General features: G+C 38.5%; 4 protein-coding genes and 1 long non-coding RNA gene across 20 annotated transcripts in view; 3 read left to right on the top strand and 2 right to left on the bottom strand.

Annotated features, from left to right (window-relative positions):
* The window catches only part of TADA2A (transcriptional adaptor 2A), a 40,034-nt gene extending 38,488 nt beyond the window's left edge, over positions 1–1,546 (top strand). Inside the window, exon 16 of the mRNA XM_019732528.3 lies at positions 35–1,546. Coding sequence (XP_019588087.1) covers positions 35–220 — 186 coding nt within the window. The 3' untranslated portion in view covers positions 221–1,546. The remainder of the gene's footprint in view (positions 1–34) is intronic.
* An 8,797-nt stretch (positions 1,547–10,343) lies between these two features.
* DUSP14 (dual specificity phosphatase 14) lies at positions 10,344–30,813 on the top strand. 2 transcript variants are annotated; one of them, XM_074320161.2, is made up of 3 exons: positions 10,344–10,499; positions 28,270–28,358; positions 29,489–30,813. In XM_074320161.2, exon 3 carries the CDS (start codon positions 29,578–29,580, stop codon positions 30,172–30,174), a length of 597 nt encoding a protein of 198 aa, XP_074176262.1. In that variant the 5' UTR covers positions 10,344–10,499; positions 28,270–28,358; positions 29,489–29,577; the 3' UTR covers positions 30,175–30,813. The 2 variants fall into 2 exon arrangements, with proteins under 2 accessions (XP_074176262.1, XP_019588101.1); XM_019732542.3 differs by lacking the exon at positions 10,344–10,499 and adding an exon at positions 12,127–12,151.
* A 3,598-nt stretch (positions 30,814–34,411) lies between these two features.
* On the bottom strand, positions 34,412–101,551 carry SYNRG (synergin gamma). 15 transcript variants are annotated; one of them, XM_019732530.3, is made up of 23 exons: positions 101,380–101,551; positions 94,452–94,492; positions 90,962–91,083; positions 82,245–82,375; positions 81,460–81,565; positions 80,809–80,920; positions 77,770–77,979; positions 76,554–76,787; positions 75,555–75,632; positions 73,427–73,623; positions 72,544–72,792; positions 71,215–71,348; positions 68,711–68,829; positions 68,458–68,520; positions 62,712–63,656; positions 53,526–54,119; positions 52,272–52,435; positions 51,451–51,504; positions 50,850–50,946; positions 48,928–49,076; positions 36,506–36,616; positions 36,113–36,148; positions 34,412–35,102 (listed from the first exon to the last, which is right to left on the bottom strand). In XM_019732530.3, exons 1-23 carry the CDS (start codon positions 101,454–101,456, stop codon positions 34,971–34,973), a joined length of 4,155 nt encoding a protein of 1,384 aa, XP_019588089.3. In that variant the 5' UTR covers positions 101,457–101,551; the 3' UTR covers positions 34,412–34,970. The 15 variants fall into 15 exon arrangements, with proteins under 15 accessions (XP_019588089.3, XP_019588092.3, XP_019588093.3 ...); XM_019732533.3 differs by having other exon boundaries at positions 53,526–53,984; XM_019732534.3 differs by having other exon boundaries at positions 53,526–53,981.
* A 60-nt stretch (positions 101,552–101,611) lies between these two features.
* Positions 101,612–104,030, top strand: LOC141568921 (uncharacterized). Its single transcript, XR_016022862.1, has 3 exons — positions 101,612–101,968; positions 102,083–102,228; positions 103,779–104,030. It is a non-coding gene; the product is annotated as an uncharacterized LOC141568921 (long non-coding RNA).
* Positions 104,031–104,091: 61 nt separating this feature from the next.
* DDX52 (DExD-box helicase 52) lies at positions 104,092–123,253 on the bottom strand. The gene is made up of 15 exons (XM_019732622.3): positions 123,122–123,253; positions 121,832–122,030; positions 120,839–120,969; positions 119,646–119,831; positions 117,647–117,790; positions 116,865–116,976; positions 116,050–116,122; positions 115,342–115,545; positions 114,099–114,189; positions 111,933–112,055; positions 111,651–111,801; positions 111,409–111,484; positions 110,055–110,126; positions 108,890–108,982; positions 104,092–104,713 (listed from the first exon to the last, which is right to left on the bottom strand). Exons 1-15 carry the CDS (start codon positions 123,206–123,208, stop codon positions 104,656–104,658), a joined length of 1,800 nt encoding a protein of 599 aa, XP_019588181.2. The 5' UTR covers positions 123,209–123,253; the 3' UTR covers positions 104,092–104,655.
* Between the last annotated feature and the right edge of the window lie 20,926 nt (positions 123,254–144,179).

Here is a 144,179-nt window from a genome sequence, read left to right as displayed (position 1 = left end):
TGTTAATGTTTATTAAATTTGCCATGTCTTACAGCTCTGTCAGATGGTGAGGTTGGTCCCAGGAGCCTATTTAGAATACAAATCTGCTCTATTGAACGAATGTAACAAGCAAGGAGGCTTGAGACTGGCACAGGCAAGGGCCCTCATCAAGATAGACGTGAACAAAACCCGGAAAATCTATGATTTCCTCATTCGAGAAGGATACATCACTAAAGCCTGAGGCTCTAAACGCGTGGGGTCTGAAATCACAAGATTGGAATGTGGGGGGCCCGTGGACAGTGTGGGCGTTCTGGAGAGTTTCGTTTTTGAGCTGAATTCTCATTGTAAAAAGAAGGGACGAACAAAGGAAACCTTACGTTGTATTAATGTCGACTTTATTCTCCACCCTGCTTTAAAACACTCCTGTTTTTGGTATTGTGCTGCAGAGTTATGTGCTAGATAAGCTATTATTAAATGTGAGTGGGCATTCATTCCTAGCACCTTGTAACTAAAACAAGAACCATAGTACCTCACATCACAGTGTTGGTAGAAATAGAACCAGTCTTTAGGCCCAGGAGTCCAGCTCAGATCCTTGTACTTGACAGGTTAGCTGTTCTAATGATCTGTTTTGCCTTCAAACATTACAGACAGATTTAAAATATGGAGGAAGGTAATAGAGCATGAGAAAGCTTTCGATTTCCTTCTGAGGATTTTTTAAGCTGACAATTTATATGTAGGAGCAAAGGGGAGGAAAATCTCCTCATGATGGTCTTGTCCCAAACTGCACCTTTAACTTTAATGTCTGGCTTTGTACTTTGCAGTCTGTCTAATCTGCAGTAGACTCTTGAGGAGGTAGCACCGGATATACAATGTCTATGTTATTTTTAGAATTAATGGATTAAAATGTTTTGCTACTTAATTTGTGGGTGTGTCAAATATTCTGGTAACTAAAGCACATTTAGGGTGTTGGATGCTCGCCTCATCACGCTGCACTGTCTCTGCTAACGTGTGTCCTGAACTCACCCTGTTTTTACCCCGGGTTGCCCAGGATACCAGGCCCCTGAGGATGGAGATGATGCAACTAACCTCAGCTTTCTTTGGATTGAGACCTGAACCCTAATTTCTTAATGGTGAAAGGCTAACCTGCAATAAAAGCTCCTTTTAAAACAAAAGTAAAGCAGTTTCATAGATGGGACTCAGTAGATAGGAGTGTGAGTAACCCCACCACATCTGAAACTTGGTCCTCACACCTTTCTGCAGAATAAGAAGCCACATTCAGAGTCATGGTTATCCCATTTCTATTAGAATAAAAGTTGTATATATAATAGAAATAACTTCAGGATCTGCACAAATTACCTCCAGTAGCTGACTGATTCTTTAATTCTTTCAACATTCAAAATATCTAATTAAGATAGTATATGCTTTGTTGGAAGTATCTCCTCAAACTTTTTGACTGATGTAAAGATGCATGCAGCTTGCTAATAGACTTCATCTAGGGGTTATAAATGAAAATGAAACTCTTAGAATCTGAAGGAATTAGAATAAAGGATTTCAATCTTTAAAAAGGGTGGCTTGTGGAAATGGTCTCTTTTCTTTGCATAGTCATCCATCGCTCTTAGAAAAACGTATTCTTCCACCACTGTCACCCTTAGTTGGTCACAGAGGGATTGCCTCTTATCTCTGAAAGGTAATTCTGGGTCTCAAACATTGGGATGCATTAGCATCAATGTCAGGTGGTCTGTTGTAGTCTGAAGAGTCCTTAATCTTGAAGGCTTCCTGGGAGAGGCGAGCTTTTGAGGCAATGATAAGATTGAGAGGAAAGAGATAATTTGGCAGATGGAAGTGAGAGACTGTTCCAGACATAGTGGGTCTGGAGGGTGCTGTGGAGGCAGCAGGAGGAGTAAGGAAAATGGTGCCAAGAGATACGCGAATAGTTGGCTAGGACACGGGGGCAGCTGTGGTAGTTAGGAGTGGGAGGATGGGAGGACAGTCTGATAGAAACCTTGGAACCAATTGAACTCTGAACAACTGGTGGGGGAATCAGTAGATTTGATAAGGAAAAGGGCATGGTTGAAAATAGTTACAGAAAACCAAGGCTGCAATTTCAAATGACTGGATTTTATAAGGTAGGATTATCACTGTTTTGGTAAACCCAATTTTGCAAAATTTAAGACCTAGAATCTCTAGGGGATTTCTCCACGATCACGCCATGTTTGGGGTGAGGAGCATTGAAAGGAGTCACTGAGGCGCTCTCTTTGCATTTATAATAGAAAAGCACTTGCTGGTATTTGATCTGGCTTAAGTACGTTACTGTCTTCCATGTTCTGAGCACCAAAGGAAGGCCCTTCTTGTTACTAAAAATCCAGAGCTAGCAAGAGCCTTTCAAGAGAATATTCCACCCTTTCCTTTGCTGCAAGATGGGGTTGACCATAGATACTATACTAATGGGTTTCTCTTAATCCAGATCATTTTAGAAAGGGAAGAGTTTATTCTGAAAATAACATGAACAGAAACCCTTTATTGTTAATTTTTATAACAATTTAACATTAAAGCTTTCTGCTGGAATTTTTTGCATATCCTTCTCTGCCAGAGGTAGGAGGTAAAGAACAAATCTTTCCCTGTAATGACTTTCCTCTGCTCGAAGACCTAAACTGTCTCTCTTGAGACCACTAACTGTTCATGGTTTATCTCTTCTTGGATTCCAGTTTTCATCCTTTTAGGTTTACACCCCACCCCCATTTTAAATCTCAATTCAGTACTTAATTAACCAGCCCTTGCTGAGAGACAAGAACAAATTTCCCAGTTTTTAGTCATGAAATCAGCTTGTAGTGGCTGGAAGGAGAAGACCAATGACATTCATCAATAACAACAAAATTCCACTTGGTAAGTCATTTTAGCTTTAGAAAATATGTAGATAGGTAATAAAAGAACTGAAATAGGGGCGGCCGGTTAGCTCAGTTGGTTAGAGCGCAGTGCTCTTAACTACAAGGTCGCCGTTTCATTCCCCGCATGGGCCACTGTGAGCTGCGCCATCCACAACTAGATTGAAACAACTACCCGACTTGGAGCTGATGGGTCCTGGAAAAACACACTTAAAATAAATAAAAATTAAAAAAAAAAAAAAAAAAAAAAACACGAAATTTCCAGTGTGAGGAATCAGAGGCCCAAATTACAAAGAGAAGCTTGGAAAACCTTACTCATATTGACTCCAAAATACTTTTCCACTGGTCTCTGGGCAAGAGAGTAGTATTGTGTTCTAAACAGCCTTCAGGAACATGGTTCATCCACTTTTAAGGATGTTTGTAGATACCGTCTATATACGTAGGCACTGTATTGTTAACGCAAAAAGCTTTTCCACAACTTATACATACCTGGCTTTTTATTTGTTTGACTTTCTAAAGATTCAAGTTTGATTCAAGAGTTACTGATCCAAAAGATTTGCTTTCGTTTCCATTGTGCTCGATTTGCCAGAAGAGACCATCTCTGGTACAATGAGACTGGCCTTGTGTAGAAGAGGTAGCCCAGCTCACACAAAGGATTTCTCTTCAATCAGACACGATAACCAGCCCTTCTGAGTGAAATGTAAGTGAAACTGAGCAGGACCTCAGAGTACAAGCAGGGTCAGAGCAGCCTGGATGGGATGGTAAAGGGTCGAGCTGACAGAGGCACTTAATTTAGGAGTAAGAACAATAATGAAGAGCATTTAACTAGGAAATATTTTGGAACCTATGTTGCCTATCCATGAAATATGCATCAGCACTGGGTGGTAGTGTGTTGCTTTTAAGGGGTGGGGGTGGGGAACAGATGAATAATTTCTGAGAAGTCTGGAAAGCTAGTTTTGGGCCTCTGATTCAAAGAACACAGGAAGTTCTTTGCAGTGTTTGCCTGGTGCCTCGGCTTCTGTCTGTTCAGATGTGCTGGGATGAAAGCATTAACTGCCCTTTGATTTGACTGACCGGACTTACTCGTCAAGAAACCTAGGTATTTAAGGAAAGGATGAATGTCTTGCATATGACATTAAAATTCTTTTGTCACCATGAGTTACTTGCTTGGTATGCATTGTGTACTGGGACCCCTTCCCTGTTAAGAGTAGGAATAAGGAAGTTGAGAAAAGAATGCAGAAAGGGGCCATTAAAAGGTTTACAACCCAACACTGAGGGATACAAAAAATGTGAATGTCACCATACTGCCTTGTTTTTGAAAGCCCTATAGTTAACCTTTGCCGGCCCAGACTTGTTTATGTCTTTCAGGGCTGGATAATTAAGTCTGATGCACTTATTTTCTATCGTGGAGTAGGGGAGGGATTTCTGTGGCACCAAACTAACTTGGTTGAGTTAATCTCTCATTCTTTTTTTTCCTTCTCATTTTTCTTTTTCTTTTTCTTTTTTTTTTGTTTGTGTGTTTGTTTTCTCGTTCTTAACCAAGCAATACTTTTTTTCAGCTTGCTCTGGTCTCCCTTGTGGTCCTATGTGGCAGAAAGCTTCCAGGTGGCTTGCTAATTAACCTGCCTTGATTCCCTGTTATGTTGAACAGAAGTAGCATGTTAGGAGATGTGAAAAGAAGAAGACCGCATAGTTTTAAGAAACCAACGTTTTTTTCTTAAAGCAAAAATGCTGAAATGCTGTCATCACCCTTATTCAGTGAACTGACAGCTGAGTGCCAACTCATGACACTTCTAATACATTTCTCTTCTCCTTGGAGAGCTGTCTGCCAAGTATGCTCCCTGTTTCTGCAATTGTTTGCAATGAACGACCTTCTCTTTTCTCCCATTAAACAACAGTAACTGATTTGGATTCCCCCCTCCCCACCCCATTATCACCCTTCATTTAGAGTTCCTTTAAAACATAAAAAATATATTTTAAGAAATGAAAAAAAATATGGAACCTGCACTATGGAGCTTGATTTTAATGTTCCCAATCAATGTCCCCTATAAGAAAACTGGTTCTGAATTTGGGCTAAGTGTCCATGTTTTTATTTCAGTTTCTAATCATAGGATGTTGTCTAAGCTAAAAATGGCAATTTTCCAAAAAAAACTATTGAAAAGGAGTGAAAAGTTCAGAAATGCCATGAAGACACTAGCTCCCAAGTACCAGGGGCCTCAGAGATGGGTGGGCTGATTTGAACTTTGGTAGAGGAGGAGGGGGCAGCAGTGTTCCAACCCTGATCCCATGGTAATTTGCTGTCTGCTTTGGAGAGGTGCATCAGCTTTTCCATTCACCTGTTAGGAGACTCTTTTTAACCAAGGTCAAGCTGCAGCTGAAAAAGCCACTCTTACCAAGGCCAGGAGCCAGAGCCCTTATTTTTGCCTAGAGGGTAACACTTTGATATGTTTTTACCAAAGAGCTAACCACAGATAGGTGACAGCAATGTCAGCCTTACCTGGCTACACCCCCGCCCCCTCACGCATAAGAAAACCTTTGCATTGTTTTGGGCGTGCATAGTTTCAGGACACCTGTCAGATCTAAGTCAGCATAGGGTTTAACTTCATGATGCAAAGCAAAATGCTTTTGAGCAAAATCTCACAGGAGTGCTTTCCGCCCCCAGCTACTGCAGAAAAGAAAGTGTCTGTGGGAGAGAAGGGTGGCTATAGACGTCATTGTCATTGCATCTTCCAGATCCCAGCTGTGACCTGGCTCAGAGTTTTATAGTTAAAAATAACCATGGCTTAGAGTTGGGGGAAAAAAGCAAACTGTTGCATCTCCATGGGAACTAGGAGAAGGAAAAAAGCAAGGCATGGAGTTCCAGCAGATGTGGCAACGTGGGGTGGATATGGGGGTTGGGAGCTTAGAGGTTCCTCTGGTGCCTCCCATTAGCATCCAGGAGATACCCCTGATTAGCATCCAAGATGTAGCCAGACTGTTCCAGGGCTCTGGAGACACTTTGCAGCCAAAATATGTTTGCAACAACATGTATAAGTCTTGGGTCTGGTGAAGAATTATTCGGAGGCTTCCAAATTCCTGTAACCCAGATTTGCTACTATTTGGTGAAGTAGAGAACAGATGAGCAATCCAGAAGGTTAGATGTTGCCTTCTAAATAATCTGGGAACTTCTATCCCCCCACCCCCTAATTCACATTCTACTCTTTCATTTGCATCGTCAGAGACTTGACAAGTAGCAATTTGTAACTAGAGGGGAAGTGTTCAGGTTCTTGGACTGACATGGACATTTACTCCCTCTCCTTAGGACCAGTTTATTTCTCTTTGGTGTAGGAGATGATGCAAAGTGGCATTAATTACCTAGGATGCCCTTAAAACTACGTATGTCTTACTATTTCTGGTATTGTTATTGCCACAGGTGACTAACTCTTGGGGGGGGGGGGAATACATTATTTCATTTCCCTTTTCTTTAAAGGTCTCTTTAAAAAACATTTTTTTCCCTAAAGAAATACATGAACACATTCGAATTGTAAAAATAATTTTAAATCCTTTTTCATTTTTACATGAAGAGTTTATATGCTTACGTATTTACCTGCCTGTGTGTTGGGAAGACCTGAGTGTTAATCCTTGCTCCTTAATAATAATACAACCTTGGGCAAGTTTCTCAACCCCTCATGTCTAAAGTGTGGTTGATAATTCCTATCTGACTGGGTTTGATGAAGAATAAATGGGATAAGGTATTTTAACCTCCTGGCACCTCCCTTCTCTCTTCCCCTCCCTGCTTTCTTCCCTTCCCCTTCCCTTCCCCTCCACTTCCGGCTTCTTCCCTTCACTTCCCTTCCCATGGAGCCTTTGATATTTTTATTTAACTCCTGCCAGGTATGAACAAGCGTTTGATTTTCCTGTACCGTACAATTCACACCATGAGACTCACACTAAGATCGGAAAGACACAGAGCAAATGTTAAAACAGGCAACTAAGCATTTTTCAAGAATGTTTATATTGGAATTCTCATCACTGTGCATTATTGCCACAGCCCCAGGGTTGAATTAAGGGCAGACAATTTCAAAGACAGATACATATTAAATGACCTAGTTATCCTAGACATATTGTAATTATATAATGCTCAAGAAGCCTGAAGTAAGGTTACAAAACTATATGACACGGTGATTGTCACTGTGTAAAGAAAACTAAAGAATCATGCATCGTAAAAAGACCAGACAGAAAAGATGCTAATCATTGTTTTGTTAGATAGTAAAATTATGGATGATGCGCTTGTGTGTTCTCTCCCTCTCGTAATGTGACATTTATTAATAGAAAAATAAATTTTATGAGAACTATGAATACTCTAAAAATAGAAGTTTGAAGTATTTTACATTAATAAAATTTAGTTAAACCTTATGATAGCCATATAAGGAGCTATGTTACATCTTGTAAAATAACACAAGCCTCAGGCAATTTCTGTAGTAGATGAACTGTGTTTTGGGACTTCTAGTTTATTTTTTCCACATTTATAGTTTCCTCCCAGATACCTGGTGTCCACTGTCCCTCTCAAACATGTCAAAGGACAGTATGTTCAAGATTCACTTCTCTTGGGAGAGGTTTGCATTTTTTAACTATTGATAGCATATACTCTGGAATTACAGGCATTACCAAGCATCCGTTTAGACATCTGTGAGCCATGCCACCTGATGGCAAACTTCTGTAGACTGAGGAGCCCTGATCACAGCCATTCCCCAGTTCTGACAGATATATCAAAGCTGTTGTCAATTTGTTACCGAGAGGCAGTGATATGAATGGAAAATGCAACTAGTACTGTTTCTCAGGGACCCATAAAGTTCTGATTTAGGAGCCCATGCAATTAAGGAGAATATTTTTGGAAAGCCAGACATCAGAAGCCAAGCAGAGTAGAAGTTTCCACCCTCTACTTACTGTGTCTAATCAGATCAGCTGTCACTCTGCACAGAAGCTGCACTGCTCTAAAACACTGCTTATTTAGATAACAGTCAGGAGCACCCACACCTCCCTGGGTCATACCATATTTCCCAGAAAATAAGACCAGGTCTTATATTAATTTTTGCTCCAAAAGACGCATTAGGGCTTATGTTCAGGGGATGTCATCCTGAAAAATCATGCTACGGCTCATTTTCCGGTTAGGTTTTATTTTCAGGGAAACACGGTATTAATACTTCAGTAACAGATGACTTCAAAGATGTTTCTACATCTAACATGGTTGACACCTATAAAGATACCTACTGTGTTCCCCAAAAATAAGACCTAGCTGGACAATCAGCTCTACTGCATCTTTTGGAGCAAAAATTAATATAAGACCCCATCTTATTTTACTATAAAACCGGGTATTATATAACATAATAAATATAATACAATATAATATAGTATAATGCCGGGTCTTATATTAATTTTTTCTCCAAAAGACGCATTAGAGCTGATTGTCCAGCTAGGTCATATTTTTGGGGAAACGGTATTTACGGTATAGTGATGTGCTGTCTAGTAAGAAGGCCACTAGCCTCATGTGGCTATTTAAATTTCAATTAAAATTAAACATACAGTTCCTCCATGACACTAGCCACAGTTCAAGTGCTCAAAAGCCACACGAGGTTAGTGGCTACTGTAGTGGACAGTGCATGTCCATCACAAAAAGTTCTTTTGGACAGTGTTGGTCTAGAAGATAATACCTTCAAGTTGCATTTTTTTTTTGTAGAGGCATCTAGAAGCCCACATTTTCACTGTAAAGGCATGAAGTACCTCCCTACCCACAGGCCTATATGTACAGTCACTAAATGATCCTGAATTTAGCACTTCTTCCTACTTTCCTTTCTCTCTAGATCTTTACACATACATCACACTCAAACTATTTTAGCCCTCTTCCCTCCTTCATTGATATGATGCTTCATGGTAGGCTTAGTTTCCCATAATCCATGAAAACGCTCTGTTCCTTGTCACCAACTAGAGCTGTTCTGGAAACCTGCCTTCTGAGTAACAAACAAGCTGGAATTTGAAGAGAGATTCATCTATTTGCACTGCCGAGTCACTGAAGCGACTGAAGGAACGACTGGGGGAAGAAAGAAACGAAAGCGACATACAATCGTTTCTATTAGAGATTTTGCTATTTTGGTATTGGCATGTCAAAAATAAGTCACTAGATGAATTAGTGGTGGAGCAATTTAGTGCTGGGAAGATGCCTTTCCCAGGCAAGATCTCAATGCCTAGGGTTTTGTCCCAATCAGATTCTGCTTTATTCTCACGCAGAAGGATGGATTAATTTTGCCTAATTTTAAAGCTTTGATTCTCTCTTTTTATGAAGGCAATATAAACAAATCTCTCAATTCTAGGCTTTTTCAGCTCCCCTAACATTATCACTAAAATGCCTTTGATGTTATATTTTTGTCTGGGAAGCAAGCAGAACTTTAGATATTCCTACACCCACAGGACAACTCCCGGTTGGGAATCACTAAGAGTCTGAAAAAGCCTCAAAGCTTTTTGGTTGAAGACGTCGGGAGATGTAAACCCAACACGCAGTTTTTATTTCCCTCACCACCCTATCCTCCCAAACCTGGCTGCTCCTTTGATTGTTCAGCAGTTCTGATGCCAACGATTAACAACGGTGAGGAGCTGGGTCTGGTGAGTAAAGGGCTGGGCGTGGAGTCTGAACTCTTAGGTGTCTGACTCACAGAGGAGCCCTGACGAAGTCGTTTGTATCTCCCCTCACCTGCTAGGGCAGGCGTGTGCTGAAAAATGTCCGTTTTGCGTCTATTCACGTTACAGATGGGCAAACCTGAATTAAATGTCCCTCAGAGTGACACAGCAAATAAGCCCTCAGCGAATCCATGTGTTCGGCTTGGGCTCCGGAGGCTCTACAACTCCATCTCAGAGGCATGAGCTGTGCATCTGATGTTTGGAGACCCAATGGCACCTGTTCGTGGTGATGGGTTGGCGGGCAGGCAAAGGATGGCCGTATCTATATCTACTTTAGAGTCTCGGACAACATGTTTCCCACAGTTACTTGAAACTGCCCAAGCAAAAGTCACCCAACAGTTGCCACGAGATTTATTTTCCTTTCACTCCTCAGTCCGAACTCCTGGGCTCCTCCATGCAGGATAGAAGGTGGGGGTGGGGTGAGAGTCGCTGATTAGTCACTAACTGCAGTCTTCACCCCATTTATATTTGTGTCGTTTTCTTGCCTTTCACCCTCTCACAGCCAGAAAGTACACGACCCCTGCACCCTCGCCCCAAACCCGGCTTGTAGGTAGACGCTGAAGTGGGGACGGGAAGAGTCATGTAGGAGACAAGAGACCCCGGAGCAGAGGGTGCGCCGCGGGAAGCGTACATCGCGGGGTCCACACCACTCGGCGGCGGAGGGCGCGTTGCGCACGCGCGTCGCCTGCGGCCCCGCGCGTCCCTAGCTGGCTTCCCCCCCGCGGCGCGCCTTCCGCGCGAGACCCCGCCCCCTGCCCGGTGCGCCCCCCCCTCCCCCAGAGAGGGCGGCTGGGCGCAGGGAGCGTGCGCGCGGCCCGCCCCGGGCGCGGGCGGAGGGGAGAAGGAGGGGCGCGCGCGGCGGCCACCCCGCAGAAGCTGCGAGCCGCGCAGGAGGACGGAGCGTCAGCCGCGATCCCGGCCGAACTGGTACGGGGCCCGTGGGCCCGGGCGGGAGGCAGCGGGCGGGCGACACTTGGTACCGACGTGGCTCCAGGTCGCTGGAGGGACCAGGCGATCGGGGCCCCGCGCGACCCTCGTCTCTGGAAACTTTGTGCCGGCGCCCCCACCTGCTCCCGGCGGTTCTCGCATCCTCTGGGCAGCGGGCAGAGGAGAGGCCCGGGGTTCCCCGCAGTTCCCCCTCCTCAGCGCCCGGCCCGGATCTCGCTGGCTCTCGGCGCGCACCCCCTGCTGCTGCCCCTCTGCGGCGGACTCCTGGCCCTGGATACCGGCCCTCCGGCTCCTTCGCGAGCATCCTCGTCTGCTCCCTTCCCCTCCCGACCCCTCTGCTCTCCGGCCCCGCCGTGGCCTCCGTACCTCCGCGGTCGACATCCACCCGCTCCGAGCCACAGGGGCCGACGGAGGCTTTTTGCGTCTTCCAAAGGTTTCTGGTGCATTGATAGAAACAACTTGACTTTCAGCAATGCCAAGTATTCAACTTGAGTATTTTTCTGCGATGGTAGATTGATGTGAACAGTGCTGACATGTCTTTTTATTTCTCCTAAGTACCCTTGCTCCAAAGCGAAGTTGAGTTGTTTGTGTGTGAGGGGAGTTGCGTGCTGTGGCTGCCTCGAGTGGATTGTATAACTCTATTTTATTTACGTGGATGTTGCCAATGGTACTAGCCAGTGTTATGGTAACTGGGCATCCCAGAGACCAGGGAGTGACTTACAAATACAGTTCTACTGTGTTTGGATTTATAGAAACAACACAAAACTTCCAGCAGGACCTCAAGGCATTTAGCATGTGTTAACTAGCTGTTCATTGTAGTTTTATAAGCGAGGTTGGTAGAGAGCATTACCACACCGTTTTACAGATGTAAAAACGGAGGCAGATAGCTGAGTCCTGATTCTTTACTAACTTAAAGGAATGTGGACCAAGAGATTTAACCCAGAGTTTCCTGGAATTCCTAGTCCATTAGGCCACTCAGAAATACAATGCAATGTTGAAATATCCTCCCTGAGAATTGTACAGATCAATTAAAAACCGTAGAGGCTGGGGCCAGCTGTCAACAACTCCATGCTTGGGACTCAGCTCTGTTACCGAGTTAAGTGATACTGGACAAGTCACAGCTGCTCTGTGTGTTTCCTGCTCTTTAAAATGAGGGGAACAAAGGTGCTGTATTCTTTGCAAAGTTTTGTGTGTCTGGAAGCGCCACTCCCTTGAACTGCATTTGGTGGTTGTTACTTGTGGACTCATAAAGGCTCTCATTCTAGGGTTCCCTTTAGAAACGCAGGGAATGAAGCGCCCCCAGAATGAATAACAGCCTCTTCACCAGAGACGCCTGAGAATTCAATCGGGGACAGGCCGAGGCAGAGACCCCAACCTGGGTGCGGGGAGAGGGTTGCCGAGTGGAGGTAGGAAGGAGCCCTGCACAGGCGGCTTGACACATGGGCCCTATTCCTGCCTCCAGCTCTGACTCATCTTCTGACGCTTGGGGGAGGAGAGGTAGTTGCTTGATATTTTTGGCTTTCCCCCATAAAAGGGGAGACATTTCCTTCATTCCAAGTCTTTTTAACGTCAGTGTCAAACGTGTCAATGCTGTGTTCTCGTCTGACATCTTTTCTATTGGTTAAATGCAGGTATGATTTCTGTAATATCCTTAAATGGCATAAATGTATATTCGTATCATAAAAAAATGGCCAGGTGTAGTATAAGTCCAGGAAATCCTCTAAAACTTTAGTATTTTAAAATGGTGGTCTTTACTTGGGTTTGATGGATTCCTTTGCAATTGGGATTTTATTTTAAAGCAAGTTGGATTAAAAAATGCTTTTTTTCAATATTACAAGAAATACATTAATCATTCTCTATGTAAAAAATTAAAACTTTATAGATAAGGTTAAAGCCTTCTTTTGAGCATCTTTCCCAAAAGCACTTGCTGTATCTTGATGAGTTTGTGTGTATCCTTTTAGACGTTCTTTTTTAATTGCCTTTTTTTTTTTTTTTTTTTTTTTGCTGGCATGGTACAGTCATGTTTTTTTTTCTTATTTTTTATTTTTTTTATTGGGGAAGGGGAACAGGACTTTATTGGGGACAGTGTGTACTTCCAAGACTTTTTTCCAAGTCAAGTTGTTGTCCTTTCAGTCTTAGTTGTGGAGGGTGCAGCTCAGCTCCAGGTCCAGTTGCCTTTGCTAGTTGCAGGGGGCGCAGCCCACCATCCCTTGCAGGAGTCTAACCGAGCAACCTTGTGGTTGAGAGGACGCGCTCCAACCAACTGAGCCATCCAGGAGCTCAGTGGCAGCTCATCTCAAGGTGCCGTGTTCAATTTTAGTTGCAGGGGGCAGAGCCCACTGGTCCCTTGCAGGATTCCAGGAAATGAACCAGCAACCTTGTGGTTGAGAGCTTACTGGCCCATGTGGGAATCGAACCGGCAGCCTTCGGAGTTAGGAGCATGGCGCTCTAACCGCCTGAGCCACCAGGCTGGCCCTCCTTTTAGACTTTTTTAAGCATTTTCATAAGTGTCTGTTTGCACAAAATGATTTTTTAAATTGAAATGAAGTATTATATAAAATTAACCAGGCCTGTTCATAGAGATTTGGTTTCTTTGTAGAGTAGGTGGCCTGTGTTTTAATTACAGCTGGTTGTAAAGTTTTATTAACCTGGTAGCGTGGTAATATTTCCCTGGTCAATGGGCAAATGATCCCTTCTTAACCAACTTCAATGCAGTAAAATCATTAACACCCTAGGCGTTACTCTGAGTTGCAGAGTAACTTTCCCATTAGAAAAAAAAAGAAACCTAGGACTACTAGTGTATTCATCTTTTCTTTGCTTATAAGGAGGCATAAAAGGGAATGGAAGGTAGGGCCAGTTGCTAAAGCAACGGCGCCTGGGTGTAAACTTACAGAGCGAATATTTAAGGTGGTAGCTTTAGTTATTTATGAAAGCTTCACTGGGGTGAAGACAAAGAAAGGGAAGTGTTGATGTGGTCACAGTGCAGATCAGTTAATTTCAGGAGATGGGTGAGTTAAAACAAAATTCACATCAAGAGTTTATGGGTTTAAATGTTAGACATTTATCGAGGATTTTTGCCATGCTAGAGGAACTGTGCTGAATACTGGCAGATAAGGTCCCTGACCTTGTGAGGCTGACAGCTGATTGTGACATTCAGAGAGGAAGTGTTCTTTCCCCAGATTAGCAGAATTATAATGGTTCTGAATTCCTGGAAATTGACATTGTATTTATTTAACTTTTTTTAAAATTGTGAATTGTAACACACAGAAAGGGGTATAAAACATAAATGCATAACTTAATGAGTGCTTTTAAAGAAAATGCAATCATAACCATCTTGTCAAGAAGTGCTCTCATCCCACCCACTATTTCCCAGTGACAACCTCTCCATCGCCCTTACAGGTAACCAAGCCAAGTAACTAGTCTCATTTGTGTGGAAATCACTTCCTTTCTTTTCTATAGTTTTATCCCCTAAATATAAATCGCTCAACAGCTCAGTTTTCTTTCTCTGTTTTTCACTTTTATGCAAATGTGATCAAAGTTGGAATTCTTTTAAATCCTTTGTTTGGGGTCAATATTATATATATATATGTATGTGTGTATGTTTCTATGTATATACACATAATTTTTTAAAATCCTTGCATTACATAGTATTAAGATTTATCCATGTTGTTACCTGTGACTATAATTAGTTCATTTTTGTATGAACCACAAGTTATTTATCCATCATCCACTGCTGATGGATATCTGGGTTGTTTCTAGACTGGGGCAATTATAAACAGTGCTGGGTCATAGGTGTGCATAGCTCCAGCTTTACTAGCTGATGCCTGTTTTCCAAAGTGGTGGTACTACCGTGTTTATAAGACCTAGCCGGACAAATCAGCTCTAAAGTGTCTTTTGGAGCAAAAATTAATATAAGACCCGGTCTTATTGTAAAATAAGACCGGGTCTTATATAATATAGTATAATACTGGGTCTTATATTAATTTTTGTTCCAAAAGACTCATTAGAGCTGATTGTCCAGCTAGGTCTTACTTTCAGGGAAACGGGGTAGTAATTTACATTCCTCCAGTGGTGTCAGCCTTGAATTTATAATCCACTGTATTTGCTATTTAACCACAATATGTTTGGATATTTCTTGAATGAATACATGTCACCTATATGTACTGATCCCTGTGCCTTCGTGTATCAGTGTATTTATATATACTTATGTTTAATTGTATAGTTTGGACTAATATACCAAAGGCCAGAGATGGTTTTTGCACTCGATTTGGTTGACAAATATGTAGGGGAACCCTTTCATTGATTTTTTTTTTTTTAACAGATACGTAGTTATAGGGAAATTTAAATATACAAAATGAAGTATTAAAAATAAAAGTATCTAGTACCTAGACGACTTTTGAAGGTTTTGGGTGCATCCTCTCTCTTGAGCTACCAGATGCCCTAACTTGGTGACTTGCGTTATGCTAGTGAACACTTGCTTTGTGCCCAGCCCTGAATGTGCAGACCAGTCTTGCGGGCTTTAGTGTGTGACATATGCAGGAAGCAGGCCAATCCTTGCTAAAGTGCCCTCTGAGGATAGGGACTCACATTCTTGTGAGCATGTGCAGATCGCCTAAGAGGCACCGGCACAGGCCGTGGTTTGTCCCTCCTTGGCAATTCCAGAGGAACCACAGCTTCTTTGCTACTGGAATAAATGACTCTTACCATCTTTCAAATGTACTTTTCTCCAAATCTTCCTTTGTGTGTGACAGAAGAGGTAGTTTAGAACTGGGCTTGATACAGAAAATTCCTGCTTTCTGAGTAGATAGTTGCCAGGTTAACTTTAATTGCCTGTGTCTGGTGTTGCTAGCTAGGTTTAAAGTTAGGGGTGTCTGTGGGGTGGGATGGGGAGGGAGGGCAAGGATGCGAAAGAGAGGGGGAGATAGGGAGGTCACGTCAGGACAGTTATTAAATTATTAAATTCAGGTATGTGTTGAGTATCTGCTGTGACTAGTATTATCTACGAACAGCCTATTGTAGAATAGCAGAATGTTCTACAGCTCTGCTTAGGTTTAGAAAATACCCTCTAAATCGTTTTTCATAGTTAGAAGAGTTGGTGGAAGAACAGTAGCCCAAAGAATGTGAGTTTTGCAGTTCCTTTTTATTTCTTCTGTACGGCATCTTGAAAAATGGCTCAATTGTTCTATGTCCAGTTTTTACATAAGTCATGAGTAGTTTTTTAGTTATTTATAAAAGCTTTGTTTCAGATATTCTAAAATAATCATTATTTTTTTTAATAGCTTTTTTTTTTTGGGGGGGGGTCAAGTTGTTGTCCTTCAATCTTAGTTGTGGAGGGCGCAGCTCAGCTCCAAGTCCAATCACAGTTTTCAATCTAGTTGCAGGGGGCACAGCCCACCATCCCATGCGGGAGTCTAACCGGCAGCCTTGTGGTTGAGAGCACATGCTCTAACCAACTGAGCCATCCGGCCACCCCAAAAATAATCATAATTTTTAAAAACTGCTTATGTATAAGTTCAAGAAAAGACATCTACAGGAGGATAAAAAGTAGTGTCAGAACCTCTTAATCTGAGTGATGGGGGAGAAATCCTATGTGTGTTCTTTTATGTCCCTTCAGGTGGGCAGTAACTTAGAGAGGGACTGTATTCCACCTGTTGCAGGGAAGACGGAGCCTGGGTGCGGAGGTCAGGGCCATGCCACTTCCCACTCTTGCTCTTACACTGACTGGGAGTGGCCACCCATCCAGTTTGGTCAGCTTTCCCCCCTGCCATCTTGATGTCTCAGTGGACAAAAACGCCCTTTTGAAACTCATTTGCAACTGCTGGGCACTTTTTGCCTTTGTTCCGGAGTAGTTTCAGCATTAATTGCCTATGGTAGGTCTTTTGACACCTTAGCTTTTTGAGTTTGTGGATACACGTGAGAAAATTCTTAAGAGCCCACTGCTTCTGTTGACTAGTAAACATTTATCTGGCAGAGAGAATATATGAAGCACCAGCCTTCCTCGCCTGGAAGAGAGAGGCCATGAGGTGAGCTTGCTTGAAATTTTGAGGAAATACTGATAAAAATAATATCTAGGAGAGTACTGTCAGCATACAAGTTACAAACAAATTTGAAATCAAGATTTATAATTAAGAATTTCCTAATTTAGTCATTGCGTCACTCTGGTATCCTTGCCACGTTCTCTTACCAAATCGACTGTTAGTCTAGCTCTCACGTGAAGACAAGGATGGGCCAAAGCCTAGAGAGGGGGCTTGGATCTAGACATTTGTTGTAGTTAATTTTCTTCTATTCCAAATAATTTTTATTTTTAGAAATTGCAGTCACAGAGGAAATTACAAAGAACAAATTAACCAACACTACTACTCATCACTCAAAATTGGTCATACTTGCTTTAACTACTTTTCTTGTTAAAAAAAAATCAAGCCTTATAAAATCGAGGCTCCCTTGGGCCCTTCCTCTTCCTTCCCCACTGAGACAACCATCTCCATGAATATGATAGGCTGCCTTCTAACCCACTATATTTAAATATAGTCATGTGCAATGATGGCTCGCATACTGTATGATGGTGGTCCCATAAGATAATGGAGCTAAAAAATTCCTACTGCCTGGTGACATCGTAGCTGTCCTAATGGTGTAGCACAACACATTATTCACATTTGTGGTGTTACTGGTGTAAATAAACCTACTGCACTGCCAATTATATAAAAGTATACACATAACGATTATGTAGAATACATAATACTTGATAATGATAACTATGTTACTGGTTTAGGTATTATACTTTGTATCGTTATTTTAGAGTGTACTCTTTCTACTGATTAAAAAAAGGTTTGCTGTGAAAGAGTATGCCATTACATTGGCAGCAGCCTCAGACATCTTGTGTTTACTGCATCTCTTGATTGCATTATTTTCTCTTGTGCTTGATTTAATCTCCTGTTGTTTTGTTCACCATGTTTAGATACACAAACACCATTGTGCTACACTTGCCTATAGTATTCAGTACAGTAACGTGCTGTACAGGCTTGTAGCCCAGGAGCCATAGGTATACACCACAGAGCCTAGGTGTGCAGGAGGCTGGACCATCCAGGTGTGTGTAAGTGCGCTCTGTGCTGTTCCCACAATGACGCAATTGCCTAACGATGCATTTCTCAGACCGAATCCCCATCATTAAGCAACGCATGACTGTGTTTGTGTATTTTAAACTAAACTATTTTTGATGAGTGTCAGAAGGACATAGGAATTTCGTATAGCCTTTAATTTGCACTGGCACATATTCTGTGTTTGGGGACCAGAACTCTTTCAGGGTTAAAGGTTGTACCTCACTTCACACTGTTAACAAAAACTGGAGAAGTGTTCAGTGTTTCATAGGGCTTCAATTAATTACTTGGTATAAACTTTCAGCTAAGGCTGATCCAAAATGTAAATGAAATGGAACTTGTTTCATATTGGATTGTATCTTAAATCTAAATAACTAATGTATTATTTTATTTGAAAATAACTTTTAAAACTAAATCCATGTTTATGAAGTTTCTTGTTCCATTTATCCTCCTAGAAATTACAGCTTATCTTTTCCACAATAGCTTCATCTTATTTTAAATTCTTTTACAGAGGTACTTGCTAGAAATATAAATTCCCAGGCCTTTACCCCCAGAGATTAATTAGGTCTGGGGTGGGGCCTAGGAGTCTGCATTCTAACCAGCAGCTCAGATGAGTCTCGTGCAGTATTCTTTTTTTTCCTTCTAATTTTATTGGGGAACAGTGCGCTTCTCCAGGGCCCATCAGCTCCAAGTCCTTCAGTCTAGTTGTGGAGGGCGCAGCCCACTAGCCCATGCGGGAATCGAACCAGCAACCCTGTTATTCAGGGCTTGCACTCTAATCAACTGAGCCATCCGGCCGCCCCATCATGCAGTATTCTTATTCAGGGGTCCTTAGGACCACACTTAGAAAAATATTACTTTGCCGAACTATGATGGCCTCATAGCATAATTTCAACCAGGGATTGGCAAACTGGTTCTATAAATTAGCCAGGTAGTAAATATTTTAGGTTTGTGGACCATACAGTTCCTGTTGCAACTACTTAACTTGCCTTTGTAGCGTGAAATCAGCTTTAATTAATACATTAACAAATGAGTATGGCTGTGTTCCAATAAAACTTCATTCATGAATACTTAAGTTTTAATGTCAAGTAATTTTTATGTGCCATGAAATAGTTATATACGGATTTTCGCTGCACAGGAGGTTGGCACTCTAACCACGGTGTTGTTCAAGGGTCAGCTATATTGTTCTTCTTTTGATTTCTTTTTTAACTATTTGAAAATGTATAAACCATTCTTAGCTCATGGGTGGTGGGCTAGACAAGGCCTGCCATCCATAGTTTGCCAACCTCTGATTTGAACAAGAGTAGTGTGGCTCACAGCCACTGCATTCTCTTATATGAATAATAATTAGTACCGTGTTTCCCCGAAAATAAAACCTGCCCCAAAATAAGCCCCAGTTAAGATCATCAGTCAGACAGAAGCATTTAGTACGTTATGACGATGTTCCTGAAGATGACATGACTGTATTTGAATAAACATAGATTGTTGTACATGAAAAAATAAGACATCCCCTGAAAATACGCCCTAATGTGTCTTTTGGAGCAAAAATTAATATAAGACCCAGTCTTATTTTTGGGAAAATACAGTAGTATAATCTCAAAAGAGTGATGTATATTGCCTTATTGTGTAAGACAACTGTTTTAGGAGAAAAGCCAAAGGAATAACTTCAGGATCCTCTTTGCCTTTTGATTCCTGCCTTTGCTATGGGGGGGCTCAGACTCAGCCCTCAGTTGCCCTCAAAGTCGGGTAGCACAGCTGTCCCTCAGCATGGAGAGGGTATGTAGCTTCACCAAGTTCCTTCCAGTAAATGCAAGAGATTTACCTGGTTATCCTATTCTCAGAAACTCTAGTGGATGATTATAGATAGCTTTGATGTATAAAGAAAAATGAGAAATTAATTTATCAATACTTTATAAATGAATTAGGTATAAAATCACCACAAATGTGGAATTGGGCCGGGGGTATGATAAAGAAATTCTTGCAGGGAGAAAGTTGAGGCTCACTGCTTGAATTTTAAGGATTTTAATTCATCCAATGAGACATCAGATGATAAGATGATCAAAGGGTGGTCAGTTGTTCATTGTTGAGCTCTTAGTCCTGTGAATGTTATGCTAATTTATACAATCTTTTTTGTTGTCCTTAAATAAATGAGATTTTAAGGACTAAGATCTTATTTATGAAAAGATCTGCATTTTCTGAGATTTTATACCTACCTTGGGTTTAATTGCTGAATTTTTTGTTTTTTAAAGTACTCTATGTGTAGATGTTCTGACCTACCTAAGTTCACTGCTTAACCAAGAAGCTATGATTCATATTTAATTTGTATTTCTTACTCCTTGATGATTTTAAAGTATTATTTACATGGACTGTGACACAAATTGGTTTCCAGTTATCACCATACAAGTTTAATGTGATTGTAGAATTCTATAAGCATTTTCTTGGGTTAGGTTTATCAGGTTTTTTACACCCAAAGACCATTTCCTACTACTTAGAAATTTAGGACTTTTTAGATTAATATTCAGATTATAAAGCACAGTCAGACTGACATTAAGTTCCTTAATTTCTTTGCAGTTTTTATTTTCTTCCCCAGTGAAATGTCCATTTTGGTAGTCTTCAGATCACTTGATCTGTTGTGGTCAGATTGTCTGATTAATCAACAGACAATTCATGGAAAGGGGCTGTGTTCCCAGTGGGGTTACTAATTTTCTGTGTAGAGTCTGGGAAAGCCTCCTCACCTCCATTTACCTCTGATTCCTCATCTGGGAACCATGACAGCAGAAGGATACTGATCTGTGGCAGGCTGAGCATGCTTGTGTGGCTTAAACAAAACAGGTGCTCAGCTTTGTTTCAGCAAGTCCAGTGGGACAGACTGAGGCAGATCAACGAGAGCGGTGCTGCTCACACTTGAATGTGTATACTGATCACCTGTGGAGTCTGGGATGGGGCCGGAGAGTCTGCATTCCTGTCAAGCTTCAGGTGGACGCTGCTGGGTCTTGAGTAGTAAGAGGTTATAGCAAAGAGCTTGTCTTCTCCATCTGGAATCTAAAACTATGGAGGCTCTTGAAAGGCAAGAATGGCAGTGTGTTTTAAATGGATTGGTGAAAAAAAAAAACAACATTGTATAATTATAAGACCCCTCATAATTATACAAAATTATAAGAAACAAAACTCAGGTTTTCAGTATCACTGACTTATTTTGACCCTGTGCCTTCTCTGCATTGCTGTGGCGCGTGCTGTTTGCACTAATTTGATTCACTTCATGTTAGTCCATCTCTTACTGTTGTTATTCAGCTGTTTTATATGAGTATCTTGCGTCATCTCTTTAAGATAAAATCCTAGCACGGGGTCATGTCTTATGTTCCTTTATGTCCGTTCTAGTTACTATTGCAGCATAGCACTGTTCTAAAACAGTGTAAAAACAGCCATTTTTATTTTGCTCACAGCATCCTGTATTTCAGGAATTTGTACTTCACGCAGTAGAGACAACTTTTCTTGGCTCCACAATATCTGGGGCCCCTGGTCGGAGATTCAAAGCCTGGGGGTAGGTGACCTGATGGCTGGGAGCTGGAATCATTGAAGTGTCTTTACTCCCATATTTAGAAGTTGATACTGGCTGTCAGCTGGGACCTCAGCTGGGCTGCTGGTTGGAACACCCACATGGGACCTCTCCACATGGCAACTGTCTTAGGCTTCCTTACAGCATGCAACGGGGTTCTAAGAGCAAGGTGGAATCATCTAGCCTGAGCAGCAGCATTTCTACATCTCTACTGTACTCTTTTGGTTGAGTTGGTCACATAAGGTCATGTGGGATGAGAGAGATTGCTGTGGGCACCTTTCGCAAATATTCTGCCCCAGGCCCCAACACTTAGACTAATGTTAAACACATGGCATGAACTCAGTAAATACGGTTGTGTGAATGAATGAAAGGTAAATACCCAAGTAGATGAGGACGAAATTCAAAAGTTCAAGTCTAAATGTGAACAGATTACCCATGGTACCCAAAATATGTACCTGTCTTCACCTTTTATAGGTAGTTATTGATAGTCGCTTTTCCCTACTCCTTCTCTTTCTAACACTGAAATCTATGAATTCGTCATATGGAACGAGTTCAAGTCTGTGCACCTATGCACTGTACTGGCATGTTTTTCCTCTTCTCAAGTGTCCTTTGAGCTGTGGTGTATTCTCCGTGCAGCAGCTGGCTAGTGTCTGTTAGGCTCCGTTCATGGGCTGGTGGTCCACATGAAGAGACACCGGGATGGCCCGCCAGGTCGCGACTACACAGGCAGTTACCCTACAGCTCCGTGTCACCCTGGGGGCACATCTATGGCCAAACCACAACGTTAACTCTCAGCCTTTAGCTTTATGTGTATTTATCTTCATCCCATGACACCATCATATCAGTTAATTTATTTGGTGGGAGAAGCAAAACAACCCCTCCTCTAAATATAAGATGTTGAGGTGTTTTAGCCAAATTACTAAAGCTATCCAGATGACTGAGAACAATTTGTGAATATTATTTATTTCATTTTACTTTATATGAATATAACTCAAACATTTGTTTGAATTTCATTCTTAATGCTCTGTCAAAGATTTTTTTTTTCTTTAATGAAAGTTTACTGGACTGACTTTTATTTGTAAGACTGAGTATATAAGCAGCTTTTTCCCCAATGGAACATGTTTCTGATTTAATAAGGAAAATTAATGAGAGAAGTAGTATTTATTTATTTATGACAGTGTAGGCTAAAATGCTTCTATTTTTAAAAGGGTAATAACCTTAAAGTTTTTTTTGCTTGTTTTTTTAAGAACTAAAGATTTACTTAAAAAAAAAAAAAGATTTACTTTAATGGAGGGAGGAAGTGTGATTACATAGGCTCACAGGTGTAAAAATAAAATAACAGTGCAGGCCTCCGATATATATTGTGACCCTCTGAAATTTCTAAAGCTAAAAATATTTTAGTCAATCATTTTACAGTCATCTCTAGCACCACTGTGGCAATTTTCTGCTTATTCAACATGAGGAGAAAAAGCAGTGGATAGAATTTCAGTTAACTGCTGATTCTAGTGGTTATTTGTCATGATTTTTTAAAAAAGGAAAGTAGCCTCTGTGGCACTGGGTTGGATGTTCTGAATAGACCATGACTCCGGGCAGTGATTCCGAGTCTGCTCCAGGTGTGGGCACCAGTGCCCGCAGGAGCCCGCTGCCCGCATCCCTGCTTTCCAGTACAGGGGGCAGCCAGTGGCTGCTGGCTTATGCATTATTGAGATCACAGGCCCACTGGGGAGACACTTAATTCTGCATTTGGTCTTTATTCAGAGACCAGCATCATCACTGCCGAGATACTGCTTATAACTTGTAAAATACGTCTTTGGGGGTGGTTTAGGGCAGCTCCTCCTTTTTGTCTTCCACGCCATCCCACCCCTTCCCCTGGCCAGGGAAGCCTTTTTCCCTCCAAAAAGTAAATGCAGCTGCCAGAGCAACTTGGGAGGGCTGAGCTGACCACCACGGACAGCGACGTGGACATTCCTCTGGTCATCCTCATCCCAGAGACCAGTGTGCTACAGTGGGAGTGGCACGGTCACGCAGCAAGCACCTTGCTCTGATACCTCAAACGTGGCTCAGACTTTTACACTCCTGATACCCTTTCTCTGTCTTCTAGTACATATTTACTGAGTTCATTTTGACACACCTGTGATGTATTACCCATATTTTCTTCTATTGATGATTAGAATCTGCTAATCCTAGAACTGAAGCAAACTAAGGCTTCTTCTCTGGGACTACTCCTTGCTGAGTGAGGTCTCTGTGCTCTCAGGAGGGCTTCCTGTGTCCTGAATGGTGTACCAGTTTGTAGCAACATTTTCCTATTCCAGGCAATAAGAGAAACTGGGGCAGTTCAGCAGATCTGGGCTCTGTGTTTTTTATAAGCAGCATTTAAACCCATTCTTCTTAGGCAGGTCCAAGACCCCTTTCATGCACTGAAGGCGCTGGTTGGTGGTGTCGGCATGCTGTAAGGCAGGTAATGAGAACACAGCCACCCCCCCCACTTCACCCCACCCGCCGAGAAGCAGTGTGGGCTTGAGCTAGGAGCCCGACACCTTGGGTCTGGTTCAATTACTTGCGTTCTCCACAGTGAAATTCTCTCTCCCTTTCTGAACCTTGCATTTTCCGATCTTTAAAAGGGGTCATGAGTGTTTGTCAAAGGAGCATCTGTAATCTCTGTGCCCTCTGAGTGCTCTCTGGCAGAAGTTGTTTTTCTAAACCTTGGACCCGCTTTGGCATTTTCAGCAGGTTTGTTGGCATGAGATTGCCTAGCAGCAACTGGGAGGGTATATCGCGTCTGTTTCCCTTGGGTTCTGCCCCAAGGACTCAGTCTGTTTTCTTTCCCTGCAGCACCGGTCCCCCATCACTGCCCAGCAAATGGGCGTTAACAGAATAAGCAAGGCTTGGAGTCCACCCGTTGGCCCTGGGTGAGCCTGGGACCCCTGCCTCAGGAGGGCTGCTGTCTTCCCAAACAGAACGATTATCTGGGAGCTCACAAGACAGTCCCTCTGAATTAGACAGTAACTATATTACCCGGTTGGAAATTTGATTAGCATCTTCCAGATTTTCCACATTGATTAGGGAGTTACCACTAACAGTTTGAAAGCCTAATTATACGTTTATTACCATGGTGACTCTGCTTTTTAAACTATTAGGACTCTGCCACGGAAAGATTTGGAAATGGCAAAAGACTGCTCTACTGCAGGACAGGATGTTCTCACATCCAAGTTCCGCCCCTTTCCACTTGCATCTAACACGGCTGTACACTTTATGTGACGACGTCCATGTTCCGCGTCCTGATGTGACTGCGCCTGTACACTTCTCAGTGTGCCCCTCACCATTAGTCATCCCATGTGGGCCCCCAAAGAGGGGTATAACCTTGGGCAAGGCGGCTCCCTTCCAACAAGGGCAGTTTCTGGGAGGGTCCCGCACTCCGAGTGCCTCAGCCTTGAAGGGGCGTCTGGGTGGCACCAGAGCATGCACCTCTGCAGTGGCCTGTGTGTGCTCTGACGCGTGGCAGCATCAGCACCACCTGGGAGACAGCAGTTCTCGAGCCCAGAACTGCGTGATCAGAAACTCGGGTGGGGCTCAGCCGTCTGTGTGGACAAGCCCTCCAGGTGGTTCTGATGCACTCAGGTTTGAGAACCACTGCATTATAAAGCTGTAATTATTTGTCAATTTGTTATTGAGGTATAACTGACATACAACATATTAGATTCAGGTGTGCAGCATAATGACTTGATATTTGTATATACTGCAAAATGGTCACGGTAAGTCAACATCTGTTACCGAAGTTAAAAATTTTTTTCTTGTGATGAGAACTTTTAAGATTCTACTCTAAGAAACTTTCAAGTATGCAGTATGGCTTTAACAGTCATGCTGTACATTACATCCCCACGATGAATTTATTTTATAACTGGAAGTTTGCATCTTTTAACCCCCTTCACTCATTTAGCCCCCTTCCTCTGGCAGCCACCAATCTCTTCTCTGTATCTGTGAGTTTGGGTGTTTTTTTGTTTTGCTTTTTTAAGACTTCACATGTAACTGATACCATATAGTATTTGTCTTTGTCTGTTTGACTTACTGTTTCAGTACCCTTACTAGTTATTGGTCTGTTCAGATTCTTTATTTCTTCATGATTCAGTTTTGGTAGGTTGTCAAATTTGTTTGTGTAAAACTGTTAGTAGTAGTATGTTATGATCCTTTGTATTTCTGTGGTTTCGGTTATAACATCTCCATTTTCACTTCTGACTTTATTTGAATCCTCTTTTTTTCTTGGTGAGTCTAGTGAAAGGTTTTTCAATTTTTATCTTTTCAGAAAACCAGCTTTCAGCTTCATTGGTATTTTCTACTGTTGTTTTAGTCTCTATTTCATTTATTTCTATTTCTGCTCTGCTGTTTGTTATTTCCCTCCTTCTACTAACTTGGGGCTTTGTTTGTTTGCTGTCTAGTTCCTTGAGGTGTAAAGTTATTTGAGATCGTGCTTGTTTCTTGATGTAGGCATTCGTCACTATGAACTTCCCTCTTAGAACTTCTTTTGCTGCATCCCATAATCTTTGGTTTGCTGTATTTCCATTTTTCTTAAGATTTTTTTTGATGTCTTTTTTGATATATTCTGTGACCCATTGGTTGTTTGGTATAGCATGTCTCCACATATTTATGAGTTTTCCAGTTTTCTTCCTCTAACTGATTACTAGTTTTATACCATTGTGGTCTGAAAAGATGCTTATTTCAATGTTCCTAAATTTATTAAGTTTTCTGTATACTCGTGTAACTGTAAAGTCCAACTTGCCATTTAAGGCTTATGTTTTCTTATTGATTCTGTCTGATCTATCCATTGATGAAAGTGGGGTAGCAAAGCCCCCTAGTATTGTATTGCTGTCTATTTCTCCCTTTAGGTCTATTAATTATTCTTTATACATTTAGGTGCTCCTTAAGTGGGGTGCATATTTACAAATGGTATATCCTCTCGTTGGATTGACCCCTTTATCATTATGTAATGCCCTTTGTGTCTCATTACAGTCTTTGTTTTAAAGTCTATTTTGTCTGGTGTAAGTATAGCCACCCCAGCTTCCTGTGATCAAAAGACACATGGAGAGAAAGTAAAGGGATGGAAAAAGATGTTTCATGCAAATGGAAACCAAAAAAAGCTGGGGTGGCAATACTTACACCAGACAAAATAGACTTTAAAACAAAGGCTGTAACAATAGACAAAGAAGGGCATTTCATAATGTTAAAGGGATCAATCCAACAAGAGGATATAACTCCTGTAACCATCTACACACTCAGCATAGGAGCACCTAAATAAATAAAGCAAATATTGACAGACATCAGGTAGAGACTGACAGTAATATAATCATAGTAGGGAACTTTAACACCCCATTGACATCAATGGCTATAATCATTGAGACAGAAAAATCGAGGAAACAGTGGCCTTAAATGACACATTGGACCAGATAGACTTAACTGATATCTTTAGAACATTTCACCCAAAAGCAGAATATGTAATACGTTCTTTTCAAGTGCACATGGAACATTTCCCAGAACAGACTACATGAAATCAATTACAGGAAGAAAACCAAAAGACACACAAACATATGGAAGCTAAATAACATGCCATTAAACAATGAATAACAAGATCAAGGAAGAAATCAAAAGATACCTTGAGACAATTGAAAGTGAAAACATGGCGACCCCAAACCTATGTGACACAGCCAAAGCAGTTCTAAAAGGGAAATTTATAGCAGTATAGGCCTACCTCAAGAAACAAGAAAAATCTCAAACTATTAGGTTGGTGCAAAAGTAACTGCGGTTTTTGTTAATTTTTAACCTTTTAAACCGCAATTACTTTTGAACCAACCTAATATCTAACCTTATACCTAAAGGAACTACAAAAAGAAGAACAAACACAGCCCAAAGTAAGTAGAAAGAAGGAAATAATAAAGATCAGAGCGGAACTAAACAAAATAGAGTCTAAAAAAAATAAAAAGAAAAGATCTATGAAATCAAGAGATGGTTCTTTGAAAAGATAAACAAAATTGATAAACCTTTAGCCAGACTCATCAAGATAAAAAGAGAGAGGCCAAATTAAGTAAAATCAGAAATGAAAAAGGAGAAGTGACAACCAACAACACAGAAATACAAAGGATTATCAGGAAATACTATGAACAATTATGTGCCAACAAATTGGAAGAGATGGATAAATTCCTAGAAATATAATCTTCCAAGGCTGAATCAGGAGGAAACAAAATTTAAACATATTGATAACTACTAACAAAATTGAATCAATAATCAAAAAACTCCCAACAAGCAGAAGTCCTGGACCAGATGGCAATTTTGGGGGTGATGGATATATTTATTATTTTGAGGTCATGGTGTCTCAAGTGTATATATACATCAGAACTCATCAAGTTGTATACTTCGTCAAGTTATATATGAGTTATGCCTCAAGAGAGCTGTTCAAAAAAAAATTTAAGTGTGATGGTTACTTGGTAAAGGCAGAGGATCAGGTGGGGGAGGAGCACATTTTTAATGATGCTCATTAGTGCTCATCATATTGTTACATAAAATAAATAAGAGATCCAACAAGGAAGAGAAAGAAAGTGGAATTTCAAATTGCTCTCGACACCACTTCCTGCAGCTGGCCTTCATGGCTGCAGCCACATCTGCAGGAGGCCTGCGGGAAGCTGTCTTGCAGCATCTAGTTTATCCGTTGTACCCACTGTGTTTGCAGTACGCCGCAGCCTCTCACACTGCTGGGGTGACTGAGGGTGGCACATGGAAGAGACTTCCAGCTTGTTTTGCATCTCTTGCTGGTCCAGTGATCAGAGCCTTACATTTCATAGATACGTTGTGGTCTGTGAATCTTTTAAAAATGTGTGTTTGTTACGGCCAAAACTGTACTTACATTTGCCACACTGTGGGTTATGTGTCATTAATGAAAAGCTGAGACTTAGGCTATATTTCTTACTAGGACATTCTTTTCAATGCACATCTAGATATATTTGGCATACTTTCCTCTTTATTCCAGTCAAACTCAATATAGTAGTAACAACTCAGGAGGAATTATTTTGAACTTCTTGCTTGGCCACATTTTTGCCTCCTTGTCTTTCTGCAGATCTGATTTATATCCACTGTGACCAGCACTGTCACTTAGGATTTTCCAGGTCTACACCCAGGACTCCAGAGTGACCAGACTCCTCACAAGTGAGTATCCCCAGTACTACTTCTGTCTGTGGAATGAGGGATGTTCTCTTCTGCCTGGAATCCCTTGAGCAGCCCTACCTACCCTGGGTGGGGATAGACACACTTCCAGTGGACACAGACTATAAAGCAGTGTGGACGTGTAGTCAGAGGAAATGGTGGCTCTAAAGTCTCAGAAAACCAGTGATTTCCTTTTCTGTTGTTACTAACACATGCTATACAGCAATTATATAATATTGAATGTCTTTTATAGTAAACACTGTTCTAATGAGAGAATATAGGTCTTTAAATGTTAAACTAAATTTAACTCCAACACACATGTGAAAACAATGGGATTCATCTTGGAGCTTAGAACTGGCTGAGGAAAGTGAAATTATTTAACCAAACCCAGGGTCAGGTCATTAATGAGCTGAAATGCTCAATAACTTTGACAAGTGAATTCTTGAGACCATGGCCTTCAAATTGCTTGGGATTATTTCCATGGAAGTGCCACAGCATAAGTTACCAAAGTATTCAGATATCACAAATATGATACGAGTAGCTGTTTTTAAAATAATAAAAGGTTAAGGTGACCATATGTCCTGGCTTTTCTGTAACTGATCCAATTCAGTATCTTTTTAGTCTATAAAGAAAGTTCATTGAACGTATTATGTAATGCGATGTCATTTTTATCCCTTTGTAAGATCTCTTTGTGTAGAATTAGACATGGATGTAGCAACAGCATGTGTAAGAACATGGCTATCGGAAGGATTAGAATTTCTTCTGCTTCCTTCCTAATTTCCAAGGAACACCACTCCCTTCAGCAAGAGCAAGACCCTGCAAGACTGTTGTACATGAACCAGTTGGGCATGTTTCTGTCTGTCACTTTTCCTAAGACAGGATGACTATTTCCATTTAGTGCCCTTTTTTTTAAACACTCACTAGAGAGCTGAGTTTTACATTGATTTTACATATTGGCGTCTTAGGCTACTTTTCCTGTTAATTGATAGAAAATGATTTGTCTACATACCTGAAAGAACACACTCTGTTATAGACAACAGCCATCTCTAATCCTTTCACCTTCCCTTTCCACCAGCACTGTAGAAGGCTGTGATCAGTAGCATTTAATACTGACAGATACCTGTATTTTGCAGGAAGGAGACTATAATTTCGGATTCCTTGGTGGGGAAAACAAATCACTGGTCTTGCTTCCAACGATGCAAGTGTGATTGTTGGCGTCTTCATGAGCTCCAGAGGTCACAGCACACTACCACGGACTCTCATGGCCCCTCGGATGATTTCTGAGGGGGACATAGGAGGCATTGCTCAAATCACCTCCTCTCTCTTCCTGGGCAGAGGCAGTGTGGCCTCCAACCGGCACCTCCTCCAGGCTCGTGGCATCACCTGCATCGTTAATGCTACCATTGAGATCCCCAATTTCAACTGGCCGCAGTTTGAATACGTCAAAGTGCCTCTGGCTGACATGCCTCATGCCCCCATTGGACTGTACTTTGACACCGTGGCCGACAAGATCCACAGCGTGAGCAGGAAGCATGGGGCCACCTTGGTGCACTGTGCCGCAGGGGTAAGCCGCTCGGCCACCCTGTGCATTGCTTACCTGATGAAGTTCCACAGCGTGTGCCTGCTGGAGGCGTACAACTGGGTGAAAGCCCGGAGGCCTGTCATCAGGCCCAACGTAGGCTTCTGGAGGCAGCTGATAGACTACGAGCGCCAGCTTTTTGGGAAGTCGACAGTTAAGATGGTACAGACACCTTATGGCATAATTCCAGACGTTTATGAGAAAGAGTCCCGACACCTGATGCCTTACTGGGGGATTTAATGCCACCAGAGCCCGCATCGGCAGCCCCTGGAGCAGAACCAGCGTCTGCTACACACCGTCTGCTCCCCTCTTCACCTTTCTTTTCAAATGCTGACTTTGGTTCTCCCTGAAGTGTTTTTTACACTGAGTGCTCAAGTTTATTTTAAGAGATAGGGAGGGTGGGGAGGGACATAAGGGGAATGCATACATTGCTAGTAACATTTTTAAAACTAACATTTTGGAATAGTGTTTATGAAAACCTTTAACTGGCTTTTAATCATTTTTAATAATTTGAACAGTTTAATAAACTGTTTACTTCTGCTCTATCATGAATTTCATGCCTTTTGGCATCATGACAGGTCCAGGAGCTCAGTGCAAAAACCGCTATGGGCCCTGATCAACCCTTTTGAGACAAGCTTTGCCTAAGTCTGCAGACCACGCCAAGCGCTTAGGGAAGATTGATACCAGCTTCAGTCTCTACCAGATTAGCCCTACTCTTTCCTTTCCCCTTTATTATTTAGTGACTTTGTAAGTGAAAAAAAAACACCTTTATTATTGAGCTGTTAATTATAATGAAATCTGCTGCAAACACCCTCTTGGATTCATTGTGCCCCAGGACTAAATTAGCATTATTTTTAATAAATCTATCTGCTTAACATATTAGAATTTTTACTAAGAAGAATTTCAATGTGTGTGTGTGTGTGTGTGTGTGTGTGTGTTGATGGAAGAAAGATGCTCTCCAATAATTGTGTTAAACACGGCTCCTGCGACAGTGATGAACAGTACTTAAAATAGACATCCCTGCTGAACCATGCCCACATCTGACAACCTGCAGATGGCAGGTATTAATATCATTCACAGTGCCGGAACAGAGGAAAAGAGCAGAGTGTATACTGATAAAAGGTAGTTTTCTCCTGGTAACTGGAATGCACCAAAGCAGTGATCCTCCATCAAAGAAATTGGATTTTAACAAAAGGTCTTCCTTTGCTTAACTATGAACACACAAATGTCTTAAACCAAACCTTAATACAAGTGATAAACAAATAACAATGGTTTCCTTTGTTGAAACTTGGAAATGTCGCCCTGTTCACTGTTCCTAATAAATCTGACAACACAACTCCACAGGGACTTGGTAGTTTAATTAGTTCTTCTCTATTCCATGTTCCTGGGGAACTACTGGCCATTACCAGATTGCCCCTGATATTTAGATAGGGAGCCACTTGTCACATCACTTTTTTTTTTAACTTCATTTGTCAGTAGGTTGTAGCTAACTTATCACTGGAATAATTTTCTAGATTTTTGGTCTATTTTGGAAAGAAGCCATCAATATAATACCCATGGCTGCATATTTATATTAATTACATCCTCCAGATTTTATCTGGTTTGTGGCAATGGTTTCCACCTAAATTTTACCTTGTCTTGTTTCATACCATTTGCCCACTTTTGCACCATTATTGTCTAAATAGAAAAACAGATAAAATTAATAGTTTCTGTGGGAAATCAGAGGAACCCATAAATGCTACATCAGCACATGATCAAAAATCAGTCAAAAGAACAAAGCAATCCTATGGCTATGGAGGCCAGGGCCTCTTTAGCATGAAGGCAAACTGTAAGTCGGGTAGTCTGGGTAAGAATCCACAATCATCATTGTTCTATAGTAAGAAAACACCTGGTGACAGATGTCCTTGGTAATTAAGGAAAATTTCCTGCAGAAATCCTAGCAAACACCACCACAGATGTAATAACTAAGAGCATTCTTAGCAATTGGGAAGCCTAACACCTTTCTAAGTGTCAGAGTGGATTAGCTGGTCACAAAGGAAGGTGTGTGACCTAGAAGGTGTCACAAGCGTTTTTGTGTTGATCCCCAGTGCAGGGCAAGCATTTCAAATTTCTATAACATAAAGGCCCTATAATCTTTTTGAAGCTTAAGAACACTAGTCATTAAGGAAAAGGCAACTAGAAGGCATCCTTAATCAGACAAAAATATGTATATGCATTCAAAATACTCAAATTTAAAATAAGCATCCTACCTAGAGTGCTAACTAGTAGCCACAGGAAAAATAAAGCATGGATAACATCCTAATGTAGTGCCACATCTACCTCAAGCACGTCCAGACAAAAATTACATACCAAGCCATAACATTTTTAAAGGCAAAATACAATACCAAAAAAGAAAAGTGCTTATTAATCGCCACTCAAGCAGTAGGGTGAAGCTGCCTGCACAATGCACAGTATGGAAATGAGTAACCTTGGTTACAGTTTCCAAGGACACTGGGCTCTTGGCTAACAAGAGCTGAGGTAAAGCTGAATGTAACACTGAGTCATTTTAATAAACTTGAATAAGGAAAATCAACGCAACGGTATTCCGCACACCCCAAGTCCTTATTGGTGGTGTCTAATAAAACATTTCCAATATTAACCAGATATTACAAGTAATGACTACTTTTCACAGCAAAGGCTTTTTGTTGACATCTGCTGAATTTTCCTACTGCACCTCCCATGGAGTGACTAAACATACCATACGTGCCAAGGACAGCAGAAAGTATACTTAGGCATTTTATCTGAGGCATTCTGGAGTATATCCAGGAATGGAAACCAATCTAGTTATCAGGTGAGCATAATTCAAAAAATTACTGACACAGGCCATTCTTACAGAAGAATAGTCCCTATAGCATTTCCAAAAAATGTCTCAGCAATGTAAATTCTGTCAAACTGGGCGACATTCTTACCGCAAAGGTAGATTTTGCTATGGTCTATTATGGACTGTACAAGACCAATTAGAAGCCGGCTTGAATTCCGGTGCCACGCCAAAACCCTAGGTGCTACTCAGGCTGAACTGGAGCAGAGAGGCCTCAGGAAAAGCCTGCTAGAAACTGGCCCACATGTGTTCCCGACACTCCACCAAGCCCTGTGGAGGGCAAAGGCTGTGAAAGTAACAATCCAGAGACAGCTGTCTCAGTCCTTAGGAGCTGGGGACAGAATCATCTAGAGCAGGGGTGTCCAAACTGCGGCCCACAGGCCAACTGCGGCCCATGATCCATTGTTAATCGGCCCACAGCAAATTCCAAAAATATATTTAGTTTACTTAAATAAACCAGGTGAGGCAATGCATACTTCACCTCAAGTGAGTGGCCCAGCTGTTTGTGTATTTTACCACATATGGCCCTTGGTGAAAAACGTTGAAAAAAGTTTGGACACCCCTGGCCTAGAGCAAAGGAGAAGGAAACACAGATTTATCTCAATAACACCTCTGCATTCTGGTGCAGAACAAGGTGAAGCAGAGCCCCATCAATTGCTGTATAACAAGAACGTTCTGTACCTTTCTTGGAGAAGATGGAGGTAAAAGGTGTATGATGGAACAAAACAGAAGTCCCTCAAGTTCTGTCCTGAAAAGGGAAAAGAATCAAATTAATTATGTAAAGCAGCAATTATATAGGCAAAACCAACTTTTCCAGTTTACAAATAAAAAACTAAGTGTAGGTCAGAGAGCCTAAGTCATACCAAGTGAAACACAAGATTCAAAATCTTTTCATAAAGCACGTAATCCAGAGAAATGTGTGTCCTAGATTGGCATGTTCTTTCCCGGGATAACACAGTACATAACCACCTGGTTTTCTTCTTTTCCCCTGATTTTATGCATTCAGTTTAAGTGACAAAGAAAACTTCCTACACTAAAGGCATGAGCCTTTTCCTTTTATAATTCAGTGCTGTTTTTGAACAATTTTCTTCCACTGCTTCTAAGCTGTGCACTTCTACCATAAATATATATCACACTACTCGCCTCACCAGGCCGAGAACCCCACCTTCTCACCCTGAATTTTCAGGTCTCTCACACAGAACTGCAAAGTCAGGCAGCACTGGTCCCTATGCAGTCGTTTCTCGAAATTTGGACAGAGGCCACTGAAAAGAGATTTCATGCCACTGCCTTTCTAAGTCCTGTCTGAAAAAAATACCATGTTCAGTCTTTGTGAGGCCAAACAGAAGGTTTTCAGCGGAGGCTCCTAAGGGGAAGGATATTCGTTCGTCCTGATATACAAGGATTTGGGCCTCTGTCAAAACAAACATTCTTCTCCACTGCCAAGTGCTCTGCCAGGCATGCTTTGAGAAAAAGTCTTCTTCACAGTTGATAGTTTTAGAAATGAAAGAAAAGAGTAGAGCATTGGTTCAGTTGCGACAGCAGAGTTGGTCAGTCTGCCCTCACCTACCTGCCATTGTCCAATGGAGACAAGCAGAATTTTTTCCATAGAAAGAACATAAATGTAACCACAATTTCCCATTTTTATTCATTTCAGATATGAACACACTTAATGAGGATAAATGCACTCTACTTCACAGGACAGTATGTGTTCTAGATATAAATAAGCACTGGCTCAACACAGTCTTGCCAATTCCAGTCCTATAACAATAATTTATTTTTCTTCAAATGTCAATTCTTCACAGTTTCAATACTGCAGCAGCAAATTATTCCTCAGATAAAGAAAATCGTGGTCCATATTTTAAAACACCTTAAGAGAGCTAGAGATGAGTTGGCGAACTTCTGGTGCCACAAGCAGTTTGGGTAGGGCAATTTTACCTCAAATCCCAAGGCCTGGCAGTGGGAACCACAGGACAAATTTGGGTCGTCTGTAGGAATGATAGAATTTCCACAGCCCCTCGCCCCCCACCTTGTGGAGAATTCTTCATATAGATTCATGGAAGTGAACTTCGCAGTACTTGCATTCTGTTCATTGGTCCCTGTCACTCATGGGTGTGACAAAACAAAACAAAACAAACACACAAAAAAACAAAACCCAGTTGGTATTTCACAGAGTAGCTTTTCAGAGCAAATCAGGCAGGATGAGGCCAGGAGGTTTGGGTTCCACACAGTTGATCCAGAAGTTGGCACAGCTGGCGTGATATTGGTGTCCTCCATAAGCCAGCTTGAAACTGTCTGTTTCTGAGTTGAATGCCTGCCGGAAATAAACAGATACGTGGGGCAAGTCAGCTTCTTCTGCACCTAAGAGCCAATCAGCTACCAGCACATACACTTCTCCAGGTCAGAGGCCGAGGCCAAACTGGCACACACACAAAAGCTGAGCTGAGCAGGTGGCTACAGAAAGTCAAGTAAAGTTTTCAGCTGATAATTAAAAGTATGAAAAAAATCTTTACCATTACACCCAATTTCAGCAAAAGAGGGCAAAGCTTTCATAGAAAAGGTAGACGGAGTCTCTGGGGGGTTGGAGGGAGTGTCATGATATGGGAGATGAAAAGAGCCAAGGGCTGTGGCTGAGTTTATCCCTTCTGCTGAAGGAAGCCCTTCCCCCAGGCTGGCCATTGACTATAATGTAATCGATCCCTTAAGGTTTTGGCTGATTTACAGTCCTATCATGAAAGAAAACAAAAGATTAAAAACTTGGGGTCTAATGCCATGGGGAGCTCATAACTGAACTGACATCATTAAAAAGTCCAATGAGGTACAAGATTTGCAAAAAAAATGAAGATTAAACACCTAAGAATTATTTCCAGATGAGTAATGCTTATAGGTAAGTTACAGCCAGCCAGTCATAACCTGAACCACATCCTGTGGTGTTTTCTAAAGAACTACACGTAAACAAATAAATAAAACTCTAAAACCCAAACGATTTGTTTTTTTTTGATAATGGCCAAATCCTGAAGCTCCTTGGTCTCATTCTGTATGCCACTACAACTTTGTCTTCCAGGAGGTGCTCATTCTGTTACTGTTGATTGCGGAGAAAAATAACTGCAACACCAGAAGCCAATCATGAGATACAAGCATGCACACAAGGCCGAAGGGGATCCATACAGACACGTTAGTTGATTAAATCAAACATGGGAACAAAGATGACTCAGTAAAGGATTCATGATTGGAACAGTTCAGGATGGCAGTGGAATCATTTCATTTGCCTTCCACACTCAAATTAAAATGGAGACGCTAAAATAAAGTGTAACTGGTTCATACTTTTTTAGGATGTTCCGCTGCCGGCTTCTCTTCTTTCTGAAATAACGTTGAAACCATGAGGTCAACAAAATTCCCAGAACAGGGCCTCTTGCCTGCAAGCAAATCCTTAGGAGTTTGAACCTTGTCTCTTCACCACCCCACTGCACAGGCTGCTGTGGCCACAATGCAAACAGCACGCTCGCCAGAGGGAAGAACAGCATCCGGTCGTCCCCTCCACAGCTTCCCCACTGCCCTTTGAAAGACTATCCCTGCTCCTGTGATCATATTTCAGGGCTTCATAAAATCCCCACCACCTCTGGGCACAGACCTCGTAGTGAAGAGTAGATGGGGCTGTTCCCCAGGTCATGTCAGGGAAGCGCTTTGCCACCTGAAGCGGGGAGGTGTGGGACTTACCCGGCTCCTGGAGTCCACGTTTAAAAGGCACACCCCACAAGCGAGTTCCTGAGCATTCTTGATCCCCGGCCGTAGCATACAAGAGGAAAAATCCAGTGAATTTTCATCAGGCTGTAAGGACAAGACAGATGGCTAAGAGCCCAGCAATTCCCAATGCTGTCGGCTTCTCTCCCTGACCACTCTTCCCCAACAGGTCCAACAGCAGCGAAGTAAGGAAACTCTCCACTACCACCAGTACAATGAGGCAATTTCCCAAACATTTGCTGATTTGCCTTCCACACTCGAAATTAAGATGGAGATGCTAAGATGACGTGTGACTGGTTCCTACCTGATCTGCTGTAGGTACTCGGGATGCTAACATGAGCAAAAACAGTGTCTGTCCTCTGAGAACTAGAGTGGAGGGTGGGGACCCAGGTGGGTATCTGGCAACACAGTGCGACAAGAACAATACTAGGGGTAAGCACCAAGTGCCAGGGCACACGAGGTGTGCGGGCACTTACCCCAAGCCCAGGGGGAAGGAATGTGATGGCACAGAATGCTTCCTACAACGCAGAAACCTGATGAGTATACGCTGGGTGCAAGGGACGGGGTGCATGAGATAGGGCAGGGAAGGATAGTTATTCTATGTAGAACAAGCAGCCCAGGCAAAAGATCAGATATGGGAAGAAATCGAGGGGGTGGGAGCCCGAGGGGGTGGGAGCCAAGCTTATGAAGGGAGGTAGGAAATAAAAATGGAGCATGAGGTCTTGATAGGAATAGGGGGTTGAGACCTCATCCTGGGAAGCTGTGCAGGGTTCTAATGATCATGACAGGACCGGCTTTGTAATATGGACAGATACGTCTGACTGCAGTGTAGCCAATGAATTGAGGGTGGGAATCTTCAAGGTATGGGCCTCAGTTACAAGGCTGTTTTGGCGCTCCAGGAGACAGGTACTAAAGGTCAGAACTAAGGTAGCAACAGTGGGGAACGGAGAGAAGTGGACAAATGAAAGAGCTATTATTAAGGCCGTGGAATCAACAGGCCTGGGTGATCTGTTAGATGTGTGAGGAGGGGAGAGGCTTGGGCAACTGAGAGGATTCACTGTAATAAGCACAGGAGAGCAGAATCAGGTTTGGGGATGGAAGTTGGAGAGAAGAGCTGTCTCGTACAAGCTGAGGTGGAGCTGTCTGTGGGACAGCCAAGTTCTGATGTATAAGCAGGCCTAGTGCTCAAGAATGAGAGATCTGGAAGTCACCAGAGAGAGACAGTGAACATAACAACACTAGTAAGTCAAGCCCTACTTGTGCTAAGCACCACACTAAACTCTTGACGTGCATTATCTAATTTATTCCTTATACCAAATCTATGAAATATGGAGCATGTAGCCCAATGATTAAAAGGGCAGGTTCCAACTTTGGAAAGCTCTTAATTTCTTAAAAATTAAAATATACATCTACTATATGAACTTGCAATTCTACGCCTAGATATTTACCCAAGAGAAATGAAAACATATGTTAACAAAAGTCTTGTATAAAGTGTTCACAGCAGTTCTATTCATATTAGCTCAAACTTGAAAAAGCACGTATCTATAAACAATAAAATGGATTAAAAAAACCATGGTATATTAATACAACGATAAAAGAAATCAAGCTGATACACAGAACATAAATGAATTTTTAAAATATGCTAAGCAAAAGAAGCCCGACACAAGAACATATATATACTACATAACTTCATTTATATTAAAAGGTCTAGAACAGGCACATCTATGGTGATGGAAATCTAGGGAAAATGGATCAGTGGATGTTTTGGAATCAGATCAGGGGATTGACAGGGAAGGCTCATGAGGGAACTTTAGGGGATGAAGAAAATAATCCATATATCAATGGAGTCTGGGCTACACGGCTGTATGCATTTGTCAAAACTGATCCACTATACACTTAAGATCTGTGCATTTCATTGTATGTAAGTTATTCTCAATTAAGAAAAACACTTGAATAACAGAACAAAAAACCCACCAACGCAAGAAAAAACAAATGATTCAGAAGAGCTGGATTCTTAATGTGAATAAGTTTTAAATACAGAGGGTGCCAAAAAAAATGTATACACATTTTAAGAAAGGAAAACTGTCTTAAAATCGTAACACTCAATATATATCAACAAAAGATGAATACAAGTCACATTTGACTTCTGCAATTACAAAGAGGTGCTCAAAGTAGTTACCATCAGCGTCCAGACACTTCTGATTACGGCAAATTACTGCTTCAGCAATGTTGACCAAAGTGTCCACTTGTATACACTTTTTTTGGCACCCTCGGTATATCTAAACCAATTTATTTTGCTTACATATGTACTAGAGCAGAGTTTCTCAAACTTGGCATTTTAACCTAGAGAATTCTTTGTTATGGGGCCTGTTTTCTGCATTGTAGGATGTTTACCAGGCTCCCTGGCCAATTTGGGGGCAAAATAGCCCCCCTCTCTCACCATTAAGAACTGACTTTCCAAAGAGAAAAAAGTATGCACACACACACACATACAAATACATATATATACACACAAACACACGTACATAAGTTTATTATAAATTTTACTGATATAAGGTGTACTGCACAATTTGCAAATAATAAAACATACAATCATCTTTGTTGCAAATTCTATATAGTTGCTTGATTCTCACAGAACACTTTCTTCGGGAATTTCAGCCCAACTCTTGCGTCCATAGCAACCTATGCTCGTTTTCACGCAAGAGTGTAGTTCTGATGTGAATGTTGGTTGATGTTTTCATGTTAAGGACTAAAACTAAAGTGAAACAGCAAAGACATGTTTCAGAATTTCACTCGTCAGTCAAATACGCAATGTCATTCTTTGCTGAATCAGGTAGTAGTTCTCAAATACTGGAGAAAGCTTCCTCAACTTTTTATTCTAGTCACAGTATAATGGCCACAGACACAGCACACTTTTAAGCTTAATCTGCATTATTAACATTTTCTGTCTAACCTTCTCAAGTCTAGACAGTCAACAAATCAAGCCCGGATTTGTAGTATTTGCTTATTTCCATGGTATAAATACTCCCAGCATGGTTGATTTCAAGCTACCAATGTGATGTCACTGAACACGGAGCTGGAAGAGACACGTGCAGTCCCATCATACAGTATGTCCACATATGGATGTAACAGACTAGGGTGACCGACGTCCTGGCTTGTGCAAGACTGCTCTGAGGAAATCCCTCGGTCCTGAGCAAACCGAGACAGTTGGTCATCCTAGGACAGACAGAAAAACCTCAAAAACTAAAAACTAAGCAGATGGGAAAGGAAGTAAAGACGGGAGGGAGACGCTAGGAACCAAGTGGAGGCTCAAACGATTGTCCTGTCTTGAGAACCAGAAACAAGAGCAGTGTAGGACAGGAGTGAGAAAGTTGGAGGGTTACCAATTTGGGCTCTGAAAGATGTGTGAACTGAAGATTGCACAGGTACCGCAGTTGGATGTGGTAACACAGTGCAGTGTGGTCATGGAATGGGTGGCTGAAGTGAAATGGAGACCAGAGTCCTGTAGTCCTGCAGTCAAAGATCTGGGAGGCTGGCGTGTAGCTGGTTTGTCCTCATGGATATGGAGGTGACCTAGGATCATGGCAAATTCCTGCCAAGTAATAGCTACCTTTTCTGTAGTTATTTTAGGCTGAACCACTGAGGAGTTCCTACACTGTTTTGTATTTGCAAAATTGTATTATTCTTCTCCAGAAAGAAAAAGGCTCTTACCTAGAAAAATGTATAGATTATATATGATGCTTCCCCAACCCTTTCTAATTTGAAACAATGTACCAGCTCTATAAACCTTTCTTAATCTAACCTGAGCTGAATCCATTCAAACTTCACCTGAGGATGGAAGGATAGACAGTTCTCAAAGAAGAAACAGGAAGGCGATGTTTCAACTGCATGCACGAAGAGTCTGATCTAGGTGATTGCAATAACCCTATGTGGCCTTGGCCACGCCACAGGATGGTTTTTCTTTTCTTTTTCAGTGCAGTCATGGACACGTTGGTTAAACCTAGCAGCAGGAGTGACTATCATTTGTTTGCTGTCCAATTCTGTCATCTGTAAAATGGTAACAATTTCATTTGCCCTCCTTCCCTCCCCCAGTTGGTGTTGGGGCCCTCAGAGATATAGAAAAAGTGTTCCAGAAAGGACAAAATAGTCTAAATGATGATCACAATTACTCACTTTGACAAATAAAGCCCAATGAGCTTTTTGAAGAGGTTAAAGACATAGTAGGGCACATCTATAAGCTACACTATAGGTATTTATACAGATGTTACTGAATAAGGACTATTTTTCAGAAATAATTAGAATCTGGGAAAACTGTGAATCTTAAAATCAAACTAATAAAAGCCCTTTAATATCTGTTTACCAAAAGCAGAAGAGAAGCAAATGAAAAGGTCATGTTGTAATGCCAGTGAAAATTTTAAGGCTCTGCATAAATTGCCCTGTGGTCAAGTTAATCTTTCAAATGATAAAATTAACCTGTATAAATACACATCTATAAGCAGGGGGATTGCTGTAGTACTCAGTGTGACACCTATCAATGGCCGTAATTCCATAAGAAGGTATGCCCTCTACAGGCCACCTTAAATTAAACACCATTCACTTTAATTGGTAAGTATTTCATGCACTTAATAAAGATTTAAAAAAAAAAGTTATTTTATACATTGACAAGTCCCAGAGCCAGACTGGGACATATAATCCTGAATCTTTAGCCAATGACAAATTGCTAACGTGATGTCCAAGAAAATCGCTATGAAGGAAGGAGACTTTAGTAGTAATTAGTGTTCTTCACCAATATTCTCCTTCTCCTTCTTCTGGACAGAAGGTAGGACGGACCTTCCCTCGTCCCTTAAATGAAGCATGGCCATGTAACTTGCCATGGCCAAGACTATGAGCATAAGTCACTGCTGGAAGGAACCCTTTAATACCAATGTGCTAGTTGTCCCGTTCCCTCGACCCCCCATGGTGACCAGCTATGTTCCACGTGGTGAAGGCTGTTAATCTAGGGCCCTGAGGGAGAAGTCATGGCTCAGAGACCCCTCCAACTTGAGATGGGCGTGTAGCAGGAACAAGAAACAAAGCTTTGCTGTTTCACATCGGAAGGTAGGTTGGGAGGATTTGGTTTCTTACCACAGCATAACCTAGCCTAATTTGACTGATATAAAGAGTGATGCAGACAGAGGTTCCACAAGCAATCTAGACTTTGATTTTGGTTACAATAGCCATTCTTGGCTACGACGTTTTGTGCAATTTTTCCTATTGCTACCATAACAAATTAGCACGAATTTAGTTGCTTAAAACAACATAAATTTATTCTCTTACAGTGCTGGAGGTCAGAATTCTAAAATGGGTTGGCAACACTGCAATTCTGGAAATTCTAGGGGACAAGCTGTATCTTTGCTTTTTTTCATTTCTAGAGCCTGCCTGCATATTCCTTGGATCATGGTCCCATCTTCCATCTTCAAAGCCAATAATGTAGCATCTGCCAATCTTTCTCTCTCTACTTCGATTGTCATATCACTTTTTCTCATTCTCAGTATTCTGCCTTCCTCTTATAAGGATCTTTGTGATGACACTGGACCCACCTGGATAATTCAGTATAAGTTCCCCATTTAAAGACCCTTACTCACACCTGCAAAGTCCTTTTTACCATATAAAGTAACAAATTCATACTGTTTCCCCGAAAATAAGACCTAGCTGGACAATCAGCTCTAATGTGTCTTTTGCAGCAAAAATTAAATATAAGACCCGGTATTATATTAATTATATTATATTATAATAGTCTTATAGTAAAATAAAACCGGGTCTTATATTAATTTTTGCTCCAAAAGACACATTAGAGCTGATTGTCCGACTAGGTCTTATTTTCGGGGAAACACGGTAGGCTCCAGGGATTAGGATGGGGACATATTTGGCAGCGGTGGGCAGGAGCAGGGGGCATTAGTCTACCAACCATAGCCACCTTCTGTCAGCTGAGGATAGCCATGCAAAGACATGAAGATTCTGTCTCTAAAACACTGTGCAGACTGGCAAGATGACAAAAATGCTATCATTATTAAAAATAAACTGTTCTCCTGATAAGCCACAGGAAGTCGTACTCTGAAATTCATTGCTTATTTCACATTGAAAAGAAGCACGAAAGAATTTGTATTATACTCAGGATAATCATGGGATCAAAGAGCCTGTGTGATTTTCAATTCGCTAGAAGCCAGGAGAGTAACAGCCCTGTCTTCTTTTTGTAGATTTTATACGGCAAAGATGGATTCGTTTTGTTTTCCAGGGCTGAGTCTTTCTTTGTTCTCAACCTACTAAATTTCAACCCACATACACGAGATAAAACCTTAGCTAACAATTCACTCACTTCACTAAAACGGATGATTTTTACCTCGGAGTTCCTGCAGTCTGTGCTCAGAGATGTGCTTCTACCACAAGAGGGAGTTTGAGTCCGTGGATAAAGAGGGTATTAAAAGGAAAGGGGAATATAAAACTTTGCTAGTGTAACTTTCAGCTTAAGTAAATATTAAGGAAGCACAATGTGGAGGTGAAGACTGCACTCATCTTCCCATAGCCCAGGCGTCACTCGTGCGATGCCGCACTACGTGACTGCCTTGACTGGAGAAAAGGAATGCAGCCATCTTTTGACGGGAATACTTCCTTGGAGCCTTCAGGGGAAGAAACAAGTCTTTTTTTAGCATCTTACAGTTGGGACTCACATGGCAGGAAGAAGAAAGGATTTTTAAACAATCATGTGCATTCAAATTCCAGATTTGTCAGTTTTAGGCAAGTTTCATCTCTGAGCCCCAATTTCTTCACCTTTAAAAACGGGGGTTATATTACTGACCTCATGAGATTAATACCAGCATTAAATGAGAACAAAAGCACGTAGCACAAGACATGGCAGGTTCTAGGTGCAAAACACCTAGATGTGACTATGATATTCGTAGATTGAAATCCAAGAGCTGACAGTGGCAATTTGGTTCATTAAGGAATTTTAAATTCTACCTAAAATGAAGCAATGGTGTAAAGAGTTAAGGTTCCTATATAACCTCAATCATGCCTCTTATCCTAGTAATGATTTCTCTGCTTTGAGCCTCTAATTCAGAGTCCTTGGAGTTTGTGTACTTTTTTTTCCAAGTGAATTGAACTACATAGATGCTGGTTTGTATCATTTATGTTTATGTATCTGTTTTTAGATTAATAGCTTCTTCATGACAATTCATACCTTATACTTCCTCTGTAGAATGTATACTATTCTTCACGCAGTAGGCAATTCAAGTAAGTTTTAGACCAAGGACCTACCAGTTATCAAGAGGAAATGACATGGTATAATCAGGAAATATATCTGAGCAGAGAATGATTGTTCTTCTGTTACAGCTAACCTGGTGAAGAAAAGCAATTTTAACTGTGAAAGCATGGGTGCTTAGGGAAAAGAATCTTCAGTGGTGTCCATGTACAGCTTGCAGTGCACTCCTGTGTTGTCTCGTTGCAGACTAATTAATACCTATACTCTCACCTGGTGTCTAAAAAATGTCAGATAAACTCACTCACTCTCTAGGCAGGGATGCTGGAAATGGGGGTTCGTAATGGGAGTGTGCAGGAGAGAGCACGAAGGCCTGGCCACTCGCCTCACTGACCTCACATTTTGCCACACTGAGGGATTCAGAATCACCGTATGTAAACAGGACAACACTTCCCAGGTGAGAGAGGTGACCAAACTCAATAGGCTTTCTTCAAAATCACAAAATCAAATTCCATGGCGTCTTTAAAAAGGCTTGAACAAAACACATATTTTAACAAACAAACAAAAAAAAACAAAAAAAAGAAAGAAAGGGGAGGGGAGGAGGGAAGGGGAGAGGGAAAGAAAGGAAGACAGACCAGCTAGGACGGGTGATCAGAGTCTAGAAGACAAGCCTTTCTCCTGAGCAGCTGTAGCATCATGGGAGCCTGGAAGTTTGGGAAGATGTACAAAGATGAAGCTGGCTTCCACCTCACCGGTGACAGCAGCTACCCTGAGAAGTAAACACCCAACAACCCTAGCCAGGATTCTCCCCAATTATCCTTTGCCCCAAATTACAAAGAACTAACACATAACGAGCTTGGTCTTTTGTGATGCCTTTTCTTCAAAGAGCTATGGCAAGGAGACATGCTTTGCCATCTCAGCCATCTTTTCCTAACAGCACCAGAGAAGAGAATACGCTCGCAGATGGGTGGCTGATTTGAGGATTTGTATAGAAATCAAGTTTCAAAGTGTTAATTTCGATGAGAAATTGACTGTCACCAAACAAAGAACCTTAAAAGCTAAGGAAAGTGGGAGACTTTTAAGCTACTCTATAGTCCTGGGATATAAATCAGGGAAAAGAACTTGACTGTTAGACTCCTGGTGTTTCATCTCATTAACCTTGATGCTAAATAACAACCCACTATCCCCAAAAAGGTTTTGCCCATTTCTGGTTTTACCCACTCAGCCTGCTCATTTCAAGGATGCAAAAGACTGGAGTGGTTGAAAAAGCAGACTTCTGACTTTCAGACTGACTATAGGTCTCACCCATCTCTCTGTGCCCAGTTTCTTCATCTGTAAAAGGGGAAGAATAATACCCTCAAGACTTTTGTGAGTATTAAGTAAATTACAGCCATATAACGAGTGGAGAATGGGGTCTAGCACATGGCAAGCCCTCACTAGAAGTTGGCTAATGGTGATGATGATGTTCAGGCTTAATCTGGTTCATATTAACACAAGGTTAGGAAGCAGACGGTGGGTGAATTAGGAGAAATCCAGACACACATTGATCGTGAGACACAGTTCCCTGGCCAATGCTGGTATTATGAGCCTTGCGCTGCTATTCCCCCCCCCCCCCCCCCCCCCCCCCCGCGCCCACGGGTTAAGCGGCAGCCCAGCTCCAGGGAGAGCCGTTGTTCACAATCTTAGCTGTAGAGGGTGCAGCCCACCTGCCCATGTGGGAATTGAACCAGCGACCTGGCGTTAGGAGCACTGCACTCTAACCACCTGAGCCACCGGGCCAGACCAATCGTGAGATTTCTAATGCTTGGTCCTAGATAACGTTTTTCACATAAATACGTGGAACAAATAGGTTTGGAGCTAAGACCTGACCTTGTAAGACTGGTTAGAGAGGCTCTGATGAACTGCAGCGTTAACGATGCAAAGGTAACACACTGAACTCCATGATAAACTGGTAACAAACACAGCCTTCTCCAACCCACAGCCTCACAGGCACCCTCACATACATCACTAACGAACCAACTTCATTCGCAGCTGAAGCTTAGAAATATTTTTAAAACCCAGAGGTTCATCACTCAAACATAACCCTATTACCATTTTGTCAAATTTTCTTCCGGCCCTGTAGAAACCATTCTGTGTTATTTCAAACTTTATGCTCCTTTAAAAAATGGCTGCATGACACCCTAGTATGAAGAATCACACAATTTACTTGACTAATCCTCTAGATTTGGACTTTTAGGATATTTCCAATTTTTCACTTTTACAAAGAACAACTTGTGCATTTAACTTGCTTCTTTTTGAGAGTCTGCATTTATAACTATTGCCTTAGGAAGTTTTCCTAGAAGTGGAATTCCTGGAAGTCAACCATTCCGAATGTCTGTATGCCCTTTAAATCACTCAACTTTCACTGGGTATTTATGCAGTGCCTGGCACCGTGCTCAGATCGAGAACAAAAGATGAACAAAATATCGTGTTGGTTCTTGTCCTCAAGGAGTTCACGGGCAGCGGGAAAGCATATTGCCAAACAACTTTTCCATAGGGTGGTACAAATCTGTATTTCCTAATCAATTTCCTAAGGAACAGTGCCCATTTTATTACATCAACACTATCAGATTCAAATAAACCAAACACAAACTGGGCTTACTAGTAGGTAAAAAATGAAATCTTTTAATTTGAATTAATATTTACTGATTAGCTGTGTCTCCCCCTTTATGAATCTCTTCATGTTTTTGCTGATTTTACTGGCATGTTGGTATATTTCTCATTGATTTGTATGTTTTCTTGACAGAGCAAAGACATGAGCCGACCATCAGTATGTATTGCCACACCTTTTCCTGGTTTACCAGTTAGTCTATTTTTTCCACACTTAGAATGACTTTCACTAATTTGTACTTGGAGCTATTCCATTTGGCCTATATTGAGAAATTTTGTAAGAAACTACTCAATGAAACCTGAAAGGATATTTGAAGATATTAAGTTAGTTTCCTTTAGAGCCCAGAAAAGAAGTTTTTGGTATCAGGAATAATTATGCTTCTCCTGAGTAGTGGGTTTATTTTCATGTTATGAACGCAGTCAGACAAGGAAATGATCGTGTCTTCTTTACATCAGCTGCAAGAAAGGGTCAAGTCCACTGTGCAGCTCACCACTAGCAAATGCAGGCACATTCAAAGCACACATTTTTGTACTTCAGCCCTGGCTTCCCCACTGACATTTTCCCTATCCATTTATTTAAAAAATTTAAACCAGTTATTAAAATTATGAGATACAAAAATGTATTAGATATAAAGGAAAAGTCCCACCAAACACTGTGTTAAGAGCACAAAGAAAAAAAGGACACAGTCTGGCTGTTAGGAAGCTGACAAGCTAGTGGGCAAGAAACAAGTAAACACACAATTTTCAGCAAGTGTGAAAGTGCTCTGCTAGAGAAAAAGGCGCCCTGGACACAGACAGGAAGGGCATCTCATTCAGACGAAGGGCTGTTTGGAATGACTTCTGGGGGAAAAGATGCAGAGTCCAGAGGGAAAAGCAGTCTAACAGAGAAAGAGGCAAAGGCAGTCCAAGTGATGGAAAAGACCTTACATATACTGAGCTAAGGAATTTAAACTTGATTTTGAAGACCACGGAGAGCCCACTGCAGGATTTTAAATGGGATTTAAATGACCTGATCAGATTTGCATTTTAGAAAGAAATGTCTAGTGGTGGTGTGCAAATCAGATTGATTTCTGGAAGTATTATATTTCATATCACCAAATAAACATAATTTTATCCTTCAAATATTTATATTTCATTTCTTATTGTATTGGCCAGAGCAGTATTTTTAAAAAATAATTACCCAAACTGTATGATTTTAGGTTATAAATTGAAAAATTGTCCAAGGGAACAAAATAAGAGATTTTGGAAATGATTTAAACTCCTTAAGAACTTAATATTAAAAACCAGAAGCAACATAACAATGGGGAGAGGATTTGCTATTTAAGATGTGTTGTTGGACTCGCTGGATATATCAGTACAGCACAATAAGAGCTGCTTCCTACCACACTGCTGCAATCTCCTTAGGATGAGTCATATAGTTAAACGGAAGAAAAAAATGAAAATGGAATAGCATATTTATTCCAGCTGTGGAAGGAAGATACGTTTCTGAGTATTGTGAAATAAAGGATATTATCAGAGACAAACTGAGTAGGTATGAATATTTTAGAAATAAAATAGTTTTGCTCAATAAAATGTAAAAAACGGGAGGAAGAAACAGAAGAGGAAAATAATAACTGATATAAGCTTACCAGCATATATATGTGTGTACATACGTGTGTATAAATCTATTACAAATGTGAAATAGGTATGGTCAAAAGAAACAGGTGATCAGTTTACACATAAAGGAAATAATAGTAAATTATCATTTGGAACATTGGATAGCCTCTCAGGAAATGAAAGAAATGTAGAAAACACCTTTAGGGAATCAGTTACACACTTGTTAAATTAAGAAATTGACAAAGAAAGCTAGAACACAATGTAAAGAAGTGAATACTGATGTATTGCTAGTAGCACTGTCAGCTAGTTCAAGCTCTCTGGAAAACCATATAATAAATGCAGCAACAGCTATATATGCATGAATACATTTATATGTGCAATCATACACTCGGACCTCATCAATGCATTTGGAAGAACTACATTCCCCAAAGGGAAAATAGCTATTTATTTAAAGATATTCAGAGTAGAACTATTCATAACTGGAAAAAATGAAAATAATCCAAGAACCGAAAGAGGTAAAAAGGGTAAACGAACCGTAGGAGAGCAACAAAATGTACCACACAGTTTTTTAAAAGGATACACATATGGGGACATAAATAACTAGAAGTGCAAAGAAAGCAACTCAAACCAATGCTTTGCAAAACATGCACGTATGTATGTGAATTCAGAAGGTCTGTAGGTAAGAGTGAATGTTTTCCTACACTCTTTATCTCATTTAGGTACAACAGGCCTGGAGGTGGGCCAGAAGCCAACCTGGTGCCACTCAACTAACCGCACAAGTGTTCTCTCCTTCCTTTAACATAACACAGTACAGTCGGCACCTTCATCTTCCAAAGTGCCATCATAGGAACAGACTCTCTGCTTTACAACTTTGGTTTCTGGAAAGGAAAGCAACTACTGAACCATCTGATAGGCTTACCGTGAGTGTGGCGAGTGACATGAAGCCGATTAAGTTATTCCATACTTTATCAATGTCCTTCAGCAACTGCTGGAGTTTCTCGCTGCACACTGCAGTGGCTTTTATCCCCAGCTCAACACGTCTGGTTACCCTGTACACCTCAACAACACCTGACAGGGTGAGAGAAGAGAGTTAGGTGCTGGAAGTATAAAGAAAGGATGAGCAAGACAAGGCCCATTACTGCTTGCTGATCTCTTAGTTGGAAGTAAGGACTGTATCTGGACAGAGGTGAGCTTACTATTCCCTGGGACCAATCCACCTCTCAATGCTTCAGCATAACTGACTGGTAAGAGCAGACTCTCGAGCTACACTGCCTGGGTTCAAATCCCAGCTCTGTCACTTACTGTGTAATGTTGGATAAATCACATAAACTCTCTATGCCTCAGTTTCCTCATCTATAAAACTGGGATAATAGTAGCACCTCCTCAAAGGATGGCTGAGAGGATTAAACGGGTTGGTACAAAAGGCTTATTTAGAACAGTGCCCGTAGAACAGTAGGCATTATACAAATATTGGCTCTTTTTTTCTGGCTTCTTTATGAGTCCATCTGTTTGAATTTGGGAAATACCGTTAAACTCACTGAAAATGGGCATTTTAAAAGTTTAAAAGGATCTGAATGTCAATATCATCACAAAGCAATTAAGAAATATCTCTTTCCTCTGAATGCCCAAGGATTCACAGACTCTGTGGCTTCATGTTTTATATACTTAACAGGACACAGAACTGTTCTTTTCTTACTCTTCGAGCAAGGAAGACAGGCGCCATGTATCTCTACATTCTAAGGACAGCCACCAGACACACCCCCACCCTCACCCTCACCCCAGCTTCCATGAGAACCCCAGGGGGTCCTCGGAGTGGTACAGCACCGGCCCTGTGTACTGACGGCACCATGGCTTTTCCTCTTCCTTTCCCAGGGGAAGGGTAGGAATTATCACCCAAGTGAGGGGGCTTCTAAGACAATCTTTCACAGATACTAGGAGACCTATTAGAAGGAAAGACAGGCACCCCATTACCTGATGAACACCTGTTTATGCAGAATTGTGCCTGTCTGGGTGGGAAAGAGGAAGTAAAGGGAGGTGGTGGAGTAAAGGAGAGACCACATCCCTTCACTGTCCATTCAGCCAGCAAATATTTTTCGGTAACTACTGTGCGCCAGGCACTAGCCTAGGTGCTGGAGGCCCAGCAGTGCACAAAACAGGCCCAAATCCCTCCCCTCTTGGAGGTTTATTCTAGTGGAAGGAGACAGATAATAAATAAGAACACAAGCAAAACACATAAGATATTAAAGGTGATAAGGCTCGGGAGAAAATCAAGCAGGGAAAAGGACAGGAAGTGCCAAGGTGGGGAGGGGATGCAGATAGTAAGGGAGGCCAGGGAAGAACTCATTAGAAGGGGACATTTGAGCAAAGATCTGAAAAAGATTAGGGTTCAGTGCATGCGGGCCACGCCTGAGCTTGGGGAGGGGAGGAACACTGAACCGGCCAGAGACTGAGGTTTCAGGTTGGAATGGGGTGTTCAATAGCTGAAGGTGACCAGGGAGCTAAGGAATCTGTGATGTCCTGCAGGGGTAGAGAGGAAGAATCACGAGTACGTAAGGCACCACTTGGACATCCAGTGATTTCATTTTAATGCCTCACCGAGTTCAGACTCAAAGAAACCAGTGACACAGATGTAATTTTACATCGTTGCTATCACGTTATAACAAGGACTGGAAACCTGGACCACAGACACCTAGTAGTTGTTACTTCAGTGTCTTATCTACAAATGCAGATGCTACTTAGTCACATGTAGCTCAAGAGACCAAAATTAAACTAACATAAGGCAAAACGGAAAATATTTCAAAGTGTCATGACTTTGAATAAGTAAAATATAAAAGAACATACCTAATAAATATTCCATGCCTTGAGCCGACTGAATCACTTCTGTGCACACAGAACTACTACTGATTCCATTTAAGGTATCATTTGCTTTCTTAATGACCTACAAGAAATGAAATCACATCACCTTATATAATCAAGAAAAATCACTGCAAATCAATTTATTATTAGTAGAAAACCCAATGGAAAACCCAGGAGGTGTGAAAAAGTATGACTAATTGATGTATGTAGATGACTATGCTGAAACAAATCTGAGAATTTAATTTTAATCTTGAAGAAACAATTCTCCGTTTCTTTGGAAGAGAAAAGATAGAGGTTCTTTAGCTTAAGTATTATTTTAATTTAGACAGAGCTAATGATATTATTTTGTTATTTCTTAAACACAGTGACAGATAAGGCCCAGCTCACACACGAGCTAGTGCTACTACAAATGTGAAAGAAGCCTCCCTTAAGATGCATGATTTTCCACAGGGCTTGACTCTGCACACGGCCATCTAGGTAGGGCTCCCTTCCAGTTTGACTCTGTCCATTCAAGTGAACCAAGAGGGCAAAATGACACAGGACAGCACTTACATAGAAGTCAGTGCCACGCAAGTGACATACTCACATCTAGGGCACTCCCCAGGCATCTCTGCCATTCATATGCGTATCTCTCATTCTCCTGTGAATTTTATAAAAAGAACTGGGTTAAAAGGGCAAGTCTGGAAACCTCTATAACTGTCAATTTAGAGAGCACTGGCAGACTTTCTTTTTTATTAAAATCACTCTAGTTCAAGCACAGTTTATCTTATGAACCTACTAATGTCTATTTACAATGACTAATAAATGAAACTTCCAAGCACCTGACTTGTGCATTTGAGGGACGTGTTTCGTAGCAGCTTCCCTCTGCAAATGTTGCCTCATTTGTTCTAGTGATACTCAGCACATAGGTGTCTAGTACAAGAGCCCATACCGAACCACCAGCTTTCCACAGTTATGATGTTGTGTATATGTGGTGTGTGTACGTCCACGTGTGTGTGTATGCACACGTGTATGACAATGGGCATAGGGAAGAGGAGGGCTCAGAGTGTTGGCTACAGAAGGAAGACAGCCTGGGATTAAGATGCCGCGAACATAAACAGAAGATTCAGAACATTTGCTATAGCGATAAATTCTAAGCGCTCCAAAAGAATTCCCTTAAACACATCCCTCCTTGTGAAGTCCCATGAATAATTTCAGTTGTAAGGTCACTAACTACTTTCAGTGGATGCCCCATCTAGGAGGTATTTTTCATCCACAGCGAATGTCACTATTCTCTCACTTTATGTCTGGTGCCTTGTGACTTTCTGCCCCTCGTATGCCTATGTGAAAGCGGCAAGCCTTTTCCTTGGGGCCCTCCGTGCCCAGCTGGTCTTTCACCTGCCCTCTGTGGAAAACTATGCCACTCACCTCCACCTCTCCTGTCAGATCCTTGTACTTGTCACGGATGACAGGCAGAGCGGGCTTCTCACTCAGCGTGTTGGAACGGTCTCTGAAAGGCTGCTCCGAAGCCGGAGAAGGAGAAGAACGGCTTATTTCTTTATCACCAAGGCTCCAGCTCCTCTTGTGTGATCCTAGGAGAAGGGGACAGCATAGTTAAAGGTTGTGATGACTCGGACTGCCTCTTCCTTGCTACGGGACCCTCTTCTTTAGATGTTTATGTCATGAGGCATTCAGAAACACCATACTCATTCATTCTGTCTGGCAAGCTACATGCTGAATCCTTCCCATCGTTCTCTCCTGCTTGGTTTTCCTGCCTTTAATTTTCTCCATTACTCTTACCTGATCTATCATAATTCTTCCATAATTCTAAGTGCAGAGTCACTGGAGTCTGGAGGACTAAAGTGTCTTTCTAAATATCAGTGCGTAAGAGTTGTGTTGTTTTTCCAGTTATTAGTTATAGATTTATACTAGTCTACATACTCTCACTCTCAAATCTAATTGAAATAATGATCTCTTCTGTGAAGACGGGCTTCAAGCAGAAGGGACAAACTCAAATGACTTCAGAGAACAGGCAAGTACATGACTGAAGTAAGTCAGATGGAGATAGGAGGTGGAAGGGACAGTGACACTGGGGAGAGCACACCCCATCTATTAGAGGGGCCCTGCTACTCAGCTCCAGCTGATTGTCAAGAGGTGGGAATGCAGGCGTCACTACTGTTTTTTAAGAAAAGCTAGAAATCCACATTGTGAAATCTCATGATTTTTACATATTGGCAACTGCTTCACACATTGAAAAACCTTCTTTTGGGTCAATCTAAGCAGGTCTGCAGACTGGGTCCAGATGTATAGCTGCCACACTGCGGACTCTGAATTAAAAGATACAATGTGTAGCCAGGAAACAGGACCAGAGCTAACTTGCCCCAGTGGATCAAATCCATTTTTCTGGTTCTTTTAACACAGCAGACCTCTAACCAAAGAAGCTGATGAACAACAGCCTATGTGCTTAGTCCAAAAGGCAGTTATCTGAGGAATACTGGATTCACTTTAGTTCAGTCTCAGGGAAACCTTTTTTTGATAGGTACTCATAATAGACTCTGACTTTAAACACTGGAAAATCTATTTCCTGCTACACCAGGGACCAACTTTTTATTCTAAGAACAAATATCTAACACCTCAGTGGAAGAAACCATGACACTAAAATCTATGCTGAAAGCTACTCACCTTGAACAGAAAGGTCAAAGGTTGCCAGCTCACTTTTGATCATTTCTTCACTGGATTTCATTTTGCTTTGGGAATTGGCCACTAAAAAGTCAAATTTGCTGATTTTGGGCTTTTCACTTTGAAACTCTCCAAAGTCATCTGAACATTCTTTGGAGGTGTCGTGAGAAGCGCTGCTGAAAGCTGGGCTTGGACACGCGGCGTCTTGGCTCCGTTCAGCTGAAGGCAGGTCCTGTCTTGTGAAATCTTTATAGTCCCTGCTTTCATATTCCTTTTGCTCACTGGTCTGAGGAATCCCATCTTTAAAATTGGCAAAAGCTGGGAAGGTAGTCTCTGGAAGAGAATCTTCACTTGTGAAGGTCGTAACTTTGGAAAGAGATGTCATGGTGATGTTTTCGGAACTGCCAAATGAAGTCTCTTTCTTTTGAAGAACTGAGGCAGCGGAGGGAGATCTGCTTCCTGCTGAGAGGACAAATGGAGAGAGTTTTCTGCCCTGAGATGCATCATCCCTGTCTGACCAGTCATAGCTCGTAAGTGTGCTCACTGCAAAATTGCTACTGTAGGTTCCGAAAGCAGCATGTTTTAAGTCCTCTATATCTGAAAGGGAAATAAGACCCCACAATTAGAGGCAAGCTCACGATTTAGGCAAAATGCCCTAAACTCTGCAGAAGCAAAATGTCTAGCATATTTGATTAGTTTTATGCTATGTTGGAGTTTAACTAAATTTAGAGTTTGTACTAAAATTAAAGGAGCTGGGCTGTAAAATCTGATCTTTAAAAACCCACATTAGCCTTGAGCTGGCATTTATATTTAGTTACAAAGAGTCATTTTCTTTGGATATAAGAATTACTAAAATAAGATAGGTTCATCTACCAATGTGTACACCAATTGAGAACAGGATCATTTAGTAAGTTGTCTGTTCACTTATAAACTTTAAAATATATTTATTACAATATTCCCTGCCTAAAATGTCTCATTTGCCTTGACTTTGTTGAAAAATGTTCCTTTAAAACATGGCCATATGAAATGTACATGAAAAACTAATTAAAAATTGACAGTTTCTCTAAACTAAACTAAAATAATGTTACCTAAGTTTTAATCAATTATTAGGTATTTGTTTCTCAAGAAAGGCCAAATATGAGATTTTAATCAAGCAGTTACTTACCTAGTTGTTATTTTGGTCAGTATGGACATCATATTGCTATGATGGCGTATGAGGAAAGAGAAATCAATCTAATCTACTTTAGCCCCTAAAAAGTAGAATAAAAGGTCTGAATCCTGTGGGCCTCCTATTTCTCCTTCAACTATGTGGCAGGCCCTCATTTTAAAAAAAGAAGAGGAAGAAGAAGAAAAAGAAAGAAATGCTTGGGTAGAAGACTCATTTTACATTCTTAATATATGTTCAAATAATTTAAGAGGTAGCATAACACAGCAGAAAGAATGTAGGTCTTTGATTCAGAAGTCCCTGGGTTCAATTCCCAGCTCTGCCACCTGCGCGCACTGTGTGACACTGGCAAGCTATTCAACTTTTTTTTAAACCTAGGTTTGCTTATCTGTAAAATGAGAAGACCATGTACTCAGAAGGCCTGTGTGGTGACCATCAACTGTGAATGTGTAAAAGATCCCACCCAATGCCTGGCGAGCAGTATCTAATAGCAATATTTGTACAGCATGGTTGCCACCAGCTTCAATTAGTTGTTGCTTTATGTCCTAAAATGAAATGATCTCAGAGTGAAAATTAAACGTCAACTCATCATTTTCGTCTTACTAGGGAAACTTTCTTGCCCATTTTCAAAAAGCAAAACCAGCTGCGGCTGAATAACACTGGACAGGACAGCGTGTCTGGGAGAAGCCTCCTTTTCAGCAGCACTGTCCCTTCAGTCTGGCTGACATGCACTTAGTGTCATTTTAGTGCCTGTGTACCAGGCAAGAAGGCCAAATGCAAGACTCCCTCTCATAACTACAAACATGGTTCACAAGCATAATGCCCCAAAGTTTTGTGACCGAGATTTTCAGAACTAAGTCAACAGGTGAACCAACACTGGGTCATAATGTCTTTCTTTCATAGCAATACAGCATAGTTTCTGAGAGGTAAGGGACTCCTGACATTTCCATAGCTTTTTTAACAGTATACCCCACATCTATCTATCTCACCCTCTCTCCTTCCCTCCCTCCCTCTTTCTCCCCTTCTTTTTCGAAACCCTATCAGGAAGAGGGTACTCAATTAATAGCAAAAATGGAAAACTTCAGATGTACAAAAAGGCAAAACAGAGAAAAGCAGATAACTTTTGCAGAACAATAGTATATTTTCAAACTCTGTAGAAGAAACGGTACCCTTCAAATTTGGCTTATTGAACAGGAGGAAAAAGAAAAGATTCAGGTGAGAATGTAGAGTTTAGAATGAATGAAATAACACTTTAGGTCTTAGTCTCTGGCTGGAGTGTTTTGTTTTCCCCACTACTTAAAGGAATCAGAAGGTACCCTGACTCAAATGGGGTGAAATTCAATCAGGAGGCAGTTAAACACAAGACCAGTCTTTCAAGGGTATGTTCAGAAGAATGTTTCACAATATGGATATTTTTATTATTAGACCGTACTAGAAAGCTCTTTGGGGAACCATATTATGAACCGTTCCCAGAATCTCATTTACTAAAAGGATAGCAATTTTCCTAGAGGCCAAATATAAATTTAATGAAAAGTTAAGCTCCTGTTCAAACATCACAACCAAGTTAATACGGTAATAAAAAGACCCTTTTGTGCAATTATGCAACAAAAAAAACAAGGTTTTTTTTTGAAACCAGAAATGACTAGTGTAATCAGGTAAAAGGCATTATAAGAAATAAGGGATTACCTTAACTGAAGAAGTATTTTTATAATACTACAGGTCTTCAACAAATTTTACTTTTATTACAAATGATAAGCATAACGTTTTCCTTTTTGGAGCAACTCACAGAAATGACCAAATAAAAGACTAAAAAAATCAAAGGAAAGACTTAAAATGAAATATCTTATACTTAAAAAAATAATGAAGCCTGAATATACAGGTTATACTAAAAATCAAGCCTCAAGATTGATTTTAAAATTTTACTTTGCTTATTTACTGATTACAATAGTGTAAAAAAATAATTTACTAAGGTGTAACTCATTTGAACCCAGAAGGCAGTACTAAAACTGGTGTTACACACGAATGTGAGAACACTGTAATCCTGAACCTTAGCATTTACAAACAATATAAAAACAGAGTAGTATTTCTCAGCCTGGTGAATATTAGTAAGCCATTTTTGAAGAAAATGTGGTAAATCAGCTCACTGAGGGTAGGTTAAACCAAGAAAATTCCTCATTTCCCATATTAACAGTTCTGTATCTATATTTTCTGAGAGCAGTCAAATTATATGTATTATTGTATGACGTACTTAAAAATATTAAAGATTCTGTAAGACCTATCACATAAGTGATGGAAGCTGTATCTGGAAAAATAATATGGAATAATCCATTTTATTTTGTAATCACTGAAGTTACCACCGATGGGTTTTCAATTTGATAGCTGAATTCTGAAAATTGCAAGAGAAAAAGGAAAAAGAAAACTGAATGGATGCAATAAAATAAACAGAGAATCACTACTGCATTTCCAATTCTATCGGAGAACTCGGAGGCTGTGCTCGGTTGAACTGCAATTGCACACAGATAATACGCCGAATCGTGTGCTTTAATACATGTATTTGTTTGCAACCAGGAATGTCCTATTACAAACGCCAAGGGAATAAAGTATACAATCTGCTTTTCATCCTGGATCTCAAATTACAACATGGATTTCTTGCTTATGCTAGCAAGTAACCCTATCAGTCTCTTCCATAACCTCTATTCAAATCCCGTCAGACGGGCACAAAAACAAGGCCCTTCTTGGAACAAAGAATGTGAGCTGCCGCTGCAGGACATGCTCTAAAGCTGGAAGCATTTGCCCAGGTGATTAAGAGTTACTGGCTTTTGACAAAGGGGTTTGGAAAAGAAGAAGATACATGGACAAATTCCACTATTCCTAGTGTTTTATATAGCAATAAAAATGTTAATTGGACTGAGGAAGAGTCTTTTAAAAAATTATCATTTAATTTTCAATACTGATGGAATCCAAACTTCATTTACCAAAGCAAACCATGAAATACACATTTCAACTTCTTTCCACCCCTGGTCTTATTCTCCCTTTTGGAATCAGTCACATTCCCATTCTCTAGTCATTATAAAAGCTGGGCTGACTGTGTCCTGTAAGTCTCAAACACCCTGATAGGTGCTGTTGAAGAAAACAGGAATGAAGCGATCACAGTGTAAGGATGAAAGGCTATACAACTGCCTTCCAGTGTTGGCTAATCTGCATAGAAACCTCCCATTCTTCATTTGTACTGAGTCACATAAATCTATGGTTTAAATGCTACTAACACCACCTGTAAGCACCTTCAGGTTTCCATGTCAGGGCTTTACGTTGATAAAGACAACTGGCAATCCTGTGGCTATTTTAAGCCAGAGGAGGCTGCAGGCCAAGAAGTGGTGTCAGGACACATAGTGGGACTGCTCGTGCTCAACATCAAAAATCTCATCAAAAAAACACCAAAAGAGCACAAAGGATGCCTTACAATTGCGGTCTTTTGGCCATGCCAGGGAAAGAACAGCAGCCAGGACACTTTCCTACACATAAAACCCCCAAAAGCTATCGGGCCAGCATTTTCCAAAACAACTTACCAAAAGTATTCAACTGGTGGAGAAACAAAGCTAGAAGCAGCTCTTTAAAAATAAAATAATTTGATGCTTTGATTTATCTTAGGATTTAGCCCAACTTCTTCAATATTATCAGTGTCCTCTTCATTTGCTACTTTTAAAAATCAGCAGGGATTTTAATGTGAACAATAGTGTGATTCTAGAATATAAATACATTTGTACACTATCTCAGGCACTCACTGATGTATGAAGTCAACATTTAACCACATCTTACTTTACTTGGTACTGGGGTAAACAAAATGTAGTTTGTTTGTTTGTTTGAACCTACAGCAAAGAGTTCTTCAAGTCTTTCTTGCAAGTTTATATTATTAAAATTTCCTCCCTAAAAAGTAAATGTTACTCTGGAAACATTAATTGTTCAATTTGTGAATATGATTATGTTTTACACACAATTATATTCAGTCATTTCTGCAGCCTGGTCAGAAACATGCAGAAAGGAGTTAAAATCAAGCAGTCCCAGATGGAGCAATCTAGTATTAGATAATTCTATCGACAAAGGAATTCCTTAGCCAAAGCTACCACAAGATTGGTCATATTTTTGGCACCAGAAAATCCTAAATAAAGGGCAACTAGTATTATCACTAGATGGAGGTTACACCAAGATCTCTTTCTTCCAAATTAGTTAGCAGCACACAAGGTTTTTGAAACCATGTACTATTCAATTTTCTAAAGCATTACACTGTAAAACATGATATTTTTGAATGGCAGACCCAGCTTTTCTTAGAGTTAATCTAAACCCCAATTTGCAACTCTTTTTTCTCAAATGGCATATTTCAGATACTATAAGTGATCTTTCAGGAATCCTATTCAAAATCCTCTTCAATAGTTTAATTTTCTTTCTGTCTCAAATTTTAAAAAAGAACAAAGAATTAAAGCCTCAAATTGTAAGAAAAAAATTTAAACCATGGAAACAACCCTTTTTTCCCAAGGTTTTATGGGTCTTGGGTTTCTGATCTGCAAACAATAATATTCCCAAGGTTTTCTCTATTATTATACTCCAAAATGGAAAAAACGATTTTCCAAATTTGGCCTACTCTGTTGCTAACTTTTGTGCATCTTCCTAGAAGTGTTTTCTTAAAAATGAAAATGTTTAAAGCTTACTTTGAGACATCCTCTAAAGTCATTTATTTTAAGAACTTGCTTTATAAACTAAATGGAAAACAACAGAGGGTGGCTTCACAATACATTCTGAAATTGGAAAGATAACGTAGCTCTACAATTAGGGGATGAAGTACCCCATTGTCAACTCAGAATCAATTTCAGCCCTGAAGACTTCCTGGCATGAACACTGACCACTTTCCACTAGAGATTATCAATCTAAATTCAGTTTACATTCACTGTGCTCAGAAGTCCATCTCAATACCACTTGATCATTTATTTGAAATTTACAGATAATGTAGTTCTTAACAGATGACGTGTCCCTCGTTCCCAACACTCCACTCTCACTTAGGGCCGCCCCTGGCCTTCCTTCCCTGTCCGCAGTGTAACTCCTCCTGGAGACCAGACAGACTGCGATCTTTACAAAGCAATCAAATCTACTCAGCTTCTTCACTGGAAGAAAGGAGTCCATTTTTCTCTCTAATGTGTAAAATAGTGTCAACTTTACACTTCTAAAACAAATGTCTAAAGTTATTATTTTAATCCAGTGCCATGTTAAAAACTTTTATCAATGAACTATAAGAAGAAAGGCTAAAATGTACCAACAGTTTCTTGTAGGAGAAAGGTATTTGAAGAAACAAAACCAACAAAAGGGAAAACCCTCTAATCCAGGAGATGCTACTGCTTTAAAGTTGATGTGGAACAGGTATTTCTTTGGTCTAACACTGAAAAAGTACAAATTACACACATCCCCACACTTTCAAAATATGCCAAAGAATTATTTATTAACATAGGACTTACAGATCACAAAAAAGTGGTACAGAAGAGCTGGAAAAGAAGTCATCAGAATAAGCATGCAGATCAGTATTTGCAGAGGAATATATCAAAGCAAGTTTGAAACGGCACATTCACACAGAAAATATCTAAATTGAAAAAAGGACATCAGAAAAGCAGCCCAAAAATAAATAAATAAATAAATAAGGCGCTGATTAAAATACAAAGATTTTCAATGTCAAAGAAGAGCTACTTTACAGGTAGGTAGGTAGGTAGGTAGCTACAGAAGTCTTGCTAACCCTTTGAGTGTTACAAATGAGGGTGAGCTCTTGCTGCCGACAAAACCAGATCATCTTAATGACTGCACATGAAGATGCTTCAGTGCCAGACAGATTCAATTTAGTGGGAGAACAAATGCAGCCGAGTTGAAATTCTATGCAGCAAGGGCCCAAAGGGTTAAATGCAATAATATGTAGAGAAATCAGGCAATGTTATTAGTATTATCTACCTTCCATACAAAGAATTATAGCAAGAGTTAAAAGAGACAGTATCCCCTTCAGAGTTAAGTTAGGGTTTTTAAACAGGACTAAGGTCCAGAGATAGCAGTCTACTAGGTTTATTCTCTCTTCATCAGCCCACTTCTAATTTCTCCAAGAAGTACCTTTAACCCTCAGACTAAGAGAGCAAGAGATACTGTGGTCAACATGAGGATAAAGGAAACCCAAATTGCCTTGAAGAAGTAAGTCCCTGCCCTTCAGCCTCTACCATACATTTACGCAGCAGTTTTGCGCAACACCAGTGTACAGCTCATTGGTCAGAAACGAACCCCTTTTAACAACCGCTCTAAAGGGATACTGCTCCTTTCCAACAGGAGGTTTACAGATTAAAAGGAGGAAACAATCGGCTTTTAAGAATATCCTCAAACTGAAGAGACTTGGCTTGAACATTACAGGTTCCAAGCTGGGATTGCTCCAAACATACATCAAGGAACGTGGGCACAGAAGATTATTTTAACAGGTCAATCAGAACAAACTCATTCAGAAAAACCAACCTCCCTCCCCAAATAAAAGGAGGGGGAAAAAAAAAAAGACATCTCAAACCCAGATTAGACTCATCTCATAAAGACATTAAAGACATTTAGTGTGGCACTATGAAAGAATATAGGTTACTTTCAGAAAAATAGCTTCTACTTAATAATTTCAAAGTCCAAAAGGCTAGTTTACTTGTTATGAGACTTTTAAATAAAAATCAAATATTGTTGTCCAGAAATGGAGCACTTTGCAACCAACTGCACAAGCAGCTCATACAAAAAATAGAAACAAAATCACTCCATCAAACAAACAGCAGCCAAAAGGAAAAAGAAAAGGAAAACATTGGAGGAAAAGTACAAAAAAGGAAGTAGACACACAGGAGCTCTACAGACAGCCCCCTGCACTTGGAAAAGGCCTTAGCAAGTAGCAATGTAATGTCTTTGAAAACTTGCTCCTAACTCAGCACCCCTGTTTAAGGATACTTCCAACATGTCAATAGCCAAAGGATGCATGCAGTTTTGTTTTCTGACTTACCAATTTGATATATGCAAAAGTCATAATACTTACAATTTCTGCCTGAATCTGTAAACTTGGAAGTGTGTTATATGTCCCTCTCTAGTTAAAAAACAACAAACCCTTCATATGCATAATAAATTTTCTAGAATACAGTAATACTGAGATATTTCTCATTATGAAAGGCCACAAAATAGGTTTATCTTTCTATATACATATCAAATAACAAAACAAAATAAAAACTAGGACACTTGGGAATCTAGTTTTTATGACAAGAAGTTAAACTAGAGAAAAAACTGCTACATGTAAATCCATACAGAATTTTACGAGGTCTCCCTTATAAGATGCTCTCAAACCTTTTATGAGAAAATGAGTAGTTACCCTATTCTACCATCTATAGATTTGTTACAGTTTAATACTTCCAGTAATAAGAGTTAACACTGAAAACTGCACCTGAATTCCACTAACAACTCGTGCCCTCCTTCTTGCCAGAGACTGGCACACAGGACATCCATATACAAGCTCTTTCCCTCTTCTTCTCTTGTAGGGACAAGGCAAACTGCACTACAACTGGCTAGACATTTTTACTTTCTTGACTTAACAAGAGTTAATGTCTATAAACCAAACGGAATAATATACTGTTTTGGCAGCTGCCAAACATACCCAAGAGCGGAAAAAAGGGGAGGGAAACACTGACCTTTTGGCAACGTGGGGTTCATTTAGCAGTGGATTTTTATGTGCCTCTAACACCAAGTTGGTATTAGATTTCAAAAATAAAAATATTTTAGCTATCCAATCTAAGTTCCTTAGTTCATGGTGCCCCTATTTCCAAGTATCCACAGAATCACATATAACACTGTTTTAAGGGGACTGGCCCCAAAGAGGTTACTTATTAGAAATCCATAAAGGTTCAGAGCCAGGGCCTCCTCTTCCATAAATCCACACCCACAGAACCATCTCTGCCATCCACGTCACCGTCACCAGAGCAATCGCACCAATTCCTCACCTGCAGCAGGCGGATGCTGGCCACTAACTGTCGGTAAATCCAAAGAGCTATCAGACATGACATGTTTAAGATCTCCTCCCACATCCGCCAGTTTCATGTCAAACTGAGCAGAGAGAGCATCTTCAGAATCCTCCTTGCCAACGCTGCTGCCACCGATGGAAGGGAGATCCAAGGATTTCACCGAAGCGGAATCTTCTTTGGTGTGTCTGAACGCCACCTTCTCTCCCAGGGATTTGTCCAAGTTCATGGAAGAAAACGTACTGGAGTGGAAGTCGGCAAAACCATCATCACTTTTTCCCGAAGGAGTGCTATCTTTCAGGTCTTCAACCCCTAGGCCAGAGCCTTCCAGGGAAAGTTGTTTGAAGACATCGTATTTGGTAGATGCTGCAGCTGGGTTCTGCCCGCCCTTCACTGTGCTGCTGGCGCTGCTGGGAAGAGGAACGGGACTAGCTTCCTCTTTAAGGGCATCGTATTTGTCATCTGCCTTTTGCTCAGATGAAACAGAGCTGTTACTGAAAGCCATGAAGTCTGCAAAGTCATCCTGCTCCCCAACAGATGCTGGACTAGAATACTCCCCAAAAAGGTTGAATTCTCCAAAATCATCAGCCAAACTAGAAGACTTGGTTGATGCCCACGCGGCCGTAGCTGCCGCAGAGCCTGCTGGCGGGGCTCGTGCAGAAACAGGTCTTGGTGCACTAACTGCAGCTGAAAAAGACAATGGTTTCTCGCTGCTGCAATTAACTGAGGAAAACATGTCTAAGTCTGCTAAGTTCAGAGGATTTTTCACTTGTGTTTGTTGTTTCTGTTGTATAGCTCCTGAGGGGAAGGCTGCTGGAAAAGTTTTGTCTTTTGTTGGTGGCTCTAGTGGTGATATACTATCGGCAGTTTTAAAATCGGTGAAACCATCATCAGTTCCTGCAGATCTAAATTCTGCAAAGTTTTCTCCTAAAAGAAAAAACACAACTAAATAAATGCGACTGCTGAGTTGAAAACCACATGATGCACAGCATACTAACTGACGGACATACTTTTATACACTCTCCCCTCACTGACTTGACATAATTTAACCACAGTTTGAACCCTACCAAATATCCCTTCAGAAACGACTTATTTTTTTCTACTTTGAAGGGTAATGATACAGAAAAACTGAAAATCAAACCGAGAGCACCTAACTGTCATTTTCACTCACTCCTTTAGTGTGCTGTGCCAGGTCCTTGGGTTTGCCAAAAATCACTGCTCCCAGGACTTTTTCTTGCTATGGCTAGCCAGTCAAGTGTACAATAGAATAAAAAAATCGGTGCTGGAGGTTACCGAAGAGAGGCATATTAAAAGAGTGGCCCTTTAACGATAAAATGTGTTACATGGTGACCAAGCAGGAAGACTGTATCACAGGTATCAATGAAGTAAAGGAGAAGTCCTGCACCTGACATTTAGGATGTACACCACTTTGCTCACTGTGTTTAGCGCAGCATTAGATGCCAGGTGGTCTTGCTCAAGCATGTGTAGGCATTAATTTGAAGGCAACTGTGATGAAAATTTTTGAAAAGGTATCTACTTATTTACCAAGCATTCTGGCCAAGGGCACATTTTAAAGCAGCTTCTTTCTATACTCTTTAACAAATAAGCTGAATGTCACAGAAAAGAGATCTGTGAGCACTTGGCTTTTTCTTGAAATCAGCTATCTCACTGTACCAATGAATGCTTATTCTTATTTATTAAAATCATAGGGACTCGAATACCAGCCCTATTATTAAAATTTAAAGTATCAACTCTATTATTCAAAGGACGTTATTTAAACTTTAGCTTATATTGTGCTACTCTTAGGATGAGGTTACTGAGAGTTTTTATTAAGTTTTTAGAAGAATAGGTGCTAATGTCTTTCTCACAAATAATTAAATAGACTCAGTTAAGACACTGATAAAAATCTGGAGCCATGATTCTTATTAGGTTTTCTATTCTTTACCATCATAGCAATCTGCAGACAATCTTAGTTTTCTAGTGGTGTCTGAAGGTCTTCCATAAAATCCACTAGGTTATACTAGGTAATGAAAACCAGAGATAAACCAAATATAAACGTAGCTATACCAACATCACTTATTATTTAAAAATATGAGTGCCATATCTAGAGAGTTATAAATTAAGTTACAAGCTTTAATTTTTTATCTACTTTTTAAATTCAATTTCCCCCTAAAAATTAGATATAGAAGCATATGAACTATAAAAGTGTACTTAAAATCAAAATTCAATTCTTAAAATTGTCATTAAAATACAGGTTTTAAATATGTTGTACATATAACATAATATCTACATGGATATATCATATGAAATAAGCATAGACAACTATGGAAGCTGATTTTTCTTTCTAATCTGAGATACTTAATCCATTTACCAGCATAATTCATCAACACAGAGAAATCTATTTAACATTAGGGAAATTTTAGAAGGAGAGGAAAGCATTCAGAATTCCTGTATTTTATGTTTGTAAGACATACCATCAATAAAACTAAAGTCAATTTCACAAATTGACAGGAGAAGCAGATGTAAAACTTAAAAAAAAATCACCTTAGTACTTTAGGCAAGTATATCACTGATAATATTTGTATTATTTCTGCAAATGAAAAAATAATAAGCAGCCAATTTTGTAACAGCCTAAATTTTTGGTGTGCTGCTTTGAAATATCTGTGAAATTGACAAGTTTTGCTTTGTTATTTTTTGAAAGAAATCACCACAGCAAACTAAACTTACTGATGAATTGTTAACTTTTCCATTAGAAATGTAAGCTGGGTGAAAGGGTTAAAAAGAAATAAAAATGGGTGGGTTTACAAGTTCAAAAACAAAGAGAATTTTTGGGTAAATAATTTAGTTGCAGTCATTTGAAACTTGCATATCAGAAGGTACATTAAGCATATTACTTCATGGGTCGCTGTTCAGTTCACTTCTGAATCCTCCTAAGTTTCCCTCTCTAATTGCCACTTTTAGGCCCTAAAAAATATTTCAAAAGAGATCATTTTTTGCTAAAAGTTCAATAAGAAGTGTCACTTCTCTACATAGAACATTTTCTTCTTTGACTTAGTGGTTTAAATCGTAGGGATAGAAAAAAGGAAATTTTTTTAAATTTGCTAAAAGCCTTTCTTTTTTAAATTAAATTTATTGGGGTGACAATAGTTAGTAAAATTACATAGATTTCAAGTGTACAATTCTATAATACATCATCTATATATCACATTGTATGCTCACCACCCAGAGTCAGTTCTTCCATCACCGTATAATTAACCACCCTTACTCTCTTCTACCAACTCTCCTCCCCCCATGCCCTCTGGTAACCACTAAACTGTTGTCTGTATCTATGAGTTTTTGTTTGTCTTGTTTCTTTGTTGCTTTCAGTTTTATATCCCACATATCAGTGAAATCATATGGTTCTAGGCTTTTTCTGTCTGACTTATTTCATTTAACATAATAATCTCAAAATCCACCCATGTTGTCGCAAATGGCAGTATTTCATCTCTTCTTATGGCAGAGTAATATTCCATTGTGTATATATACCACATCTTCTTTATCCAATCATCTATCAAAGGACACTTTGGTTGTTTCCATGTCTTGGCCACCGTAAATAATGCTGCAATGAACATTGAAGTACATAGATCTTTATGGATATATGTTTCCAGATTTTTCTGGGTAGATTCCCAGGAGAGGGATTGCTGGGTCATATGGTAGCTCTACTCTTAATTTTTTGAGGAACCTCCATATTGTTTTCCATAGTGGCTGTACTAATTTACATTCCTACCAGCAGTGTATCAGGGTTCCTTTTTCTCCACAGCCTCTCCAACACTTGTTATTATTTGTTTTGTTGAGGATAGTCATTCTAACAGGTGTGAGGTGGTATCTCATTGTAGTTTTGATTTGCATTTCCCTAATAGCTATTGATGTTGAGTATTTTTTCATTTATCTGTTGGCCGTTTGTATGTCTTCTTGGGAGAAGTGTCTGTTCAGGTTCTCTGCCCATTTTTTAACTGGACTGTCTGTTTTTTTGTTGTTGAAAAAAGGAAATATTATTAACCTCTGTCATTTAGTAATCTAAGAAACCCACAGCTCGGAACATAATACTATAAGATTCTTCATAAATTCTAAGATACTAACATACGATGTTTCCCTGAAAATAAGACGTAGCCAGACAATTAGCTTTAATGCGTCTTTTGGAGCAAAAATTAATATAAGACCCGGTCTTATTTTGCTATAAGACCGGCTCTTATATAAGACCCGGTCTTATATTAATTTTTGCTCCAAAAGACGCATTAGAGCTGATGGTCTGGCTACGTCTTATTTTCGGGGAAACACGGTACTTGGATGAAGTCAGGCCAGTGCATTTTTAATGCAAGTAGAATAAAATATATTCTTCTAAAATGAACAGAGTTGGCACCTCTACTTAGAAGGCCTTACAGTTAAAGATAGGAATGAAAGCAAGCAAACAAAAATGCCAACAACAATCTGGGATTCTGTTAATAAAGTACTGTCAAAGCAAGACAAAGGTGCTGCTTACATTTTGGTTGCACCATTGTCTTTCCCTGGAATAACATACGTATGGTATGATCATCAATACCATACTACACACAGAACCCTGGTATCACACCACGCTCTTTACTCCACACTTGCCTTGGCCTAAGAATTGATGAAAGCGTTGCTAGGAGTAAATGACAAACTAACAAGCCAAAAGTTCCTCTAGGGTTTACCTTTGTAATCCTAATACCTAATACAGGTACAGAGGAAGAAATAGTTATTATGTCCTAAAGGCTTGAATGAAACACAAGGAAACATTTCTAGAATCTAAGAGCTATAAGGGACTGTGTTTTTAGAAGATGTGAGTTTCCCTTTTCACAGATATTTAAGCAGTACACTCTCTAACTTTCACACATACTTTATCTTTCCTATAGTCTCCTCCCACCCCCTACTCCCAACCCCATCCCCTGGGCAGAAGGGTGAGAACAAATGATTGCTGAAGGATATTCCAAATTTGGGCATTCAGTACACAAAGGTAGAATGTGTTACTGTTCCCAGGAAGAAATCCTCATTAGAGCATACAAATTACACAGCGTGCACAGTTAAGCTTTGAAGGGCACAATTTGGCCTATGCATTACCTAAACCCTACACATCAGGTTTATAGCAGCATTTAACCACAAACATAACTTTCAGCCTTTACATACATGGCTCTCAAATCATCATTCTATAGTCCTTTCCAGTCTATTTAAGCCCTTCTATCAGAGGTGGGAACCACATATGCACATAGACCCTTCTCACTTCATCTTATTAAATTATAACCAATTTTGAAAATCTTGAAAAACAAAAGACTAGTTGCTGCCTTTTGTATAGTCCACAGATTTCTGTACTGCCAAAAGTTCAAGTCAAGTCTTGTTGAACATTATAATAACCGAAAACAGTCACAGCCTTCCACTTGATACAGGAGTCTAACTTGGCTTGAAGGCTGTCGATGAAAGGGAACACACCATTGTCAGAGGAAATTACACTAATTCGGGGTTTGCTATACATTTTAGAAAATAATTTCCAATAACTGAACCACATTTTGCTTCCTTCTAATTTCCAGAGTGACACACAAATACACATACACACACAGAAAAAAAGCCCACATAATAAAATAAAGGCATGTTCAGCAGCATCACTGAAAAAAACCATCCAAGATTTCTTTTATTAGAAATTGAAATAATTTATCCATTTAAGGAATCAAAAACTTACCTGAAGATTTACTTTCTGCTGTCTGTTCAAGTTCTCTGAAAGCACGATATTTATCACCAGGCTCTATGATGAAGAGACAGAAGCTCAAGTAAGGTCAGGAACCTGGAGGTCACAACTCAAACAAGTAAGGCCGCCTGGGACAGCCAGACACACTCGGCATATGGTATAAGCATTTTACACATTCACCATAACAGACCACTGCTAAAAACAAAGATGTACATTACAGGTCTATGAATTTAGGAACTGCTTTTACCTCCAAATGGAACAGTATTTTCAGAGGACTTGTCAGCTGCAATTCCTTTAAACACAGCGTATTTATCCATTGAAGCCGATGCTTTAGTGCCAGAAAATGGCATCAACAAAGACGGGGCACTGAAAGGGAAAGAAAGAAATATTTCTTAATGACTAGAACATTGAGTCCTTCCCTTACCATCAAGTAGGAGCTTAGAATTAAAATGGCATATAGGTACCTAGTTAAAACTCATGGCTCCCTGCTTTAAAAGTTAGAAACTAGACGTGTGTACGTGTGTGTACCACAATGATTAAAAACAACATCCTTTTTATTGAAAAATATATTGAAACAACACTCAACCAATAATTTTTTTCTAGATGCTGATTAGCATCTTTAATTTGATCAAAGATTATTAGCTGCTGACCATATAATCATCTCTTTAAGCCATAGAAACAATTGGAATGGCATTGGAAATAGATTATTATAGAATGATGACCTCCTGCAATTTTAACTTAAGGTCCATGAAACTACAAAAGTGAACAGCTTCAAATAGGTATACCCAATATTTTAAAGTAAATTATGTTAACCTTAATAGGAATTATTCTCTAAAATGGGGTCAGAATGCAGAGGTGGAATAGTTAAGATAAAAATCTATTTATGAAATGTTCAAGCCAAGATGTAAACTGCTCCTCTTTGATCACACCGCATTGCTTACTAAGGCAGAAGTTCAGACATCTGATAAGCAGCACTGGAGTTAATGCAATTTGCATTTTTACAAGGCTCCAGAAGCTATCTTTGTAGCAAAACAACAATCACTTTAAAATTAGATAAAGATACTTCTGCCTGTGGACATATTTCTCCCTGGATTGAAAAACAGCGTAATGAGTAGTATCAGTGCGGGTAATTCGTGGATGGCTTAAACACATACTATAAAAGCATTGCTTTTTTCCCCCTTCTTATCAGACCCAGGCAGCTCCCAGGAACAACCACCTTTACATATGAATGACTGCATTCCAACACTGGTTTATGTCATTCAATACTTCCCCCTTCCCCCCACCCCCACACGTTGTATAAATGGATTTCTATTGAGTTCTTTGCCCTGGAGCAAAAATCTTTCCACAGTCATTTAAATCTTATCAGTGGCCTCCAAGCAAGGTAAGAAACCCAGTTCTTGTACATGCATGCTAACAGGGGGTCTGCAGTGCTTTAGGACGTAGTGCTATCAAATATTGTAATTTCACATCACTACCAAACGGCAGCCACAAACCGTGCTTCCCTGAAAATAAGGCCTAGCCAGGCCACCAGCTCTAAAGTGTCTTTTGGAGCAAAAATTAAGATAAGATCCGGTCTTATTTTAATATAAGACCGGGTCTTATGTAATGTAATGTAATATAATATAATACCAGGTCTTATATTAACTTTTGCTCCAAAAGACACATTAGAGCTGATGGTCCGGCTAGGTCTTATTTATTTTCAGGGAAACACGGTAAGAGAAATGGAATATGTATCTTGACAAAAACAAGTTCCAAAAATAACCAAAGAAATTCACATTGCTTACTCAAAGTCTGGTATGTTAGAAATATCTAAATACTTTTTTACAATGATGGAAAGGTGTTGAGAACATACTGAATCAGTTACTGTACCTAAAAGTTAAGCTACTATAAAAAACATTACAGATGTTTATGCAACTGTCTATCCAAACCAACAAAACAAAAATATGAAGGCCTAACAGCCACTGATCTCAAATATAAGAGACACGAATAATCATATCTAATTTCCGAATTATGATTTCTGTGGAAAATCAATAGTACATTATATTGCAAAATATCAAATTATGTGCCCCTACCTAAAAAGCTTTCCAACAGCTAAAGTTCTAGATCTATTACGAAGAACAAAGTAATCACTGCACAGGTGCACTCAGCTGTAATAAATCAGTTTTAGCTCCGGCAGATAAAATATTGGCAAGCAGATGTGCACTGGGAGGAAATGGTAGGAGCTGAAATTCAACATGGACAATGGGGCGAGAAATTTGAAGAGTAAAACTATGAATAAAGATTAAGGATTAGGGCCATCCCGGTGGTTCAGGTGGTTGGAGCACAGTGCTCCTAATGCTGAGGTCGCCAGTTCGATTCCCACATGGGCCAGTGAGCTGCGCCCTCTACAGCTAAGATTGTGAACAACGGCTCTCCCTGGAGCTGGGCTGCCGTGAGCTGCTGCCAGGAGCCGCACAAGAGCCGCTGTGAGCAGCTGACCGATGACTGGAGACCGACTGCATCAGCTGGGGAGCAGCGCAAGGCTCATAATACCAGCATGGGCCAGTGAGCTGTGTCCTACACAATTAGACTGAGAAACAACAGCTTGAACCGGAGTGGGGCGGGGTGCGAGGCAAAAGAAGGGAAAAAAAAACGATTTAAAAAGAGTAAGGATTAATGTAGAAAGCATGAGAGTAAGGAGTCTTAATTCTCTTAGTTATACTAGGCTTCTCATCATAAATACAATGTTAACTATATTCAACTCTTTTCTACCTGTTTCCATGCTGAGAATTATTTGTTTTTGAAGAAGCAGGTAAGTCTTGGAAATCACTGAATGAGTCATCAAGGGTTCCTGACTTAGAAGCATCTTGAAAATCTTGGAAGTCATCCTCCTCTGGTTTTACCACCTAGGTTTAGAGTACATTTAAATAGAAAGCATCAAATTGATAAAACAGTAAATAACAAATCAAAGCTTTGAGGTTTGTCAACCTCAAAGACTACCTTGTAAATCTCTGCATTTAGGTACAAATACCTAATTTTAGAAGAACACCTTTTAGACAACATACCAACTCAAATGCTTAGGTCAGGAATTCTGTCTTATGTTTTTAGACACTTCTTGTACAAATGGTAAAAAACTGGTTTAAAGAGCTAGCTATACAATTTTTAAACAGCTAAATCATATTTAATAGAGTACTGAGAACCTGCCATCTTTAAAACACATTTTATACATGTTTGTAAATTACAAAAGTGATATAAACTTGTTAGACTCAATTACACACATATAAAGTCAGCAGTGATCACTGACTCCTAATCCCATGCTCTAGAAGTGAGTACTGTTAAAAGCTCATTTGTTTTATAGAGAACTGAGCTTATACTGTTTTGCACTTTAAAAATGTCATTATGACTTGGACATCTTTTTGATGCAGTACATGTAGGTCTATCTCATTCATTTTAAAGCTCAAATAATTTGCCACTGTATGAATGAACCAAAATTTATATAACCTTTCTTTTCCTGATGGACATTTAGCTATTTCTAATTTTTTTACTCTACAACAAATATCCTTGTGTATATCTTTGCTACAATTTGAGTTACTATTTCTGTGGGATAAATTCCAAATAGTATGACCGCTAGGTCAGAAGATACAGACATTTAGAATTTTGATAGCTATTGCCAAGCCTGCCTTCCAAAAAGGCTGTACCAATAAACTCTTTTCCCTACATTTTCACTGACACTAAGTATTGTATGTTTTAAAAAAATATTTGCTAATCTGAGAAGTGAAAAATAAACTGAAGCATTTTAATTTCATGTTTAACAGCTTCCTCAAAAGACACAGCCTAAGAATTTAATTAACTTTATTAGGCTTGATGTTTAAAATGTATATAAAGAACTATAAATGTTTAAAATTCAAGTATCTTAAGGCTTAACAAATTGCTTCATGTTTTTTAAATAACGAAAAATTAAATGTTGTTTTTGCTTTAATAATGTTTAGTTTTCACCTCCAGTGTCCATCATAATCCAGCAATCTTCTCTGCATCCCCAGAAAAAAAGTTGCCCAGATTCACTTTCAGGGATTATTTGGAATATGCAGTTTCTCCATTTACCTGATTTGCCTGGTAAGTTGGCATGAAGCCACTGGAAGCCTGGGCTGCAGCTCCCCCTACTGGTCCGATGAGGTTAATGCCCATGACTGGCTGTCCCACGTTGAGGGGCATGGAGCCTGCAGAGCCTGAAGGCATCCCTGTTGGCTGACTCACTGCGGTGGGCAAAGTCATAGGAAAGCCACTTAAAGTTGGAACAGGAGCCGCTGGGAACTGGTTTAAAGCATCAGGACTCATGGCAGGAATACCCCTCTACACAAAACAGGAGGAAAATGGGAACATTTTAGAGGATTGCAAACCATGTATAACCTAAATCTGGCAAAGTGACATCTAAATGTAAAATCTGTAGCCTTGGTATGTTTCCACTCTAACTCTCCCCAAACTCATGAATTTGATACAAGAAAATAAGTTACAAGGTTAACATAAACCTAATATTTAGCAAAGAAATGGCCAACACATCAACTCTGACATTTTCACCCTCTGGCAAGTTTGGTGAATTTACTATAATCAGATCACGATTACATATATGACAAATGATTTTGTAATATAAGAAAAATTGCTACCAAACAGAGAATACTTTATCTATATCTAAGGAATTTTAAATAAGGACTTCAAAAGATAGAGTAATTTCATTATTACTAACTTTCGAGTTCAGAAGGGATACAGTCAGGCCAGAGGATGCTAATATGTTAAACAGTTTCTAAACAAAGGAATATTTTGCTAGTATGTGCTTCATATAAATTATAAGTTTTTGAAGTACTATGTCTTGAAAATAACCTAAATTTGAATGTTCAAGGAATTCCACAAGGTTGTAGGCATAAAGGATTCATATTCTTTCAATTTATATCGAAAAGTTATTTGATCTAATTTAAGAAATAACGTCTACCTGTGTTACTGCTATCATGGCGAGAACAGTATAAAGTTCTTCTTTAGTCAGTTTGCCAGGTGTAGTTCGATTAGCTAAGGCCCATATCTGTCCAAGAGTTTCCCTGGGAAGTCCAGATGACATCAGAATGGGATAAAGTTTAGCAGTGTCTATTCCAGTTGAAGTCATTGTGGTTTCTAAGATTTTCTTATAGGCATCTATGAAAGGCAAGACCAGATTACAAAGGTAAACACATTACAACTGATCTTTTTTTGTTGTTATTGTTGTCATTATTGCTTGTATAAGAATAATCTTAAACTGCTTTAATAAAACTAAAGCCATGTCAGGGTTTGAAGTGCTGTAAAAATACTCAAGTGGAACTATCCAGCAGACAATTCGAGTCTGGAGCTTAGAAGAGAGGTTGGTGCTTGGCCCTAAAGATGAAAATTGGGGACTAAAGGTAAGAGAAAGTCTTCCATTTCAGTAGACGATAGTAACAAAAATGAGATGGAAATGGTAGGCAGATGCTTTGGACTTTAAAAGACAAATTGTAGAGTAATGATGGTGGGAATAGTCTGAAAACAGCAGTTGGAAGCAAGAATTATATCAACACCATGTTTTTCCTATCCCAATAAATGAGAGGCCGTGAGAAAAAACATCATTGGGTACGGTGCTATGGAAAAAAAGCCTTCGGAGAAAGACACAATTTCAGTTAAGGTGAGGAAGCAGAAAAAAAGAAGACTGTTGGGGAGTTTTTCACAATAAAATGGGGTTTCCAAAGGAAAAAGTGAGAAAGGCTGTGAAAGCTAGGGTTGCCATGTCAAATACAGGATGCCAATACTGAATGGGGCATACTTATACCAAACAATTTTTTGCTGTTTATCTGAAATTCAAATTTAACTGGATGTTCTGTATGCTTATTTGCTAAATCTGGCAACCTTAGTTTGAAGAATTTTGGGGGCTGAAGTGGGTAGGGCTAAGGTAGACTGCGAAAAATGTTTAAAACAAAAATTTTACATCTATGATTTAAATATGAATTACAGGTTAATAGCTTGGCCATAACAACACATATTTTGACTAGGAAATTACGTGTGCACGTATTTTGAAAGGAGGAGAAAGAAAGAAATACTAATCTGGCAGAACATGGCTAGAACTCCAAAAGATACCAAGATCCACATTTTGTTTGTCTGCCTTGAAGAAAGAGAGGAAGAAGAAAGGATGCAAACTGTCTAATGGGCAGGTGGGAGAAAACCTATTACATTCATGTACAACTGAAGTCCCATACTGGTTTGGGAACTTAGCCTTTCAATTTGTGGTTATGTGATTATGATGAAAAGCAGACATTACTGGTTTCTTCCAAAAAGAAGTTCAGCTACAGGAATCTTGTATGAGTTTTATTTAATCAAGTGTATAACCAATCTAGAAAACTAAAGATCCGATGAATGTTACCTTTAGTTTACAAGGGGTTGGCAAAGTAGAGTAAATTGAGTAAGTTACAATTTATTGAGATTGGTTAACATATGCTGCTGTAATGGTCATTATTCTGTGCACATCAACCATGCTTACATAGAATTTTTCCTTGTGTCAACTGAGTCCTACCACAAAATGTGCACCTTAGTGATATTTTTTGGCTCAGCAGTAATACTTAAAGAAAAAAGTAAACATCATCTTCCAGTGTAGAAAAAGATGCCATTTGATCTTTCACTTCATATACTATCATATGACAAAAAAGTCGTAAGAATATTGTTAAAAATATAAGCTGATCATCAAGAGTTCAGAAAACTGCATTAAACATATTGGTACTACTCTTGATAAGTTATTAATAATCTATAAAATAAATATTTGGTAATGTCTTTTAAAGCATGATAAATCTAAGACAAGCTTTTAGAAATAAAAGTATATGATGGTCAATAAAACATTAAAGCAAAACATTTCTCCAACATTTATAGTTATTTCATATAGGAGGCAGCCTTAAGAAACACTCGATCTATTTAATTTTCTGTACTCTTTCAAAAAAACAATAAACAAGAAAAAAGTTACAATTCCTTCTGCATATTTTGTAACCACAACAGTAACTATTCAAAACTACATTTACAACATTTAAAGCAAAATATACAGATGGGAATCCTTGACAAAGAAGCTATTTTACCTGGAACCAAACTCTCATTGTAAATCCAAGGAGGCATTCTGGGCTGAACAGGATCCTGTGAGGGAAATACTCCCACACCTAGAAGATAAGGAACATTATCTAATGTACATAATGGTCCATATAGAAGATGTGGAAATCACACTGAATCACGGTTTTTTATAAAAAGAGCACTGGCTAGAGACGCTAAAAAAAAAAAGTCACCAATACAACTAAAATATCTGGCTTCTAAACAACTCATACATTAACTATGTTCTAAAAAGTAAATTAAAAAACACCACCACCTAGGATGTACCAAATCAATATTCTGACTCATATGAGGCTTGTGCCATTTCACATTACAAATTAAAGAAAAAACATGATGGTAGTTTACAAATTATATATGTAAAAAAACGTAGTTGCCCAAGCTTTACTTGCAGCTTTTAATCATGTTTCTTTATAAAATCTGATATTTTTTTACTTGAATATCACACTGCTGCCTTGGATGTATAGGATTTTTGACTTTTATTTCATCCAGTGAAACATCCTCTGAGAGTTGACCTCATAGGCTGCTTACATTCTAATTCATCTCTGCAAACTGACTTTAGAAAAATTTGATCTTTTAGGCAGCAATGTATATGATTTATTTCAGAGAAGCAAAACCATATGCTCATTGGTGACTTTTCCAGTTAAATTTTAACTTTTCAACCTTTATGGAAGAATACAAAATGCAAGAGGGGGAAAAAAGAAGTTTCATAAACAGAAGAGAAATTTCAGGAATTATTCTGATTAAAAAATATATATATATATCAAAAAATTTAAAAAAAGAATAAGAGTGTATTGAAGGAATTCAGAGCAAAATTGTAGGGGTTAATTGGAGAAAGGAATGCATTAAACATATTTTAAGCAAAATTTCAATTAGCAAAATCAAGCAGCATTCATTTTAAGATTAATGCTTAAGGTGTTAGCATTTGAGCAACATTTGGTTAAATGAACTTTTGGCTGAATATTTCATGAGCTCACCACTCTCTTCAATGGGCAGGTTTTGGTCTGAAGTCTTTTCTGCCTCTGTAGTAGTGGTACCACTTACACGTCCATCTACAGCACCCCTGTTACTGGCTGTTAAACTGGGATGGTTCTTACTGGAACCTGGGCCTTGGGCTTTGTGCCCAACTTCAGAAGTATTTAGTTTAATTTGTTCCTGCCCAGATGTACTTATATCACAAGATACTAGGAGCTTCTCCTCCAAGGAAGGGCCTAAACAAACGGTATGAAGGGATTATTTGTATATAACTGCAAATTTCTATTTTTTTCAATCATCCATTTCCACCCCCAGATTCTAAAAGGGAAGACCCTGCCACGTATAATGTGAATTCTGAAATAATTCAATCACTACACATTTGTATAGGACTTGAGAGACTTAGCGATTTTAGAGAACTTAAATATTATCTACTTTGATTTTCAAGAATTCCATGAGACAATAGGAAGAATGGTATAGTGGAAGGAGTATTACCTTAGAAATCTGGTGACTCACACAAGATACAGACACTTCCACTAACTACTGGGAAGACCCTTGGCCAGTAGCATTTTCTCTGAATCTGTTTCTACATCTGTCAACTGAGAAAGTTTGGACTAAGTACAAGTCAGCTAAGAACCCTCTCAGCAGTATTCTAAGTCTCAAGACCTAGGGTGTAACTGTCCCTCCACCCCCATTATTTCACAAGTGATAACACTGAGGTACAGAAATGTTTAAAGATTTGTCCGAGGACAAACTGAGAGTAAATGAAGTACTTGAACTAAGGAGAGCACTTTCTAAAGCAGCTTTCCCTGGCTTATTACGCTTACAAAACTGATACTGGTGATTTTCCCAGACAAGAGTAATCTCCTGAAGAAATCAGTTTGTTTGTTTTTAAAGTTCTAAGGTGTTTTAAATAGCTCCTAATTTAGAAGCAAAAGTTTTAAATCAATTTTCTGGAAAGTGAGACCCACCCCAGAATTTAAAAATCTAGATTCTTATCTTGAATTTCAATAGTAATCATATATTCCGGAATTTTCTTTGCCAAAATCATTGTATTATTCTATTTATATAAGAATAAATGATCCTAGATTACCTTAAGAATATTTCCCTTAACATTCTAGGAGTCACCTGTTCTATGTACATTGTATGAGGCTGAAGCAGTTGAGAAATAAGGAATTTGCCCCGGGACACAATGTAAGGCAAAAGACACTGGAATCTGACCTGGAGGGAGAGGCTGTGCTCCAGCCTTCTGTGCATGCAACTGGCCAAGTGGGGTGGTGGGATGGAAAGACTGAAAAGGCTGGGAAGTGGAAGAAGGCCCACGTGTGGGAACTTCAACAGGCCCCTGCATAAAGTCACTGAATTCTTCTTCATCAAGAAAGGCAGGTGATGGGGAGACAGTTTTAGTAGAATGAGATGATGTGGGATAATCTGCAAAATGGAAAATGGTAATGAAACACACAGAAATGAAAATCAACAGGGAGAAAAGAAATTAAGATGTAGTAAAATTCTAAAAGAATGTACTGAAACGTGAATAGTGAAGGTGAACAAGAAATAACGTAACAATAGTCAAATGGAATTTTACAGTGAATGCAAAACACTTCGATGTCTATTTACACACAATTTTTTGTCTATTTAAAAAGAGGTTTTATAACTATTTTGCATTTGGTTCAAAAACAAAAACTGTAAAACTCAAAACTTTCCTTCTTTTATTAAGTTAATACTATTTTTTCCCCTGAGACCATTAATAATATACATCAAAGTTGTGATTACTTTTGAGACTCAAGTGATCTGTATATCTGGATAATATTCTCTCAAACCAATATACACCAGAAATAAGAAAACCTACCAAATGCTGCTGAAGACATTTTAGACAGATACATGCTCTGATGATTAAATTTCATTATGCCAATACATACTTGTAATTTTTGATATATCATACCTAATCCACACACTTTGCATACTTCCCATTTCAGTAAAGTTACCATATAAGGAATGAAAATTACAAAGGAGACAGCAAAGATTAAACACATTACCAAGGTGATGTTTTCTTGCGAAAAGCATCAAAACTAGGATACCATAAAGTGCTAAGTCAAACAACTCAACAGTCAATTTAAGAAAGTAAAACCTTGACTGAGGACTATGATTAAAAGATCTTTGGTTCTAAGGCGTATAAACATCACTGTTGCTTTTTACTGTTAAATGTGAGATTCACTTATGTAATAAACCTTCTCTACAGGGACTACATTTAACATGAAGCTCATTAAAAATACCAAGATTGTCACATTTTTAATTACTTTGAATTGCTTTAACATTTACTGAAGCCTAATGTCACAAGGGGCAGTCTTTTTTAAAAAAGGCTCTCATCTGAAAAATGGGAATACTACATGCTTCTTTTTAACATTTCTCTTTTGGATCTGTGAAATAAAGCCTGGACACACTGAAAATTCTATAAAAGATGCAAAATGAGCACGCAAAATTACTGCCTTAACTTTGTTTAAAAAAGAAAAAAGCCATGCCACAATAAATTTCAGCTCTCCCAATAACAGTTACTGAGTGTGGAGTGTGGGTTTAAGTTCTCCATTTGGGTTCTCAGACCAATACTGGTAGAAAACAGTAGCAATGGAAAACTGAGAGCTATTATGAATGGTTTTTAAATGGACCCTGACTATTTATTAGCAATAAGGCTGCAAAGACTAAATGAATCTCTCTTTGTATCTGACGGAAATTATATTAATTATATGCAGTATGTAATTTGGCTTATAAACTCTTGCAGCTTTCTATACGATTAATAGGCATAAAAATACGATCAATAATTTGTATAGTCAATATTTTAAGATAAATAGTCTATTGGGGGAAATTAAGAGGTGCCTTTGGTGGTAAAAAGGCTAGAAACTCCATACACTTTAGGCCTATATTTAAGACTCTCAACTAGAGAAGCTCTGAAATTTCCTTGGGCTTGCTTCAGAAAAATCTTTTTCTGGCTAAGCATGAAGCAGTTAACTAGAAAAAGATAACTGCACACACGTTGCTTTAACTCACATTATTTGAACATCAAAACACCAATTTATTATTTAACATTGAGGTTGCTAAACCACACCTGGTTGTCCAAAAAGGGCATTCAATCTGGGTAGAACAGTGTTTTACGTAACAATGACTATTCCTCTCGGCTACCTTCTCCTTTTCATAAGTTCTATGCTGGGTCCAGTTATAGCATTCCAATGTCTATTCTTAAATTACTTCTTGACTGGCTGATTCAGTTTGTAATTTTCATTTTTAGATATCATTTTTCCTTTCTGAACTCAATTTGATTGCTAATATCCATTCTCTTTTCAATCTTGGTGTATATTTTACTTGGGGCGTATTTTGGGAATGATAATCTGAGTATATAATCTAACAAGTGAAATTAAAAGGACAGAGTCGAAGCTGTCCCAGAAAGTCAAGAACTGGTTACTATGCCAATATGAGATTATTCCCTCCTGACATCACCTAATAAGATACTATATATAATACAAGGATTTAAGATAAAACTTATCAATGTAATATATATCAGCAGGAAATAGTACTTGATTGGCTGAATGATTTCTGAAAACTGTTCATCTTTTAATGGAACATTATTCTTGAAATCAGTTGAGGATAAAATGTCAACTATCAAATTTTTAAAAAGGATGTGGTAACAGTTACGTAAAGACAAGACTCATTTCAATTGCTCAATGTTCAAAACACATGCAAAAGACCCCCCCCCCCCAAAATATCCCTTTACCCTGTTCTAATTAGGCACTTTTTTTGTGCTTATGTGATGATAAATGATAATAAAAGCTACAAAGAAATGTATAAAAGAAATTAAAATTTCATGAGGAGCATTATTAAACCTATGACTTTTTTCCCCATCACTTTTTTAAAGGGCGCATTTAAAAAATTTGTAAGTTTAATCACACTGAATAAAACCTGAAATGGCTCACAGAAAGTAAAATTCTTTTAAAACAATGAGAATGAGAGGATAAACTCCTTTATTACACTTGCTTTGAATGAATGGATTTTACTAATGTTAACATACTCTTTTATACATAAGATTTACAAGTGAAGTTATCTACTGACATTTACTAGAAGACAGAGGTTTTTCTTGCCAACACAGGTATCCATCCAGATCAGAGCTCTTAACTCAGTGTAAAATCTGTACTTAGCTTGAAGGAAGAGCTCAGCATTGACTCTTCACATAAATCACCTTGCAACAGAAGAAAAATTTTAAATCCAAACTACCTGGTTTCTTAGGGTGCGATGCTGGAGTAGGGTGCATCTTAGCATCTCTGGAAAATCCATCTAAGTTTCCTTTTATGGCTTCCAAAGCATCATCTCTACTCTTCTCTCCTGTCTAAGAAACAATAAATGTATGGATATTTCTTCACTTATCTCTTACTTCATCCTAAATCCTCCCAAATTTAAAGGAAAGTGCAGATATTAGTCTGTTTCCAATATTTTTACCACATACTTCTGATAGTGAATTCTCCAAGTTAGAAACACATTGGTAAGTGTATAAAACAAAGGCATAAAGTGACACTCTATAGAATACAAAAATATTAAAAGGCCCATTTATAAATATTTTAGGATACAGCTGTTAAGTGTTCTGTATTAGTTTCCCCAAAATGATTACAAACATTCCAATAATAGTAAAAGAGTTCAGAAGATTGGCTGATACCATTTCCCTTAACAATAGAATGTCTTTACAGAAGAAAACTCCTTCACTTTTGAACTTAGGTAAACTAAAATGAAATCAACCACAGCCTCAGCTTGGGCTGGTGCCTAAGTGACAAAATCCACTGAATAAGAGGATCCACTGAGAAGAGGCACATGCAAAGGTGGGTGGGTGGGTGTGTGTGTTGGTTGCAGTGGAGAGGTGGCAGAATATATTACCTTGGGTTTCACACTACTCAGAAGTCTGAGCTTTTGCTTCTGCTCTTCAAACTGGCGTCTTTTTCTTTCTTCTTCTAAGAGCTTCTGCTGTTGTTCAAACCGTTTTCTGAAGGAAAAACAATCTAGTAAAGAACCAACTTAAGGAATTATCAAATATGTTATATTCATAATTCTATTAACAATTTCAGCAATATATGTTACATTTCTAGAACTAAAATCTCTGCTAATTATATCAAATTTTCTCATGACAATATTATTTCTCCATTATATTAACTTCAAAAATTATGAAATGAGTCTAAAAAAATGGTTTACCTAAATGACAGACAGGAATTTATTTGTTGTCTAATTTGCAAGGGGAGGAGACAATCTTTTGCATTCAAATGTAATTTCAAAAAACAGACAGGGAGGTAGACAAAATAAACACTCTTTGCTCTGCATATAAAAAAGAAACTTCCACTTGGGAAAGCAGCATCGTAGGAGAGAGAGCAATGCTCTCGGAATCAGGAGACCTGCATTCGGGTCCAGGCTTTGCTAGTAACTGTGTAACCTGGACTGACAAGTTGCTTCACTTCTCTGGACCTCATTTTCCCTAAATGTAAAATGAGAGGGTTGAATTTGAGAACCTCTAAGGCCCCTTCTGGCTTTAAACTTAAAATCAAAGAATTTGAAAGAGTTTTAAAGGCAATGCGAGTGTTTTGGCTTCAAATCTGCACTAGAGAATATTTGACAGTTTTAAAAACAACTGCTATTGTGTATCTTTATCCTTGAGTCCTGAGGCTCCTTACTGCTGCTCTTCGGCAAACTGCTTCTGCATGTCTGGAGTGTACTGTGGGCCTGGAGGACGCATCCCCAAGAACGGTGCTTGTCGCAGGTAAGGCATTCCTGCTGCTGACATCGGTCCCATTGGTATCCCTGCCTAGAAGAAAAGGAGAAGGGCTTAAAAAATGCAATTTCTCCTTTTAATTACTATAAAGAAAAACTGTAACTTTCATATTCTTAATACATTTATCAATGAACTATATAAATACATTTTAATAAAAACTTCAAAGAACATAGGCTAAAAATGGAAAGCTCCCCGTAGTGCTTCTCCCCTTTTTTTACGAGTGAAAATTCTTCTACTTTTCAACCTTCTCCCTGAAAGGTTGCCCTTCTGTTCCCTAATTGAAACCTGGCTCTCCCTGGAAGCCCTCTCATTTGGAGATCGCGGCTTCTCTTCCACATTTCCTGTAGATGGGGAGTAGTCCCCCTTGCTCCTTCTAAACCTTTTCTCCTCTCTTCCTTCAAAAACCTGAATACATTTTAATTTCTGGCCATCAGACTCCACCATTTACTTTCTTACCCTGTTTATGTCATCTACTGACCCTCAACTCCCTCCCTCTTCAACTGAAGCCTTCAGAACCTTGCTATCTTCCATTCTACTTCTAAACGGCCCTTGCGACACCAATAATCACGTGGATGACACATCTAACACTGTGGGCTTTCAGGTCTCTGACCTGTACACCACAATCCTGTCCAACATACCATTCCAGCTTTCCATTCCACGGTCACACCCTTGAGCGTCAGTTCCAATAACTGCATCATCTCCAAAATCGTGATTTTAAGCATTCCTGACACTTGACCACGACCTCCTATCCTTCCAGATCATGTACCCCAGCAATTCTCTTATCTCAGTAATACCTCCCCTCCATTACTCTTACCACCTTTCCCACTATCATCCTCATCATATCCTCACTTCTCTCTTGTTCAGCTTAGATGCCAGGGTTCAATATTAAACGCACTTGTAACCATTCTTAATTCCCTTACCTCTGAACCACTGAACCTTGCTGATGAGAAAAATCTTGGGATTCACTTTGAATTTTTGACTAAAAATCTCAAATGGACCCCTAACACAGGCCAGTCTTACGAGGGCATCTACTACGGGAGATTTCAACCTTCTGAAGTTTCTGATATTTGCTATGGTCTAGTATATGGTCAATATAAATAAATATTCCATGTTTGTTAAACAAAAGTGTGTTTTGCAATTGTTGGTAGCAGTGTCCTATTTATTATCCACTAGTCAAGCTTAAAGAAGATTGATTAAATCTGTATCTTTCCTCATTGTGAATTTTTCTATTTGTCCTTGTTGTTCTGTCAGTTTCTATCTTACACATTTTGAGGCCAGGTTATTTAGTTGTATACAAATTTGGAGCTATTACATCCTTCTGGTGAATTTAACCTCTTATCATGATGAAAGACCCTCTTTCTCTCCAGGCTTTTAAGGCTTTTTCCCTTGAAGTATATTTTGTCTGGTTTTCCTTTAACTACATCAGCTTTTTGGGATTGTTTTTAGTATTTATATCTTTCATTCCTTTACTTTAAACTTTCCTGTATCCTTATGTTTTAAATGTCCCTCATAAGCATCAAATATCTAGAATTTTGTGGGGTTTTAAAAAAAATTTTTTAAGTGTTTTTCCAGGACCTATCAGCTCCAAGTAAAGTAGTTGTTTCAATCTAGTTGTGGAGGGCGCAGCTCACACAGGCCCATGTGGGACTCGAACCGGCAGCCTTGTTAAGAGCACTGCACTCTAACCAACTGAGCTAACAGGCCGCGCCTAGAATTCTGTGTTTTAAATGGATCCTTTAGACCATTAACATAATCATTAATATATTTTGGGTTTAATACTATATTATTTTGTGATTTGTCCCACTTTTTGTTTCTTTTTCTTTCCTTCTTGCCTTTTTTTGGATTGACTATTTTTTTTCCTCATTCTACCTTTTTCACCTCTAGTTTTATATAACCTATGAAGGTTACCCTTGAAATTACAACATGCATTCTTATCAAAGTCCAATGTTAATCAACATCTTTATCTTTCTTTCACAGAATGCAAGGATCTTAAAAATCAATTCTATTTCCTAGACCCCCCAAGTTATATACTATTATTACATGTATTTTAATTCTCCGAATATTTAAAAAATCCAGAGACACTGTTTTTGTTTTATACAAAATTCATTTAAATTCACCCACATATGTAACTTCTACTTTTATCATCATCTTCCTGAAGCTGACTTTCTATCTGGGATCATTTTTCCTTTGCCTAATGTCCTTCTGCCTTTACTTCATTAGAATTTCATTTATTGAAAGTCAATCAGTTTTTGTCAGAAAAAAATGGTGTTATTTTACTTTCATTCTTGGAGGTTGGCCATTATTTTCAGTTAGTACATTACAAACATCATTCCAGTATCTTTGACTTCTACTTTTTTCCTCTGGCTGCTTTTGAGGTTTTTCTTTGTCTTAGGTTTCTGCAATTTCTCCATGTGTCTGGTTGTGAGGATTTATATTTAGTTATTCTCACTGCCTGGTAGTTACATCCTTGTGTTAGAATCCCAATATAGTCCTGATATCGGGGAAAACAATCAAGTGTGGCTAGGTCATAAAACACACTGTAGCTTCCAACTTCCCCTCTTGAATCACTGGCTCTGGAGATGTCCATGTGGACCTAGAGGTCCATCGAGGAACTGAGGCCTCCTGCCAATATCAACCCTGAATTGCCAGCCATGTTAGTGGGACACCTTGAAAGCAGATCCTGTAGCCCCAGGAAAGACGTTAGATGAATGCAAGCAAGCTCAGCCAATGCCTTGACTGAGACCTCATGAGAGAGTCCGAACCAGAACCATCCTGCTAAAGATACTTCACGATTCCTGACCCACAGGAACTGAAAGATATTTGTTGCTGTTTTAAGCCCCTGAGTTTTAGGGCAATTTGTCATGCAGCAATAGATAACTAACACAATCCTGCTCGAATTTATTTGGCTTCCTGAATCTGTGGATCATTGTCTTTCAATAATTCTGGAAACTTCTCAGCCATTATCCCTTCTAACTTATTATTTCCCTTCTTTTCTTCAAGGACTCCAACTAAATACATGTTAAACCTTCTCATTGTATCTTCAAAATCTCTCATATATTTTCCATCTTTTCATCTTGTCACACTGTATTCTAGACAGTTTCTCTTTACCTACCTATCTTCAGCTCACTAATTCTTTCTTTGGTCATTTCTAATGCTGTTAAACTCATCCATAGAGTTCTTCTTTTGTTTAACATATTTTTCAATTCTGAAATTTCTTTTTCCTCAAATCTGCTGTCATTTTTTATAATTTCAATGGAACAAAACACAGAATCTAGAAAACATCCACACGAAGGTGTACACTTGATTTTCAACAAAAATACAAAAGCACGTCAAGGGAGAAAGAAGAGCCTTTTCAACAAATGTTAACTGGAGCAACTGGACATCCATGGGCAAAATACAAACCTCACCTTTATATAAAAATTAACTCAAAATGTATCATGAACTTAAATGTAATGGGATTTATATGTAATAGAATTGTTCACCTGAAATCTATGTAATTTTACTAACAATTGTCACCCCAATAAATTAAAAAAAAAAAAAAAAAAGAACTTAAATGTAAAAGTATAAAACTAGAAGAAAAGTCTTCAGGATCCAGGGAGAGATAAAGAACTCTCACACTTATACCAATGCATGTTACATAAAAGGAAAAATTGATAAATTGGATTTCATCAACTTTTTCTCTGAGGAGGAGGACCCTGTTAACAGGATGAAAAGATAAGGTTTATGGTCTGAATGTTTGTGCCTCCCCGTTCATATGTTGAAATCCTAACCCCCAAAGGTGAGGATGGTATTAATAGGAAGTGTCTTTGGGAGATGATCAGGTCGTGAGGGTATAGCCCTCATGAATGGGATTAGTGCTCACACGCAGACCCCACAGAGCACCCTCATCGCTTCCCGGAAGTGAGGATACAACTAGAAGTCCCTGTGACCTGAAAGGGGGCCCTTACCCGACTATGCTGGCACCCTGATCGTGGATTTCCAGCCTCCAGAACTGTGAGAAATAAATTTTTGTTGTTTATAAGATATCTAATCTCTGGTATTTTGTTATAGCAGCCTGAACAGACTGAGACAACAACTACAGACTGGGAGAAAATATTTGCAAACCACATCCAACAAAGGACTAGTACACAGAATATATAAAGAACTCTCAAAACTCAAGTTAAATACCAAAAATTATAATTAGAAAATGGATAAAAGGCAAGAAAAAGTATTTCTCCAAAGAGAATATAACGATGACAAATAAGGATATGACAAGATGTTCAACATCACGAGGGTTTAAAAAAAAATAAATGGAGGTCACAGTTTGAATATACCCCAAGACCAAACAGAGTCACATAATCAAAATGTAACACTGTCCTGATTTCCCTGAAATGCTAACTCTGACCTTAAACAAAACATAAGCTTTCTTCATGTCAGCAATCAGCTACCAAGAGGTAAGCTTATGCAATGAAAAGGAATGTAAATTTCCAGCAACCAATCACACTAAAAAACAATCACAATAGACAACAACTTACTCAGCTTTACAAACTGAGCTGAAATTGTTGAAAGCCAACCCTCTAACAACTTTTGGGTTGTCTCCCTGTTTGGGAACAGTTTGTTTCTCACTCAGTAAAATATTCATATCAAGTAAAGCTCTCTGAATTTTTGACATTAGCCATTGGGAAAATATAACTTAAAAATCACAGTGAGACATTACAACACACCTATCAGAGTGGCTAAAATAAAAAATATCACTACCACCAAATGCTAGCAAGGATACAGAGAAACCGGATCACTCATATATTGCTGGTGGGAATATAATGGTCCAGCCCCTCTGGAAAACAGTTTGGCAGTTTAAAAACTAAACATCCAACTACCACTCCACTTATCAATTGCTGTCCTGGGCATTTATTCCAGAGAAAAGCAGGCTTATGTTCACACAAGGTTCTATTCATCATAACCCAAAACTAGCAACAGCCCAGATGTCCTTCAGTGAGTGAATGGGTATACAAACTGGTATATCCATGTCATGGAATACTATTCAGCGATAAGCAATACTGACACATGCAACAACTTGGATGACTCTCACAGGAATTATGCTGAGCACTAAAAGCCATCCCAAAAAGGTTAGTGATTCAATTTAGATAACATCTTGAAATCATAATATTTTGAAATGAGAAACAACAATAGTGATTGCCAAGGGTTGGAAAAGTGTGCAGTGGGGAGGGGGTAATGAGTGTGGCTATAAAATAGCAACGCGAGGGGATCTTTGGGGTGATGAATGTTCTGTATCTCCACTGTATCAATGCCAATGTCCTTGTTGTGATATTATACCATAGTTCTGCAAGTTGCTACCATTGCGGGAACTAGGGAAGGGATCTTTGTATTACTTCTTACATATATGTGAATATACAATTATCTCAAAAAAAAAGGTTTAACTAAAAATGTTTTGATAAAGTTGTGCAATTGGCTCATCCATGTTGATGCAGAAGTGACTGATAAATGCTACCACCGAGAAAAAGCTTTAAAAGGCACCACAGGGTTTGGCCAGCTTTTCCCTATGCCAAGAGTCTGGATTGTCCTAGGATTGCCTCAGGATAAAGAGAACAGGGAGCTGCGTCAGCCCATAAAGGACATTTACCACAAATGAGAAATCAACCTTTGTATTTGTAAGTCACTGAGATTTTGGGATTGTTGTTTCTACAGCATAACCTAGTGAAAGCAGAGTAACACGAATTTAAGACCTACAGAAGTTCAATTTATTCTTATTTTCCTCCTACTAGAAATGAATAAAGAATTGAAATGAATAAAGAATTCTGGAAGTTTTCCTATATCTTTACATACAACATAGAAGTTTTATTTGCTTAAATAACTTCAACATGACAATAATTTCAACTTAAATTCTAATTGTAAACTCCCAATATTACTTATTTATAAATTATATACATGTGCTACTACACTATAATAATGTATACGTGATAAATACACAGAAATAAAATTTTAAATAATGAAGTAAAAATGAAATATATGGCATTTAAAATATTTACAGTACAAAACTTTGTTCCAGCTTATTAGTAAATATATATATATATATACATATACATACATATATATATATATATATATATTTTTTTTTTTTAATAATGTAACTTTGATATAGCCATTCAAAGATCTGACTCCTGGATTCAGTTTATTGTGTTACTTGGTTTAAACAGATATCATAGCTGTAGAAGATAATTTATAAAGATACAGAGATGCAAATGGGAGAAGCTCATCTTAGGCTGTACTTAATAATAATGACACTCCTCCTTATCTCTGATCACGCTAGTTACGCAGGGACTCATGTTCAGCACCAAAGTAGGAAAATTCTCTTCAATTCTCCTGCAACTCTCATTCAGATTCCCTTTTATGTCCTGTTTTAAATGTTATTGATTTTTAATCTAATCCCTCCCTTTCTAAAATGTAAAACTTACAGAAAAAATTGGAAAAATGGTGTAATAGTAACATCTTACCCTCTTTGCTCCGTCTCTACACATACATATATATATTTTTTCTTCTGCCAAATCATTTGTAGGTTAAACTTAGACATATCCCACCCCCCCGTTTTGTTTTTTTTAACAACAGAAAGTAAACACGAGGTTTATAAACTCCAATAAGTAACGGTATCTAGCTAGAATTTGGTTAATATTATTTTGAGTCACCGTATTTTTTTGGTTACCCTTTGTTTATAACAAATGAAGATTTTCTATTTACTTTAGCAATATAAAGATTCTTTTTAGAATTTGTCAAAAACGTAATCAATTAAAATGTTAATTACAGTATACATGGCAAAAATTATGAAGGTGATACTCAAATGACTGAATTTTTAGGAACACTGGTAGTTAAGAACTCAAGCTCTGAAATATAAGATAGCCTTGGTTTAAGTTTTTGAAAGTTGTAGGATATCGAACAGGTCACTAACATTCTGTGACTGCAGTTTTCTTGTCTACAAAATGGGAATAAACATTACTAATCTTACAGAGTTATGAGGACTGAATGATATAATGGATACAATGAATATAGTGTATAAAAACAGCAAATGATGGTTATTTTTATTACTGATTATTACTATTATTCAAGACAGAATGTTTCAGCCAGAAATTAGGGTTATGAGTCAATGAAAGCAAGGAAACAAATGAATTTTAAAAACAGAACATGAAATAAAGTTGTGCTACTTGAAAAACCATCCTTGATAATTAACATTATCAGAAATAAAAATTTCTTGCCACTTCCTGTTCACCGTGTGCCAAGTACAGTGCTAAGTGCTTTATATAATTCCTTCATTCAATCCTTTCTACTAGCAAGGTATTGATACCCTGTTTTACAGGTAAGTGGCAAAACTGGGATTTGAACTTGCGTCTGTCTGACAGCAGAACTCATGTTTTTTTCTTTAATTCCTCCAGCCCACTTCCGTGGCTGCTCCTCTTCGATCTCCTGTGTTGGCAACTCACTCAGATTTAAATGTTGAAATTCTGAAGGCTCTATCCTGGACCATTTTCTCCATCAATAGTGTTCTTGGATGTTCTAATTCACCCCTATGGCATCAATTACCTTCTATGTGTGGATAACTCTCAAATCTGTAATTTTCTACCCAGAGTGAAAAATGACCAGAGCTCAGCTAATTAAATTGTCTGCACAACCTCACTTGTATGTTTCATGGATTCTTCAAAGTCAACAATATGTACCAGCAATCTCCTTTTATTAGTAAATGACACCACCAGTTAGTTGCTCATGCAGAAAATGAGGAATCAATTTGATATCGCCTTCTCCTTTATTTTCAACACCCAAACACTCAGCAAGCCCTAGAGATTTTACTTCTTAAGTAGTTCTCAAAAACATCCACATCTCCATCCCTCTGCTTCCACCCTAATTTAAGCCAACATCTCACCTACTCTGTACATCAGCCTTTTAATGATCCTCCTCACATCCACGTTTGCTCCTCCCTCTGCCTCCAGTCATTCTCCAATCAGCAGTCAAAACAATCTTTTTGAAATACAAATCTAATTGTGTTTTAAACTATTGTGCTTTAAACTATTCAATGGCTCCTCAATCCTCTTAAGAGAGAATTCATGGTACACTATGGTTAAATATAAGCATACTGAAAACTTAGGTTCAAATCTGGGCCTACGATGCTCTGCAAGCATCCTCACAAAGCTTCCGTTTCCTCATCAGAAAAATGGAGATAGCATCTCTTTAAAAAGTTGTTATGGGGATTAGATAACTCAATACAAAGAAGGCTCTGAGCCTTCCAAACAACGACACTGCTCCTTTCCTAAAAATAGTGCTAACTCTTCTAACAATGCCACTTGATGACATCAGGTCCCTGAATTTTCTAAGATTTCATTCTAAAATTTTTCTAAGCCAGTAGTCATAGAAAGAAGTCACCAGATGTTCCTTAAATGATTTATCTTTTGTTTTTTCTCTCTTTTATGAACGTATACCTTCATTTTATTTTGAAGGAAGCCACCTAAGATGCAGACTACACTTATTTCTAAATACCACATTAAGTTCCTAGTATGTAGGTCCTCATACTAGGTCCAACATATGTCGCTCTCATAACAACAAATAACTTTGTAAACAATCAGCTAAAGAGGCAAGTACCTGCATAGCAATAGGTCCTTGGGACATTTGAGAGCTGTAATTCATTCCTATCATGCCTTGCATATTAGGCTGCATAACAGAGACCATAGGAAATCCTTGTTGCTGCATCGGCATCAGACCTGCTAAAAAAACATAAAGGCATCATTCAAGTCAGTGTGTTTTAAAGTTATTTTCTTAAAACCGTAAGTACCTAAAGGACTTGTTACTTGGGAGACGGCCCAGTACAGTGGAAAAAGCATAGGTTCTGGAGTAAGACAGACTTAAGGATGAGTTCCAGCTCTATTATTTACTTAGCTATGTGACCTGGGACAAGTTACAAAACTTCCTCTGTGAAATGAAGCTAATAATACCTGTTCTACAGGATTTTTGTGCATACTTGAAAAATTAATAGTGTAACCTACTAGTACTATTTGGCCTTCACGATGACCCTCAGTGACCCCCGCCTGATGGTATTCATACCCTTGTCATTCCCTCCCACAATGAATAGGGCTGGCAGGCTACTGTGGAAATGACAGGTTTGTTCTTAAAAATCACAACAGCTTCCTCTGTACTCTTTTGGATCTCCTGCTCTGGGGAAAGCCACTACCACATCGTAAGAATACTCCAGCGGTCCATGGAGAGAGCAGGTGGCAAGGAACTGCAACCTCCCACCAAGGCAGCACAGACCTGCCATCTCTGTGAGTGCGCCATGTGGGAAGCACATCTTCCAGCCCCATCGACCCGTTAGAAGACTGCAGCCCTGGCTGACACTCAACGCGATCTCTTCAGCCCTGAACCAAAACCACCCAGTGAAGCCATTCCCAGATACCTGACCCACAAACACAGTATAAGATAATAAAGTGTTTATTTTTTTAAGTTTTGGATTAACATTTTTATGCAGCAGCAAATAACTAATACAATTGTGGTTAAGAGCATGAACCTTGGATGCCAACGAGAAATGTCACTTACTAGCTTTGGGACCTTGAGCAACTTGCTTAACTTTGGTGCCTCAGTTTCTCATCTGTAAAACTGTTTAATACCTAATACACTTGAAGAAATGATAATCCTCTTCTCCTTCCTTACATGAATAGTTAGTATAACATTTAGCACAAAACAGTCTCCAACATGTTAAGCATATAATGCAATGGCAGGAAAATTATGCTGAAAGTATGATTTAGGGCATATCTCCCGAACTTTTCCAATGAAGTACACCCAAAAGCAGTGGAGAAAGAAGATACATCCCTTTGGGGATATAATACATACTAAATGCCTACCACATTTTAGGCACAATTCTAGATGCTTGGTGCATACAACAGTGAATAAAACAAAATCCCTAAATACCCTGAACACAAAATTCAATTCTAATTTTGCATTTCACCACATATTACATCAATGTTGGTTCCACTATAAGGAGCTTTTAATCAAATTTTGATTTAAAAAATTAAAGGTCTAGTGAAGCATACCATGTTTATCTTGTGGGTTCTTTATTTATACATAGTTTAATTGCACAAGCATGGATATCCACATCTATAGGTTAACACTTATTAGTGGCAATCTATTCATTTATTCATTCATTCATTCATTCATTTATTCAAGTATCTGCGGGCCTACTCCATGTCAAGCACCATTCTAGGGCTACAACAGTGAACAAAACCTGGTCTTTGCCCTCATGGAACTTACAAAGTAATTGGGGAAGACAGATAATAAAAAGTAAGTGCATGTCAAGGGATGATAAGAGATAAGGCAACAAATAAGCAGGGTAAGGAGGAAAGGGAGAGCCAGGGAAAGAAGCGGTTGCTATTTCATAGTCAGAAAGGGTTTCACCAACAGGGCAGCATTTAAAGCAAGGACTTGAAGAAAGAAAGGGAGCAAGCCATGTGGATATTTGGGAAGAGTATTTCAGACCAAGAACACCAAATGCAAAGGCCTTCAGGTATCATGGAGAACTAGAAAGCACAGATTGCATATAACCATGGTAACATGTTTTTCCTCTTATTCCTTTGGAACTCAAGTTTTATTTATTTTAATTAATTTTATTTAATCCTTGAATGGGTAACTCAGGTATTTGGTACATTTAAAGGCATAAAAATACACAAAGTGAAAAACAAGTCTCGTTCCTCTCCTGTGTCCCGTTCACCCACTCATGATCTTGTGGCCACTCTTGCTGTTGGTTTCTTGTGTGTGCTTTCAGAAATAATCCATGCATAACTTAAAGCCTTCAAATAATTAAAAAGTCCACTCTACCATACTTTGTAAAAAGAAAAATAATCTCAAAAACATTTCCAAATTCCAGAAGGAAAACTAGCAGGCAACCTTTTGGGATCTCTTCTTGTCCTCTTCCTTCACTCCATATAATTTTTACTTGAAAGCTTCTAAAAATGAAAAATGAGCCACGATAATGAACACATAACTCTCTAATGCCTTCCTAAAGAACAAAATATATGAAACCATTTGATCTAAATCTGAGACACATCTAATTACAGATAGCTTAAATAATGCATAAATGTGAGCACAATGAAAAGAATACAACTGACCCTTGGAAAAATTTACCTGAAACTCAACCTCCATCACTGATTATAAATGGAGACAAAGTCAGTATGAGCCACTGACCACCTGCCACTGTGCAGCTCTTTATCTTTCATCTGTCAGTGACCTAGGAGTCTGTTTCTCTAGCAAGTCTACCATAACCAATCAACACTGGCTTTGTGAGAAGGGCCAGTTTTCAGAAGCAGCTTGGTGTGTGGAGAGGAGGAGGGTAAAGTGGAGTGGGAGAAGAGAGCAGAAAGAAGAGAAGGGCAGACATACTCCTCAGTGGCACAGCAGCATGAGTCAAGATTATATCCTTTCACTACTGTTTCCTTAAAATCAAAGCGAGAATTGATACTGGTGGTCCCCTGTCTGAAACCATGAAAGAGAAACCGCAAGGAATAAAACTGAGACTTAAAATAGTTAAACTGAGTCAGAAAATGTGATCTCTTATGTACATGATTATAATAAGACCAACTTCATATAGAGAAAACGTGGAAGTATTAAATAACTAAAGAAGTTCATTTATTCATTCAACAAACATCTATAGAGACCTTTTTAGTTTCTATCAGCACGCTGACGAGCACAAAGCAGATACAACTCTTGCTCTACTGAGTAAACAATCTAGGAGAAGACTGGACAGAAGGAAAAAAATGTCATTCAGAGAATTACAGCTCATTTCATTTTTGTCACCTGTTCTTTAATACTCTTGTCCTGAAAGTTTCCTTCATCTCTGAGGTTAAATAACAATCTATCAATACAATGTTTAAATAAATTTGGGAGAAATGAGGGATGATTCTTATTATTCCCCAAATTATTATACACAATTTTTGAGAAATTTTAAGAGTAGCTGTCATACAGGTTCAGGACTATAGGAAAATTTTACTCTATTTGGCAGCAACAGAACTTTTTTACCTACTTAATCCCCAAGTTCAGAAACGTAGTAGTGAAAAATAAAAAGTTCAAAACTTAACCGTTCACATACCTTGAGGGGGTCTCATTCCACCTGCAACTGGAAACATGAAGCTGAAAACAGAAGAAAATGTACTGTAATCTTCATAGGCACAAGGTTTCAAATAAAAGATGTGATTTTTTTATATAAATGCAAGAACTGTGGTGTTTATTCTCCAGTGCAATACTGAGTTATCTGACATTAATACAGACTGCTTATGCATAGAACGCAAGACAGTCAGCATGTTAGTGTAGGGGACATTTTTTGAACTAGAAGACAGAAGACCTTGAAACTAGTCCTGGTTCTGTCACTGTGTGACTTCCCTGGATTCCAATTTCCCTGTCCACAAAATGAGAGGGCTGGGTCAGATTCAATTCAGTGAGCATTTACTGAGTGCCCATTACATGAAAGGACTGCATTAGCTCAGTCTCATTGAAGACACAGATGCAGGCAAATAACTTTAACATAAGACAGAATGTACTAAATGTTGTGAGAGGTCCAAAATACTAACAGAGATGAGAAGAAAAAGACTAATTTCAAGAAAAAGACTAATTTGAGCTAAATCTTAGAGAGGCACATCAGAGCTTGAGCAAAAGCTCTGAGGCCAGAGCTGCAGATGTGTTCAGAGATATGATTTAAGATATAGGATTAGAAAAGTAAACGGATTGCAGAGGGCCTTAAAATATTTAATTTTATTTTGGACTATTATATGAAATTGTCAGAGATTTTTTTTTTCATTGTAGTAAAACATACATAAAATTTTACCATTTTAACCATTTTTAAGTGTAAAGTTCAGTGGCATTAAGTACATTCACAATATTGTACAACCATCACCATGAGCCATTTGTAGAAGTTTTTCATTATCCCAAATAGACACTCTGTACCCATTAAATAATAATTCCCAATTACGTCCTCCTAACCCCTGGTAATCACTATTCCACTTTTTGTCTCTATGAATTTGCCTATTCTAGCTACTTCATATTAAGTGGAATCATACAATATGTGTCCTTTTGTATCGGCTTCTCCCACTTAGCATAACATTTTCAAGGTTCATCCACATTGTAGCCTGTCAGCATTTCCTTCCTTTTCATGGCTGAATAATACTCCCTTGTATGTATATACCACATTTTGTTCATCCATTCATCTGTAATGGACATTTGGGTTGTTTCCACCTTTTGGCTGTTGTGAATAATGCTGCTATGAACACTGATCTACAAGTACCTGTTTGAGTCCTTCTTTTCATTCTTTAGGATACAAATAGCAGTGGAATTGCTGGTTCATATGGTAATTTTATGCTTACTTTTTGAGAAACAGCCAAACTGTTTTCTACAGAAGCTGCATCATTTTACAGTCCCACCAGCAATGCACGAAGGTACCATTTTTTCCACATCTTCACCAACACGTGTTACTTCCTGCTTTTTTTGATGAGTTATCCTAATGGGTGTGAAGTGGTAGGTAGCTCATCGTGATTTGGATCTGCATTTCCCTGATGTCGGAGGTTTTACACAGGACAGTGAAATAATAAAAAAATGTGCTTTAGGTTTCTCTGGTAACAGGGTATGGCAGAGAAGACTTAAAGTTAAAAAAAATAAAAAACTAACTAAGAAACTATCACAATAATCTTAATAAGAGATGAAAAGGCCATAACCAGAGAGTAGGAATGGAAAAGAAAAGGTGAATGAAAGCTATTTAAAAAGACAAATCAACAGGACTCGGCAACTGCCAGCATGGGGAACAGTAGTGAAAAAAGAAGAAAGAGCTGAAGATGCTGCTGAGATTTTGGGCCTCAGCAACTGCAAGGATGCTGATGCTGTTCACTGAAAACAGGAACCCGATGTGAGTAGGTTGGAGAGAAAGGTGGTAGCAGCGTGTCCATGAGGAGCAATCTAGCAGGCAATCAGAAAAGCAATGCAAGCTCAGGGGAAGGGTCTAGGTCAATCTAGGTAGGCTTTTGTAAATAAAGGTTAAAAAAATAAAAATTAAGCTCTGGTTGTAGATAAAACAGCCAAGGGAAAATATATATATATATATATATATATATATATATATATATATATATATATATATATAAAGACAAAGGACAGCCTTGGAGAATTCTTATAGTGAATAGGGAATGGTCATTAAAAACCAAAGAAGTTGGTTATAACTGAGTTATAAATGAGGAAGGACCACATTTCAGGAAGAAGGAAGCCGTAACTAGTGTCTAATGCTGTAGAAAAGCTGATCCGAATGAGGATTAATAAATAAAGATTATTGCTTTTGAAAACGGTGGTCTTTGGGTGAACAGTTTCAAGAGGAAGAGGAATAGACCTGTAGGGATAAAGATTTAGGATACAAAAGATATACTTACTGTTTGATAAAACAAACTTTTTGACGGAATGGGATTAACATAGCAAGGTAGCAAAAGGGATCTGCTTTGAAAAGGAAGAGGGATTTCTTTCTCTGAGACAGGAGGTAAAGAAAATGGGACAAATCAAGGAAGAAAAAAATCTGAGTGAGAAACACTCTTAATCTGGGAGTCAAAGATCTGAAGGGGTTTTCTGGAAAGTTTTTAGAGAGCCGAGTGAAATCCAGGACTGTATGCCAACTTTATGTGCCATTGTATTTTCTATTGCACGACACTCTCCTTCCGAGGAAAAAAGACTGAACACCAAACTTTGGAATCTTGTAGTTCTAAAATGGTAAAAAAATTTTTTTTTTAATTGTAAGGTTTCCAAAGTTCTAGTTGACATCTATCTGATTCTGTGTTATTTACAGCCTTGTTGAGGATCTGAACCATTAGCAAAGTTTACTGCAGAAAAGTAAGCCTGCACCCAAAGAGAGGCCTGAATAGTAAACACCTTTTCTGATCTGCACACAAGATATACTAGCTAAGTAATGTATTAACTGGATAAAATGTTTAAGCTGTAAATTGAAATTTGGTAGTACTCAATTTTTTAAAAAGTTATTCATGTACTAAGATTTATAAACTTAAGAGCAATGCATTTAAGTAATCAACCTGTTGCAAATTTTCAAAATCAGTCTTGGGCAGCTGGTTGCTCAGTGGTTAGAATGCAGTGCTCATAACACTAAGGTTGCCAGTTCGATTCCCACATGGGCCAGTGAGCTGCACCCTCCACAACTAGATTGAAAACAATGACTTGACATGGAGCTGATGGGTCCTGGAAAAACACACTATTTCCCAATTAAAAAAAAAAAAAAAATCAGTCTTAAAGATTACAGTTACCAATATGGCTTCGTGGCTAAGTAAAAGCTGTAAATTTGAGTTATACACTTTTCCCAGCTCTGCCATAGTGACTGTGAAGTTCTATGCAATCCCCTTCACCACCTCATCCTATTTCCCCTCTATCAAATGAGAACACAGAACTACAAGTTTCCCAAAGTCCCCGCTAAGACAACCAAATAGACAAGAATAGATGTACAGATGTATAAAGGTTACTTTGAAAACATAAACAAAAACTAAGACCATTACTGATGAACATAACTTATTCCGGTAATTATTTAACAACCCAAACTACTTAGTGACCTATGTACCATTCATATGACTCTGAAATGTTTAGACCACTAACATCAACATGCTTGAAAGACCAGTTAGACAAGTCGCCACGAAAGACACTGATAAGAGAGAAAAATTGAGGCAAAAAAGTGGGCAGCAAGATGTGGTCAATTTGATTTTGAAGGTAAAATCACTGTTTATTCCTGGTGTGCTCGTGTGAAAGCACAATGAGCTCTGCTTGTCACACGCTTACTTCATTCTTCCTTTTCAGTTACCTTTGCTACTAGTAATCTGGATCAGCCTTTACTTCTCAGGTCTGGACTCCTACAAGTCTTCCTAATGGATCTCTCCACCTCCAGCAGCTCACACAGCACAGGTGAGGTGCTTCTTCCTCAAGTACCATCTGATAACCATTCCTGAGGTTTGAACTAGGTAAGGATTCCCCTTTCAAATGAATTTCCTTAGTTTATACTCAAGGACCACTCCAGTTTTAGCACAACTTTCTTTCTCAGCTTTCTTTCACAATAGTCTTCTCCCCCCACTCAGTGCCACATCTGGCCTACCTGCTGTTCCCTGGTGTTCACTAGGCCTTCCCACCTTTCTGACAATCTCTCAATTTTTCCTCTTCCTCCAAATGAGGCCCAGCTGAAATGCTGCTGCTTCTTTGCCTTCAATGCAGCATGAATCTCCAAATATTTACAGAATATTTTGTGTGTGTGTGCTAGAATGTGCTAGCAACAGTGGAAGATGGAAAGATGATCAAGCCCTGAAGGAGCTTATAAAAGAGCAGGAAAAAAATAGACACGCTCACAAATGACAGTATCATAGAAGGATACAGCCTAATCAAGATCTTTCAACTTTGGGCAGACAGGTGGCTCTGTTGGTTAGAGCGCGAGCTCTGGGCAATGGGGCTGCAGGTTCGATTCCCAAATGGGCCATCGAGCTGCGCCCTCTGCAACTAGAATGAAATCAATGAGCTGCCGCTCAGCTCCCCCGGTGGCCAGATGGCTCAGTTGATTGGAGCCTAGGCTCTCGCTGGTTCGACTCATACGGGGGATGGTAGGCTGTGCTCCCTGAAACTAACAACTGGACCTGGAAGGGAGATGCGCCCTCCATAACTAAGATGGAAAGGACAACTTGACTTGGAAAAGTCCCAGAAGTACACACTGTTTCCCAATTAGTCCTGTTCCCCTTCCCCAAAAAAAATCTTAAAAAAAAAAAAAAATCTTTCAGTACTTGACTTTAAATGTGTGTATGTGCAAATTCTGCCCTTTATACAACTACCATTTACTCTAAAGTAGCCTATTTAGGATACTAATCAAAAGTAGGCTAATATTAATAGAGTTGGAAAAGGCCATTGCTTTTTGCTTAGTCTCTTAGAACACAGACAAATACCGTGTTTCCCCGAAAATAAGACCTAGCTGGACAATCAGCTCTAATGCATCTTTTGGAGCAAAAATTAATATAAGACCTGGTCTTATATTATACTATATTAGACCCAGTCTTTTATATTATATTATAGTATTCCCAGTCTTATATTATGTAAGACCAGGCCTTATAGTAAAATAAGACCGGGTCTTATATTAATGTTTGCTCCAAAAGACGCATTAGAGCTCATTGCTTGGCTAGGTCTTATTTTCCGGGAAACACAGTATCTAATAAACATGGTAAATTATAGTTCATGAATTTTCTCTATTAAAAGCTGAAAGAGGTTACCTGGTTCTTTTTCTTTTTCCCTAAAATACACTCAGGCTACCATAATGTTAGCTTCCTCATAAAATAATCACAGCCCCGCTCTCTAAAAACCATAATATTCTTTCTTTATTAAGCACACAGATTCTCAGGCTCAGGAAGTTTTCCAATACATGTTACATTTACCGTATATTATTCAAGGTAAGAAACATTTTAACCACTTTTTTTCTCCCACATATCCTATAATGCTAGCATACAGATGTTACTACAACCAAATTTTACAGAGAAAAGAAAGTTTTAAATCATTCTAATTTCTATCACAATTGAGGTCATATTTATTTTTAAAAGTCTGTGTTCACGGGCCAATGATGTTAAAAATATTGTAAGCGGAATGATCCACTCAACTTTCTGCACCTCCCCCTGCATAAGAAGTAAAAAACAAAAAAATAAAAACCAGGGCTTAGAATACCCAATTCTTTTAAGTTTATATTTTCCCAGAACTTAATGCCATGATTAATCATATACTTGATCAAATTAATGCTACTCAAAAGGTTTTAGAAACTGTCATCACATATAGAAAAGAGAGATTATTACATATTTGTCTTCAGCCAGAAACTGACTTATTCATGAAAAACTCTAACGAAACATTACAAATTAGAAAACAAAAGAGAAAAAAAGTTTTAAACCTAAAGTGAAAGATATGTAGAGGAAATGAGAAATGGGGTTGCACACAAGTGGTTTATTGTACAGACTTCTCCTTTTGTCCTAGCAGCTGCAGGAGGTGATAATTTAAAGACTTGACACTTTTGTACTGTTTTTGACTCCAAAATTAAAACATTGCATATCAAAAAACTAACACTTTATATTCCAGATAATTTAGGATGCCGAAGATAAAAAGCTAATTTTATCTCCAAATGTGTATGAAGTATGTGTTTGGCTAACAAAACAGAATCAGACTAGGTCATTTTAGAAATGGAGTGAAAACTTCACGGAATAACATTTTTCCTTAAATGATAAACTTGTCAAGTTGCAAATGTTCATCTCCCTTACCATTCTGGGTATGAAAACCACCTGCCATTTTTAGCTGAAATATGACAGGGGACAGATTTAAGGGCTAAATGGAAGTCTGGAGGCTTTGTTCTAATAGCTGCGTAACTGCTGTTTAACAGTGAATTGTTTTTTAATAAAGAGGCAAGTCTTAACAGTGTCATCTACAAGAGCTCTATTTATTAATTCAAAGGTGTTCAGATTTTCTTGCTGTTTCTCGTGTTAAGGAAATAAAAGGACAAAACGCTCTAAAAGGGGAGAAAAGACAAATAGTACCCCCACACACATCTTGGAAACTGTTGTTCAGCTTTGTGATCAGATTTTTTAGAGCCTTCCCTGCAGTATCCCTGGTCAAATCCCGGAAAAGGTAAGCCTGGTAGTTTCAGAGCCAACCAGGGCGAGAAGCGAGGCGTCGGGGTTCCTTCTTTACCCAGCCCCGGCCGGTGCCAGCCCTGCAGAGCGGACCCTCACCTTCGCCTCGTCTCCTCCCCGCACTGGGAGGGCGCGCTCGCTCCCGGCTCGGCCCCAGCAGCCAGTACCCCTGAGCCCGAAAGACAGGAGTTGGGAGGCCGGCCTCCATCCGCCCTCTTCGGCCTAAGCGCCGGGACGACCCTTCTCCCGTAGCCCAGTTCCAAAGCAAAAGGGGTTGGAGCGGGCGAAAACAGCCATAACTGCCAAACACCCCTCGCCGCTGCAGAGCGGGTCCCGGCCCAGCTCTTCACTCACCTGCCTCCCCCTGCGGCCCCCGCGCCAGCTCCCGCAGCTCCGCCGCCGCCAGCTCCGGTTCCCGGCCGCAGCGCCATCTTGCTCGGGACCTGCTGCCGCTGCCGGTGTCGCTGCCGCTGCCGCAGCCGCCACCTTACCAGCAGCTGTCAGCGGAAGAAGTTACTTCCGGGGCAAACAACAGACTCCACCCCTCCGCAGACAAGGCGACGGGGCGGGGCGGGGCGCCCTCGTCACGTGACACTGCCGCCGCAGGGGTCCTTCAGGTGCAATTCTAGTTCTGGGGCTGGTTGGCATGGCCTCCTGTTCCGCTCCAGGGGAACTGATTCATTTTCTAGCAAGGTCCTTTGGAGGGCCCCGCAGGCAGCCCAGCAAGGCATCGTCGCCCCTCCGTTGCAAAACCATCTTTGTTGGTGGATACAGTAGATTGAGTCCTGTTTTTTAAACTGGAGGGTGGATACAGGTGTGTCCTTTTGTTACTGTTCACACATAAAGAATAGATGAATAGCTTCACAACGCCGATTAATGATCAGCGCTATTTTTTCCCCTGGAACTCGGAAGCTTCCTTTTGGTACCCATCCCAAAGCTCAAGGTATTTAAAATTTATTTTGGTAGACCAGTAAACCCAACCCACTTATAAAAACCACCATGGTGGATAACTCTTGTGTTTGGTCCTGCCATCTAGTAATCCATTTTTCCCATGCAGGTATACCTTGGATATACTGCGGGTTCAGTTCCAGACCACCGCATTAAAGTGGGTCCTAATCTTCTTGCTGGTGGAGGGGTCTTGCCTCCAATTTGTAAAAAATGCAACATCTATGAAGCATAATAAACCAAGCTCAATAAAACAAGGTATGTCTGTACTTGCAAGCAGGGGCAACACAGTGGTGTTTGAAAAGCTGTGATTACTCTGAGCCTATCTGGGCATATTTTTACTTGATTCTTTTCCTAATCAAACTACTGTCAGTAAGAAAATACAAGTCAAATGTAAACTCTTTCAAGTCCTCAAGTAGTTTGCTTACTAGTAAGTAATGGATTAATTATAATTAGCTTTATCTTTCACTCTTGCCACAGGGCCTTTACAGGGACATAATTTGTAACCATATTTGTTTATTGGGCACAAATCACTGGTCGGGAACTTTACTTTTTCAAATCCTCAGTGTCCCTAAGAATTAGTGTTGGCATTTTACAGATGAGAAAACCAAGGTTAAAAGGTTAAAAGAAGCTGTAATGTGTTTAGGCCACACAGCTGCAAAGCAACAGGACCAGGATTCAAAACCAGGTGTTTTAACTTCCAAGTCCCTGCTCATTTCACTAGAGCCAGCTATTCAATTATCGTTGTGTTCTTTTCCATAATTTATTCCTCCCCTTCTTTAGGTGAAACTGATTATTTGTGCAGCAGATAGTTTCAACTGATATAAAGATGTTAAAATTCAGTATTAATCCATTGACAAACCAAGTTGATTACAGGTTTATGTACTCACTTTCCTTTAAGGATGGGTGTTTATATGGGAAAATACTAAAAAGGAAATGAAAAGGAAATGAAGTCAAATGAAGGGAGTATATTAAGGATCATAAAATATGTGATGTTTCTGTCTGGATACTTTGTTCTCTTTTGCCTATTGATTCTTACATCTGCAAGACTCAGCTCAGTGTCAGCCTTCCATGACGGTTCCCGTCTGGACTAGATGCCCTCCTGTGATGCTTCAGCATGGTGTCCTTATGTCTTAACATAGCACTTGCCACACTATTTGTTCCTTTACTTTATCCTCACCACTACACAATAAGGGCAGGGACTATGTTATCAAGCTTTGCATTCCTAACCAAATACAATGTTTGTTTAAGGAACATTTGTTGTGAATTTACAGCATGTTAGTGCTAGGTACTTCTAATCTTGAGACACAGTTGGTATTACCCCCAATTTCATAAATGAAAAAAAACAGAAGCTCTGAGAAATTAAAGAACTCATTCAAAGTTATACAGCTGTCAAATGGGTGGCAACAGTACACTTACCTTCAGAATATATGAGTCAAGGATCTGTGTAAGAGCAAAGAAAAATACCACATTTGTATTTTTTGCACCTTGTAGCAATAGGTCTCCATTTACATAAATTCTGAAGATGAACAATTTTTGTGCCATCTAAAATACTCAAATTGGGAGTCTACCTGTCCTGACTTTGGAGTACAAGGCTGAGAATAAATAAATGTTTAATTCAAATGTTATAGTATTATAGTACCTAGTGTTGAGATTAATAACTAACATTCATGTCAGGTGTCATTCTAAGTAACATACATGAATGAAGTTGATTTGTTATTTCATTGTAGAGAAACTACCAACTGAGAAAAATCTGCTGGTAGCGAAGTCTCCATCACTGTATAATCATAATCCTTTACCTTTGGCAGAGACCTGCTTACTGAATGGATGGAAGGGCCATAAAGCCTCAGGAAAGATAAGCTGTAAGAGAATGGAGCCAGAGGTATATCAAGTAACAGGAACATTCTTCCTTATCAGGGTAAAACGTTTATCGGTTTTCATGCAAAGTCATCTTGAATGGAAAGAGACAGGAAAGAGTGCAGGTAAATGGAAAATGAAGAAAGGGAGGCTAACCATAATCTTATAGTTGCAACATTATGACAGGTAAGTTATGAGCTACCTTACCAATGAGCTATAAGGATATTAATAGACCAAGGAATTTAAAATCCTAGAGAACTTGAATAACCAGGCACAGAAGAGGCATCCTTTTATTATGACTCATACTACAAAAGGCCTCAAGAAGTTAAGAAGTAATAAAATAAAGAGCAGTAGGTTTCTTCTTGGTAGATAGCTGAGGCTCTTCCTGGTCCATTCCAAAAAAAGGAGGGGTGGGGGTAGGAAGGGGCATTCAATCTCAAGGCTTTACTTTGAAATTTGGTTCCAGATGTTTCTCCACAGCATACATCACACCTTCCTTCACACTGGAAGGGAAAAATCCTTAAGAATCCACAACATTTGGATGTTTTTATTTTTAGCATAAGCTTTTGTTCTTCTATAAGAAGTATCTCTGGATTCAAACCACCAATGTCAATGAATGTTATTTTCATTGTGTAATCATTTAAAAGTCACCTACAAATTGAAATTGGATATAATGCACTGAAAGTTTATGATCATTTTCCACTGTTCCCATGTTCTTGTCATTCATTTCAAGTGTTTGGTACAGGTGATTTTAAGATGAAGTATTCCATGAAAATAACGTTCATGCTGGGATCATAAAATTACAGTCTTTTTAAAAAAAATCTATTTTTAACTTTTGTCTTCAAGAGCTACTTTCTTCTTGCTGTTCTGACCAGTGACCTTTTTCCTGTGGCAAGGAAAGGAAGGAAAGTTCAATAAGAAATTCTAGATGTATGTACTTTCTAACAGTCTACTAGTTTAATAAACATTTACTGAAAACTACTGTATAATCAAATATCTGAGACACCAGGAACACAAAGACGCATTCATAAGGACTGCCCTTTAGAAAACCACAGTCACCTAAGGGAGACAAAGATCAACATACTGTACTACCCTACAACATGGTATAAAAGACATTCTGATCCTGACCTAATAGAGTTCACACTGATTAAGTGCCAATACTGTTATAAGTGCTTTATATGTATCACCTCAGATAATCTTCCTAACTTATGAAGATTCTATTATCCTCATTTTAAAGCTGAGGAAAATGAAGCAGAGTGGTTGGGCAACTTGCTGACACCACATACTGGTAATAAATGTTAGACATGAATCCCAACAGTCTGATTTTCGAGTTTGGTGAATAGTGAGCAGCCATCAACTAAGTGTTAACACAGCAAAGCAAACAGATTTTGAGAAAATAATCAATGTTTGCATACCACAGTACAGGAATGCAAAGTTCTCAGATGTATATTAACTCATTTAATCCTCAACCAACCTTGAGTGGCAGAATTAGTATTATTTTCAGGTTTATAGCTCAGTTGGGAAGCTGGACCTGAAAATCTGGATATAACAGTTATCAGCATAGAGGTATGAGCTGAGGCTACAGGTGTGGATAGTATCATTAAAGGAACATCTACATTGGAAAGGTAAGCTGGAGTCAGATCAGTTCTTGTGTGTATGCTATGTTAAGAAGCATGGCCTTTAAATGTGAAGAAAATTGAGAAAGCTAGCAGGGGTCTAAAGTGACAAAATTTATACCAAGTGTCCACAAAGTCTTAGTGCAGCTTTAAGTTTTAATAACCTCAAAAGTATAAATGCTACAAACTGACAAAAATCAACACTTAAAGTGTGATTATTTAAAATATCGATGTTCTTATTAAAATTCAACATAGCCACCATCTTATGCTCTAGCTGACTTTCACTTTCATCCGCTGCTGCTCAATGCCTGAAAGAATTGCATTTGTAATCCCAGCGTTAAGACCATCCAAAGAAAGAGGTTCTAATGCATGTACAACAGTTCTGATATGGCCCACCAAAAGAAAAAATCTAATGAGAGAGATTAGGTGGTCAAGTAGAATGACCTTCTCTACCAATCCACTGGTTTAAGTATTACCCAGAGATTGTTGCCACAAAAAAATTAAAAAACATATTAAGAACTCACAAAAATTTAACCAAGGAGATAAAAGACCTAAACTGAAGAAAGCAACTGAAGAAGATACAAATAAATGGAAGCATATATTGTGCTCATGGACATCATAAAAAAGTCCATACTAACCAAAGCAATCTATAGATTCAATGCAATCCCTATCAAAATACCAATGGCATTTTTCACAGAACTAGAATAAATAATCTTTAATTTTATATGGAACCACAAAAGACCCCGAACAGCCACAACAATCTTGAGAAAGAACGAAGTTGAAGGTATCACACTACCTGATGATCAAATTAAACTACAAGACTATAGTAATGAAAACAGCATGGTACAGGCATAAAAACAGACACACATATCAATGGAACAGAATAGAGAGCCCAGAAATAAACCCATGCCTACATGGTCATTTAATCTATGACAAAGGAGACAAGAATACTCAGTAAATGGTGTTGGGAAAACTGGACAGATACATGCAAAAAAAAATGAAACTGGATCACCTTCTTATACCGTATATAAGAATAAATTCAAAATGGATTAAAGACTTAAATGTAAGACCCAAAACCATAAAACTTCTAGAAGAAAACAAGCAGTAAACCCTCTGACACTGCTCTTAGTAATATTTTTTCTGCTATTTCTCCTTAGGCAAGGGAAACAAAAAAAAAAAATAAACAAATGGGACTACATCAAACTAAAAAGTTTTTGCACAGCAAAGAAAACTACCAACGAAATGAAAAGACAATCTACTGAATGGGAGAAGATATTTGCAAATGATACATCTAATAAGGGATTAATATCCAAAATTTATAAAGACACCAAAAAACAAACAATCCAATTAAAAAATTGGCAGAAGACTTGAATAGACATTTCTCCAAAGAGGCCATACAGATGGCCAACAGACATGTGAAAAGATGCTCAACGTCACTAATCATCAGAGAAATGGAAATAAAAACTACAATGAGATTATCACCTCACATCTATCAGAATGGCTATCATCAATAAACCAACAAACAACATGTGATGGAAAGGGTGCAGAGAAAAGGGAACCTTAATGCACTGTTGGTGGGAATGAAAATTGGTGCAGCAACTATGGAAAAGTTTGGAGGTTCCTCAAGAAATTAAAAATAGAACTACCTTATGACCCAATAATTCCACATCGGGGTATTTATCCAAGGAAATCCAAAACATTAATTTGAAAAAGTATATGCACTCCTATGTTCACTGCAGCACTATTTACAATAGCCAAGAAATGGAAGCAACCTGAGTGCCCATCAATAGATGACTGGATAAAGAAGATGTAGTACATGTATATAATGGAATATTATTACTCAGCCATAAAAAGGAATGAAATCTTACCATTTGCGACAACATGGATATAATGCTAAGTGAAATAAGTCAGACAGAGAAAGACAAATACCATATGACCTCACTTGTATGTGGACTCTAAAGAACAAAACAAACAAAACAAAATAGAAACAGAGTCATAGATACAGAATATATCAATTGATGATTGCCAGAGGGGAGGTGGGTTGTGGGACTGGGTAAAAAAAGGTGAAGGGATTAAGAAATACAAATTGGTAGTTACAAAATAATCACAGGAGATGTAAAGCACAACATAGAGAATATAGTCAATAATATTGCAACAACCATGTGTAGTGAGTGCCAGATGGGTACTAGACTAATTGGGGATCACTTCATAAATTATATAAATGTCTAAACACTACATTACACTTGAAACTAATATAATATTGAATGTCAACTGTAAGTGAAAAACATAATTTAAAAAATTTCACTAAACTAAGTACAAATGAAATGAAAAGGATTACTCTTTCAAATGTTATTTTTGTAAGTTGTAGCATTTATTTTTCCCAAGTTGTTAAAGGTTAAAACTGCATTAAAATTTTGGGACACTCTGCACGCTATGCTTGAACTGAACATTATTTCCCATAGTCAGTACAAAATATTAGGTAAGACTTGTTCCACTTAGAAAGAAGGAAAATGCATTCCAGTTGTCATGACTTTGTTCACCTTGTTCCTCTATATGCCTAGATTTTACTTATCATTAAGATTGTTCTACCTCCTTAAAACTTTCTGTGACTATACCAATGCATGATTTTTCCCTTCTCTAAACTTGTTTAATTTAAAAATTTTTCTCTAATTCTTTTTTTGTATACGAATCTCCTTCCCTAACTTCAAAGACATGGGTCTCATTTTATAGTTATCAGTATAACCTACTACCATCAAGTACCTAATAGGACAAAAGGTACTCAGAAAATGCCTACATTTCATATATATTATGTATTAAATGGTACTGGTAGAATCTGAAGAGTGTCATTTTCCATAAATAGTAGAAAGAGTTGTACTATTCAAAATATATTAGCCTACCCCTATCAAAACATGTAGCTTCCTAGCAACACTGGACAAAAAAATTAGTCATATATATATATAGACACTAAAAAAATCTATACTTTAAAAATCTTCCTAAAACTCAACTAAACTACTACAAATTTAACCAAGTCGTACTTTTTTGAGGTGTTACAATGTGCTTCTGCATAAGCCTAAGATTATACTGAAATCCTGCCCAGAATATGGAACTTCAAGGAAGACTCCATCAATTTGAGTCCTAACTATTGGCCTCAACAGTACTCATATGTGCTGATGCAGGCTGTGTGGAGATGGTGGGCAGGGCAATTCTAATTCATGGTGAATTGAAATCATATTTTCAGAGATGGAAAAAAACCGATCAGTAATATACAGATATAGAAAAATTCCAAGACTGAATTACCCAAGTTCCCAAATCACAGCCAACTTAAGATACATTACTTTAATTACATTCTATAATGGACTGTAGGCCTATTAATTCTACTTCTAACAACTTATCCTAAAGAAAAATATGCCTACCATAGCTATGTAATGGAGTCACCAAACACTTACCGTTTATCCTTCGCTTTTTCTAAGAAACATTTTGGAGTTGTACTAATGCTCTCCCTTTCCAATGGTTTCTTAATCATCTTTTTCTTTTGTTTGCTGAAAGTTACAAAGTCAGAAAGGAAAGAATTAAATTGAGTGTAACTTAATTTGAAAGAGCTAAAGGGAAAACTAGTTTCTATTCTTGGTTATAAAATTCATTTTTTTATCCACTAACTGGTTTATGGTGAGTGTATCACTTTTATATATGAGATTACCTAATAGCATCTAGAGAGGTAAACCAAAGGGATGATAAGTTCAATCAATTTTTAATTTAAAAGGCAGTGATTATGATTAAAATATGTCCTGTGTCAACCTTATATCCTGTGCCAACCAGCATTACAATTTGATTTTGGCCGATTAACTGCTTTTTATTAGTTCTGTGAAATAAAAATCTAAGCATATTTCACTCACACTGAAAAATTTTTTTAAAAATCTGAATACTTAAAATTTCAAGCATGAAAAAACTGGCAAGGAAAGGATATACATATTCACAAATATTTAAAAGGAAAATGTTTCTCCTAAAATGTCCTAACAGTAGTAGTACTGTTAAAACTATAATGTGTAAGGGCCGGCCCGGTGGATCAGGCGGTTAGAGCTCCATGCTCCTAACTCCGAAGGCTGCCGGTTCGATTCCCACATGGGCCAGTGGGCTCTCAACCACAAGGTTGCCAGTTCAATTCCTCGAGTCCCGCAAGGGATGGTGGGCTCTGCCCCCTGCAACTAAAATTGAACACGGCACCTTGAGCTGAGCTGCCGCTGAGCTCCCGGATGGCTCAGTTGGTAGGAGCGCGTCCTCTCAACCACAAGGTTGCCGGTTTGACTCCCGCAAGGGATGGTGGGCTGTGCCCCCTGCAACTAGTAACGGCAGCTGTACCTGGAGCTGAACTGCGCCCTCCACAACTAAGACTGAAAGAACAACAACTTGAAGCTGAACAGAACCCTCCACAACTAAGATTGAAAGGACAACAATTTGACCATTGTTCCCCAATAAAGTCCTGTTCCCCTTCCCCAATAAAATCTTTAAAAAACAAAAAAAAACAAAAAAAACTATAATGTGTAAGAGTGTGAAAGCAAGAATGTATAGGCAAAGAGAGAAAGAGAGAAGCTCCAGGTAAATTCAAGATTGTACCTTAGAAGTTTTTGGAAACCTTTTATGTATTCTGGTACAGGACATCCGGCCTGCTGTATAACATTGGCAATGCTGAAAAATATAACCATTAATATAAATTTGTATCCTTTCAAACTGATGTTTATGAACTTAAAGCCTCTGCACAATACAAGAGGAACTAAAACTACACCAACAAGAAAGTAATCCAGTCAAGTGTTTCGATATACTATCATCACCAGACACAATCACACTGGATTACTGAGAGAACTATCTGCTGCACTAAAATCCATGAATTGATGAGTATTTTAGATAGCAGCTATTCCTTCTCAACACTTATCAAGCCCTAAAAAGCTACTAAGCTCAATCTTGGATGAGACTCCAATTGAAGCCAGAGTCAAGCTTAAATGTATCAAGACATAGTGCTTACTATGGGTTTGGCATTGTTTTAAGCTTTTCATGTATAGTAACTCATTCAATCCTTACAACAACCCTTTGTAGTAAATTCTATCATTACCCCCATTTCTCATATGGAAAAATGAGGTACATAGTTACACTGATACAGGGTTCATCAGATTCACACGCTTGGAGTTACCAAGGAGACTTTAGGTGAATCTAGGCTGTCAGAATATACTCCCCTACACATGCACATGTGAAAGTCAGCTCAAAGCAAACCAAGGTGGACAGAGCCAACGCTCAGAAGGCACAAGTCAAAATCTTTGTCAAAACTGATAAACAGATCAAAGTACAAACTGCCTTCAACCATAACTCAATTTCAATTGTTAGAAATGTGACGTTATCATTAGCCTAAATTTTCTGTAGGCAGCCAAAATGTAGGAAATTCAGCTTCTATATTAAAATCTATGATGATGGGCTAAATTAATACCCATGATTCTAAAAGTATTATCTATCATGTTTTCCAGGCTTCAAAGGTCTACAAGTGAATACTTGTACTACTAAAAGTTTAGAGTGTGCTACTAGAAGTTTTTCCCAGGACTATATATAAAACTCCACCTGCCCCTAAGAGTAATGGGAAGGATGCACCATGGTAAGAGGTAATTTTGACTGGACTGAAGAGACTCAGGGGTTAACTTAAACTATTTACCCATCCAAAAATCTTAGTATTACACTGTAAGTAATATCAACTGAGAGAATTCTGTTTCTCTGAAACTTAATGAATATTCCAAAATTCAAATAATGGAAGGAGAAAAACAAGTCTTTTTGATCCTTTTTCCTTTTCTCGTGGCTAAAATTTGGTTGACTAACACCATAACAGAATTTGGGACATGGCCGTTTTGTAATTATCTGTTAATTGTGTATACGTATAGGAATAATGAATCAACGAACCAACTCAATACTGTTAATTTTCCTAATTTACCTTCTTAATAATGGTTTATCATCTTCAGTGAAAAATGTAACAGCTTTTCCTTTATGCCCTGCTCTTCCAGTTCGACCTGAGAGAAATCAGACCATTAAAAAACTACTTTTTTGGGGGAAAGGGACCTTCGTGATTCACATATAAAAGTCACTGGATTTCCACAACATTAAAAAATGAACAGTTTGTAGGGAAGAGTAGAGGTGCTAAGAGATGGATAAGAGGGGAGGCAGGAGGCAACTCACCTATCCTGTGGATATATTCCACTGAGCTGGTTGGGAAGTCATAATTAATCACCAAGTTCACACCTTTAAAATCAATTCCTCTGGCTAGCAAAGCTGTACAAATAAGGACCCAGATTTTTCCTGCTCTGAAGCTGTGGACTGTATTATCTCTCTGGTTAATAGAACATATATTAAGTGTTTTAGTAATTTTTAGGAATGGAAAACAAGTACTTTATAAGTTTAACGCCAGTATTTTAAAATTGAGTTTTCTTTATCATTTCGAAAATATGCATTTGACTTTACCTGTTGCTGTGTTCTGTCTGCATGAATAACATCCACATTAATACCTTCATATATGAGCTCATGAAAAAGTTCTTTAGCCCTTTCAATGGACTGAACAAAAACAAGAACAGGTGGATTGAAACCCTAAAAGAAAGGCAAAAATCAGCACGTATAACCCATAATCAAGAATACAATTGCAGTATTTCATAATTTTAGTTCATAAAAGAATCCAATTCAATTTAATGTACTTTCATTGCTAAATTTCTTGGACTAGGGTTCTAAATCTGCCCGTCTTCTTCATTATCCATGGGTTCTTTCCACTCAACCTGAACTGTACTTTCCATCTTGCTCATTCCAATAATCTTGTCTAATTAACCCCCTTCACCTTTATACAGTGATTGATGCCCACTCCTTGAAACAATAATCTCTTGGCTTCTGTGCCTCAGGATTGTTTTGATTCTACTTAAAATGTAATAACTGTTTTTTAAATTTATTATCTATCCTAATCATGGGTATTCCCCAAAAGCTTAGTGCTTGGTTCTCAGTTCTCTTAATATCTTTATCTTATTAAATTAACTGTAATCTGTTACCAGCTACCAGCTCTAAGCAAATGATTTTGACATTTATATCATCCAACTCTGCCTCTCTCTAAACCAGCTTTCTGTATTTTCAACTGTCTATATAAGGTTTTAATCTTTTTATTTTGGTTCACACACCCTTTTCAGAATCTAATGAAAACTATGAAGCTGTCTAATAGGCAACCACACATTCACACAAAGTCTAACATCACTTCAGAGGGTTCACAAGTCTCCTCAAGCTCATACATGGCTAAAAATCCCTGGTGTGCAACCCCATGTGAGTATCTGTGAAAACCTTAAGTTTCCTATTGCCAAGTAATATCTTTAAGAATATTTTAAAAACCATACAAGTACTATATTTGTATTAACTCATTAATACTAAAACAAATCTAAAAGGTAGATATTATTCGCATTTTGTCCATGAGGAAACTGTGGAAGAGGTTAATTTGACTAAAGCTAGAATTCCGAGGCTAGAGCCCATGCTCTTAAATTTCTGTAGTCACCAGGTATTGGCAAACACCTTTCCCTTTCATCCTCCAACTATTCTTAATGTTCCACCATGAATGATGGCTATCACCTTTATTTCCTTCTTATCTCTAACCAGCCTAATTTAATAGCCTCTTAATTGGTTTCCTTACTTTCAGTCTCTTTCCATTACAATCCGTCTTATATCCTGTTTAACTAATTTTCTTTAAAAATTAAGTAGCTACATTTTTAAAAATTAAAAAACATATTTTTGGCCAAATTCTTTAACAATGTTCAGTGGTTTCTCTCAACTTGACCCCAACTCTCCTGTCCAACCTGATCTTCTTTAATTCCCACCATAAACTCTCTGCCTTAGACAGGTAACTTCTTCATTAGTCTCCACATTGTGTTGACCTCCACCTCTGAGACTACTCCAGCTGTTCCTCCTGCTGTTCCTCCAGCCATCAATACTCTTCCTCCCCCCACCACCTCTTAAGCCCACAAATCCTTCAAGGCCCAGATTTAGTAGCATTTCTTCTGTAAGGCTTTTCCCAACCAATTCAACTCACCCTGATGGTGCCATTGTAACCGTATGAATGCTTAAGAAAAACACTCTATAGCCTTTTATGGCACTTTATCACAAACTTTCTTACACAAGTGTATTTATTTTAGCCCCTAAAAAAAGACTAAATTCCAGGGGGCAGGGCTTAGGATTTATATTTCTTTTAACATCCCAACCCTAACCCTCTAGTACTTAACTTTTTAACTTCTATTCAATATTTACTGAAGGGATACAAAGAGAAAACCCCAACCAGTGTCCCACTCATTCTACAACGCCCCAGTTCTATAAGACCAGCAAAAGGATGGGAGATGAAGGGGGCAGATACATATGCAGATGTGCAAAAAAGATGCTTTCAGGGCATCAGGTAGGGCTTTTCCTAGCCTACCCATGAGATGGAAATAGAAAACTAAGTACATTTTAACAGGTGAGCCTCTCCCCCTTGGGACAAGAGTTGGCCCAATGTACTTCTTAACAATTTATCGCTGGATTACTAAATATGATGCAGGGATTGTGCTCAGCCTCCTACCAGTAATATAAGGCTGTGTGACTTTCTCAAAATTCAAGAATGTTTTCCAAATATACCTTTTTAATAAGTTCTCTCATTGCTAGAAGTTTTCCAGTCTCAGACCCAACAAAGAGAAGCTCTTGTTCTACAGTCTCTACTGCAGAATTCCTGAGAAGAAAACATAGCTTAAAGTTTGCAAGAGCCAATTTTTGCTTCCTAACCATAAATTCTAAATAAATGAAAAAATTTACACACAATGCCAACAGAATGAACATTTCCATTATTGATGTAAGTACTTAATTATTTATATATTTTATCTTGAAGATAAATTTATTTTTAAAATGTTTTATTCTACCTACAAAATTCCTATCTCAAGGAAATTTGAAAAATGTAAACAATAAATTTCCCACAATTCTATCATTTTAGAATAAACTTTTGACATTTTGTTGTGTTCTAGTCATAAACTTTCATGTCTAATTATTTACTTAGAAAATCTTTCTAAAATTATTGGGTAAAACGAGAACATTTTTAAGGTTAGTATCACATATGGCTAATTTTTTTCTTGATGATTAGCAAGGGTTGATTTATAGACAGACAACTAGGGTTGAAGTATCTTAAGTATCTTATTAACACTCTATAAGCTGCTGTAATACATTACGCTACATCATAAGTATTTTTTCCATTCTGTTGTCTACCTTTATATTTATCATGAATTCATTCTATTTTCTTTTTATACACAGGAGTTAAGTTTAAAGCAGACAGGATATTCTTTACTCTTCCATTTGGCTTCTTTTTCACTTAACATGGTATTATTATGAGCATTTTCTCATGTAGCTACAGTCTTCATACTTATCATTTCATGGGTTGTATAATAATTTATCAAGTGGCAATATCATTTCCAAAAACTCTTTTCTACCATTGAGCATTCATTTAGCATAAAATGTTCCCCAAAATATTTTTTAAAAGGAATTATAAATCAAGTTACTCAGTAACATCAGCTTCCTCCTCTATGGTTCTACTTAGTTAAGCCATCAAAGAAACTAAATCCTCTGGGTGGCCACAGAACTCATGTCATACTTTGTGGATGGGGAAAATCAATGGAAAGCACAATAATGGGAATGCTAATATGACAATATGAAAATCTCCCTTTGGATTATTCTAAAATAGAAAATCCTTAATCAATCTTGACTTTAAAGAATATTATTTCAGTAAAACTCTCTCCATTATTAACCTTAGGCCAAAAAATCTATCTCTTTGAGTCTAAAAAAGTGACTTGTATTTAAAAAAATAATCAGTGGGATATTGCGGGAGAACACTTACCTTGCTCCAATGGATACAGTGATGACATTGTCCAGGTTAAGTTTGCACCACTGCTCGACGTCATATGCAAAAGTTGCACTGAACATTGCTCTTCTGACCTTGTGGGATGTGCAGGCCAGGAAGATGGAAGCCAGCTGGTCCCTGAACCCAGTTTTGCCATCTTCAAACAGTTTATCTGATTCATCTACTATCAGCCATTCAACACTAAGAAATAACAAAACAACTTGTAGGTATTGAACTGGAAGATCCAAGACACTTCACTAAACACTTCACAAAAAAGTCAAATCATATGCTGCTTCTCGGATCCGCACACCATACCACAAAAAGGTACAAAAAAATAAGCAGGAAAAAGGTAAAAATAAGATAAACATTAATTAATGTACCTATTCCATTAGCCTCAAAGATATGAGGTTCCATTAGCAACAACAGAGCTTCCCATAAACCTTATAAACTCCATCACAATTGCTGAAAGACATGAAACAGTCTAGGGGAATTCTGTACTAACAGTTCATCAGAATCTGTAACTTTCTTCCAAACCAGATAATTATTTTTCCATGAGTTTAACGAAAACCATTAGTCTTATAGCATCAACACGTACTGGAAGTTGACAGATAACAAGCTCCAAAGTGCAATAATACAAGCAATTGAGGACATAACATAATCAACTAAATGAAAAACACACACAAGATATTAAAATATTATCTGTACCTTGTTAAGTCTATTCCTGGAGGATCCTGTTTTAATAAATAGATTAGTCGATTTGGAGTAGTCACAAGAATATCTATAGGAAAAACAAATGATACAAATTGCACACACAGGAGTCATCCCTCTTGAACTAGAGAATTAAGCCTCCTGAATTTCAATTAATAACCTAAACTGGAGAGTACACTCACTACACCACCACAAATGTTCTTCCTTGTCAGTAAGCTAATACCTGTGTATTTTTAATCCATCATAGCACAAAGTAGTATAGCCCTATTCTAGTATTATATTTTATTTGTTTTCTCAACTTCTAAGAGGCAAGAACACTAGTTTGATTTTCAAACTTTTCTTGCAGGAAAACCCCTTTTTAAATGAAATTTTATTCAGAAGCTCAAGATAAAAGACAGGTAATAGCAGATTATCTGTCTGATGTAAGGTTAGGGATGCAAGACAACTCTTTGTTGTAGGGAGTTGTCTTGTACATTGCAGGACATTTAACAGCATCCCTAGCTTCTACCCACTATAGATTAGTAGCATCCTTCCCCAATTGTGACAACTTATAATGTCTCCAGATACTGCCAAATGTCCCTGGGGTGGAGGATGAGGTGGGGTGGTAGGCAAAACTGCCCTTGGTTGAAAACCACTGGTATATATTTATAATAACTACTGGTTGGGAATGGGGAAGAGAGCTCTTTTAGTTTCTCTAAAAATCATACTAATTATATGCATGACTATACTTTAAGAACTCTTAGGTGGCAATTAGGATATTTGTAATTTCCAAATACCCTTCATGCTCTATATCTCAGGCATGAATCCCTCACCAAACTTCTTAGATGATTTTGGTCCAAATTTCTTGGCTGCAACTGCTGCTTTGTGGATCATGTGTATCCTGAATCCTGTTCCCTCAGATATTTTTACTAACTCTCGGTGAATCTAAAACAGAAAATGATAAAAACATTAGCTACTAAAATATTTTGATGAGATATATACCCTCTTTTACATCATTAACAAAACAAATCCTTTACAATTCATGACTATCTGAAATTAAACCCGTAATCATCCGTAGATTAACCTGGAGTCTCAGCATTTTAGAACATCAATGCCTAATAAGATTCCGTTGTTTCTTCAGGTCTAGTAAACCAGTTCCAAGATAAAACCAAAATTCTTCCAATCTGTCACATATTATTTTTAGAATAAAGTACTATTGTAAAACTATTACATACTTGGTATGTATTTTATATTAAGCACATTGGGAGAGAGTGAAGCAGATCATTGTATAGCTGTACTTTCTCAAAAACTGAGATGAAGTCGCATTTTTCTAGGTGAGAAAAATAATTTGAGAGAGAGAGACTATATATTACAATAGCCTTTCAACTTCAAGGATCTTAGAGTATTCACCAAAGAAGTATAATGTTAAAATCATGTTTTAGAAAATAAAAGATTTGCCCACATGCAGTAACATACAGAGCAGCGTGCTCTGTACAGAATACTGGACCGTGATAAATGACACAGACCTTTTCGGAGACCTGTTTATTGCCCTCAAATACGAAAGATGACTGAGGCAAACACCAAATACGTCCTCTTCAGAAGCTGCAAGTCATACCTGGTTGGCAAGTTCTCGTGTTGGTGATATAATCAGGGCTCTAAAGCCTTTGTTTGTGGGCTGTTTCAGGTGCATTAATATGGGAATGCTAAAAGCCAAAGTCTTTCCAGATCCAGTAGGAGCAGAAGCCAGAAGTTCTCGACCCTAAAAACGGTATATAAAGTACAAGAAAAAAAATACACGTATTTTTCAGAGCCTGGTCAAAGAATTGTATCAGCCATAGAAATAACAAATAAAGTTACATATAGTAAATCCAATTATTCATGTTCCCATCATGCTTCTAATTTCTCCCATATTTGCTTTCCACCCCTGCCACCACTACTCCAATGGAGTTTCTGAGAACTGGCACTGAAGTCCATTTGAACTGGGTAAAGAATGTGGTAATTAAAAGCTAAAGGTAATTCACAGCCTCAATTATTTCCATTATTTCAATTTTCATTTCCCACTAAAATCTTTATCAAAGCAATATTACACAACCAACTTTTTGTCCTGATATCTGCACTGCGCAATCCTTAGGGAAGGTTTTAAAAGAATGCAAAAGAATGGCTGAAAGTAAGAAATAAAAAGTGGCGATAACCTGAGTGACACATTAATTTATAGGTGACAATTTTCAGAAAGGCAATGTGATTTTTAAAGCTTTAAGCTAAAGTCATGACAGAAATAATCTTAAATGAAAATTAAAAGCAAATGTACTATAAGTGCATCATTCAAATGTATTCTCATTTCAGTTTTCAAAGAAAATGAAAAGGACTAATATACCATGTTTCCCCGAAAATAAGACAAGACCTAGCCGGACAATCAGCTTTAATGTGTCTTTTGGAGCAAAAATTAATATAAGACCCAGTATTATATTATATTATATTAATTATATTAAATGATATTAGTTGGTCTTATAGTAAAATAAGACCGGGTCTTATATTAATTTTTGCTCCAAAAAACGCATTAGAGCTCATTGTCCGGCTAGGTCTTATTTTCGGGGAAACAGGGTAGATGAAAAGGTAACTCATATCCTACGGCTATCAGAACTGAAGGCCATCTTAGTTCCGTGGAGGGAAAAAGTCAGCTTTCCTCACTACAAAAAGAAATCGCAGAAAGATTTAATTTCCAAAAATCTAGGTTAATCCATACATCTATCAATAGGTGGATATACAAACTGTGGTACATTCATACAATAGAATACTACTCACTATTCTCAGTAACGAACTACTGATATACACAAAATGGATGAATCTCATTAACAATATGCACAGTGGAAGAAACGAGAAATAAAAGAATAAATAATGAATGATTCCACTTATATAACATTCTAGAAGAGGCAAATCTAATATACAAGAATAGAAATCAGAACAGTGGTTACCTCAGGGCAGGGATGGGGTGAGGACAGGATGGAAAGGGGTGATTTTCTAGGGTGATAGAAATGTTGTTACACATCTTCATTGGGATGTTTACATAGGGTACGCATTGTTAAAACTCACTGAACTGTGCACTTAAAATCTATGTATTTTATTACATATAAAGCATACTTCAATAATAAAAAGTACTGGTAAAAAAACAAAGTCAGGTTAGTATAAGAATTCTGCATTTCAGAAATAGTTCCTGGGAATTATAAACTAAATTCTGAATGAATAAATAGAATATAGTCCCTATTCTCAGATTTGCACTAGTTATATTTATTTTTTCCATTTATGTTCTAGTAAAATGGGAAAGATAAATATAACTAGTACAAATACACAGTAAAGTGTAAGCAATGCTGCAAGAAAAAAGACGCACTAAATACCATGGAGACTTGGGTGGTAGGGAAGTATTGGTAAAGGACAAAGATTATATCTAGTTGTAGTGATCAACACAAGTTTTATGGAGGCACAGACGTGGACCTTAAAAGCAATGGAAGGATTTCAACAGTGGGAAATAAGGTAGAAAGGAAGATTTGAAAGACAGAGGGAAGAGAATGAGCAAACACAGGGAGAAACGTTAGAGGCATTCTAGACCTTCAACTCACATGCAGCATAACTGGAATGGCTTGCATTTGGATTGGCGTAGGTATCTGGAAGCCTGAATCTAGAATGTTCTGAAGCAGTCGAGGATTGATTTTATATTCCTGTTCAAGTTGCTGAAATGTAGCAATTGGGTCAGGAAGATCAGTTCCTTGAACGTGAATTTTGTGTTTATTCCGGAAGAAGTTTATCTGAAAAGTCACCATGGTTATAGTCAAATACATTGTTGTCAGATGTTATACAGTAACATTAAGTTTCTAGGATAAGCTTTAGTAGTATATGAACCTTTTAGGTTAAACTCCAAGCCCCAAAAGATACAAATATTAGGTACAAATTTTATGCCCTTTTATAGAAGAGCTTCATAACGATGAAACCTATCTATCCATGCTTTCTTCATATTAATGTGTCAATGCCATAACGTATTATTCATATTAATGTGCTACTGTCACAGTTATAACTTATAATCTCATATAAACTTCTAGAAGATAGATACTGAAGCCATCTATTTTCTTTACATAGCACTTAGCATACAAGTGCCAATTCTTTTTGATGATTTACCCTAAACTCTACTTATTAAAACTGAGTGCCAAAAGCAGAGTCAAGTAGTATGGATTTGTTTATTTTCCCATTCTCTGATCTAGAGACAGCCATATTCTGGATTCTGGGTTACTGAAGTGAGCTGAACAATACTCTCCATCATCAACACAGCAGGTGTGCAGCAGAGAGTTAAATGGTTTGTTTCTTCTCCCCCTTAAAACACGTTTCTTAAGAATTCTAATTGTCAAATCTCTGCCGGAGGAAATCCTTCTAAACCAGTGAGCTTAACACAGAGGAGAAAGGGGGCCAATTTTACGTTTATCAAAAGAGGGTAAGAAATTTTAAAAATTTAATTCTAAACGCAGTATCAGTCTTGAAACTTGAACAGGTCAAGAATTATATAGAATAATATCAATATAAATATATCAAGAATTATCTACAGTTTTGTTTATTCACCTGTTCATTTCAGAATTTTAAACTTAAAAATTTTCAGCCATAGCACACTTACTTTGCTTTGTTTTCATTAAAGTAAAATTCAAACTAATGTAATCAATCTTCTATCTTAACAAAACCATATTCACTTTTACAAACAGAATAACCCAAGGACAGTGAAAAAGTCACTAGGTCAGAAAAGCAATTGGGGCTACAACCTTTTTCTAACCTTTTCTTTTCTGAGATGCTCCAACTTTCCTGAAGTTAGTTTATTTTCTCTTTTAACTTTTTTATCTTCAATTTTTGCTTCCACAGATGATATCCACTGTATAGTAGAACCTTCTTCTTCTGAAGTAATTTCTAAAATGTATTTTAAAAAATAGATTTTAAGTGCAACATTGTTGGGTGTAGCACACAGGCCATATCTTCACACTAAACAAAAGTAAAAGTACTAGCTGTTCCAACAGGATAAAAGAAAGTAATAGGAGGTATAAAATTTGGAAAGGATAGGCAAGTTCTATGTTGGTAAAAATCAGAGCTCTGAAGCTCATTCTCTTCCTTTTGTTAGTTATTTTAACTGTGTGATATGCAGATCACTATATACTTGAAAACAACAAGAAAAGTGATTGAAAAACTACTTAAACAAAAAAATTTCAATGAGGCAGCTAGCTTTTCTATATGCAAACAACCACCTAGAAAATCCATATATGATGAAAGGTAGAACAAAGATAAAGATCTCCTCATAGCACAGAAAAAATGTCTGTAAGAAATAGGCAATGAGTAAGAATTCACAAAAGTTGAAATGTAAATATCCAGTAAAGAATATGAAAAGATAGTCAAATGTACCAGTTATCGAGAAAATATAAATGAAAAATAGTTTCACTCATTAGATTGGCAAAAAACTTAAGACCAACAGTACCCAGCCTTGACATAATGTGGGAAGTCATTGTGCAGTATCTGTTCAAAGAAAGTAGTGTGCAAACCTTTCACTCAGTGACTCCACTTTTGGGATGCTAATAACAGAAATGGCCCTGTACAAAAGGTTATGTGTACAAGTATCTTTATTGCAGCAATATTTGTAATGGCAAATACCTGGAAACAACCTGAATGCCATTAACTGAACAATGACTATATATTTATTGTCTGATTTATAATGATAAGCTTGTATTATTATTGTAATTGGAAAAAAATTAAATAAAGAGAAAAAAAATTAAGCACTAGCCTGAACTCATCTTCTTTCTCTTTTTCTTGATCTGCTCCCTCTTCGTTTCAGTTCGGCTCTCTTCTTTTTTCTCTTCATCTTGGAGCTCTTGATGAGTTCTTGATCCTCCACACTCACCTGGGACAGACTTCTTGTTTCCAAAAAAGTCCAGTCCCTGCAGCACCTCTGGAGAATCAAAGTCATATTTCCTTTTTCCTACCTAAAACCCAAAAAATTTTAAATGAGATCTAGGGACAGACTGGCATTGCTTTCATGCAAGCAGTACTGGCAATAAGATGTGGGTCCAATGACTCCCATCTTTTTTACCATTTCACCAAATATTTGTTGAGCTGACAAGTGTGTTTGGGCAAATGGAATCCAAGATGATACCTTTTCTGACCTTATAACAGTAACAATAATAAGCATAATGGCACCTAACACTTATATATGCTTATCAGCGTATTACTTACATGCTGTCAGACAGATTTCTAAGCATGCTTATAAAGATTAAATTACGTCATTCTTCAACAACCCTTCGAGGTAAATAGCAATATTACAAATGAGAAAATTGAGGCATTAGGAGTTAAGTAATTTGACCATGGTCTCAAAACTTGTAACTGGCAGACGCAGGATTAGAACCCAAATAATCTGGCTCGAGTTCAAACTCTTAACAACAACATGATACCGCCAGAGAAAGAAACACACGTGTCGTGCGCACACACACAAATGTCCGTAATCACAATACCAAGGGTGACATTCAAGATTTTCCATAATTAAGCCCTAACTTCTCCCGATTTATCACTCACTACTTCCCTATGTAAGACCCACCCCCCGCCCCGCCTTTCCCTCTTTCCCCACATACTTCTAAATCGCTCTTCTCAATTTGTTACTTAACATGCCGTGGGGCTGCAGGAATGAAAAGAACCATGTCCATTAAAGTTATATGCATTGCAAGCCAAACCTGGGTAGACTATAGTGAAAGAATCTGTTCTCTCCATTTTGAGTTGTTTCTGTTTTCGAAATTCCTTTCTACCAGTTTCGGAGAAAAGATGGTTTTGAAAGGATTACAATTGTCCTTTGAATGAACTAAGAAGCGGGGCAGAGGGGCAAGCGTCTCTGTGCCAGGCCGAAGTTAGTTTACCAAAGAATGGGAAAAGAGTTAATTCAGACCGGGTAGGTCTGCGGGTAATCTGAACGCCAAAGGGAAAACGCCCCACCGCCAGGCCACAGCGTCTCCAGGTGCCGGGCCCCCCAGAGGCTAGGTCATTCTCCGCGTCCCGTTACCCTGGCTACTGTCCCTGCGCAAAGTACCTGGAATCGGGCTGCGTCCGCCGAGAAGCGCCTCACGTCGAATTTAGCCCCCACGCCAAGCCGGCGAAAGAGATCGTGCGCATCCATCTTTACCCAGAAAGCTCTGCGGCCCCACAGCGCCTGCGCAGAGGATTTCTCCCAGAAAGTCTCGGGCTAGACTGTGGGCGGAAGTGGCTCTCCGGGGCGGGGTCTAGCGTCCGTAGGAAACTAGTCCCTCTTATTGTCTTGTAGTGATATATGTCACTCTGTATGTCATATCGCCTATCATTATTTGTCCTTTCAAAAACTGTTTATCAAGATCCTTTCATGCTGGGCACGGTTCTAGACTTTTAGGGACGCTTTGACGAACCGCTTCAAGATTCTCAACTCAGGAAACAGAAGATGGGAACAGAAGATTTATAAACAAATAAATAAGCTAGATAATTCCAAAAGGGAAAAGTTGCATAAAACAAAAATAAAATTGTGTAATTGATAGAGAAAGGAAGGTGGAGCTACTTTTAGGTAGATTATTCAAGTTCATTCTGATGAAGTGATAACTTGAGCATTGAGCATTGAGGAAGAGCAGGATCATTTAGAGAGATTGTGTCAATAGGGAAGAGAAGGGGACCCAAAATTGACCCTTCGAGTACTCCAACATTTAGAGCTCAGGTAGAGGAAGACACACCTATAAAAACTTTTGAGTGAGATAGGAAAACAAGGATGTGGTGTCACCAAAGCCAGAAGAAAGTTTCAGGAAGAAAGTAGAGATCAGCTGTTTCAAAGATCATTTAGAAGCTGAGGACAAAGAAAAACACCACTGCATTTGGCAACATGGAAGTCACTAGTGACTCTGATAATATCAATTTCAGTGGCATGGAGATGATTGAGTAGTAATGGTGGAAAAGTGAACACTGAAGAAACCAACTCTTTCCAAAGGTTAAGCTGAGAAGGAAAGCAGAGAAGTAGGTGGTAACTAGAGGCAGCTGTGGGTTCAAAGGAGGTTTTGCTTTTTGTTTTTGATGTTTTTAAAGATGGGTGCTAGGGGTTGTTTGTCAATTGTAAGGCATGATCCAGTGAAAAGATGGAAATTGTTGATGCACCAGAGAAGGGAGAATAATAAGATGGGGATGGGATGGGATTTTGTCAGGGAGTGTTGGAGAGTTGCGGAGGGAAGAAATGATATGAAATAATATTCTCTAACAGCAGGAAAATGAACTTACTAGGAAAAGGCATAATATTGCTTGGTAGTGAATGCCCATTTGAGTTGAAGAAATGAGTTTAAAAAGACAGTGATCAACATTATTCAGCTCCTTGGATAAGAGGGTGAAGAAGTTGTAGTGTTGCACTTAGCCAAGATTAAAGTTTTTTCAGGTAAATACGACAGAGGGTATGACAGAATTCCTTGTTTCTCTCCCCACCTAAAAAGGCCCCTGGGCTTGATAGTTCAACAGAGGGTTAACTTCCTGACATCCAAGAGGAAAGATGGCTCTCCTTATTAAGAATAATACTCTGGATTATATTAATAGTCTGATTTGCTTCCTTTCAGAGGAAAAAAATTACGTTGAGTGTTGAATATGTGCTATATACTTTATAAGCATGTACTTGGAGTTAAACAAGTCTGAATTTAAATCCCTCCCAGCCTTCCACAATTAGTTGTGACTTGGTCAAATTAATCTCTCTAGGACTAATTTCATTGTTTATAAAATGAAGCTCATGACACCTACTTCAGGATTGTTCTGAGGACCTATCTTAGTGAATCCAGTTGTATCATTTAATAATTTGATAATCTTGAAAGGGTATTTCATTGATCTGTGCCTCAATTTCCTCATTGGTAAAATAGGAATTATAGATTATAATATCTACTTCGAAGGCTGGGAGAAATATTGTTCCCCACACAGAGCTCAAAATGGTTGAAATGGGTCAGGGTACTATATCTATCTGTCTATCTATATATATATATCTATATATATAATCCTAATATATATAGATTATAGTTATTGTATAAAGAATTTGGAACAAAATCTCAAGCATAGTAGGTGCTTAAAAAATTAGTTCTTTTCCATCTTTCAGTCCATTCTCTTAGAGCCATAGTTCTTGACCAAACTGCACACTAGAATTCCCTGAGGAACTTAAAAACAAAACAAAAGAAAACTGGGTATCACCTCGAGAAATTAGGGTTTAATTGTTCTGAAGTATCTTCCTGGCCTGTAATTTTTTAAAGCTTCTCGAGCGATTCTAATTGCCGTTAGGGTTGAAAATCACTGCTAGAATTATCTTTCTAAAGTCCCGAAATGGAACTATGTTGCTCCTCTGCTTAAAAATCTGTCATGATTCCCCATTGTCTACTGAATATTGTCCAAGCTTCTGGAACTTATATGCCAGGCCTTGAGCAGTGATTCTCAACACTCTAGAAATATGACATACTCCCATAAATAACTTCAGCTCAGGTTCAACTCCATCCAGCCCTTTTACCTACCAGCTATGTGACCTTAAGTAAATTACTTGTCTTCTCTAAGCTTTAATTTTATCATCTCATTTAAGCTTTGCTTCTGTGAAACTTTGCACATATTGTTCTTTCTTCTTGGAATAACTTCTCTCATTTTCTTCCCTGGCAAAATCCTTATATTCTTCAAAACTCAGAGTATAGGTCCTCTCCTCTGTGAAGCTTACCCTGAATGTCCCCTCCTTGACATAGTCCATTTTCTTTCTCTGATTTCTCATGCTGCTTTGTGAAGATCTCTATTTTAGCTCTTTTCCTATTGCATGGTAGTTATGTTTCCACATCTGCTCTATACCAGACTTGGAGCTTTCTGAGGGCTGGGCCCATATCTCATTTATCTTCTTATTATATTTGCCCAGCATAGAGCCTGTTTCATAGTAAGTGGTCAATAAATCTTGTTGAATTAATGAAGTGAAATAAAATAGAAAAGTATCCCTGAAATGCCGACCTTGTGAGTTTAGGAAAAGACCTCTGTCTTTTCCTTGGTACTTTATAATAAATGTTTGCTGAATGAAAGAATAAAGCCAAGTGGAAACTATCTGACTTATTTTTTATCTTGACAATGTCCAGTTGACTCATTAGGGACCGTTTCCTCTTCAAAACAAAACAAAACAAAACAAAACAAAACAATTTAAAACCATCGTCAATAAAAGTGGCAAGGAATTGAATCATGGGTTTGTATTACTGGAATGTCTCCAAAGCCCAGTATGGTCTGACTGGTAGACACACATGATTTCTCAACTGTAGCAAATGAGAACACAAAGTCTGTCTAACACTGCAGTGGGGGCTAGTTGGGATATCTTGTTGTTATGAATAGAGTAATCCATATCCTAAAAGTATGTTTTTGAGAATCTTTTTCTCCCTCATTCCTTGCTTATCATTCAGCAAACTTTGTTGTTGTTTATACAGTGTGCTTGCCATGGGCTAGGGCCTAGGGATGCAGAGGGAGACTAGAGAGTCCTTGCTCTCAAGTAGCTTAAAGAGTAGGGCATTCTTTTCAAACAGAGCGAGAAAATTCTCTAGGCACTGTAGTATAAGTTACAGGAGGTAAAGGAGTATTTGCTCTTTGGTGGTCTGGGCTGGGCTTTGTGGAAAGTTAGGAAAGGTTTGTAGAGGAGATAAAGCTTGTGTACTCTTAAAAATAAGATGTTGGCAAATTAGACAAGACAGGTAAAGCTATTCAAAGTAAAAGGAACAGTACCAACAAATGTGAGGAGACATGAAAAAAGCCTGTTGTGTTTGGGGATCTACTAGTGGTTCAACAAAGCTGAAAGCAGATGATGCAGCGAGAAATGGAGCTGGAGAGGTGGGTAGGGACGAGATCCCATCCACCTTATGGGTATACCAAGGAGTTTGGACTTGACTTTGTAGGCACCAACAGCCATTAAAGGATGTTAAGCCAGTGATATAAATAGTTTTTAATTTTAAAAGATCACTCTAGCAGTACTCTAGAAAGCAAGTCTAGAGTCAGGGAGACCAAAAGAATATTGCAGTAGTAGTCTGGTGAGGAAAGAAGGCAGTCGCAAAAGGGAAGAGGAGAAAAGAGTAGGTCTAAAGGATATCGAGGTGGTAAAGTTGATAGGACTCCATTAGTGATGAATGTAGGAGGCCACAGAGAGGGAGAAACATAAAATGACTCTCAGGTCTCAAACTTAGGTGACTGAGTGAGGATAGCGCTGTTCATGGAGATGGGGAATATTGGGAGGCTAGGTTTGTATGAGGACAATACAATAAGTTTAATTTTGAGTACGTTGAGTTTGAGATTCTGTGGAATACCTGAGTGGAATTTCTAATGGTCATTTGGAAATAGGAATTATTTTTTCTTTGCAAAGGGAGCTAGAAACCTCTAGGTCACAACTTTGGGGTCTTAATTAAAATATAAGTTGAGTAGAGGGTGATTGGTTATATATAGAAAACCCAGTGGCCTTTCACACTTAGACAAAAATCTCCTTTTCCCTGGGGATGTTTTCAATTTCAAATTCTCAAGATTCACCAATACACTAGTACTTTAGAAATCCAAATTCTTATACTTTTGTACTTTTTCGCCATCAAGAGTCAACAGAGTGCACGTTTCTGGCTTTAATGTAAGTATAATGCAAGGTAAATGTAACTATTCAAATATTTTTGTAATTAGGACAGAATTCAAGTAAATGTCTACAGGACCAAAGCTGACCTCATGGTGGCACTCCAGTCTTGTCAGAATCAAGGGCTCTGGAATCATCTTACTAACTTGTAAGTGGACAATCCACATTGAAGTAAAGAGTTGGCATGAAATCTAGGTCCGTAGACCCCACAATTAAACTTCCTGGGCAGAATTTACAGGGGATGATACGCTTTTCCATTTTTAAACCAGCTCTGACCTAAGGCTGGATCAACAGTATATGTGTGTAACATGGCACCCTGTCTCTAGCCAAAAAAGGAATTTCATCAGGATTCAAAACTAACCAAAATACAATTTTCATTATTTATTAATAGCTACCATTTATTGGTAGGCTGAATACAGTTCTGGGTACTTTCATATTACATGAGCTCATTGACTCATAGCAACCTTATGAGATTGATAATTATTCTGCTTTTTTCTGAGGAAGAAACTGAGGCTCCGGACATCAAGTAGCTTGTCTCTCAAATCAATAGGCAGTAAGGATCCATGCTGCATTTTTAACCCAATCTGTGTGATTCTAAAACTTGAGCTCTTTAAACACGGCTGCATTGCCTCATATTATTGATGCCAAGATGAAAGCAGTAACAAATGAAATGTGATTTTCTTTGGGTATAGACTCTTTGGCATGACATGGTTTAAATAATGCCATATTTAAGGAGATATAGTGAGGACCCCAATTGTGAATTTGAGGCCTCTTCATGAAACCCTTCGCCACATATGAAAAATAGGGTATTTACATAGTCACAACATATGTCTCACAAGGTATTTCTTAATTACAAAGAAAACAATAGTAAATTTGCAGTGGAGAGATCTTGTTAACGAAATAATCATGTTAACAAAATAATCAGAATATAAATGGTAAAGCAAACGTGGTAAAATATCAATATTTGTGCCATACAGAGATTCTTTTCCTTTTATAGTAAAAAACAACAACAACAAAAAACCCAAAGGGGCAAGGGAGGATTTGTTGATATTATTGGTCAGCAATGGAGCTCATCTTTGATCTCCATCTGTGAAAGCCCAAATCCACAAAGGTTTCCAAATAAAACATTTACCATTCTAAGGGGTAGAGAATTATTGGTGAAACCTAGACTCTATATAAGGGAAGACTCCCAAAAGAAAGACACAAACAATAAAACTCCAGAATAATGTTATTATACTGAGCGTAGATTGTAGATGTGGGAGTTAGTTGTCCTTACTCCTACAATGTTTAATCAAGAGTGTCAAATCATATTTATAAAGCATTTTTAAAATGCCTTACAGACTTCAAAGCCATAAACCTTCTCTGCATCTCTGGGGGTTACTGTCAGCATTTTGTATATTCTCAGCCCAAGATAATGACCAATCTGTCTATGTTTTAAAGAAGTGTTCTTTTAGTGAGAAGGAGAAGATGTCTGAAAAAGCTTTTTGTTCAACATGTCGGTGTTTGCATGATTTACAGTATAATTAACCAGTTCTGTAGCACCAGCAGACCAGCTCCCTTCACTATTCATCATGTTTCCAGTGACTTCAGATCATCAGCTCTGCTGGGAAGAAATACCTCCTCCTAAGAGACGTAAAAATATTATATCCTCGATCATTCCCACAGGCAGAATGTGATCCATCCTTATACACCAACTGTTTTTCAGATCTAATGGATTTTCCCCCTTTATTTTTATACATGATGACTCTTGGAGCTAAAATCTAATGAAATAAATACATGCAAAAATCTAAAACCACTTAAGAATTTCATTATTCAATTGCTTATAATCACTGGAATACATTTGTTAAGGTGTAACTGTGCTGCTTAAAAGACATACAAAGTCTGGTAACTCAAAATCTACAACAAAAACACCTATGTGGACAAATAGGTAATAAACATTACCACAAAAAATACTTTAAATCTGAATATTAAAACCTTATTAGGATCAGGCCGGCCTGGTGGCTCAGGCAGTTAGAGCTCCGTGCTCCTAACTCCGAAGGCTGCTGGTTCGATTCCCACATGAGCCAGTGGGCTCCCCATCACAAGGTTCCCAGTTCAATTCCTCGAGTCCCGCAAGGGATGGTGGGCTCTGCCTCCTGCAACTAAGATTGAACAGGGCACCTTGAGCTGCGCTGCCTCCCGGATGGCTCAGTTGTTGGTTGGAGCGTGGGCTCTCAACCACAAGGTTGCCAGTTCAATTCCTCGACTCCCGCAAGGGATGGTGGGCTCTGCCTCCTGCAACTAAGATTGAACACGGCACCTTGAGCTGAGCTGCCGCTGAGCTCCCGGACGGCTCAGTTGGTTGGAGCACGTCCTCTCAACCACAAGGTTGCCAGTTCAATTCCTCGACTCCTGCAAGGGATGGTGGGCTGTTCCCCTGCCACTAGCAACGGCAACTGGACCTGGAGCTGAGCTGCGCCCTCCACAACTAAGACTGAAAGAACAACAACTTGAAGATGAACAGCACCCTCCACAACTAAAATTGAAAGGACAACAACTTGACTTGGAAAAAAGAAGTCCTGGAAGTACACATTGTTCCCCAATAAAGTCCTATTCCCCTTCCCCAATAAAAAAACAACAACACCTTATTAGGGATCTATGAAACTTCAAATGTGTCTACTTTTGGACCAGTAATCCTTCTTCTAAGAATTTACCCTAAACCAATATGAAAATACATATGCACAAAGTTAATTATTGCAGCATTATTTGTATTTGCAAAATAGTAGACAATCTAAATGCTCATGTGGAGGAGAGTGGTTGAATAAACTATGGTAGAAGCACATAATAGAGCCCTATACATCAGTAAAAAAAAGAATGAGAAAGGTATCTGCAGACTGATACAGAAAGATTTCTAGCAAAGTTATAAAAGAGTATCGAAGTATGCTACCTTTTATGAAAGACAAAAAGAGAAGTGAGAAAATACACATGTGCGTGTGTTTTTTTTATCAAAAAGGAAACAGGAAGGATAAACAAGAAACTAATGAGATTGATTAGTGATAAGAGGTGAGTGGAAATGAGGTTAAGAGGCTGAGGAGGATGAGAACTGAGTAGAGGATAGAGTGACGTTTCTCTTGAATATTCCTTTGTGAATGGTTCTATCTTTTGGAGCCAAGATAATGATTTTTATACTAAAACTATAATAAAATAAGACATGCACAAATAGGAGGAAATCCTAAAACTGGAATGCAAACAAATCGATGCAACAGTTTCAAATGAATAATATAATCACACTGAAAAGCATGTGTGTGTGTGTGTGTGTGTGCGCGCGCGCCAACTAACTCAACCCAAGAAACTTCAGAATAACCTTTTTTATTGTATACTCTCAGTCTAAAGGAAAAAAAGAACTACAAATGAATATTAAAAACTTAATTTGCTTTGGTTTTTTTGCAATGGTTGGGTTGTTGTTTTTTTGTAGCAATTCTAAAACTAGTTTCTGTGTATTCAGGATTGGGCAAATAAGTAAATAGTATATTATGGACAATGGGATTCAGTTTTTTGACTGAGAGGAAAGAGAGTTACAAATATGGAAAGACAGAAGAGTAGAATGAATTCTATAGCACTGGGTTAGAATTATACATGACAGTGTGCACTCACGATTTTTAACATAGATAGATATGGATGTGTGTGTGTGTGTGTGTGTGTCCACTGAGAAAGCTCAGAAGCAATGACACCCCAAGAGCAATGAACACTTAGCATCTGGTACTTGGTTTGTAAATTCTGTTTGCTACTAAAAGGAACCATGGCTGCTTGCAGAATTGGCTGATTCTAGAGCTGGAGATTGGAAAGAACAAGATGAACCTTGAACATTAAGCTAGTAAGTTTGGAAGTGCTCAAAGAATGTCAAAATGGCAGAGTCAACCATCAACAAAACAAAAAGGCAACCTACTGAATGGGAGATTTGCAAACGATACATCCACTAAGGGGTTAATATCCAAAATATATGAATGTTATACAGCTCAACATAAAAAACCCCAATTTAAAATCCAATCTTAAAATGGGCAGAGGACATGAATAGACATTTCTCCAAAGAGGACATAGAGATGGCCAACAGATCTATGAAAAAATGCTCAACAACATTAACTATAAGGAAATGAAAATCTAAACCACAGTGAGATATCACCTTACACCTATCAGAATGACTATCATCAAAATATCAACAAACAAGTTGGGGAGGATATAGAGAGAAAGGAACCCTTGTGCACTGTTGGTGGGATTGTAAATTGGTACAGCCACTATGGAAAACAGTATGGAGTTTTCTCAAAAAAATTAAAAATACAACTATCATATAACTGAGCAATTCCACTTCTAGGTATCCATTTGAAGAGATTGAAAATAGAAATTCAAAAAGACATGTGTACACCTGTGTTTACTGCAGCATTATTTTACAATAGCCAAAATATGGAAGCAACCTATAACTAGATAAATGACTAAATAAGATATGGTACATATATGCAATGGAATATTACTCAGCCATAAGAAATAATGAAATCTTTCCATTTGTAACAACATAGATGGAACTAGAGTGAAATAAGTCAGAAAAAGACAAACACCATATGATTTCATTTATATATGGAATCTAAAAAACAAAATAAATGAACAAACAAAACAGAACAAACTCATAGGTACAGAGAATAAACTGATAGTTGCCAGATGGGAGGGGGCTCAGCGGAATGGGTAAAAAAGGTGAACTACAAATCACCAGTTATAAAAATAGTCACAGGGATGTAAAGTAGAGCATAGGGATTATAGTCAATAATATTGTAATAACTATGTATGGTGCCAGATGGGTACTAGACTTACCATGGTGGTCACTTCGTAAGTCATATAAATGTCTAATCACTATGCTGTACACCTGAAACTAATATAATATTGTATGTTGATTGTGATTGAAAAATAAAAAAAAGGAATACATGAAATTAAAGAAAGAATAAACAAACAGAAAAAGTGACAAAGAGCTATACTGAAAGCACTACTACCAGCCAAATCTGGGGCAATTAAGCGTAAAATAAATAATGATAGTAATGTATTATAACCCATTGAATAAAATGAAAATACACAGGCATTTAAATAAATAAAAGAGTTAATAAAGAAATAAATAAACGTGGGAGAAGGGAAAGTTAGTCCTTACAGTAGAATGCCAACTAATAAATGTAGAAGAAATGATGGAATTAGAAAATCACTATTTGGCAACCATCAGAGTAATCATTGAATCATCAATGGATGATCAAAGTAATGGGTGAAATGGATGAGAAATGGGATCATTACAATGTAAAAAAGTATGTTCTCACAAGACATTTATTAATTACAAAGAGAAAAGTAGTAAATTATAGTGAAGAAATCTGGCAAACACCATGTTAAAATGATCAAAGTAAATGATAAAACAAATGTGGTAAAATACCAATATTTGAGAAATCTTGGTGAGGGGTATACAGGATTTTTTTGTACTGTTTTTACAGCTTTTCTATAAGCTTGAAATTATATCAAAATAAAAAGTTAAAAAGAAAAGGTAACTAAAGCACTTCCTAGGAGTTTGCTAAGTTACAGACAGACAAAGGCTGCAATCACTGTATAGCAAGTTAATGCTGCCTGTCTCATTAGCACAGCTTATGGAAAGCCATCGTTGGGGAGCAGGGCATGATGGGAGGGCTAAAACCTTATTAGATGTTTCCTTGAACAAAATTAAAATACGTATATATTTTTGTTTTTGAAAAGCTGTAAGCCTGTTGGAAAAGAGTTTTTGATAGAAATTTTGAAAACTCTTTCATGTACCAGAGATAAATTCTACATTTTTAGTTATTAAAAATGATTGGGTTGGGCCGGCCCAGTGGCTCAGGCAGTTGGAGCTCCGTGCTCCTAACGTTGAAGGCTGCCGGTTGGATTCCCACACGGGCCAGTGGGCTCTCAACCACAAGGTTGCCAGTTCAATTCCTCGAGTCCTGCAAGGGATGGTGGGCAGCGCCTCCTGCAACTAAGATTGAACAGGGCACCTTGAGCTGAGCTGCCACTGAGCTCCCGGATGGCTCAGTTGGTTGGAGCGCATCCTCTCAACCACAAGGTTGCCGGTTCTACTCAAGGGATGGTGGGCTGTGCCCCCTGCAACTAACAAGGGCAACTGGACCTGGAGCTGAGCTGTGCCCTCCACAACTAAGACTGAGAGGATAACAACTTGACTTGGAAAAGTCCAGGAAGTACACACTGTTCCCCAATAAAATCCTGTTCCCTTCCCCAATAAAAAAAAAAAAAATCTTAAAAAAAAAAAAAAAAAAAGATTGGGTTATGATTTCAATCCCAGGACATGTAAAAATCAAAGAAATCAAAAAATAAGGAAATGGAATAATTTCTGTTCTCTTCTCAGATAGTAAATTTAAATAAAAATGTCTGATTATGATGGCAGTTATTAAGTTTTAATATTACCGATGCATAGACATACTCCAAAACTGTATTTTTTTCCTATCACATAGAAATAAGTGTAAGATCATTCCAAGAACTATCCTAGGTAATGAGGTGACAATACCACTACTGCAATGACTTGCTATTCTAAATACTGTTCATACATTAATCCATGTAATCTCACTGCAACCCCGAGTAGTAGATACTATTATTAGACTCAGTTTAAAACTGAGAAAAGCAAGGTTCTCAAACTTTCTTGATTAACTGTGCTCTTAGTGTCCCGGTAATTTTTTCATGGCAATTCAGGCCAAAAGAAATACCTAATAATTCAATTTATTAAGTTGTTAGAGCCAAATATCTTAATACATATTTATGATTTCACATTTTAGTAGCCATTGAGAAATACATATAAATTGAAAGAGAAAGTAGTATTCTTATTTCATTTTTAAATAATCACAATTACTTGCTAATGGGATGTATGAGCCCATTGGGTGCTACACACTTTTCAAACCTTGAGCTCAGATGATACACTGTCAGACTCATTTCCTATTCCACACTGATATTCATACAGCAACTGCAGAAAATCCAGCTTTGCAAAGATATGACAACATCAAAAGGATAACAGTCTAATGCTGAAACTATAATCTACCTTGTACTAGAAGTTCACATGATTTCCAACAGCTGTTGAGTGGCTCTGTGTTGTCCTTGAAAATTTAAATATCCTATGTTGACCCATGGGCTTGCTGCTGTGGCACCCTGTGGTGCCTTGGGGCACAGGTTGAGAACTGTGGATCTAACACAGAATCATTCAGTTTTGAGGACAAAATTCCTAGAGAAAAATAAAAATGAGATTGTCATATTTGATATGTAATAATTAGCGTGAATGTTAAAACTATTGAAAGTTAATATTTTAACATTTTTGCTCTCCATATGTCTTTTAACTGCATGTCTTTTATTCTGTTCTATCTAATTGTTTTGGGATAGACTTCTACTTTGCAGATAACAAAACAGAAGCAGAATCATCTGAAATGAACAATAAAATGTTAACATCATAGAGATCAAATGTAGATGCTTGCATTGAAGAAGTGAGAGGCAAGAATAGTACATGATAAATGTTTCAGCTGATAATATCTGTGATAAAAAATATTTGATACCACCAAGTGCAGAGGGCAAACTCAAGACACTTTGCAAGTTTTCATTGAATCTCTCTTATAAGCAAATTTATTACTTGAAATTTTGAATGTTCTAAACCAGTATACAAGGGACTTGATTGTTTTACAAAAGAATATTATTTGATATTCCATGGTGCATTTTTTTAAATTTATTTTTTTAATTTATTGGGGTGACAATTGTTAGTAAAATTACATAGATTTCAGGTGTACAATTCTGTATTACATCATCTATAAATCCCATTGTGTGTTCATCACCCAGAGTCAGTTCTCTTTCCATCACCATATATTTGATCCCCCTTACCCTCATCTCCCACCCCCCACCCCCCTTACCCTCTGGTAACCACTAAACTATTGTCTGTGTCTATGAGTTTCTGTTTCTCCATGGTGCATTTAAAGTATGATGAAAGTATGATGTGGTTCACTGTGTGTGCTGCCTAACTTTTTAGAACACATGATTTTATAAAATATCTTTGCTTTGTGCAGTGCATTTCTCAGTCTAGTTGTGTAGGACACAACTCCCTGGCCTATTTCACAATCTTAGCTGTAGAGGGCACAGCTCACTGGCCCATGTGGGAATTGAACCAGCAACCTCTGTGTTAGGAGCACAGCACTCCAACCACCTGGCCAGCCCACATTGCATTTTGAATTTTCTGTCTTTTAGGTGGACAGGAAGCAAAACATTCATCGCCTGTTAGGTGCAAAAGTAATTGCAGTTTGAAAGGTTAGCGATAATTGCAAAAACCGCAATTACTTTTGCACCAACCTAATAATTATTACAAAGGGAAAATGAGACACAGAGAAGCAGTGAGTTTATTCAGCATTGCACAGTAAGTAATTGAAAGGCATCACCTACTCATTTCGGTTATTAAAAATTCATGTAAAAAATCATGTATGGCCTGTTAGTATCTAACAACCATAGTTCTTTTTGCAATAAGGTGATGATATAGAATTATCAATAAATAAAATCCAAAGTGCTCATTTCTACATGATCTTATATTAGCATTAGTGTATGTCAGTTTTGTCCAAGAATTAAAGTCTCAGTTCTATTGGCTGTGCAGACATAGTCAAGATAATGCCATCGTATAGTATCCTATGAGTGATGTGATTGAAATAGGCTTAATGACAAACAGAAGGAAATGTTTCGTGCTGTTTGACTAAACAGGACTATCATGACTCCTATAGCCATGATAATGGTTTACTTTGATTAGTGTAACTTCAGCTTGTATTAAAATAGCATGAAGAACCAAGAAAGTTTCGCTTCATTTTTCTGTCGTCATTTTGATGGCAAATTGACGCAGCAAAGCTGCGGGTCTCAGAGCATTGAGTAGAACACCTCTAAGGCATCTTTGCAAAGTTATTCTGCAACCCAGACTGAAATACTGTGATCATATCTTCCTCGGGCCCTCTGTTACTTTAATTATGGAGAAATTACAGAGCATCACCTTCCCTAGCCAGTTGGCTGCATGTCACCCCCTTTCTTTTCACTTTTCAGGCTGAGTACCTGGGATTCTTTAAGGTATTTCTTTAAGGCATTTCTTTCTCCGGGTCCTTGGGGAAAGCAGGGAAGTATAAGATAATCCCAATAGAGAAGTGGTCCTTTTATAGACCTGAACACTAGCTCTATTGCTGTTCAGGTGTCCTGAACAATTGTCTTCAAGACTGTAAGCCATAGTTCACTATCTAAAGTTTCATTTACGTATCATGATGAATTGGCAAAAAGAGGATGGGGAGGAATGTGAAAGGGTTTGTATAACAAAGAACCATAAATCATCTCTGGTACAGTGGGCCCCCATCACTCAGCCTGGAAGCTTGTCAGATGAGCTGCAGGCAAAGAAATGAGAGGGAATAGGGTCTTCCAGCTGCAGGGTCACGGCATCCCTCAGACCAGGAAAGCCATTTACCCCCAACCAAATCCTCCCTGACGTATCACTCACTCACTCATTTAGCAAAAATCTATCAAGTGAGTGCCTATTATGTGCAAAGCATGATTCTAGATGCTATTGGGGAAGGGAGTGGGGAAGTAGTACCAAGATGAATAAGATACAGTACCTGCCTTACTATGGATTAGACATGTTTATGACAGAGACTCTGCCACTTCCTCAGCATAAACAGTGGTACGTAATAGGGTGTTCCTCACTTTATGAAACAGATGTATTTCTGAGCCTCTCTGGCATGAAAGTGAATTTCCATTAAGTTAATCTCAACATTCTCTGGAAAGTCACCCCTGTTACTCTAAACTGGAATTAGTTTCCTCCTTCCTTACGTTCCTGTAGCCCCCTCTCTTTGTGTATATACTGTATACGTGTATGTGTGTGTGTGTGTGTGTGTGTGTGTGTGTGTATACCATGACTTCCTCAGTAGGCCTTTTTTTGAGGCAACTGTCATAGAATAGAACATGAAAAAGCATGGGCTTTGGAGCCAAACAGGCTCAAATTAGAATCCCAGCTCCACTACTTACTAGCCATGTGTGATCTGGGTTAGTTTCTGAATCTCTCTAAGCCTCATTTTCCTCCTCTGTAAAATGGGGATAATAAAAAATAGTTCCGATTTATTAGAACTTTGTGAGGCTTAAATGAGATAAGGCATGTCAGCCTTTAGAAAAATGCCTGGAATATAGTAAGCATGCAGGACTGGGTAGTCATTCCTGTTAGGTGCTTTACAGATGAGCATTTTGCAGGTGAGGAAACGGAAGCTCCTAAAGATTAACTGAGGACATTATAACTTGCAGGAAGTACGGCACTGCATTGAAGAGCTCCACAGTCATATATACTTCATTCACATTCCTTTTCTGACTTTTTTTTCCTGCCATTTATTTTATACACTCCTGAACAAATGATTTAATTTCTCTTAGCCTTCATTTCTTTATTTGGAAAATGGAGATGATAATTGCTAATAATAACTGCCTCACTGCTTATTATGAGGATGAAATGAGATGATGTGAATAAAGAGCTTGGCACGTAGAATGCACTCAGAACCTTAGAAGCCACTATGATCACCAAAAGCCACCCAGTTGACAAGCAGCAGGACTTGGGATTAAATGCAGTGAGTCTAACTCCGAAGCGCTTGACCTTTTCTAATAAATTCACCACCAGTTCCCTTGCTCTGATGCAATCAACAGTTGGAAGACTTTTTTCAAGTCCAATAAAATTAGTTTATACTTGTCTTTTGATGATTGCTTTATAGCTTTTCATAAACATGTACTCACACACCCATAATCTAGCACTAGCCTTTCCCCGCTCAATCAACAGAATGTACAGAGGGTGCCAAAAAAATGTATACACATCTTCAGAAAGGAAAACTATATTAAAATTGTAATACTTCATATATACCAATAATGGAAGATGAATACAAGTCACAGTTGACTTCTGCAATTACAAGAGGTGCTCAAAGTGGTTACCATCAGCATCCAGACACTTCTGATTACGGCAAACTATTGCTTGAGCAACGCTGACCGAAGTGTCCACTTGTATACATTATTTTGGCACCCATGGTATATATAGTCCAACCTCATAGAGAAATAGCCAATATCTCAAAGGAACATGCTGCTGTCATCATCCGCATGGACTTTTCAAACCACGTGAATTTGAAAGAAATCATCCCAGACAAAGTGTCACAGAGACTTTCTTGTCGTGAGGAACAGGATTAAAACTCAAGTTTGCAGAGTGAAACCCAAGTGAAAAGAAAAAGTAAGAGTTTGCCTTCTTCCCAGCAAGTCCTGCCTTGGAATACTGCCCCTCCCCATCCCCAGGAAGGGAGAGAGACCTGTGTTAGGGTCAAGGAATGGTGACCAGGTTAGCAACAAGGGCTGCAGAGGGAGGAGACAAAAGAACAGAAAGTGGAAGCGGCTGGCTGAATGCCTGAGCATGTTTCTTTGCTGAAAGAGAATGGTGGGGACAACAATTCAAACTGAGAGAGAGGAGGGTGAAGCGGGAAGAAGACAGCTAATGGATGGAGTGGCCCAGCGGGGGTCAGAGGTCATGAGGGCACTCAGTGAACTAATTGGCCACTCTGTGCATATTCACTTTCTGCTTCGAGCCTACAGATGGGCCTTGAGCGAAAGCCCTGGGGTTGAAGCTGGCTTTATTTATTTATGCTCCGAGATTTGAGGCCAATTGGCGAAAAACAACTGGAACTGAAAAGTGAGACAAGAACTCGCTTTCCTTCACCTGGAACAGCTGACCAAGGACAGCCTTCTGCAAAGGAAAATGCTAAAGATTCCACTTCATGCGTTCATGCATTTCATCATCATTATCACCATCATCATCGACACCATCTCTGTATGTTAAGTGGATATCCTAGGAAATGTTAGCGAGACACATTCCAGATAGGAAAGGATTGTAGACACCTTTTGCTTTGATCATATAGGTGATCCGAGTTGGCCTGGGCTTTAGGGATCACCTGCTCCATCTCTCTTGTTTCATACTAAAGGAAATGAGGGAGACAATTTGCTCAAATTCACAGAGAAATAGCAGAAGAGGGAACAGAGCTCAGGATTTCTCACTCCCAGTTCAGAGATTTTTCCATTACCCTCTTCTCAGAAACATATTAACTTTGAAATCTTGTGCAGACTGGTGTGTTTAGCCTCCGGGTCAGACAACCTGGGATAGAATACAACCTGGCTACGAGCTCTGGGGCCTTAAGATTGTTCCTTAACCTTTCAAAGCGACGATTTGCTTAACTCTAGGAAAATAGGATTATGAGGTGGAATAAATGACATGAATGCATGTAAGGTGAGCATAGGCTTCAATATATTTTAACAAATGCTGTTACGATCGCCATTACTTCAAAGCCCAGTATAGACGGTGCGTATGACGATAAGCGTAACACAAATGAAAACCAACTCTGTCCTCCCCTATAATCTCCATGGGCAACCCATTTCAGGATGAAAACCCTCGTTCCCCCTGAGTTAAGAGACCTGTGAGGCTAGGAGGAAATGTGGGAGTCCTGTCTGAGCTTTCCACATTTGGAGTAAGCAAAGGGCTTAGAACAGTGCCAGGCACATTGTTAGCTCTCAGGAAGGGTTAGTTGTTGTTTGTTATTATTCCTGGGAAGGAGGGAGCCCTTTGTCACTGCAGAGGTTCAAGCATAAGACTGGCTTACCCTTTGTCAGGAATGTCGTGAGGAAGATTCATGGATTGGATGGATGTTAGCCAAGATGAGGTCTGAGTTCTGTGAATTTTCTGTTTTACTTTTGTGTAGTTTTATAGAATCAGGTTGCCTCTCTCTTCCCAGAGTTCTGAAGCAGATCATCATTCTGGTACCATTGCATATGGACTCTGGAGCAGATAAAAAATGGAAATACAAAAGAGACATAGACCATATATGAATATTGGCTCTCCTCCCCCACAATGGGGCTTTACATTACGAACACCGTAGGGTCACAGAGTGGAGACTGTGAGCTTCTACCTCAAATTAATTTTGAAGCTCCCTTTTGTCATCTGTTCTTCCCACTTCATTCATTCATTCATTCATTCACTCATTCATTCTTGAAGTTTAATTTACGGACAATAAAATGACACATCTTAAGTGTTCAATTCAGTGAGTTTTGATAATTGTATACAAGTACACTCATGTAACCTCCACTCAAAACAACATATAGAACAGTTCTATTATCCCAGAAAGTTCCCTCTTGCCCTTTTTCATTCAATCCTCCAATCCACCTCTACTCCTAGCCAATTCTGACTTCTATCACCCTCGATTCATTTTGCCTATTGTTAGATGTCACACGTTTTTGTATCTGGCTCCTTTTGTTAAACACATTTTTTGAGATTCGTTCACATTGCTCATGTATCAGTAGTTTGTTCCCTTTTATTGAATACTACTCCGTTGTATACATATAATACTTTTCTATTTTCCTATGATGGATATTTGATTTATTTCCAGTTTTTGGCTGTTATGAGTATGGCTATTATGATTATTCTTAGATATTTTTTTCTGAGCCCCATTGAGTTTATATTTTAATTATAAAATATAGACAGAACTATTTAGAGAATATTATAGATACTCATGTACCACAGCCCATATTAAATAAAAGTTAACATTTCACCATATTCAGTTTTTTTAAAGAACAGCTACAGATTTAGTTGAAACCCACTCTGTATTTCTCCTCACTCTTATTCCCCTCTTGTACTTCAGAAGTGACCACTTTTGTGAAATTAGTTTGAATCCATCTGCATTTTCATTTTAACAATACATATGGATGGATGTATCTGTTTTCATCTAATATGCTGGACACTTGGTTTTCCATCTGAAAGCCATGTCTTACTTTTGAGAAATTTTTCTTGGAATATTTATCTTAGAATTTGCTCTCCTCTTTTCTATGCTTTCTCTTTCTGAAATTCCTGTCTTCAGATATTTGACCTCCTGGATTGGTACTCTTATTTTATTTTCTCTCCTATGTTTTTTTCCTCCTTGTCTCTTTATTCAACTTTCTGGGAATTTTCTCAATTTTATCTTCCAACCTATTTATTATGCTTTTCATGGATGTTAGCATATATTTTTGAATTACTAATATATTTTTTTAATTCTCTGAAGGTTCTTTTCATCGTTTCCTACTGTTGTTTTATGGATGTAATATCTACTCTTACCTCTCTAAGAATAATAATTATAGTCTTATTCTTTTACAGTTTTGTTTATTTGTTTGTTTTTGTTTCTTTTTCCTGCATAGAATCTGTCTCTTTCCAGGTTGCTTTTTCCTGCTTGTTTGTTTTATTCTCTATTATTCATATTAGAGGTCTTCCTTAGAAGTCCACTAATGGATGGCCACTAATATTTAAACATGGGGCACTAAAAACTGATTGAAAGCTCTGAGTTTGAGAGTGGGGCTTGTAAATTGTGGGGCTTACTGTGAGGTCACCTGGATGGGCCATTTCCTTGGGGGAACCTCTGATGTCAGAAGTGTTAAGCTTTTTCTCTCAGACTAGTCAGAATCCCCAGAGAAGCATTTCCCAATCTCCTTCCTGGAGGATGTAGGCTTCCTTCACTTCATCAGCATTTGGTACATAAACATTCACGTAACTCTCTTGTTTTCCATATAATAACTTGCTCTCGGCTTTGTCTGTTTTATTTTCCAGAGACTCTGTGTTTTATTCTCTTCCAAATTTTGGCTGCATGAAGCAAGGAAGGAAATCTGGGAATTTATTGGCTTTTTAAAGATTTCCATTCAATTTTGATATCTTTTACTCCATCATCATCCTCATTTCCTGAGGTACCTGGTAGACCAACATGGGTTCCTTCCTAGCTTTCTCCACTTCTAGATTGGGATTCAGGTTTCTTAGGTTTACTGAGTCAGTTATCGCTCTTTCATTTGCTTTCTAGCTTCCAAAATTTTATTGCTGTCGTCTCTGCCCCATTCTCTTTATCCTTGCGAGTTTATGCCTTTTGTACAAAGAATCTTTACTGTCATGTTAGTGACGATTTAGGGAAGAAATGACAATATGTTCAATCTTCCATTTTTAACTGAAAGTCTCTTATTGTGATTTTAAGTTGCATTTTTCAAAATATTAGTGAGGTCAAATACCTTTGACCATATTTTTTGCCCACTGGGTTTCCTTTTCTGTGACTGGCTTGTTCATGTTTTTGCACATTTTTCTCTTAGATTGTTGGTCTTTTTCTTACTGATTTGTTAGGATTCCTTGTATGATCTGGAACATACCCTTTCTTAATATTCATTGTAAAGATTTTCTTTCACTCTGTGGCTTGACTTTTAATTTTGTTTCTAGTATTTTATTCCATCTCAGTATAATTACTATATTAAGTACATTTAATATATCACATCTCCATTTTAATATAGTCAAATTTATCCTTTATAGTATTGTGTTTTTGGGGTCTTACCTAAGAAATCCTGCCTATACCAATGGCACAAAACTATTCTCCAATATTGTCTTCTAAGAGCTTAAAAATTAAAAAAAATTCACGCTGAAACCCTTAAGCTGCTCTTTACATACAGTTATTTTATTTTTCCATACTGATAATTAATTATTCTAGCACCTTTCATTGAATTGTCCACCCTTTTCCCAATGATTTGTGATGCCATTGCTGTAATAGACCAAGCTATTATATGAGTGGGTCTATTTCTGAGCTCTCTATTCCATTCCATTAGAGCTATTTAACTCTCTGTGTGTCAAAATTATACCACTTAAATTACTGTAGCCTTATCAAAAGTTTTCACATGTGGTAAAGGAAACACCACCTCTTTATTCTTCAAAACTGTCTTAATTATTGTTTGTTCTTTTCTATTATATTTTAAGATTATCTTGTAAGTGCCCTATATATAGATTTAACCAAGTTGTGTGTTTATTGGTATTGCATTGAAGTTATAATTGAAGTTATAGAGTAATTTGGGATTTATTATGTAATATGGGGTATTTCCATCCATGTACATAGTATATTGCTTCATTTAGTTAGGCCTTTTGTCTGTCAACAAAGTTTTATATTTTTCTTAATTTTTATCACACTTCTTTTATTAATCTGTTGCTAATACTTTTTAATTTTTCTGGATATGGTGACAGGAACTCATAAAGATTACATTTCCTGATTAGTTTTCACAGGTATATAGGGATGCTTTAGATCCTGAATTCAGCAACCTTGCTCAATTCTTTTAGTAGTTCTGATAATTGGTCTGTAAATTCTCTTAGATTCTCTATGAAGACAATAATATTGTCAAAAAATAGCAGCAATTTAAGTTTTTCCTTTCCAATCCTTTTACCTTTTATTTCTTTGCTTGCTTTATTGCATTGCTGGGCTAGCCAGTAAAATACTGAATGACCATGGTGGAAGTCAATAGCTGTTAGTTAAAGGAACATGCCACTTTAAAGTGATATGTCACAAGAATGGCTATCTCTAGAGCTATGCCTTTTAGATCTCTACCAGCAATGTATGTATGCCTTTGGTGT

Source organism: Rhinolophus sinicus, chromosome 12, assembly GCF_057876585.1.
Source record: "Rhinolophus sinicus isolate RSI-liver-muscle chromosome 12, RSI-T2T, whole genome shotgun sequence".
NCBI classification, from domain to species: Eukaryota; Metazoa; Chordata; class Mammalia; order Chiroptera; family Rhinolophidae; genus Rhinolophus; species Rhinolophus sinicus.
The sequence above is the reverse complement of the archived record's forward strand: the minus strand, read 5'-3'. Positions and strand labels throughout refer to the sequence as shown.

Excerpts from the sequence above, each read along its gene's own strand:
- DDX52 (XM_019732622.3), bottom strand. The coding sequence starts at position 123,208 with ATGGATGCGCACGATCTCTTTCGCCGGCTTGGCGTGGGGGCTAAATTC. Across the intron at positions 122,031-123,121 it reads CGGACGCAGCCCGATTCCAG|GTAGGAAAAAGGAAATATGA; the intron begins GTACTTTGCGCA and ends TTTGGGTTTTAG. Across the intron at positions 111,485-111,650 it reads GGAATATATCCACAGGATAG|GTCGAACTGGAAGAGCAGGG; the intron begins GTGAGTTGCCTC and ends GATTTCTCTCAG.
- SYNRG (XM_019732530.3), bottom strand. The coding sequence starts at position 101,456 with ATGGCGCTGCGGCCGGGAACCGGAGCTGGCGGCGGCGGAGCTGCGGGA. Across the intron at positions 49,077-50,849 it reads AGGCATGGAATATTTATTAG|GTGTTGTTGAGGTGTACAGG; the intron begins GTATGTTCTTTT and ends TCACCCTGTCAG. Across the intron at positions 35,103-36,112 it reads CAGCGGAACATCCTAAAAAA|GCATTCAACTCAGAAACAGA; the intron begins GTATGAACCAGT and ends TATTTCCGGCAG.
- DUSP14 (XM_074320161.2), top strand. The coding sequence starts at position 29,578 with ATGAGCTCCAGAGGTCACAGCACACTACCACGGACTCTCATGGCCCCT.